Here is a 144,179-nt window from a genome sequence, read left to right as displayed (position 1 = left end):
GGAATCCCCAGAGCACGTGCAAACACATGGAGATTGAACAACATGCTCCTGAATGAACAATGGGTCATAGAAGAAATTAAAAGAGAAATCAAAAATTTTCTGGAAGTAAATGAGGATAACAGCACAACATACCAAAACCTGTGGGATACAACAAAAGCAGTGTTAAGAGGAAAATTTATATCAATAGGTGCCTACATCAAGAAATTGGAGAGGCACCAAATAGATGAGCTTTCAAGTCATCTCAAGGATCTAGAAAATCTGCAGCAAACCAAACCCAAACCCAGTAGAAGAAGGGAAATAATTAAAATCAAAGAAGAAATCAACAGGATTGAATCCAAAAAAACATTACAAAAAATCAGCCAAACGAGGAGCTGGTTTTTTGAAAAAATAAACAAAATTGACACCCCATTGGCCCAACTAACTAAAAAAAGAAGAGAAAAGACCCAAATCAATAGGATCAGAGATGAAAAAGGAAACATAACAACAGACACCACAGAAATAAACAGAATCATCAGAAATTACTACAAGGACTTGTATGCCAGCAAACAGGAAAATCTATCAGAAATGGACAGATTCTTGGACACATACAACCTACCTAAATTGAGCCAGGAAGACATAGGAAACCTAAACAGACCCATAACTGAGACAGAAATTGAAACAGTAATAAAGGCCCTCCCAACAAAGAAAAGCCCAGGACCAGATGGACTCACTGCTGAGTTCTACCAGACATTTAGAGAAGAACTAACTCCAATTCATCTCAAACTATTCAGAGCAATTGAAAAAGAGGGAATCCTCCCCAATTCTTTCTATGAAGCCAGCATCACCTTAATTCCTAAGCCGGGAAAAGATGCAGCATTGAAAGAGAATTACAGACCAATATCCCTGATGAACATAGATGCAAAAATACTCAATAAAATTCTGGCCAGTAGAATGCAACAACACATCAGAAAGATCATCCACCCAGACCAAGTGGGATTTATCCCTGGTATGCAAGGATGGTTCAACGTCCGCAAAACAATCAACGTAATACACTACATTAACAGGCTGCAGAAGAAAAACCATATGATTCTCTCAATAGATGCAGAGAAAGCATTTGATAAAATACAACACCCTTTCATGATGAAAACTCTAAGCAAACTGGGTATGGAAGGAACATTCCTCAATACAATCAAAGCAATATATGAAAAACCCACGGCCAACATCCTATTGAATGGGGAAAAGTTGGAAGCATTTCCGCTGAGATCTGGTACCAGACAGGGATGCCCACTCTCACCACTGCTATTCAATCTAGTTCTGGAAGTTTAGCCAGAACTATTAGGCAAGAAAAAGAAATTAAAGGGATACAAATCGGGAAGGAAGAACTCAAACTATCCCTCTTTGCAGATGATATGATTCTTTGTTTAGGGGACCCAAAGAACTCTACTAAGAGACTACTGGAACTCATCGAAGAGTTTGGCAAAGTAGCAGGATATAAAATCAATCCACAAAAATCAACAGCCTTTGTATACACAGGCAATGCCACGGCTGAGGAAGAACTTCTAAGATCAATCCCATTCACAATAGCTACAAAAACAATCAAATGCCTTGGAATAAACTTAACCAAGGACGTTAAAGATCTCTACGATGAAAACTACAAAACCTTACAGAAAGAAATAGAAGAGGATACCAAAAAATGGAGAAATCTTCCATGCTCATGGATTGGAAGAATCAATATCATCAAAATGTCTATTCTCCCAAAAGCAATTTATACATTCAATGCAATACCAATCAAGATACCGAAGACATTCTTCTCAGATCTGGAAAAAATGATGCTGAAATTCATATGGAGACACAGAAGACCTCGAATAGCCAAAGCAATCTTGTACAACAAAAACAAAGCGGGAGGCATCACAATACCAGATTTCAGGGCATACTACAGGGCAGTTGTTATCAAAACAGCATGGTACTGGTACAGAAACAGATGGATAGACCAATGGAACAGAATAGAAACACCAGAAATCAATCCAAACATCTACAGCCAACTTATATTTGATCAAAGATCCAAAATTAATCCCTGGAATAAGGACAGTCTATTCAATAAATGGTGAAGGAAAATTGGATTTCCATGTGCAGAAGCTTGAAGCTAGACCCATACCTTTCACCTTACACAAAAATTCACTCAACGTGGATTAAAGACTTAAATCTACGACCCGAAACCATCAAATTATTAGAGAGCATTGGAGAAACCCTGCAAGATATAGGTACAGGCAAAGACTTCTTGGAAAAGACCCCAGGAGCACAGGCAGTCAAAACCAACATTAACATTTGGGATTGCATCAAATTGAGAAGTTTCTGTACTTCAAAAGAAACAGTCAGGAAAGTGAAGAGGCAACCGACAGAATGGGAAAAAATATTTGCAAACTATGCAACAGATAAAGGGTTGATAACCAGAATCTACAAAGAAATCAAGAAAATCCACAACAACAGAACAAACAACCCACTGAAGAGATGGGCCAAGGACCTCAATAGACATTTTTCCCAAGAGGAAATCCAAATGGCCAACAGACACATGAAAAAATGTTCAAGATCACTAGCAATCAGAGAAATGCAAATCAAAACCACAATGAGGTTTCACCTCACCCTGGTGAGAATGGCTCACATCCAGAAATCTACCAACAATAGATGCTGGAGAGGATGTGGGGAAAAAGGGACACTAACCCACTGTTGGTGGGAATGCAAACTGGTTAAGCCACTATGGAAGTCAGTCTGGAGATTCCTCAGAAACCTGAACATAACCCTACCATACAACCCAGCCATCCCACTCCTTGGAATTTACCCAAAGGAAATTAATTTGGCTAATAAAAAAGCCATCTGCACATTAATGTTTATTGCAGCTCAATTCACAATAGCTAAAACCTGGAACCAACCCAAATGCCCATCAACAGTAGACTGGATAAAGAAATTATGGGACATGTACTCCATAGAATACTATACAGCAGTCAAAAACAATGAAACCCAGTCATTTGCAACAAGCTGGAGGGATCTGGAAAGCATCATGCTGAGTGAATTAAGCCAGTCCCAAAGAGACAAATATCATTTGTTTTCCCTGATCGGCGACAACTGAGCACCAAAGGGGAAACCTGTTGAAGTGAAATGGACACTATAAGAAACAATGACCTGATCAGCTTTTGTCCTGACTCTAGATGTACAATGTAATACTTTATCCTTTTTAGTATTTGTTGTTGTTGTTGTTGTTCTAGTAGTAGTGGTTGAACTCTGTAAATAACACACAATTATTCTTAGGTGTTTAAATTTTAACTGAAAAGTGATCCCTGTTAAATTTCAGAGTGGAAAAAGAGAGGGAGGAGATGCACAATTTGGGACATGCACAATCAATCTTGCCCCAAAAGATGGAGTTAGAAATGTGCCAGGGGATTCCAATACAATCCCATCAAGGTGGCATATACCAATGCCATCTCACTAGTCTAAGTGATCAATTTCAGTTCACATTTGATGGCTTAGATAGGTCTAAGAAACAAAGGGATCACACAAACAAGACAAGTGTCTGCTAACACTAACTGATAGAATCAAAAAGGGAGAGAAAGATCCAACATGGGAAGTGGGATACACAGCAGACTCATAGAATGGCAGATGTCCTAAACAACACTTTGGCCTCAGAATCAGCCCTTAAGGCATTCGGATCCAGATGAAGAGCCCATGAGAGTATTGTAGGCATGGAAAGCCAAGATACCATGGAAAAGAAAAAAAGAAGACGACCTAAGTGAAAGATCTGTTAGTGAGATCCCAATGGAAAGAACGGGGCCATCAAAGAAGGAGGTACCTTTCTCTGAAGGGAGGAGAGAACTTCCACTTTGACTGTGACCCTACCGGAACAAGATCAAAGTCAGCGAACCCTAAAGGCTTCCATAGCCCTGGCAACTCATGACTAGAGCCTAGGGAGATTACTGACACCATGAACAGGAGTGTCAAATTGTTAAGTCAGCAACAGGAGTCACTGTGTACTTACATCCCATGTGGGATCTGTCCTTAATGTGTTGTCTAATGTGCAGTGATGCTATAACTAGTACTGAAACAGTATTTTTACACTTTGTGTTTCTGCGTGGGTACAAACTGATGAGATCTTTACTAATTACATACTGAATCGATCTTCTGTATATAAAGATAATTGGAAATGAAAAAAAAAAACCTGGTGTTAAATTGGAAATGGCATAGAAAATTAATTAATTTAAATAAAATATTATGTAGGATCTCTGTCTTTAATGTGCTGTACACTTTTATTTAAAGCTATAACTAGTACTCCAACAGTATTTTTTTTTTTCACTTTGTGTTGCTATATGGGGGAAAACTGTTGAAATCGTTACCTAATATATACAAAACTGATCTTTTGTATATAAAGAGAATTGAAAATGAATCATGATGTGATAGGAAGGGGAGAGGGAGCGGGAGGGGGGAGGGTTGTGGGTGGGAGGAAAGTTTTGGGAGGGGGAAGCCATTGTAACCCATAAGCTGTACTTTGGAAATTTATATTCATTAAATAAAAGTTTAATTAAAAAAATATCTTACCAGGGAATAGTAACCTGATACATTAGCTGGCTGAGATGCAAAAAAAAAATCCATAAAAAACAAAGAAACAGGGCCTGCAATGTGGCACAGTGGGTTAAGCTGCCATGTGCACTGCTGGTATCCACATGGAAGGACTCTGATTTGAGCTCCAGCTGCTCTACTTCTGATCCAGCCCCCTGCTTATGTACCTGGGAAAGTAGCAGAGGTTGGCCCAATTGCTTGGGACCCTGTACCCACATAGGAGACCCAGAAGAAGCTCCTGGCTTCAGCCTAGCCCAGCCCTGGCCATTGTGGTTATTTGGGGAGTGTATCAGGAGATAGAAGACCTGTCTGTCTCTGTAAGTCTTTTAAATAAGTCTTTTAAAGTCTGTAAGTCTTTTAAATAAAAAAAATGTTAAAAATTTTGTATCCTAGGTTTCACCGGATGATGTAAGAAGTTGTTGTATGAACTCAAAAACTGAAATCCAGAAATTGAAGAAGGAATTAAGGGTCCTCAGGAAACAAGTATGTTGAAATTTGTTGTGTCAATAGCCCTTCTTAGGCTTTATCCAAGATGGTGGAATAGGGAGGGAGCACACTGGTAGTCTGGGAAAAGATAGTTTAATAAAAGTGGAGATACTGTAGTTTCAGGGAAGAGTTAGGGAAAAAACTGCAGAGGAAACTCTTCCGGAACTAGTGGGACACGGTGGACCTATGTGGAGGGCACAGGCACCCACGGATCGGGACTCCTGCCACTGAGTCTAGGCAACAGTGCTGGAAAGGGAGGTGAGGCAAAACCTCAGTAGCCAGAGACACTGGCGGGAAAGCAGCAGGAAGAGCCTAGAGGGAAGGTGGCTTGAAGCCCCATGGGGGAAAGTTCACCAGGCTAACTAGAGGAGAGAAAAAAAAATAAAAGGGACTGGTATGGACACAGTTCTTTCTCTCCACTCACCTTACAAAGGTGAGCAAGTCAAAGAGCAGGCGCCATTTTGGATATACATAAAAGCTGCACCACCTCAGGGCTGCACCCGCCCTCAGCCAAGCAAAAAAACTGACACTGGTGGGCAGAAATAACAGGAAGTTAAGACCTAGTGAATATGTAGAGCTTATGAACTGGCACTGTGAAAAAAGAAAAAAAACTGAGGGTGTGCGAGCAATCAGAGTGCCTGAGACATGAGTACTCAGTGGGAGACGCCACGAACTCGGTAACCTTGGCAACCTGGTGGGAGATTGCAGGGGAATCTGAGCTTGCACTGAGGACTGCACAGATCCTTTGTGTGGTCCTTGGGACAGAGCAGATGAATATTATACCCACAGGGGCTAGTGCTCACTGATTGCCTTCAAGAATAGCTCAGCTGTGCGTAATTACTTACCTTCTGAGTAAAAGAGAGAGAGAAAGAGAGAGAGAGAGAAGATTTACCATGCCAAACCTGGGTGTGTGACCTTTGGCAAACCCTTAACACTTAAGAACTGAACAGAGCTCTCTGGCCACACCCATCACAAGCCTCTAAAGATCCACCAAAAGCAGACAGTCCACTTAATCTAGATTCAAAGTATAATGAGAAAAGCCACCAAGGGATGGGAGAGGGAGCGGGAGATGGGATGGTTGCAGGTGGAAGGGTGATTATGGGGGAAAAAGCCGCTATAATCCACAATGTCTTTTACACTGCCATAAATGTTGAATAGTTGTACATGTATGATTCTGAAATTTCAACTATAATCCTAACTCTTCAGTGAGTACTTGAGGATGATTTATTTTGATACTATAAATTTTATTCCTAATCAAGAATGGATACAAAATTATTGTGGGAGCTTTATGTTCACCATGGAATATATTTCCTCTGGATATTTAAAAGGAAATAGTTGTAAGAGAAAAGATAAAAATGACTACTATGCGCTGGCGTAGTGGCTCAATAGGCTAATCCTCCACCTGCGGCGCCAACACACCAGATTCTAGTCCCAGTTGGGGCGCCGGAATCTGTCCCGGTTGTCCCAATTCTAGGCCAGCTCTCTGCTGTGGCCTGGGAGTGCAGTGGAGGATGGCCCAAGTGCTTGGGCCCTGCACCCGCATGGGAGACCAGGAGAAGCACCTGGCTCCTGCCTTCGGATCAGCGTAGTGGACCGGCCGCAGCGACCGTTTGCGATGGTCATTGGAGGGTGAACCAACGGCAAAAGGAAGACCTTTCTCTCTGTCTCTCTCTCTCACTGCCCACTCTGCCTATCAAAAAAAAATTAAAAATTTTAAAAATTAAAAAAATGACTACTATGACATGGCTTTGCAGAGTGACATAGTGCTACTATGACTGCATGTTTAAAAACAAGCTTTTCCCCTACTGTGATCATCAACCTTTGCACAGGCTTCCTCTATTCTATTCATATCAGTGTGCAATGGCTATTAAGCTTGTTCATAATTCTTGAGGTATTTTCTGTAAATTCCTGTAGAAATGACTTAGGAATATGGCATAGAATTATTAGTCACTTTCAAGGGTACCCTGTCAAAAGTATAATAATCAATGGCATTTGACCAACTCAATAGCAACTAATTTTCCAGAAGGTTCTCATCTCACAAATGGAGGTTCTCATCTACCAGAGAGTACTTGGGTTGATATATTTTATGGACACAATTTGCAAGTGAAGAATTTGGGTTGGGAAATAGAGATATCTGACTCAGGCCTCCAAATAATACAGTTAGGTTTATGTCTGAAAAGAACCTCAACAGACTGCTAAAGTTGTATCTATGGCAGAGGGGATTCCAACGAAAATGGAAGTGACCCAGAATTTGATGCCTTAGAAAAGTCTTGCATTAGAAAAGAATTTCAACGTGAAGTATGCTGGTCAACATCCTAACATATCTAGTATCAATATTAGAAAACAACACTAGGATCAAAGACACACCCTTTAGAATCATTAGCAAATGTACTAGACTAGTTGTCTGCAAAGGGAATCCCCATCAGGTAATGGTTTATGTGGGTATAGTTGAAGATTTAACCTATGAGGAATGAAAGAGTAGTAAGAAATGACCTGAGCGATGAAGTGAGGGCTAGGAGTATAGATGAAGCAACCTCAGGTGAAGCATTGAGACTTAAGGAACTTTTGAGACAGACTTAGAAATGGAATACAAAGAGTGGTTGAGTAGAATCCAGCAGTCACAGCATTTAGAAGTGAAGTGGGCTTATAGGAGCCAAGAGAAAGGTCTAATCACTAATTGCTATTGCTGCTGTGGATGAAAGCAGTGGAAGAACTAAACAAAGCATCCTGGATATGTCTCAAAAATATTACATTGAATTGTACCTTTGGAAAACATATTTAGGGCCAGGGAGTTGCACAGTCATCTATGTGACCCCACAATTATCTGTGTATTAGGCCATGCATTCATATAGGTCAGTACAGAAAAAACACACAAGAATCAAACATGGTAAATGTTTGTATTTTATAGAAAAGGTAAACTTCGTTTAAAGTTAAGTCATTAATGTCAAAGGAAAAAATGAAACTTCTAAACATGGTTAAGAAATGATATTGTTTATCTCATCCTGAAATCAGGTGCAGACGAAATATGTAATAAGAATCAAATATGAATTTTTCCAAAAATCCTATTAATAGCATATGATTTAATTAAACCTGGAATACCTTGAATATTCAAGTTTTTGGACAAAAGTTTGTAGGGAATCTAGAAGCTAAAATATAACCAGTCTTCCAAAAATAGCTGTTTATGGGCCCGCTACATGGCGTAGTAATTAATCCTCTGCCTGTGGCACTTGCATCCCATATGGGTGCCGGTTTTAGTCCTGGCTGCCCCTTTTTCATCTAGCTTTTTTTTTTTTTACAGACTCATGCTTTTAACCCACTCTATTTCCACACACTTAATTCTCCACTAACCACAATATTCAACAAGTAAAAAAAAAATGTATACGCTGAAAAAAATGTCGGGCCAGCATTATGATGCAACAGGTTACGCCATGGCTAGTCACTCCAGCATCCCATGTTGGAGTGCCCATTTGCTCGGCTTCCTTCTAATCTACCTAGGAAGGCAGCACATGATGGCCCCAGTGCTACCCATTTTGGAGACCTGGATGGAGTTTGTGACTCCTGGGTTCAATCTGGTCCAGCCCTGCCCGTCACAACCACACTGGGAGTGAACGAGCAGGTGGAAGATCTGTTTTCCCTTTTGCTTTTTTGCTCTGCATTTTGGGTGTATTTATTTATTTATTTATTTATTTATTTTGGACAGGCAGAGTGGACAGTGAGAGAGAGAGAGAGACTCTATTGCATACACTTAATTCTCCAGTAACCACAATATTCAACAAGTAAAAAAAAATGGCTTATTTCATCTAGAATAATTGTTTCTAGTTGCATCCATTTTGTGGCAAAATGCAGAATTTCATTCTGTTTATGGCTGAGTGGTATTCCATAGTGTGTGATGCCACATGTTTTTTTTTTTTTGTTTTTTTGTTTTTTTTTTTTTTGCTTTTAAAGCATGGTATAAATTATTTCTTCTGTGAGAGTTCTTAAAAGCTTTTGAGTATCCTACGATGTTCATTGGGGTTCCTGACATTACCCTAGCTATGTTCACAAATATTATGTTGTTCAATATTTATGTGAATGCTCTAGAGAAGGGGGAGAGAGAAGGAGACAGAGAAAGAAAGAAAGAGAAACAAGCTCCCATTCACCGATTCAGTTCCCAAATACCACAGCCACCAGATCTGACCAGGTCCGGGTTGAAGTCAAAGCTTGAGGGCCAGGAACCCCAGCCAGATGTCTTTTGTGACTGTCAGGAACCCAATTATTTGAGCCAGCACCACTGTGTTCCAGGAATGAACATCCCTTGCACATTCTGTAACTTTTAAGGTCCTTAAGGTGATGTTGAGGCACCGCCTTAAGATTTTATGAGGCCTTGACAATATGTGATGGTCTCAGTCTTTGTGTCATCTTTATACCACATTTGCCTGGTAGCACTCTGCATTTTATTTTTTCCCAGAAACCACTCATGTAGAATTACACAGAGATTTGATATGTGGGGATGTCGTAATTCAGATAGATACTTGAGCCCTGTAAGTTGTAGTTCCTTTATATTTGTTAGTCGTCTTTTAGCTTTGCCTCTCAAATCAATTTTACTGTCAGCTGTTGTGTAAAAGAGGCCCCTTCCTTCTAGGCTTTGGAATCATTTTCTCTTTGAAGTCTTCCCTGTAAATGTCTTCAAGGGCCCTCAGGCTTCCACTCACAGTCTCTTCAGAGTCCTTTTGGTTTCCATCCTTACTCCTCCCTAGGTCCTTTAGGCTGCAACCACCCTCTAGCCTGAAGGCATCTGACATGTTTAAGTCTCTGTTTCATTTTTTATTTTCAAAATAGCAACCCCTGCCTTTAGCATTGGTGTTTGTGCCAGTTTTCTAGAAGTGTCTAGCAACCTACCTGAGAATCTCTTTGGGAAAGCTGTTTGACCTAGAGGTTGAGATGCTCACATCTCATATAGCAGAATCTTAGTTTGATTTCTGGCTTTGGCCTCGGAGGCCAACATTCTGCCACTACAGGCCCTGGGAGGCACAGAAGATGGTTTCAAGGTACAGCTCCATGCCACCTACGTGAGACAACTGTAATGAGTTCTGAGTTCCACTCTCCAGGCCTGGCATTGGGAGATTTGGCTAGTGGATATAGAAGCTACCTTCTACCACATACTTTCTGTCCCTCTGCCATGAAAAGATCACTTATGGGGCTGGTACTGTGGCGCAGTGGTTTAAAGCCCAAAACTGCAGCACCAGCATTCTATATGGGTGCTGGTTTGAGTCCCAGCTACTCTGCTTCCAACCCAGCTCTCTGTTAATGCTCCTTGGGAAACAGCAGAGGACAGTCCAAGTCCGTGGGTCCTGCATCCATGTGGGAAACCTAGAGGAAGCTCTGGCTCCTGGCTTCAGATTGACTCAGCTCCAGCTGTTGCAGCCATCTGGGGAGTGAACTAGTGGATGGAAGACCTCTCTCTCTATGTCTCTATCTCTCTGTGTAACTCTGTCTTCCAAATAGATAAAATAAATTAAAACAAAATGATCTACTCTCTCAATATATTCTTTTTTCAGAATCCACAATTTAAGCAAGGCATAGGCGTCACTCAGCTGGGGATGATTTGAAGCTGGGCTACAATCATCCAAAACTTGTTTGTCCACCTAATTGCATTGAACCGGACTTTGTGCTGCGCATTTAACTGCGTTTAACTTTGGAAGTCTATGTGATGATTTGCCTTGTTGCTTGGGGTCCTTTATAAATTTTACCAGAAAAATAAAAATGGAAGCTGAATCACATTTTCTGACCTAGCAAAACTCACTCAGCATCAGTGCTGTAGTCTAAGTACTAGCAACCGATTCTTATGGTCTGCTCATATTCAGGAGAGGGAACTTCATGGAAGAAATGCCAAAGTATTACAGACATGCTACTATAAATCTGAAACATTACTCACTTAGTAAAAGTAATTTGATAATGGCTTTATCTAAAAGAAATTCATTATTCCCAACTCAGTAGCATTGAAGTCCTATCGAGTTTTTGTTGTTGCTGCTCTGTATGTTCTATTTTGTAAAAAGCCTCTAAAGATGATAAAACAGTGTTAGTAAGTCATTTTCATTCCCAAAAGTATACACATCATGCTACCAGTGTTTTATGCTATGAGGTGTAATTGTCTCAATCTCAAGGAAAAAGTGCAATTTAGAAGATGTACAGTGTTCAATTTTAAGTTGTTAATTTGATTCTAATTGTCTTGTATAATGATATTACATTAGTAGCAACACACAACTGATTCAGTTTTAGTTATAATTGTTTACTTCAGGAGATATGGAAGTTAAATATCTTAATCTTCTTTTTCATATCTTTAAAATATTCCCTGTGTCACTTGGTCAAAATTGGAGGAAATAAATATACAGATAGAAATGATTTGAAAAATGTACATTTTAAATTTCCTTTAGTTGCAGACATTGGAACACACCAGAAAGAAAGCTGCTCAGGAAGAAAGGGATAGAGAACTGGAGGAACCCAGGCAACTCCACGTGCAAGTGGGAGAAACCTTAACTTGCAACCTGAATACGTAAGTCAAGTCCCAGAATCACAGAAAATAACTGATGTTCACTAACTTGACTCCTAGGCGTACTTTTTAGTGAGACAGTTTCCTGAAATTAGTATGAAGTGAAACCTAACTAGACAAAATAATTCTACAAATTAAGGAATAATTTTGAAAAATAAATGCTCTTATTTTTTAGCACAGAAAAATGTATGTAAAAGTTAGGTGCATGTGTTTCGGGGAACAGGGCTGCCTACTGCTACTACTCCCACTACCGCTACTGCTGCTGCTAGTGGTGCTTCTGTAAGTCTTGACACAACCTGGCACTTGTGCAGTTATCTTCCCTTGACTGTGATCATTGGTAATACCTCAGGAGGGTGTCTTGAAACCAACTCTTCTTTGAAGTTTTCCTCCTCTACTTGAGAAAGAAAGATGAACGTGGAAAAGAGGGGAAGTATAACTCACAGGCTGGTTAGCATTCTCCCTCGGGCATTCTGGGGGACTATGTCTGTAGAAGACAGGAAGGGCAAGGCCCACCCCCTCTGATGCCTTCCAAACAGTGTTAGGAACGGATTGCCTCTGGAGTGGCTTTAGTTCCTTTGGTAACCAACAACTCTGTCATTCTTTCTTAGAATTTGGTGCTCTGAAATGTCTCAACGTGGGAAAAGCTTATTTTCCCTTCTAGGAAGTTGGTTAAATGTGTGAAAGGCACAGGGTTATTGATAGCAAGTGCTTGAAAATGCCTTTGGGAGATGGTGTTTTAAATCTAAACTGGTTTACTAACAGAAATATGTCCCTTCTTTTGCAATGAAAATGGATGCAACTGGAAAACATTAAGCTTAGTGAAATAAGCCAGTCCCCAAAAGACAAATAGCCTGCTTATCTCACATGTGGTAATTTATATAGAATTCCAAAAAAAAAAAAAAAAGCATAGGGAAGAAGTGAACATCTTGTCATTCAGTTGTTTTTAATTCTTTCTTTATCTTCCTGCGGAACTGTGGTGTCTCTACTTTTTACTTGTTAAATATTATGGTTGCTGGTGAATTAAGCCTGTTATTCTAGAGTGGGTTAAATTATGTTTTTGTGGGGGACAGCACTGTGGTGCAGCGGCTTAAACCCAGGCCTGCAGGACTGGTGTCCTGTATGGGTGCCGATTCGAGTCCCAGCTGCTCCACTTCCAATTCAGCTCCATGCTATTGCTCCTGGGAAAGCAGCGGAGGAAGGCCCAAGTCCTTGAGCCCCTACACCCACGGGGGAGACATGGAGGAAGCTTCTGGCTCCTGGCTTTGGATCGGTCCAGCTCTCTGCATTGGGGTTATTTGGGTAATGAACCAGCAGATGGAAGACCTCCCTCTCTCTGTGTCTCTACCACTCTCTCTAACTCTTTGAAATCAATAAAATGAATCTTTTGAAAAAAAAGTGTAAAAAAGTAATGAAGAGAGGAGATGGTTTGTGGGAGAGCAGGAAAGAGTGAAATACATTTATCTCCTTAGAATTTTACTTATGAAATACATGGCATCTGTTCTCTTTACATTAATAAAAAAGTGTAAAATATTGTTATAAAAATTCTAAAATGTTTATATAATTATAAAATTATAAAATATTCAGCATGCACAATATGATGCTTTCACATATTTGTATGTAGTTAAATGGTCATTATAATCAAGAAAATCATCCTGTATCTTAGCTAACACAGCTACCATTTAAATATGAGTATACCAAGTGGCAACAAGAAACTTTAAGTAGAACCTCCCAGAAAGGAGCATTACCTGATTAGCTCTGTATCATTAATAACCATTTCTCTCCCTCTGCCTTTGTATCATCCAGTTGTTTACAACCCACTAGAAATATGTTTTGTTAATTTTGAGCAATTTGAAAACATCGGTTGCATACAGTAGGTATGCCCTGACACGTTTTTAGTGTTAAAATACTTTTATTTAATGGGACAGTCCATTTATGCTTACAGCCTTTTTAAAGATAAACCATAAGTGCACAAAATGACATACTAAGCATTTGTCTTGCAATTTTCACAGGGCGCATGAGAAATCAACGGTGGTCAGAACTGAATTTCTTGAGGAGACACAGAGGAATGAATCTTTACCCAGCACTAGTACTATGAGGCCTGCTGTACCGTCATCCAGTGTTGCGAATGTTCATGGTGGTTTAATGTGCAAAGGACACCATGACCCACAAAGAAACTTGAGAATACCTACCTCACAGCTACAGCTTTCACGTAATCGCACACTGGACTCCTCATACATGGTTAGATATGTTGTCTTTTTTCCTTTGGGTTTCAGATTGATGATATAATCATTTTTGATTTGGTGAAATACTGATTATGACTGAGTGATAAATGCTAATTTTCACAATTGTCTTCATCAGATAGAAAGGAAATAAGTGACTTTTTTACTTCATAGAATAAATGGAACCAAATGAGCACATTTTAAATTTCTTAAAAGCTGCATTTATGTTAGCTTTTAGAAATTGAATATCTTTCCCTATAACTAAAGGTATAGTTTGGAATACGTTGGCTTATTTTCCAACTGAATTTGCACTGACTGTGGTTCAAGGCATTTGTTAATGTTTTGTTGCATCATCGAATTTTTCTACCTCTTTAAATTAGTCAATGTCATCCAAACATTTCACACAAATGAATGCTTTTTGAAGATATCCAGTATAAGTGTGTTTTTTTTGTGAAGTATGTAAATCTGTAATAATAAAAAAGATTAACTTTTAAGTTTTTTGCATTTTTTCCATAAAAAAGAAAATCCCCATTTACTAATAATGCATTGCCATGCTATTGCTTGTAAAGTATCTCTATAGCTGGAAAATGTCTCATCCGTTTTTATTACTTAAGTGAAGGTTTTATTTCTGTTTTTGAAATGAAATTCTAGGATTTCTATCTTGCCATTGCTTGAATGGTTGATAATGTATATGGCAATGACTCATGTCTTGAAATAACAATTACCACCAAACTGAACTATTTTCTTCCCAACAAGAATCTTGTACAAAGCTTCACAGTCCCATCTCCAATAAAATTAATTATTTTTATGTTGTTAGGCTTGATTCCAATGAAAAAGATGGCTTTAAATTATACCATTTTCCTACTAAAGGGGCATGGTCTTGATCTTTCTTTTCTTACACCCTTGCCAATGAATTAAAGGCAAGCAGCACATCATTTTTTTAGAAAACTTTTATTTAACAAATGTAAATTTTGGAACTACAACTTTTGGATTATAGCAGTTTTCCCCCCATAACCACCCTCCCACCCGCAAACCATCCCATCTCCTATTCCACTCCCTCTCCCATCCCATTCTTCACTAAGATTCATTTTTATTTATCTTTATATGCAGAAGATCAACTTACTATATACTAAGTAAAGATTTCAACAGATTCACCCACACAGATGCACAAAGTATAAAGAACTGTTTGAAGAATATTTTTACCATTAATTCTCATAGTACAACACATTAAAGACAGATCCTACAAGGGGAATAAGTATACAGTGACTCTTGTTTTTGATTTAACAATTGACACTCTTATTTATGACATCAGTAATCACCTGAGGCTCTCATCATGAGCTGCCAAGGCTTTGGAAGTCTCTTGAGTCCACAAACTCTGACATTATTTAGACAAGGCCATAATCAAAGTGGAAGTTCTCCCCTCCCATCAGAGAATGGTACCTCCTTTAATGATCCCTTCTTTCCACCGAGATCTCACTCACAGAGATCTTTCATTTAGGTCACTTTTTGCCACAATGTCTTGCATTTCCATGCCTGAGAAACTGTCATGGGTTTTTAAGCCAGATCCAAATACCTTAAGGGCTGATTCTGAGGCCAGAGTGCCAGCAGCACATCATTGCATGATTCAAAATCACTAGTAGTAGTTCAATTGCTGGAAGACTGGAAACTAGAATAATTTGAAGATTTGTTGATAATAGTGTATTTGTTGATAATGGTTCTTGGCTGCATCTTTCATATGGTAGGGACTGAATAGCCTCTCTGAAAAACCCAGGTTGTCATGGTGACTTGAGCCTCCTGAAAACATAGGGCCTGGCTTTCAAGAACAATTGAGATAGAGAGCCTTTTATCCTCATGTTGAAGTCACGTAACATCACCTTTACCATATTCCATTCATTTTCACTTAGTTACTACTATTGGCCTATATTCTACCTTGTTTAAGGGATAAATATTAAAGAACTATTGAGCATGTTTTAAAACCAGCAGAAATTGCCCTCAGACCTATTTTTTTTAACTGCTCCTCCCACTTAAAAAGAAAACCATGGTTTGCAACTGGCAAGTTGCTCAGCCTGCTTCTTCCCTTTAAAACTTCCAGGGGGTTGGCACTGAGGTTCAGTAGGCTAATCCTCCACCTTGCGGTGTCAGCACACTGGGTTCTAGTCCCAGTCGGGGCACCGATCCTGTCCCGGTTGCCCCTCTTCCAGGCCAGCTCTCTGTTGTGGCCAGGGAGTGCAGTGGAGGATGGCCCAAGTGCTTGTGCCCTGCACCCCATGGGAGACCAGGAGAAGCACCTGGCTCCTGCCTTCGGATCAGCGCAGTGTGCCAGCCATGGTGGCCATTGGAGGGTGAACCAATGGTAAAGGAAGACCTTTCTCTCTGTCTCTCTCTCTCACTGTCCACTCTGCCTGTCAAAAAAAAAAAAAAAAAGAGAAAACAAACTTCCAAGGTTAGAGGAGTCCTTTAATTCTTATCTCTCTCTATTTTATTGCAAACTAGTAACTACTGAATTTTCTAATACAACCCTCTGGAAAAATGGAGCCTCCTGTGATTTTATTGAAGTTCATCTTATTAGACAATAAATATTCAGAAATACTGCCTTTTGAAAATTTGATTTTAACTGAGAGAAAGAAGAAGTTAGGGGAGAGATAGTGTGTGAGTGAGAGCAAGATAAAGAGCACACACAACCTTCCCATTCACTGGTTTACTCCTAAAATAACCAGATCTCATGTGAGACCAAAGCTGAGAGCTGGGAACTCAAGCTAGGGGTCCCACATGATTTATAGGAACTCAATTACTTGAGCCATCCTGCTTCCTTCCGGTGCCTACATTGGCAGAATGGTAGACTCAGGAGCAATAGGCAAGTAAAAAACAAAAGCACTCTGATGCCCACTTCCACAAATCTTTTTGCCATAAAGTCTTCACCTTGGGCTTCCAGAGGAGCCAGAATAGGACAGTATCGTGAATGTTCTTTAATTCCTAAGACCCATACGGTGATTTGAGGCAGCACCTAAAGTTGTTCTGAAGTTTTATTGTCCATTGTACAGTCATCATCTTTGCTTTATCTCTGGATCCTGTTTGCCTAGCAGCACTCTGGATTTGATTTTATTCCAGAAACCACCTTTTATTTTACTTTTTTTTTTTTTACAATTGCATGGTGATTTGTTATGTGGAAATGCTGTAATTCACATATATGGATTTAGATACTTGAACCCAATGTCACAGCTCCTTTAAATTTGGTAGTCTTCCTTTAGTTTCTCTCTCACATCAGTTTTACTTTCAGCTTTCTGAAGAATGGGGCCCTTGTCTTCCAAGCCTTGGTATCCTTTTTTGACAGTTCCTTCAAAACCTCAAGTTTCCACATAGTCTCTTTGATGTCCTTTTGGTTTTCATTCTTCCTCTTTTGTAGGCCCTTTGAGCTTCCACCTCCCTCTGGTCTGAAGACATTTAACCTACTTTAGTCTTTGTTTCAATTTCCTAAAGTTACAACTCCCTGTATCTAATGTCACCATCTAGTGTATCTGGGGCACCACCTTCTGTTGCCCTCTCAGGCACATTTGTAGGGAGCTGAACCAGAAGCAGAACACCAAGGAGTTGAACCAGTGCTCCAGTATGGAATTCCAGCATCACAGCCAGCAGCTCAATATACTGTACACAATGCCAGCTTTGTTTGGTGTTGATAGTTACTTTTTTTGGACCTTACCTGGGATGTCAGTTGGAATATCAATATGTTGTTTCACTTTCTCGTCTTTGGGTTGCTAATTTCTTTCTTTCTTTTTATTTTTTTTTAACTTTTATTTAATGAATATAAATTTCCAGTATACAGCTTATGGATTACAATGGCTTCCCCTTCCCATAATTTCCCTCCCACCCGCAACCCTCCCCTCTCCCGCTCCCTCTCCCTTTCCATTCACATCAAGATTCATTTTCAATTCTATTTATATACAGAAGATCAATTTAGTATAAATACTTCAACAGTTTGCACCCACATAGAAACACAAAGTGAAACATACTGTTTGAGTACTAGTTATAGCATTAAATCAAAATGTACAGTACATTAAGGACAGAGATCCCACATCAGGAGCAAGCGCACAGTGGCTCCTGTTGTTGACCCAACAAATTGACACTCTAGTTTATGGCGCCAGTAACCACCCTAGGCTGTCGTCATGAGTTGCCAAGGCTATGGAAGCCTTCCAAGTTCCCCGACTCTGATCATATTTAGACAAGGTCATAAAAGACAGGTTGAGGATAGTAACCAATGATCCTAAGAGTGGCCTTAACCAGGTTTGAACAATTATACAGCATTAAGTGGGGAAGAGGACCATCAGTACACACAGGTTGGGAGTAGAGCCATTGGTGGTAGAGTAGAGGTTATGATTACAAAGGAATGAGGCCCCAGTGCACTAGACAGGGTCTAGAACAAAGGACAGAGTCATTATTAGAGGAGCTAAGAAAGGTGCTGTCTAAGCTACAAGTAATTTTTCTGATTGAGAGGCAAATAGAACCTGATAGAAGGGGCTTGATAATAATCTGGTGGGCTTTAGGCCTTGTAAGTTAAGAGGCCCAGACCTATCTATCTCTTCACATGGGGTATTGCAGGCAGAACTGTAAATTTCTTGTTAGAGATGCCCCCTGCCTTTACCTGGCCAGCTCTCCTCCCAGGACAGCCAAGTAATGAAAGTCAACAGAGTGCCTTCCCCTAGGAGGTTCACACCTCCCTTGGGTTGCTAATTTCTAAGTCGGAGTTTTCTTGGGAAATTCAGGTGGAAGCAGCATCACATTTTACAGCCTAGCAAAAGTCATTCAGCATGTGTGCCCTATTCTGTTCACTAGATGCACATTGCTTTGTCCAGCTCACATTCAGGAGAGAAAATTTCATGGAAAAATTGTCAAAGGGTTTGTAGACATGCTCTAAATGTACGACTTTTAAGTATCAGTTAATGGTTTTATTTGAGGGAAATGACTCCTTCTTCATTCAGCACCAGGGAAACTCCGTCAAGATTTTCTCTTGCTGTTGTTTAATATGTGCCTTATTTTGTGGAAAACATAAAATAATGACAAGTCAGTTTCATTGACTGAAACATTTCCATTCACAAAAGTACGCAGATCACATCATACACTTTTATCCTCTGAATTGTGATTTCTCATTAACCTCAAGGGGAAAATTGTAATTTAGGAATTATAGTATAGTTTGAGTTGTTTTAATTGCTATTCACTTTTAATCAATGCTTATATTCTTTGATAACTAATTTACATGAGTAGTAATGTAATAATGGTACTATTTTCATTATAATTCAAATTTCAGTCAATGTGTATTAGATAAATATTTAAACTTTGCCTTGTTTCTTTAAAATTTCTCTCAGAATCACTGATTCAAAACTAAAAGAAATAAAAACATTAATATATATTTTAGTGATTTTTTAAATTACCTTTTTATTTTGATTTAGAAAAAAGCATCATGTCAAAAAAGTTCAGAGTATCTAATGGAGAGCGATGACATTTCAAAAAGTATACCAAAAGAACACAGAATCCATGTTGGGATATCTAAACTCTCCAAAACGAAAGCTCCTCAGGAAGCCATTTCTAAAGAATTGGAGGAATATAAGCAACTCCTTCTAGAGGGATTTGAAGCTTTGATAAGCAAACAAGATGAGGTCATTCAGGTTGCAGAAGCTTTTTCAAAGCAAGTGAATGAGTAAGTCAAAACATAGAATTGCAGACAATAGCTTACATTTGCTAATTTGCCACTAAAGCATAATTCTTAGTGAAACAGATTCCTGAGATTAGTAAGGATATAATCTACCTAGACAAAGTGATTTTGGAAAATAATGTTAGTAAATGAAATTACCAGTAAATTTTTAGTTAGAACAATTTATGTAAATGTTAACAACTCTGTTAATTTAAGTTCAAGATTACAACTTAAGCATCTAGCATCTCTTCCTCCCCCTCCTCCACCTGTTGGTACAATATGGCACTTGTCTAGTTACCTTTCCTTGATTGTGATCATTGGTATTACCACTAAAGGACGCCTTGAGAAAGATTAAGAAAGAGAGGAAGGAAAGTATAGTGTCTGGAAGAAAGAAAGAGCAAGTCCCACCTTTGACGTCTTCCTAGCTGCTTTAGTTGTTGCCGAATACTTACTTGGCTATCTCATTCCCCACAGTCATTGTTGTTCTGAATTATCTCTCAATGCCAAAAATCAAGCATTTGCTTAATTTCTCCCAAAAAATGGGTGAAAGAAGCAGGGCTGTTGAAAGTAAGCACCTGAAAATGTCTTTGCTGGTATTCTAAATCTCTTAGTTTTCAATACAATGATTTCTATCCTTTTTAAAAAGTTACTGTTTTATATATTTAAGTGGCAAAACATGACGTTTTGAAATATTTATATATTAGAAAATGTTTACTAGCATCGAAGAAATCAACATCCATTATATCAAAATTGTTATTTAAATAAAATATTTCTAATGGCATGTGCAAGGATTTTGAGAATAGAGCCTTTTGCGAGGAAGCAGATGTCACCAGATCAGTGATACAGCATTGACAGGCATCCTTCTCCCTTGTACTGGGTTTGAGTCATGTTGTGAAATTTTTAACTTTAAAAATTAAAAGAACTTAATTATACAAAAACTTTGTTCTGACACATTTTCAGTATTAAAACACTGTTTATTTGGCATGCCCATTGACTCTTGCTTTTAAAAAATGAAATTCATGTAAGAATTATTAAGGGGAAAATGAAATACTAAACATTGGTCCTTTCAATCTTCACAGAGCTAAGGAAGTGTTAGCAGAGGTCAGAACTAAAAATTTTCTCCTGGAGAAACAACCGACTGGAACATTAACCAAGTCTGTTACTAAGCAAACTTCGGTAGCATCACATAGCGTTGGAAGTTGTGCTACTAGTTTCTGGCTCAGCAGAGATCTTACTCCACAACAAAACTTGGAGACTCCTACTTCAGCAACTCAGGCTTCACATCATAACACGGCAGAGTCTTTGGACACGGTTAGATATATTGCCTCTTTCCCCTTGGGTTTCAGGTTGTTCATATAATTCTTATTTTAATTTGTTGAAGTACTTAGTTTGATTGACATATGTATGCTAGTAATGGTTGTAATTATCATCATTAATGTAGACATGAAACGCATATTGCAGCTATTTTTAAATATATATTTATTTATTTGAGAAGCAGAGTTACAGACAGAGGGAGAGACAGAGAGATCTTCCATTTGTGATTCACTCCCCAAATGGGTGCAAAAGCTGGAGCCTAGCCAATCTGAAGTCAGAAACCAGTGGCTTTCTCCAGGTCTCTCATGTAGGTGCAGGGGTCCAAGCACCTTGACCATCTTCCACTGCTTTCCCAGGCAATAGCAGCGAGCTGGCTCAGAAGAGGGGCAATGGGGACAAGAACCAGCACCTGCATGGGATTCCAACACTGCAGGCAGAGGCTTAGTCCACTATGCCACAGTGCCATCCTCAATATTTTGCAACTATTTGATAAACTTAACAAATACAACCAAACTGACATATTTACAAATATTTCAAAACTGCTTTAAGTTAGGTTTTGATAATTGAATATTTTTACCTAGTAACTAACGATATACTTTGAGATCTGCTAACATATTTTTAACTTGATTTTCATTGGTGGTCCAAGACACTTTTAAGTTTTGTGCACCATCACATTTTACACTTCTAATCATAGTGAATGATTAGCAAACATTTCATCACAGATGGGTGTTCATTATTTAAAGAGTCCAGGGGTGAGTGTTGCGGTGCAGTGACTTGGGTCATCCTGGAGATGTCCTTGGCCCATATCTGAGTACTACTTTGTGTCTGGATCCTCCACTTCCAATCTAGCTTCCTGCCAGTGCATCCTGGGAAGTAGCAGATGATGGTTCAAGTGCTTGGGCCCCTGTCACCCATGAAAGAGGTTCAAATGAGTTTTCAGCTTCCTGGATTCAGCCTAATCCAGCCTTAGCTATTTTGGGCATATGGAGAGTTAGCTGTCAGATGAAGCATCTCTCTTTGTCTCACTGTCCTCTGCCTTTCAAGTAGCTGAAAAGAAATGAACATTAAAAAAGTAATCCAAGGCAAATGCTTTTGATCATTTTCTTCCATAAGAACACATCCTGAATTACTGCCTTACTTATAGCAAGTTTAGGTCAACTTTTATAAAATGAATCTGTTGCCTGGTAAATGTACAATAGATTTTAAGTAGTTAAATCAAATATATAATTGCATTATTTAAAAGGAAGTTCACTTATGCCTATCTTATCCATCACTTGAATTGTTGATCATTATGATGGCAATGATATCAGATCTTTAAATTGCAACTACATCAACAGAATCCATTATATTTTTCTATCCAGGATCCTATATAAAGCCACATATTGTCATTCTCCATTGGAGATGTAACACAGACCTTCCAATCCAACCATGTGGTAACAATGATTACAGTCCATTTCTGGCAACTTAAATTGGATCTGATTGTGGAACATTGTACCAATTTTAAAGTTGTTAAAACCCTGTTGACCCCATTTAACACATTTACCAAATTTTGACATTTTTATGATGGGGGGGCATTACAAATAATAAAACGATTGTATTGAAAGAAAATAAATAACTATAAATAGCAGCTAGACTTTATTTGTGTCTTCTTAAAATATTTCCACATGATTTATACTTGGAATCCTATTTAAGATATTTTTATTTCAGAGAAAAATTGCAAAAGCCCATTTCGAATGATGGCTCAGCCTGGTTTACTTTTAATGTTTATTTATTTGAAAGCCAATTAGAAGGAGATAGACAGTAAGAATGGGGAGGGAGAGAGAAAGAGAAAGCGAGATCTTGCCACCATTGGTTTACTCCCCAAGTGGCTGTAATAGGCAGGTCTGGGCCAATTTGAAGCCAGAAGCCATCCTTATCTCCCATATAGGAGGTAGTTGTCTGGACCAACTTCATTGTCTTTACCAGATATTAGTGGGACATTGGGTCAGAATCAGAGCAGCCAAGACTCAAACTGGGTCTAATACTGGATGCCAGCATTGCCAACTGCACCTTAATACATTGTACCATTACTCTGGCCCCTCAACTTTGTTTTCTAAGTTGACTTGATGATAAATCATAATCTAGCATATTCAAATTTTCTTAGCATTGCAGCAAAAATCTTAAATGGAGACACATATAATGGCTTTTTTGTTCATAAATTATAAGATCACAGCTGTTTTTTTCACCATTTTGTGAGCTCGGTTTCATTCTATTCTGAAAAACAAAAGGAAAGAATCTGGGTGCAAGTGCTTCAGAGTCATAGAAATGGACTACAGAATATGAAATAAAAATGAATGCTAAATACTTCTGTACAGTGTTAATCATGATGCAAATATGAAACATTGTCAGTAATTACGACCAGAAAATTAAGGTGATATAGGATTTTACAATAGATGATGAAAGAATACATATATATGTGAGAATAATGGAAGATTTTTTTCAGGAAATATATCCCCCCCCTTTTTAAAATAAAACCAGTGCTTATTTTTTAATATTTCTAGAAAAGTTTAAGTAGTTTATTTTAAGCTTATCATAGTAGGTCCACAATATACTTGGTTTCTTAATGAGGCAATAATTTGCAAAATCTACTAGACTTAGGTAAAAATCACTATTCTATCACAATACACCACTGCAAAATGCCTTGGAAGAGTTTCTATGCATTTTTCCATTGTTCACAAAATCCTTATTTGCAAAAACACGTTTTCTACCGTTGTGGCAGACTGAGTTATTTCTACTTGGAAAAATCTAATAATATTATGAGAGGTGATAACATACTATCTAAATGATAGAAAAGAATAGGGTTATGAATGGGACATCCATACAACCAAATTAACAGATTTTAGCTTTTATTCCAGAAAGCAACACATTAAGAAAATAACTGAATTATTTTACCCATCTCCTTTATTTTTAAGAGTTGAGTATTTTGTATTATTCATAGGATCTATCAGCATATTCTAATTTTAAGAAAAATGAAAAGTTAATGCTTTCGCCTATGATTTCACTATGACTGTTGTTAAAGCAAGGTTTCTCCATGTTCCTAACATTGAGCATTTTTTGAATCTCTCACCATTATATGAAGTTTAACCTTGCCACTTAACACAATTATAGTGATAATAAATTGCTACATGTATGTTTTTTGCTAAATTTTCTTTCCAAACTGGAATTCTAATTTAATCCTAGCATGTTTTGGCCTGTGTATGAGTGATTCTATAATTTTATTTTTTGTTATACAAATACATTATTATAAAATAACAAGAATGAAAATTAGTCTGAAAATTATCCACTGATTGGATATTTTGCATATAGAAATCTTTGTTGACCATTGAAATATAAAATATTGAGACCAGTTTTTATAGGGTAAAACTTATCTGCTTGTCAAGAAACTGCTTCCAAATTCTTTTCTCTGCAACAAAATACATGTATTTAATACTTGTAAAACTGTAAAAATATTTGAAAAATTATAAAAATAATGTAACATATAAACTGGCAAGTATACTTTCATCTGTATGTTAAAATATTTATAATTCCTTCTTGAACTACAACAGTTTAAATAGGCAAACTTACTTGATTTTGTTTAAACTCAGTGCATATTTCCTACTTCTTAAAATATTTATTTATGTGATGGACAGAATTACAAAGAGAGAAGAGAAGTAGAGAGAGAAATTGATCTTCCATCCACTGGTTCACTTTTTGAATAACCACAATGGATGGGGTTGACCAAGCTGAGGCCAGGAGCCAGGAGCTTCTTCCATGTTCCCGACATGGGTGACAGCTTACAAACACTTGGACCATCTTCCACTGCTTTCCCAAGCACATTAGCAGGGAGATAGACTGCATGGAAGCAGAGTAGACAGGATTTGAACTCACACCCATATGGGCTGCCAGAGCTGCAGGCATCAGCTTAACTTGCTATGCCACAGTGCCAGTCCCACATACTGATTTATAAAAGATTTGAGTTCTCCCTCAAATACAGCAGGATGTCAAAACTATAATTTAAATATACCAATAATCACTGAAAAAGTATAGAGGTGTGCATATGTGCAGTGTTCATAGCTATGAAATTAATCTCTAAAAGACAATGCTGCATTATTTTCTGAGCAGCAATCTCAAGTATAATGTAGCCATAGCCTGTCAGTACATCATTACTGAGTGAGTACATTTGTTTCTGTATTTGATGTGCTTTGTTACTGCTATGAGTTCACTTTCTGAAATATCCCTCCAACTCTTCTCCATCTTTAAACTGTTATTTAAAAAGAATTTTCAGAAAGACTGCAAACTCAAGGGAGAAAAACACATTGCCATTTTGGTTTCATATTGATCTTTTCAGTAATTTTTCTTGTTGGAATTGTTGACTTTTAGGTAGCAAGTGGCACTCCCTTTCCCTTTCTGAGTTCATTGGAATTGCAGAGCCTGCACATAAATTGGTCATCTGACACTGGACTCAAGTGACCCAAGCAGCATTTTAAGCTCTGCACCAAATACCTGCCATGAAAGTGTCTTTTAAAAGGCCATCTAATATTTGAAAGTTTTCACTTGTGGGTATGAGCTAAACCACAGCAACCTCCTACCAGTAAGGATGAAAACAGTATTCAACACTCAAGACCCTTTGACTAATTGCTCTTTAGAGGGAAGATCCCTCCCTACACTCTGGATATTTGGTTTTACACTATGAGATTGTATATCTTACCTGGTTCTCAAAGGCAGTTAGCCTCAGCTGTCATATCTGGTGTAAAGCAGTAAAGAATGAAAGAAAGCCTGGAGGAGAATTCTTGTAAAGAGAGGCCACTTCTACAAGTACCCATTACTTTAACATTCAGCTAGCCATCCATCCATCTATCCATCCATCTATCCATCCATCCATCCATCCATCCATCCATCCATCCATCTATATATGTGAATGATAGAGCAACAGGGAGAGCAAGAAATCTTCCATCCAGTGGTTCACTCCCTGAATGTTGGCAACTACCAGGACTGGACCAGGCTGAATCAGGAGCCTGGAACTCCATCTGGGTCCCTAACAGTAGCATAAACCCAGGCATCATTGCCATAATCTGCTGCCATGCAGGCACACCAGTAAGAAGCTGGATTTGAATAATGGATGAAATCTGATCCCTAGATACTCTGATGTCATCCTGTCACACCACAATGCCCACCCTCCATGTATTCATTTTTCCCCCAATCCTGGGGTTTATTGATTGCATTAAAATTTCTAAAAATTTTAAGTATTTTTTTTATTTTAACTTTTAATTAGTTTTTAACAGACTCATTTTACTTTGTACATGTAATCCTAAGGACCTAATAACTTTCCCCTCCACCTTTACACTCTCCCCATCTCTCCCTCCCAAACTTTTTCCTCCCCCCTTTTTTTTAAGTTTTTGAGATAATGTTTCAAATTTACATTACAGTATGAAGGCTTAACACTTCACAGAACAAGAAGTTTAAAAAGTAAAAGACTGGCTGCCGTGGCTTAACAGGCTAATCCTCTGCCTTGCGGCACCAGCACACTGGGTTCTAGTCCCAATTGGGGCACCGGATTCTATCCCGGTTGCCCCTCTTCCAGGCCAGCTCTCTGCTATGGCCCGGGGAGGCAGTGGAGGATGGCCCAAGGACCTTGCACCCACATGGGAGACCAGGAGAAGCGCCTGGCTCCTGGCTTCGGATCAGCATGATGCGCTGGCCGCGGTGGCCATTGGAGGGTGAGCCAATGGAAAAAAGGAAGACCTTTCTCTCTGTCTCTCTCTCACTATCCACTCTGCCTGTCAAAACAAAACAATTTTTTTTAAAAGTAAAAGACCCTAGTTTAGAGAGAAAAATAGACAATGGGTATAAAAATAATATACAATAAATTTTGAAGTAGTCACAGATCATTAAAACTAGAGTAATATAACACATTTAACCGTTAGTTTCACAAAGATATATAACAAAAGTTTACAAAACAGTATTTTCAATAATGCTAATACACAGACATTTCTTTTTTCTTCTAGTTTATTTTTAATTTCATCCCCTACAAATAAAGGAGAGCATGCAGTATTTGTTTTTCTAGGTCTGGTTTATTTCAGTCATCATGATGTCCTCCTTTGGCATCCATTTTGCTTCAGATGGTAGAATTTCCTTCTCTTCTTTATACCTGAATAATATTCCATTGTGTATATCTACCACATTTCCTTTATCCATTTTTCTGATGGTGGACACCTTCATTGATTCCCAATGTTGGCTCTTGTGAAGAGCTTCTATGAACATAATTATGAAGGTATCTCTTAATAGTATTCAGGTCTTTGAGATATACCCAATGTGGGATTGTTGGATCATATGGCAAATCTGGTTCTAGTTTGTTTTTTGTTTTCAGATATCTCCACACTATTTTCCACAGTGGCTTCAGTAATTTATATTTCCACCAACAGTGTTTAAGTGTTCCCCTTTCTCAACATCCTCACCAGCACTTGTTGCTCTCTGTTTTGGATTTTAGCCATTCTGACAGGGGTGAGGTGATATCTCATTGTGGTTTTGATTTGCATTTCCCTGATGGCTTGGGATGCTGAGCCTGTTTTCATATATTTGTTGGCCATTTGTATTTCTTCTTTTGAGAACTATTAAAGACCTTTGCCCATTTCTCAACTGGATTATTTAATATTGTTGAGTTTTTAAAGTTACTGATATATCTGGAATATTAATCCTTTGTCAGATAAGTGGTTTGCAAATACTTTCCCCATTCTTTTGGATGTCTCTTTACTCTCTTGAGAATTTTCTTTTTTTTTTATTAAACTTTTATTTAATGAATATAAATTTCCAAAGTACAGCTTATGGGTTACAATGGCTTCCCCCTCCCAAAATTTCCCTCCCACCCACAACCCTCCCCTTTCCCGCTCCATCTCCCCTTCCAATCACATGATGATTCATTTTCAATTCTCTTTATATACAGAAGATCAGTTTAGTATATATTAGGTAACAATTTCAACAGTTTGCCCCCATATAGCAACACAAATTGAAAAAAAAAACTGTTGGAATACTAGTTATATTGCTGTGCAAAAGCTGCTGAGTCTGACATAGTCCCATTTATTTAGTTCTGCTTTTGTTGGCTGTGCTTGGGGATCTTATCCAATAAGCCATCCCCTACAGCAATGTCTTGGAGTGATTTTGCTATGTGTTCTTCCAGTAACTTCATAGTCTCAGGTCTAAAATTTAAGTCTTTTCTCCATCTTGAGTTTATTTTTGAATATGGTGATAGGTATGGGTCTAATTTCATTCTTCTACACATATCAATCCAGTTTTGCCTGCACCATTTGTTCAAGAGACTATCCTTACTTCCACTGTTTGGTCTGAGCACTTTAGTCAAAAATCAGTTGGCTTGTATGTATGCGGATTAATTTCTGGGCTCTCTGTTCAGTTCCATCATTCTATGTATTGGGTTTTTTTTAACTTTTATTTAATGAATATAAATTTCCAAAGTACAGCTTATGGATTACAATGGCTTTCCCCCCCATAATTTCCCTCCCACCTGCAACCCTCCCCTTCCCCAGTCCCTCTCCCCTTCAATTCACATCAAGATTCATTTTCAATTCTCTTTACATACAGAAGATCAATTTAGTATGTATTAAGTAAGGATTTCATCAGTCTGTACCCACACAGAAACACAAAGTATAAAGTACTGTTTGAGTACTAGTTATAGCATTAAATCACAATGTACAGCACATTAAGGACAGAGATCCTACATGAGGAGTAAGTGCACAGTGACTCCTGTTGTTGACTTAACAAATTGACACTCTTGTTTATGGCATCGGTAACCATCCTAGGCTCTTGTCATGAGTTGCCAAGGCTATGGAAGCCTTTTGAGTTCACTGACTCTGATCATATTTCGACAAGGTCATAGTCAAAGTGGAAGTTCTCTCCTCCCTTCAGAGAAAGGTACCTCCATCTTTGATGATCTGTTCTTTCCACTGGGATCTCACTCGCAGAGATGTATTGGTTTTTATGCCAGTACTATGCTGCTTTGATCACTATAGCTTTGTAGTATGCTTTGAAGTCAGGTAGATGCCTCCAGCTTGACTTTTCTCATTCAGGATTGCTTTGGCTATTCTGGGTCTTTTGTGATTCCATACAAATTTTAGGATTGCTTTTACTAGTTTTGTAAAGAATGTCATTGGTAGTTTGATAGGGATTGCATTGAATCTGTAGATTGCTTATATAGAATAGACATTTTAATGATTTTGAATCTTTCAATCCATGAGCAAGTGGTATCTTTCCATTTTTTTGGAGTCCTTAATGACCTCTTCTTCAATGTTTGATACTTTTCATTGTATATACCTTTCACTTCTTTGTTTCAATTTATTCCTAAACAGTTGATTTTTTGGTGCCTATTGTGAATGAAATTTCTTTTTTCTTTTTTGACAGTGAATGAAATTCCCTTCTTGATTTCTTTTTCTATGAGTTCATCATTAACCTAGAAAAAGCACTTGACTTTGTATATTTATTTTGTAACTTGCTACTTTACTGAATTTGTTTATCAATTCTAACAGCTTTTTGGTGGAGTGTTTAGGTTTGTCCACATAAATCATGTCATCTAAAAACACATATGATCTTGCTGAAATTGGTTTACAAAAATGTTCTCTATAAAGTTACAGTTTCTTTAACATGAAACTAAAGAACTTTTCAAGAAGGACATCTCATTTTATCTATGTAAAACGTATACTATTAAATATTTTTGAGTGTAATATAAGATAATATCATCTATTATACATAGGAAATATATATATATATGAGAACTATTGAGGAAAATAATATTACATTGGTAGTTCCTTCATTCAAATTATGTAAGAATGTGACTTATACTTTATGTAATTTTTATTTATGATAACATAAGATTCTACCAGTAACTGTTCTTTCCAACATATTGTAGTGAGTTATTTTCCCCCCATATTCTACTTGGTGATGCTGTTGACTCATTGTTCAATTTCTAAAGCTTGCCCTTCAGGATCTTGACACCTCAACTTTATGGGAAAGATGTTTTCAGATCATTGAAAAATATAGGAGTCAACAAAATTTGCCTTCATGCCAGAATGAAGGTATTTATATTACTTTATCATGATCTCCATGAACTATTTATTATGTCATGTGTAGGAGTATTTAAAGCCTGTTGGGATATTTTATTAGATAATAACTTTTATATAAAATATTTAAGTAAGAATATTCTAGAGACAGTTGCAATATATTTTGAAATATTTCTTCACATTTCATAATTAAGTGGATAATTAAAATTAATAACTTCTTAGAACTGTATTTGTGAACTGTATGAAGTGTTTATATTAAATAATTTTTTAAAAATATGATCAAACTTAAAAAACACGTTTCAAAATTTGACTACATTTTTACAACATTTACTTTAAAGGCAGAGATAGAGAGAGGGAGGGAGAGACAGAGAGGTCCGTTTGCTTCTTCACTCCCCAAATGGACACAATCGACAGGGCTGGGCCTGGCCAAAGCCAGAGCCTGGAACTCCACCCAGGTCTCCTACATGGGTGTCAGGGGCCCAAACACTTAGGCTGTCTTTCGCTGCTTTCCCAGGTGCATTATCAGAGAGCTGCAATGAAAGTGGAGCAGTCGATACCTTAATACAGGATGCTAGCATCAGAGAAGCTGCTTGCCTTGCTGGTCTACAATGCATGCCCCATTGCTAACTTCCTAAAAGAAATGAAAATTAAAGAGTTATACATTGGTTTCCTTATTTCTCATTCTAGAAAGTCATGCATCTAACAATTGAATTTGAAAAGTAGAATTTTCTGAATACTCATGTCCATATAAATACAGTACTGTTGTGTTATAATATACACAGGATAGTTTTTTTATCTAATATTTTCCCAGTAGAATTTTTACATGACATTATGACAATACCACTTTCTTTACTTATTTGCTTAATATTCCATGATGAAAATACCATGGAATACTTTAAAATTAGTTTTTCTAGAAGTGGGTAATGGAAAATTCAGTTTATGGAAACACATGAAAGTGAAAAAAATCATCTTTTATAAAGTACAGAGTTGTTCTAGTAAGTACAAATTCATTCACTTATTGTAAAATCTGACTTGACTTGTTTTAACCTTTGTACTAATTAAATGCCACCTTTCTAAAATAATATGTATGAACAGATTAATGCTAAATGTACTTTTTAATCATATTTTCCTATTGGGTTAACATAAAATCACTAGGAATTTTGTTTAATATATGTGACTGTTTTTCTATTTAAGCCATCTTCAAGTTTGGTCTAGTCTTTAAAAGAATTAAGGACCATATTTTTAACTGATACTTTATTCCCATGATAATGTAACTAGTTTAACTTAAATATTATATATAAAATTTGCCTTGTTTCAGATGTGGAAAGCACAACACAATTTAATTAGCAAGCGAGATGGAGGTATGTTGTCAAATTTTGTGAATGCGTTGATTTATGACATAAACTGTAAGTAGCAAGTGGCATCCCTTTTTATTTTTGGTTCACTACTTTACATAAAGCTAATGAACTATGTGAATATATCAACATTATAATGAGGAATATATTTATCATATAGTCTTCATATCCCATAGCTTAAAAAATATCTCAAAAAGGTTTATGGGCCTCTCTTTTTCTGACTCTACACTTCGTACGCTTCTGCTGTCTCTGTGATACTGTCAGCCTACATACGAAAGCTGTTTTCAGAAGACAGTGGCATCATCAGCTTCTTAAGTGCTTCGTAGTGACATAAGGGCCATCTCAAGTCCTTGTCATAGCCACTGAAGCAATGACAATTCATAAGCAGCTGCTTGACAGTAGACTTAACATCTGGGCTCATTTACTTTTACCCTCAAGTAAGTTTCCAAAATCCTTAGCAAGGAACAAAAGCACAAATCCATTTGTCAAGACTAACCAGCCTACTTATAATACCACAAGTTCTCTTCCTGAGCTCTGTCTCTTTGCATTCAGTCTGCTTTCCATGTATCAGGTATACTTTTTCCTTGTACTGTCAACTTCCATGCCACTGCCACTAAAAAAACCTACAGTAATGACATAAAATTAGAAACAATTTCTCTTCTGTGTGTGATAGTGCCCTACTTTATTCCTATCCCCATAGGGAAGTTGCCTCCTCATCTATATTTTTTAAATATATATTTATTTATTTAAAAGTTACAGTTCCACACAGAGATAAAGAGAGGTAGAGAGAGAGAGAGAGAGTCTTCCATCCACTGGTTCCCTCCCCAATTTGCCATAATGGCTGGAGCCAGGAGCTTCCTCTGGGTCTTCCCATGCAGGTGCGGGGCCCCGAGGGTCATCTTCTACTGCTTTCCCAGCCATAGTAGAGAGCTGGATTAGAAGTGGAGCAGCTGGGACTTGAACTGGTGCCCATATGGGATGTGGTGGCTTTACCCTCTCTGCTGTAGCACTGGCTCCTTCATCTATATTTTTAGACATAGCATATGGTTATTTAGAGATGGACAGTATTATCTTCATCTTTAATCACATTGTTAAGCTGAGGAAAGAATGAAAAAGAAGAAAAATACAGGATCACTGGTATTTAACTCACAGTAATAATTCCATTGCGTAAATATAGACAAATTATATCTAATAGTAATTTTGTACTTTAGTAATATATACAAATTTTTCTTGAAATTATCAACTTGTACTGATTTAAGCAGTTAATTATGACATCTTTGATATTAAAAAAATGGAATTCTTTCTTTTTTTTCCAGCTACTGAGGAACTTAAAAAGTGACCTAGGAACCAACAAGTCCAGTTTAAGTCAACGTGTATTTTTGAAAGTGTCAAAAGAATATGTATACATTTTAAAGAAAAAATATGCTCTGTATTACAAACAATTACTGACCACTGCTTATGTAACACAGTTACCATTTACTTATGCTCTATATTATAAAATTTTACTGACCACTGCTTATGTAACACACCTGTTATTTCTTTTTAAATATATTATGTGGGAAAATCTTCATTTATTGAAAACATTTAGTGTTATGTATCTACAATTGAAATTTTGTATTTCCAATTTATATTTTTTGAAAGACAGAGATAGTGGTAAGAGTGGGAGCAAGAAAAAGGGGAAGGGGAAAACAGAGAGATCCCCCTTCCAATAGTACAGTACCCATATATCTACAGTGAAATATAGGTGGGCTGTGCTGAAGCCAGGATCCAGGAATTCAATTCAGGTATCCTACTTATGTGGCAAGGATCCAATTACTTGTTCTGTCACTCGCCACTTCCCAGAGTACACATTACTGGAAGCTGGAATCAGGATGGGAGCCTGGTCTTGCTAGGGATTCCACCAGGGATTCAGGATATTTCAAACGGCGTCTTAACTTCTGTTCCCAATGGCAGGCCAGTTGCAGCACATGAAACTGTTTGTTGGGATGTATAACTAACTTAGCACAGATTTTGCAAATGAAAACCAGTATGATTAACTTTTACAAACTGAATTGTCCAAATGGTGGCCATTATACAGCACCCAGAAAACCAAGTTGAATTGAATACTTTAGTGGGATTAATTAAGGGCTTCTTTGTATTTGCCAATTTTTGCTACTACATACAAACCTAATGATTTGGATGAACATCATTTTGGTATACTGATACTCTGGCCAGTGTCAATACCATTGCTTGGATGCAATATACTTTTATAGTGCTACCAAAATTATGTAATTTTAACTTTAGGCATTGATTCATACACCTTCTTCATAGAGAAATTATGTTTACCTATGGCTTTCCATGTTTCCTTTTTAATTTTTATTACCTTTTAGGAAACAATCTTAAAATTTAAAAAAAAATTAAGTTTTAGTACAAATAATTTGCCCTCTTAAAGAAAGTGAGAGTCATCTGCTGACATTATGCCATCACCTCTGATTACTTTGGAATATATTTCCTATAAGTAAGGACATACTAAATACAATAAAACACTCAGAATCACAAAGTTAACACTATTCTGTGTATCTGCAGATTCTTTTCAAGTTTTGTTACATGTCTTGTGATGTCCTTGATAATAAGAGAGTCCCATTCAGATCCATGAATTTTTTTTAGTTGTTGCCTTTCTTAGATTTCTTCAATTTGGAGGAGTTCCTTCCTTTTCTTTGACATTAATGACTATGGATCTTTTGAAGACTAAATTCCAATCATGCAGAATGTCCCTGATTGGGTATTTTCTGATATTTCAATATAATTAGGTTAGGATTATACAGTTTTTGTTAAGGGCATAACAGAATGGATTCTGTGATCATTGCATACCGTCATGAAACCTACACTTTTGATTTCTCCCATTACTAGTGATGTTGCTGATGCTGTCTGTTGCATTTCTCCTCTGTAGTGTTCCTTTTTTACATTTCACTTAGTTTTAATCAGGTTTCGTCATTTGAGACTAAATATCTGTTCTTTCTCAATTTTTTTATGATTCAATTTTTATGTTTTTTATTTTTTTAGAAAACATATTTAATAAATATAAATTTTGAAAGTACAACTTTTGGATTATAGCTGTTTTCCCCCCATAACCACCCTTCTGTCCAAAAATCATCCACCTCCTATTCCCTCTCCCATCTCATTCTTCATTAAGATTATTTTTAATTATCTTTATATACAGAAGATCAACTTAGTATATACTAAGTAAAGATTTCAACAATTTGTACCCACACAGACACACAAAGTATAAAGTACTGTTTGAAGAATATTTTTACCATTAATTCTCATCTTACAACACATTAAGGACAGAGATCCTACATGGGGAGTAAGTGCACAGTGACTCTTGTTTTTGATTTAACAATTGATACTCTTATATTTATGACGTCAGTGATCACCTGCGGCTCTCGTCATGAGCTTCCAAGGCTATGGAAGCCTCTTGAGTTCACAAACTCTGACCTTATACAAACTCCGACCTTATTTAGACAAGACCATAATCAAAGTGGAAGTTCTCCCCTCCCTTCAGAGAAAGGTACCTCCTCCCTTGATGGCCCATTTTTTCTGCTGGGATCTCACTCACAGGGATCTTTCATTTAGGTCATGTTTTGCCACAGTGTCTTGGCTTTCCGTGCCTGAGAAACTGTCATGAGCCTTTTAGCCAGATCTGAATGCCTTAAGGGCTGATTCTGAGGCCAGAGTGCTCATTTATCATTCTATGAGTCCGTTGTGTATACTGCTTCCCATGTTGGGTCGTTCTCTCCTTTTTAATTCTTTCAAGCATTATTAGCAGACACTGGTCTTATTTATGTGATCCCTTTAACACTTAATACTATCTTTATGATCAACTATGAACTTAAACTGATCACTTCAACTAGTAAGATGGCATTGGTTCCTGCCAACTTAATGGTATTTGGAGTCCATAGCATGTTTTTAACTTTACCTTTAAGGGAAGTCCAAGTGAGCCTCTGCCGAACTGTACATCTCTTCCCTCTCTTATTCCCACTCTTATTTTTAACAGGGATAAATTTTCAGTTGGATTCAAACTGCTAAGAATAATTGTGTGTTAAATAAAGAGATCAACCAATGGTATTAAGTAGAAAAAGAAAATACTAAAAAGAATAAAATATTAAGTTTTTTCTCGACAGTAAGGACAGGGGCTGATCAAGTCACTGTTTCTCATAGTGTGAGTTTCACTTCCACCATTTTCCATTTAGGTGCTTGGTTAATTGTCACAGATCAGGGAGAACATATTATATTTGTCCCTTTGGGACTGGATTAATTCACTCAGCATGATGTTTCCAGATTCCTCCATTTTGTTGCAGATGACTGGATTTCATTTCTTTTATCAATGTGTGGTATTCTACAGAGTACATATCAAATAATTTCTTTATCCAGTCTTCTGTTGATGGGCATTTAGGTTGATTCCATGTCTTAGCTATTGTGAATTGAGCTGCAATAAACATTGAGGTGCAGACAGCTCTTTTATTATCCAATTTAATTTCCTTTGGGTAAATTCTAAGGACTGGGATGGCTGGGTTGTATGGTAGGGTTATATTCAGGTTTCTGAGTTCTCTCCAGACTGACTTCCGTAGTGGCTTAACCAGTTTGCATTCCCACCAACAGTGGGTTAGTGTCCCTTTTCCCCCAAATCTTCACCAGCATCTGTTGTTAGATTTCTGTACATAAGCCATTCTCACCGGGGTGAGGTGAAACCTCATTGTGGTTTTGATTTGCATTTCCCTGATGGCTAGTGATCCTTATCATTTTTTCATGTGTCTGTTGGCTGTTTGGATTTCCTCTTTTGAAAAATGTCTATTCAGGTCTTTGGCCCATCTCTTATGTGGATTGATTGTTTTGTTGTAGTGGTGTTTCTTGATCTCTTTGTAGATTCTTGTTATTAATCCTTTATCAGTTGCATAATTTGCAATTATTTTCTCCCAATCTGTTGGTTGCCTGTCCACTTTAATGACCTTTTTTCTTTTGGAGTACAGAAACTTCTCAATTTGATGTAATCCCATTTGTTAATTTTGGCTTTCTCTACCCATGCCCCTGGGGTCTTTTCCAAGAAGTTTTTGCCTGTGCCTTTATCTTGCAAAGTTTCTCCAATGTTCTCTAATAATTTGATGGTTTCAGGTTGTGGTTTTAATCTTCAATCCATGTTGAGTGGATTTTTGTGTAAGGTGTAAGGTAGGGGTTTTGCTTCATGCTTCTGCATGTGGAAATCCAGTTTTCCCAGTACCATTTGTTGAAGAGACTGTCCTTGCTCCAGGAATTGGTTTTAGCTGCTTGATCAAATATAAGTTGGTTGTAGATGTTTGGATTGATGTCTGGTATTTGTACTCTGTTCCATTGGCCTTGCCATCTGTTTCTGTATCAATACCATGGTGTTTTGATTATGACTGCCCTGTAGTCTGTAGTATGTCTCGAAATCTGGTATTGTGATGCCTCTGGCTCTGTTTTTGTTATACAAGATTGCTCTGGCTATTCAAGGTCTCCTGTGCCTCTATGTGAATTTCAGCATCATTTTATCCGGACCTGAGAAGAATGTCTTTGGTATTTTGATTGGTATTGCATTGAATCTATAAATTGCCTTTGGAAGAATGGACATTTTGATGATATTGATTCTTCCAATCCATGAGCATAGAAGATTTTTCCACTTTTTGGTATCCTCTTCTCTTTCTTTAAAGTTTTGTAATCCTCATCATAGACATCTTTGATATCCTTATAAGTTTATTCCAAGGTATTTGCTTTTTTATTGTTGCTATTGTGAATGGGATGGATAGAAGTTCTTTCTCAGCAGTGACATTATCTGTATATATAAAGGATGTTGATTTTTTTGCATTGATTTTATATCCTGCTACTTTGCCAAACTCTTCTATGAGTTTCAATAGTCTCTTAGAGGAATTCTTTGGATCCCCTAAATAAAGAATCATATTGTCTGCAAAGAGGGATAATTTTAAATCTTCCTTCCCAGTTTGTATCCCTTTAATTTCTTTTTCTTGCCTAATGGCTCTGGCTAAAACTTCCAGAACTATATTGAATAGCAGTGGTGAGAGTGGCCATCCCTGTCTGGTAACAGATCTCAGTGGAAATGCTTCAAACTTTTCCCCATATGATATCAGCCTTGGATTTTTCATAAATTACCTTGATTGTGTTGCCAAATGTTCCTTTTATACCCAATTTACTTAGAGTTTTCATCATGAAAGGGTGTTGTATTTTATTGAATGCTTTCTCTGCATCTATTGAGATAATCATATGGTTTTTCTTCTGTGGTTTGTTAATGTAATGTATCACCTTGATTGATTTGTGAACATTAACCATCCCTGCATGCCAGGGATAAATCCCACTTGGTCTGGGTGGATGATCTTTTTGATGTGTTGTTGCATTCTATTAGCCAGAAATTTATTGAGGATTTTTGCCTCTATCCATCAGGGAAATTGGTCTGTAATTCTCTTAGCTCCATATTTTTCAGCTTCAGGAATTAAGGTGTTCCTGCTGTCATAGAAAGAATTTTGGAGGATTCCCTCTCTTTCAATTGTTTTAAATAGTTTGAGGAGAATTGTAGTTAGTTCTTTAAATGTCTGGTAGAATTCAGCAGTGAATTCGTCTGGTCCTTGGTGTTTCTTTGTAGGGAGGGCCTTTATTAATGATTCAATTTCTGACTTCGTTATGGGTCTATTTAGGTTTTCTATGTCTTCATAGTTCAATTTAGGTAGGTTGTATGTGTCCAGCCACAGCCATCTATCCATTTCTGCTAGATTTCCCTGCTTGTTGGCATACAACTCTTTGTAGTAATTTCTGATGACTCTTTATTTCTGTGGCATCTGTTATTATATTCCCTTTTTCATCTCTGATTTTATTGATTTGGGTCTTTTTTTTAGCTAGTTGGGCCAATGGGGTGTCAATTTTGTTTAGTTTTTCAAAAAAACAGCTCTTCATTTTGCTGATATTTTGTAATTTTTTTTTAGATTCAATTCTCTTGATATCCTCTCTAATTTTAATTTATTTCTCTTTTCCTACTAGACTTGGGTCTTGTTTGCTGCAGTTTTTCTAGATCCTTGAGATGCATGGATAGCTCATTTATTTGGTGCCTTTCCAATTTCTTGATGTAGGCACCTATTGATATAAACTTTCCTCTTAATACTGCTTTTGCTGTATCCCATAAATTTTGATATGTTGTGTTGTTATCCTCATTTACTTCCAGAAAGTTTTTGATTTCTCTTTTGATTTCTTGTATGACCCACTGTTCATTCAGGAGCATGTTGTTCAGTCTCCATGTGTTTGCATGTGCTCTGGGGATTCCTGAGTTGCTAGCTTTATTCCATTGTGGTCTGAGAGACGCATGGTATGATTTTGATTCTTTTGAATTTGCTGAGACTTGCTTTATGGCCTAGTATGTGGTCAGTCCTTTAGTAGGTTCCATGTACTGCTGAGAAAAATGTGTATTCTTTAAGTGCAGGATGAAAAATTCTGTAGATATCTGTTAGATCCATTTGATCTATATGTCAATTAAATCTACTGTTTCATTGTTGATTTTCTGTCTGGTTGATCTGTCCTTTGCTGAAAGTGGAGTATTGAAGTCCCCCAGTACTATTGTATTGGATTCTAAGTCTCCTTTAAGTCCCTTAACATATTTTTTAAATAAACCGATGCCCTGTAATTAGGTGCATATACGTTTATAATAGTTACATCTTCATGTTGAATTGATCCCTTAATCATTTCATTTTGATTTCTCTTCAATATCTCAATTCCATGTTCTATTGGGTTCTTCATTTCATTTTGATTCGTCCAAAGATTTCATTTTCTTGAGAGAGATTTTCTTTCATGTCCTGCATGGATTTCAGTAGTTCATGCATTTTTGATTACTTATAAGTATTCTTATCCTCAAGTTTTTGAGTTCCATTTCTTGCATTTCTTCTTTCCCATCGACTTCATAATCTTGTTTTGAAGTGTCATGTTCTTTTTTTTTTTTTTTTTGACAGGCAAAGTTAGACAGTGAGAGAGAGAGACAGAGAGAATGATCTTCCTTCCATTGGCTCACTCCCCAGTTGGCCACTACGGCCAGCGTGCTGAGCTGATTCGAAGTCAGGAGCCAGGTGCTTCCTCCTGGTCTCCTATGTGGGTGCAGGGCCCAAGCACTTGGACCATCCTCCACTGCCTTCCCGGGCCACAGCAGAGAGCTGGACTGGAATAGGAGCAACCAGGACAGAACTGGCGCCCCAACCGGGACTAGAACCCGGAGTGCTGGTGCCGCAGGCAGAGGATTACCCTATTGAGCCGCGGTGCTGGCCAAGTGTCATGTTCTTTTGGGAGTATCATATTGTCTTCCTTATTCTTGTTTCTTGGATTGTTCCAATTGTGGTTTGGCATTTGTGGAGATAATCAGTGATTTCTTCTTCTTCTTTTTTTCCCCACTTCAGTGGCTTTTATTGTTTTACAATGATTTTGTAGATAATTGGACTGTCTGAATCTCTAGAGGCTTGTAGTGGGTGTGGCCAGAGATCTCTGTTCAGTTTTTTCAAGATTAAGGGCATGCTTAAGGTGACACCCCCAGGTTTGGCATGGTAAATCTTCCCTCTTTTTTAATCAAATGTGAAGCAGTTCTGCTCAGCTGACCTCTTCTCCTTGATGGCAATCAGTGCCTGAGTGTTAGCACCATTGGGAATAACATTCGTCTGCTCTGTTCCAAGGAGCACACAAAGGATCTGTGCAGTCCTCAGTTTAAGTTCAGATTCCCCTGCAATGTCTCTCTGTGGGTAACCAGGGCCACCTGAGCTTGTGGCATCTCCCAATGAGACTCAAAGTCTCAGCCACACCTTGAGTTCTCCCACACACCCTCAGGTTTTTTCCATAGTCCCAGTTCAGAAGCATTTATTTATTATTATCAATTTAGAAGAGCCATAGCTCCTTGAAGTTCTTTCCCAACAAAGCTTAAATCTGGCAAGTCTGATTTGTAATCAATTATTTATAGAAAGAGACATGGACAGAAAGATACATAAGGAATTTAAAAATCAATATTTGTATATCCTTAGTGTTTCAGCACATCTTTTCATAGCTTAATTCTTTTATTATCACTGAAACTGAGACCCTAAATAATGCATTGAATTCTATATACAATCAGACCCCTGTCTGTAGCCTTCCTTCCTTACATTGACTCACTGAATTGAGGGACTTTTATAGGCCAGCCCTGGAAGGTTATAATCAGATAGCACCTTAGTGACTGGAATAGACTCAAGGAGTTTCATTTAGGGGAATTTTAGGCCAAGAGCAAAAAGCACTGAAGCCCACTGGCCATCCAAACCATGCTCTGAAGAGTTTGGCATTACTGACTACTGGGGAACTTCATGATCTGAGCCTGTAACTAGATGAGATAACCACTGTGACTCCAACCAGCCCCTTATTGCCCGGCTGAAGAACAACATACAGCTGTCCCTATCCTGCTCTCCTAATTTTCTGGCTCCCACCTTCTTACAGCTTCCTTTTAAAAATTCCTAAACACCCTTATTCAGCACATTGGTAGTCCTGGAGTTAGAAGTCTTCTACCCCCTCATCTGTTGATAGACTGAACGGTATCTTTTCTTACCCTCACATCTTATCAGTATTTTGACTGAGCACTGGGGACAGGAACGAAGAACTTTCAGAAATGGAAAATTTTGGCAAATGTGGCAGATATGCTCACACCCTTGTTGCTGCCAGGTGCCAATGGATAGATGGATAGAACAATTGCCTGTGGCAATGCACCAAGCTCTACCCAGTCAAGCTGTTGAAGGAGGGAGAGGCCACTTCAGTTGGTGTTAACAGTCCCTGCTTTTGAGGTTTTGCCTTCTGGGAGAAACAGGGACAAACCCAGTGGCTGCCAGAGCCACTTGTTGCCCTGGGGAAATTCATACATTATGTTCCATCTTTGTTTTTGTGGTTCTAAAAATATGTATGTTATAGACAGAGTAAAAGAGAAAGAGAGAACTGTTGATTCACTCTCCCAAATGGCTGAAAAGGCCAGGGCTGGGCCAGGCCAAAGCTAAGACCCTAGAACTCCACTGGCTCTCCCTTATGGGTACAGAGGCCATCTTCTGCTTTCTCAGGACCATTGGCAGGGAGCTGAATCAGAAGTGTAACAGACAGAACATGAACTGCTGCTCATATGAGGTGCCAGCATTGCAGGTGGCTGCTTCAGCCACTGAGCATCAATGCCAGCTGTACCACGGTTCTTTTAATCTGTTTTCCTTTCATCCTTTGGACCATCTTTTAGAATGTAGTTAAATTGCGGACTCTATTCCTTGGCTTTCAGGTCAGTTTCTGCATGCTCTTTTCCTCTCCAGTTCTGACTCTAGTATGACTGGACAGCAAATTTTTATCTTAAAATCCTAGATGACAGGATAACTTGATTCTATACTAGTAGCTTTACCCCTTGGTACCTGGCCAAGAAAACCAATTTGTGTTTCACTAAGGTAATTTCTTGTGTTCTTTGCTTTCTTTGTTTGAATTCTCATTGTTTCCAAAGAGCTGAGTGTTAATAAGGAAGATTGCTTTGGGTGTTTACTCATTTTCCAATATTTGGGTCACTATAAGTATGACTACATCAGGTCTGTAACTAATTAAATCACTCTAAGTGGATGGATATTATTTCACAGTGAAAAGTGTCCTTATTTTGAACAGTTACTTTGAGGGACTCCTTCCCATCACTGGCCCAGAGATTGAATAGGGACAGTTTTATAAACCTGTCAGATATTTTCTGAGACATTGTATCAACAATTCTGATTCTTCTCTAAAACCCTAAGCAATGTTCTTAAATACAGGTTTCTGACTGCTTTAAGATCAACAGACTAGGTAAGAATGTCCAAAACTTGGGGGAAAAATCCTGGAAAACCTAGAAAGTGTCTAATGAAAAACAGGACAAAAATTAATCAACTAAATGAATTAATGACATCTGGGGATTTCCATCTTTCATTTAAAGTGTTGTTGGTTCTAATATTTCAATGTTTCACCTTCTAGGTTCAGGAAAACTGTTCCTGTGATTTCAGTGGTTTACTGTATTTTGGTAAAGTGTTGTTCTGTAGCCAGAGAAGAAGTGTTTACTTTCCACTCCCTCCACTTAATTGCTCTAACATTCAAAAATTTTTATAAATATTGTATATGTGTGTGGAGGGGCAATGTGATTGTCTTCGTGAATTCATCAGAATCTGTTCCATAACAGAATATATTCGGAAACATTGGCATATCTAAATCTCACAATAAAATGCCTGGCTTTTAGGGTATTCAGTCTTGCAGTGAGTAAATGGACTACTCATATTTTAGCAGATCCAAAAACTTCAAAATATTAGACACTATAGCTTTAAAAAAATCTAGGTTTGTCATAGATTTGCCTTTTATATTGGAGAATTTTCCAAGTGTGAGATTATATGGCAAAGGAAATTTAGTTACTATATTTAAGGCAAATAGCCAATCAATAAACTACAACCTACCTGCTTTAAAACTGTAACTCTTTTCATTGTTTTTAGACTGCTAACTTTGAGAGTTTTCTGGGTCTGAGACTAACATGGATAGTCAACCTTTCATGCTGTACTTACATGAATTGTCAGTTATCATGTCTATTATTTGATTGTATCCCTGTTCATTATTTTTAAGATGTCAACCTGATTTATCTTTTTTTTTTATTTTTTATTTTTGACAGGCAGAGTGGACAGTGAGAGAGAGAGACAGAGAGAAAGGTCTTCCTTTTTGCCGTTGGTTCACCCTCCAATGGCCGCCGCGGTAGCGCGCTGCGGCCGGCGCACCGCGCTGTTCCGATGGCAGGAGCCAGGTGCTTATCCTGGTCTCCCATGGGGTGCAGAGCCCAAACACTTGGGCTATCCTCCACTGCACTCCCTGGCCACAGCAGAGAGCTGGCCTGGAAGAGGGGCAACCGGGACAGGATCGGTGCCCCGACCGGGACTAGAACCCGGTGTGCCGGCGCCGCAAGGCGGAGGATTAGCCTGTTGAGCCACGGCGCCGGCCCTGATTTATCTTGTGCTTGGTATTTTCCTGTTTGAGTTGTGTACCTACTGCCTGTAAGAAGTCTACAGAAGTACAATTCTCAGCAAGATAATGCCTGGCACTTTGAGATGATGACTTGCACCTACAGAATTAACAAAACTAAGTTTAACAATGGACTCCAGGTAAATTCAGTTTGAGAGTCACTTGTTTAACCTCTCTGTTGCTCAAATTAGGACAAAACTGTTCTTTGAAAATGCCTCCTGGTCATGACTTCCCTTCCAAAATGGCACCAGATCAATAGCTGGGTCAAATCTAACTGGGCAATGAGGGAAAAGTAAAATGTAGCTGCAGGATGGCTGATCAGCATTGTGCCCCGCAAAAGATTATGATCACAAAGAGGAAATAAATATCAAGATGGGATCACAGATTTTAATCCTAAACAAAATTAGGTTAAAGCCAAGAGGTTTTAAAGGGAGGGTCATTATGTGTGGTTGCCTGGTAGTAACTGTCACAAAAGGCTCTGATAGAAATATACTCATTAAAGAGTATCCCAATTCCAAAAAGAGAGATGCTAACTAGAAGTGATACCTGCCATCCTCACATGTAGTGCTAGATTCTATAGACAGCACCTACAGCACACAGTGAGGTGTTGAGAAAGGGCTTTGACCTCTTTGTACATGAGAAGCAAGGATTAGGACTGGAAGGAATGACTCAAAATTTGGGGAAAATAAAATGACCAATGGTATACATTTCAAAGATCTGGACATTCCACCAAAGACTGGCTGCGGTGTCTGAGAATAACAGCCACTTGTGAAGTACTGCAGGAGACAGAGAGCTCACTTTTGGTCATCTCACCACAGTGCATACAGCTTACTATGTGCTGCCGCTTCTGTAACAACAAGGATCTTACTGGCTTACTTCAGGCCCTGTGGTGAAAACTAACCTGTACTATTTGATAACTGAAATGTTCCTGTAAAACTGAATCATATTTTAATCCATCCACCTTGCCCTCAGACTCCCCTGAGGAAACTATGTGACTGATTATAGGTCATGTAACAGCTACATCTTATTAGGCTGGATCTGACCCATATCCCTTTACAGTTTACAGATCGGGAACTCTTCGTGTAACAAGACAGCTTCACAGGACAGGACAATCAAGGGTTGGATATGAAGTAGTAACTCTCCCAGAAACTTGAGACTCAATAGCACTGCCACAAGGTATCTTAGCCCAGAAAGCTGAGCTCAAAGCACTCAGCAATCCCTCGCACCTTGAGGAAGCACAAGAATAAATATCCACAGTCACGAAAGGGGAATATTGATGGCCTTGGCTGCTCCTGGGTTAGCAATGATGTACTTGGGCCTCCTTTTTATTCAAAGAAAATAGAAAAACATACAGAAGTCTACCAGTTTCCCAAACTTGCCTCACAGTTATGTCTTCTACTGGTAGGATCTTATTATCACTGTCCCACAGTTAGGAATGGGGATGGTAATTTGGCACATTGAAGCCTTGGCCAATTATATTCAAAGTGTCATAAATGAGAGAGCCAGAGGTCTGTGCTTATTAAATAACAGAGGTTTCCTATTGAGGCAAGTAGTTCTCTAAAGCTGCAGCTGCCTAGGGGGAAAACATGCCTCTCCTGAAACAGAATACTGTGTAGATATCTTTGATAATTCCCCAACTATCTCCTTAGCTCACCAAGATAAACATACTCAGGTTGGTTATATGTTTTAATCTATGGCTCTCCTCCTGCAATGGGACTGGACAATTCTGGTGGAAAAATAATAATCTTTCTGGTTTTCATTACAGAGAGAGGCATGCTAGTGTGTCATTGTGGAATGAGGAAGCACCTGCAAGATAAAGCTGTGCAAAGATAAACTGGGCCAGAATCCATCATGGTTCACTTCACATGCAGCTGTCCATATTCTTTGATCCCCTATTCCTGATTCCTCCTTCCTTGTAGCCTCCTTTAAAATCCCCAAATCATCCTCTTTCAGCAGGGTGGCAAATCCTGGGACAGAAGTATGCTACCCTCTCATCTTCAATAGATTAAACTGTCTATTTCTTTTATGCTTAAACTTGTGATTTTTATTTTCAATCAGCACTGGGAACAAGGAATGAGAGTTCAGTAACAATCACTTTGAGAATGTGGAGAGTACTTGAATTTTATAAGAAATAACCTGAGCTGGGATTTGGAGTTGTCCACAATTATGGTTGTAAAGGCAGTGGTCCTAACAGTGCTATGCTTCCCAGTACAGTGCCTGCACCCAGATAACATACAGGCAATGCCTTCATGGACTTGGCTCTTTAGGAAACATAGAAACATAATGAGATTCATGGGTGATAAAAAACCACTACAGACTCGGTTGGCTGGGGAAGTGATGGCAGAACAGAACAAACATGGGTGTTTTTATTTTTAAATTTTTTTTGACAGGCAGAGTGGACAGTGAGAGACAGAGAAAGGTCTTCCTTTTTGCCGTTGGTTCAACCTCCAATGGCCACCGTGACCGGCGCACTGTGACCGGCGCACTGCGCTGATCTGATGGCAGGAGTCAGGTGCTTATCCTGCTATTTTTTAAAGATTTATTTTATTTGAAAGGCTGAGTTACAGAGGGAGAGGGATAGATGAAGATAGAGAGGCCTTCCAACCACTGGTTCAATCTCCAAATGACTCCAATGTCTAGAGCTGGACAAGGACAAACCAAGGATCCGGGAACTTCTTCTGCATCTCCCCCAAGGGCACAAGTACCCAATAACTTGGGCCATCTTTTGAGCTTTTCCCAGGCATGTTAGCAGGGAGCAGGATTGACAGTGGTACAGCTGCTACTTGAACTGGTGCCCATATGGGATTCTGGTCTTGCAGGCAGCGGCCTAACCCATTATGCCAAATTGTCGGCCCTCAAACTTGGGGTAAAAATACCCAGGATCACCTAGCCATCAGGGAAATGGAAATAAAAGCCACAATGAGGTTTTACCTCAAGCTAGAGTGGCTATAACTCAAAAATTTTTAAAAATGCAGTGAGGATGGGAGAAAAAAAACATACATTAATAAACTTGTTGGCAATGTAAATAAGCATAACTATTATCAAAGAGTGTACAGACAATCTTAAGAAATCTGGAAATAGATATACCAATGAACAAGCCACCCTACTCCTGGGAATTTACTCAAAGGGAATGAAATCAGCCAATGAAAGGGGTTTGATGCCCCCAGGTTTATGAAAGCTAAATTAGCAATAGCTAAGATATGGAATCAATGTAGATGTCCATCAACCAATAACTGGATAAATAAAATGTGGTATTTATACATTACAGAATAATACTCAGCCATAAAAAAGACTGAAATCCTATCTTTTGCAACAGAATGAAAATTTGGGAAGTAATCAATGGTGAGAGCATAAAGAAAAAGATCTTTTAGAATTTGGTAACATGTTTGTAGCTAGACTGAGGGGAAAGAGGTATTGAAGAAAGGTATGAAAAAGATAGTCATATGAGATGTAACACACATGGAAAATTATACAGAATAGGAGAGAATAGTCCAAGACTTAAGAGAAAAAAAAAGCTCTCAGCTCAGAATACTGTACCCTGCAAAGCTCTCATTTTGAATGAAGGTGAAATAAATACCTTCCATAACAAACAGATTGAAAGAATTTGTCACCACTCATCTTACAAAAGATACCTACAAAAGCTACAAGATGCTTAAGGACGTGTTACACATAAGAACAAAGAAAGGTAGTCATCATTATGCAAGAATGTGAAGGCAGAAAATCTGCCAATAAAAACAAAGGAAATGCAATGTAAACTATAGGAATATTTATGGAAAAATGGTAGGGGCAAGTCATCATTTATCAATAGTAACCATGAATTTAAATGGTGCTAACTCTCCAGTTAAGATACACATTGGCTGAATGGATTAAAAAATAATATCTATCTATTTGCTGCCTACAGGAAACATATCTCACCAACAAAGATACACACAGACAAAAAGTAAAAGGAAAAAAAGTATATCCCATGCTAACAAGGCAAAAAAGCACAGGTGTAGCCATCCTAATACTGGAAAAAAAGACTTAACACAAAAACTATTAAAAGTGAGAAAGAAAGGCACTATATAATGATTAAAGGATCAATTCAACATGAAGATATGACTATAATAAATATATGTATCCAAGTACAGGGTGTATCAGCTATTTAAAATAAATATGAGTGAATATTAATAAACAGAGACATAGACTTGAATACAGTACTAATGTATGATTTCACTACCTGTCTATAATCAATGACAGATCAACTAGACAAGATCAACAAAACCAACAGTGCTAATTGACACTATGTTCCATATGGACCTAATTGATATCTACAGAACTGTTCAATCCACAGTTGCACAATACACATTCTTCCCATCAGTGTGTGGAACTTCCTCTAAAATATATTTGTATGTTTGGTTATAAAGCAAGGCTCAGCAAATTAAAAAAAAATTAAAATCATACCATGCATCTTTTCTGACCACAATGGACTGTAGTTGGTTGTAGCAGGGGGCAATCTTTCCTGCTGAGCACCCTGCAGAGATGGAGAAGCCATCTGTGTCTGTGTGTGCAGCACCTCAGGAAGCTTTGTGCAGATTTCAGAGAGAAGCAGTAGTTACCATTGCTGAGGGACTTCGAGGTGGTGGGACTCATTGCTCCCTGTCACTCACTGTAGTCCCATGAGGAGTCTTTTGCGAAGCGACTAAAAATACACAGAACATTCAAGAGTGCTTCAAGGAGGCAGTGGGCACAGGAAGAAGGAGCACTATGGACCCTGAGCCCAGATAGGGGTGCATTGACAACAGGACCCCAACTGACCTATATATTCATGCATTGATGTCCCAGTTTTCCAACTCTCACAAACACTGTGCAGAGGAATTACGTCTCTCCCTCCTTTCCTTTCGGTGCATCACACAGCATTTGCACTGAAAACTTTATGTATGTATGTATGTTTATTTATTTGAAGAGCAGAGTTACAGGGAGAGTGAGAGAGAGAGACCGAGAGAAAGAGAGAGGGGGACTTAGAGGGAGAAGAGAGAGAGAGATCTTCCATTTACTGGTTCACTCCTTAAATGGCCTCAATGGCCCAAAATGAACTGATCTGAAGCCAGGAGCCAGGAGTTTCTTCCTGGTCTCCCACATGGATGCAGGGGCCCAAGAATTTGGGCCATCTTTGGCTGCTTTCCCAGGTGCAATAGCAGAGAGCTGGATCAGAAATGGGGCAGCTGGAACTCAAATTGGCATCCATATGGGATGCTGGCACTGCAGGCAGTGGTTTTACCTGCTAAGCCACAGTACCACCCCCCTAGTATTTGCCTTCCTAATAAAAAGCAACAAATGGGTTGGGGTGGTTCCATGATGGTGGAGTATGGAGGGAGCTAACTGCTCTAGCCTAAGGAGAAGATAGTTTGAAAAATGTGGAGATAGTGTAGTCTCAGGGAAGAGTTAGGGGGGAAAATGGCAGAGGAAACTCTACCACAATTAGAGAGACATGGTAGACATATCTGGAGGGTGTGGTCACTCATGATTCAGGGCTCCAACAGCTGAGCCTACACACCAGGGCTGGAAAGTGAGGTGAGACAGGACAACAGTAGCCTTGGCCACTGTTGAAAAGCAGCAAGGAGAGCTTAAAGGGGATGAGGCTTGAAGCCCCATGGGGGAAAGTGTACCAGCCAAACTAGATGAGAGAAAAAACAATAAAAAATAATGGTATGGACACGGTTCTCTCTCTCCAATTGCCTTAAAAAGGCATACAAACCAATAGAGTGGTTGCCATTTTGGAAATACATACCAGCTGCACCAGCTAGTGTCTGCACCCAGCAATCAGCCAAGTGGAGACTCCTGACTCTGGTGGGGAGAAATAACAGGCAACCAAGAGCCTGTGGCTGTGTGAAGCTTCTGAACTGGGACTGTGAAAAAAACAGGGTGTGTGGCAGGAATCACAGTGTGGGTGGTACTTTGAGCAGTCTCAGTGGGAGATGCCACAAGCTTGGGTGGTCCTGGCTACCCAGTGAGAGACAGTGCTGAGGAATCGGAACTTACACTGAGAACTGCACAGATGCTTTGTGTGGTCCTTGGGACAGAGCAAATATTATACCAACTAGGGCTAGTGCTCAGGCACTGGTCTCCATCGAGAAGAGCTCAGCTGAGCAGAATATCCATCCCTTCTGATTCAAAAGAGAGAGAAAAAGATTTACAACAACAAACTTGGGTGTGTCACCTTAGGCATGCCCTTAAACCTGGAGAACTGAACAGAGCTCTCTGGCCACACCCTCTACAAGCCTCTAGAGATTCACTGAAAGCAGACAGTCCACTTATCTCCAGAGTCGTAGTATAACAATAAAAGCAGCCACAGTGGATAAAACAAAAGAAGAAACCAACGAATATCTCCACCAATTCCGAACAACAAATGCAACAATCTAAGAAACAAGAATAAGAAAGACAGCAATACATTCCCAAAAGAACACAACACTTCAATCCTAGATTATGAAGACAATGAGATAGAAGAAATGCAAGAAATGGAACTCAAAAATTGATCATAAGATTACATAGAAGTAATCAAAATCAGGTCGGCGCCGTGGCTCAATAGGCTAATCCTCTGCCTGTGGCACCTACACACTGGGTTCTAGTCCTGGTCAGGGTGCCGGATTCTGTCCCAGTTGCCCCTCTTCCAGGCCAGCTCTCTGCTGTGGCCCCGGAGTGCAGTGGAGGATGGCCCAAGTGCTTGGGCCCTGCACCCCATGGGAGACCAGGAGAAGCAGGAGACCAGGCTCCTGGCTTTGGATCAGCGCAATGCGCTGGCTGCAGTGCACCAGCCGCAGCAGCCATTGGAGGGTGAACCAATGGTAAAGGAAGACCTTTCTCTCTGTCTCTCTCTCTCACTGTCCACTCTGCCTGTCAAAAAAATAAAAAATAAATAAATAATTTTAAAAATTTAAAAAAAGAAGTAATCAAAACCAAACAAACTACTGAAATCCATACAGGGCATGGAAGAAAATCTCTTGCATGAAATTGAAATCTTCAGGCAGAAAAAAATAAAATGAAAAATTCAATAGAATACCAAATTGAGATATTGAAGAGAAATCAAAATGAAATGAAAAATTCAATAGAACAAATACAAATGCACTTGAGAGCCTTAAAAACAGAATCAGTGAGGCAGAAGAGAGAATATCAGACTTAGAAGACAGAGCACAGCAAACTATATACTCAAACCAAAGTCAAGAAGAGAAAATTAGAAATCTAAAACATATTCTTGGGAATCCACAGGATATTGTTAAAAAACTCAACATTCATGTCCTAGGAGATCCTGAAGGCATGGTGAGAGAAAAGTATTAGAAGATATTTTTAGTGAGATACTCCCCTGGTTTGAAGAAAGAAAGAGACCTCTGGACAGGAAGCACACAGAACTCCCAATAGACTTGACCAGAGAAGATCCTCACCATGACACATTGTAATCAAACTCACCACAGTAAAACATAAAGAGAATATCCTTAAATGTGCAAGAAAGAAACACCAGATTACTTTCAGAGGATCTCCAATTAGATTCACAGCAGCCTTCTCATCAGAAGCCCTGCAGGCTAAGAGAGAATTTTGTGATATAGCCCAAGTACTAAGAGAAAAAAACTGCCATCCTAAAATATTATATCCTGCAAAGCTCTCATTTGTGTAGTTTTAGCTTTTACATTTTGGTCTGTAATCTACTTCAGATAAGTTATAACAAATAAATTATTAAATTATAATGTGCAGTTTAGAATCTTATTTCTTTCAAATTTTATTTTTATTTATTTTTAAAACAGGATAGAAGCAAGTGAGGTAGAGAAATGTTCCACCAGGTACCTACAACATGTTTGATTTGGGCCAGGTTGAAACCAAGGGCCTAGAACTCCATCCAGGTATCCCAAAAGAGTGGCAGAGACTCAAGTACTTGAGCAGGGAAACAAAATTGGGTAAAAACCAAGGAAATACACAGTGTTGGTTTTGGTTGATAATATACGAATTTGCTTCATTAAGTATGGCAAACATGCTGCACTAAGTTCAGATGTTAAGATTAGAGAAAACTGTAGGAGGATATGAGAACTTTGTACCATATTTGTGATCTTTATATGAACCTAGTCTAAAATGAAAACTTTATTTAAAGGAAGAAATCTAATGGCTATAATTTTCTTAAACATGTAAAAATTTCTTCTATTATGTGTAAGTCATTAGACACATAATATATGAAAGTATTTTTCTTAAAACACTTATAATTCCTTAAATAGATTGATTAGTAGTTTTTAAATGATAGAATAACATTTTAATGTTAAAATATTTTGTTCATTTTCTCTCTCTTTGTGTTTCTGCTCTTTGTAGATTAGGGATAACCTCATATACCAAGCACACATTTCTAAAATTAAAATCCAATAGCTCAGATAAATTTAAATTCATAATCAATACACATTACTCTATCTTTCCCATATGATTTTATATGACCTATCTGTAAAGTAAGCAATTAAAGAGATTCTAGTTCTTTGTGTTTAGTCTTCTGTTAATTTGGAGCATGGTCTTGGTGGTCTCAGGTTTTTGTCACTATTCCCAATTATCTAAACAAAATAATGGAATTGAAAATTAAATATGATTATCATTGTAATAAATTTAAGAAGAAGATATTTGGTGAGGAACATTCAAGTAATAAACACACAGGCAGTATCAATGTTAAGAATACTTCTTTTTAAACAATTAGTTGAGTGCAGGAGCTAGGAAAATGGATAATGCACCAATAACAATGATAATAATGTTTTCTCTTTGGAAAATAAAAGTCATGCAGTAACATCAAAAATTTAGTTTTCTGAGTATCTCGACATCTGGATTTGAATTTTAATTATGAATAAATGCAAGACTACAAATGAATACAGACATATCACATGAATCACATATCAAATGAATACCACATATCCGATTTGCTGCTAAAAATAAAAATAAATGATTTGTAATAACTGCTCAGAATAAATTATAATGCTCCAAATCTTTATTTTAAATCCTCCTTGAAACTATAAAATGAGATATCCTCTTCTATGCAACAAAAAAGAAATACCATCAATACCTTTAGGAGTATGCATATTTTTCTTGTTATATTTAGTCATTGTTTTTATCTCCTTAACTTTATAAGACTAATAGGTTTCATTTAGGGATTCTTTCTGAGGCAAATCTCATATGAGATTAAGCCAATGTTGCAAATTTAAAACTAGAATTGAACAGTAGACAGACAAAAGTATTTGAATTTATATGGCTAATTCCTTATATTTTTAAAAATATTTTATTTATTTGAGAGGTAGGGTTAAAGAAAGTGAAAAGTAGAATCATAAAGGTCTTCCATCCACTGGTTCACTCTCCAATTAGCAGCAATGGCCGGAGCTGTGCTGATTCAAAGTCAGGAGCCAGGAGCTTCTTCCAGGTCTCCCACTCAGGTGCAGGGGCCCAAGGACTTGGGCCATCTTCTGCTGCTTTCCCAGGCCATAGCAGAGAGCTGGATCAGAAAAAGAGCAACCAGGACTAGAACCAGTGCCCATATGGGATGCCAGTGCTACAGGTGGAGGATTAACCCACTGTGTCACTGTGCCAGCTCCTAATTCATTATATTTTAAAAAGTTTTAATTATTTGACAGGCAGAGTGACAAAGTGAAAATAAGAAAGAGATCTTCCCACTGTTGGTTCATTCTCCATATTGCCGCAACCATTGGGACTGGGTTAGGCTGAAGCCAGGAGTCAGGAACTCTACTCAGGTTTCCCACATGGGTGACAAGAACTTAAGCACTTGATCCAACAATCCTTGCTTCTCAGCTGAATTAGCAGGGAGTTAGACAGGAAGTAGAGTAGCCAGATCGATCTGTCCATTCCATATGGGACATGGGAATACCATACAGCAGCTTAATCCACTATGACACATCACCTGCCCCTAATTCATGATATTTTGACAAACTATATCTGCCTGCATGAATACAGCTCTGTTTCCTAAAATAGTATTATATCATCTTCAAGTGAAATTAAAATATCCTATGAATATATGTGTATGCTATGCTATGGTTATCCAAATGTGGACCACAGATCAGCATACCAATATCACAGTGATGTTAGTATAAATCCAAACTTTTTATCTCTACCTGGAGTGAAGGTCCAGGCACATTAAAGTTGGAGAAGCACAGTCATGTATAGCTACTGTAATTTGGAATAATACTTTTACTTGGATGTGTGATATAAATTTCAAGCTTGAGCTTATTTTGGAATTGTTACTATTGCTATTATTCCTTTGTTTCATGGCTCTATGGTGCTTCAGGAATATTTCTCCACAATTGTTCTCTGATTTGCCCCTGTTATGTCATGGCCCCAAGAAGTCTGTTTCTGAGAAAAGCTAGAAGATAGAGAATTAAATGATTACTATCCATGTTATTTAAATAAACAGTAAATTATTTGATTTTATTTTGTTTTACAAAAATCCTTTATCCTACTCTTCCAGGAAAATTCCAAAACAATGATTTTGAAGGTAAGTAAATTTTATTCTACTGTATAGAGAATTTGAAACATGGAAAATGTTCTTCAAAGTTTACAAAATCTGAAATATAAAGCAAAACAATTTGTGAATTAATATTGAGCTCCAATACAAAGAGGCTGCACATGTAGTTAGTTGTGTTCTTTAAAAACCCTTATTAAGATTTTAAATTGCTGTCACTGGCACCGCAGCTCAATAGGCTAATTCTCCACCTGCGGTGCTGGCACACCGGGTTCTAGTCCTGGTCGGGGCACCGGATTCTGTCCCGGTTGCCCTTCTTCCAGACCAGCTCTCTGCTATGACTGTGTGAGTGCAGTGGAAGATGGCCCAAGTCCTTGGGCCCTGCACCCGCATGGGAGACCAGGAGAAGCACCTGGCTCCTACCTTTGGATCAGTGCAGTGCGCCGGCCACAGCGCACCAGCCACAGTGGCCATTGGAAGGTGAACCAACAGTAAAGGAAGACCTTTCTCTCTGTCTCTCTCTCTCACTGTCCACTCTACCTGTCCAAAAAAAAAAAAAAAGATTTTAAATTCCTGTCAAGGGCAACTTATCATAGGAAGATGAAACTATGATCCATTTACCAAGTGTGACTGTGACAACAAAGATTAATTTAATCTGGGTTTTTACACATTAGTATTCAAATGGAATCTGAAGCAAGAGAGGTAGTTTATTTTGTCCATTTTTTTTTGAAGATACTTTTCACCTTCTTCATTTCAGTAGTCACAATGAGCTGGTGGAATAAACAGTTATATCAATAACTTCAAATATGGGTCATGATTGAAAGTTATTCTAAGATGTTTTAGGTTCTTTAGACATATGCTGGAATGACAATCATTGGAGCAGAGGATATGACATTTATCAGGGAAAATAAATGTTAGCTCATCAGAAATGGACATTTCTAGCTTCTTGTGTGAATGTCAAGCATAGTTTCAAATCACTTTCCCATGTGAGTCCTTGTATTTTGGTCTTGGGCCTCAGCCCAGTATCAAATTAGTGGCTCACCTTTTATTCCCAAAATTAATATTCATGTCAGTCAGTAGCATGGTGGTGAAATTCGTAGCAATCTAGATGTTTCCAGAGCTGCAATAAACTAGCAGGCATTCTGGAAATGAGGTTAGAGCTGGGAAGATGCACGGTGCTGTGCAAGTGTCAGCCCACCCTATTAACATCAGGATCCCTGAGTACCATGACAGGTGTGCTCTTGCATATCTCATCAGCAACACTAATCTCAGCTTTGAGCCTATTATCAAGATTATGCACCATGGTTGATGTTTATTGGTGACACATCCATAGATACTCTGGATAACAAAATGCCCTACCCTGTCCATCAGTGGTAGTTCTTTTATTTATTCTTTTTCATCACATTCTGATAATCTATCAGAATGGTAAGTAAAACCCTTAATCTTCGGTCTCTGTCCAATACAGAAATGAAAATTCCTCATGCTGTCTTATAGTCATTAGTTCGTCAGCAGAAATAAGTCTTCAGTTTGGTTGTTCTGCCCCTAATATTTCTGGAAACAAATTATACACACACTACGAATATTTTTATCACTATGATTATTATTATTGGGAATTTATCTTTGCCAAACACACAGTGAGCTCTAAGATCATTTTATCTTCGATAGTTCCAGCAACTGAAATGCCATAGCATTACTGGTCAGTGTCATGAATTAAGCAATTGTATCTTTTTTTTTTTTTTTTTACTTTTTTAGAGATTTATTTATATTTTTGAAAGGCAGAGTTACAGAGAGGCAGAGATGAGAGATGGGGGGGGAGAGAAAAAGGTCAGTCTTCCATCCACTGGTTCATTCCCCAAATGGCTGCAATGGCCAGAGCTGGGCCTATTTGAAGCCAGGACCCAGGAGCTTCTTCCAGGTCATATATGCCAGTGCGGGGACCCAAGAACTTGGACCATCTTCTTCTGCTTTCCCAGGCCATAGCAGAGAGCTGGACTGGAAGTGGAGCATCTGGGACTTGAATTGGTGCCCATATGGGATGCTGGCACTGTAGGCCGTTGCTTTACCTGCTAAGGCACAACACCTGCAGCAACTTTCCCTGCTATGCCACAGCACCGATCCCCAAGCAATTATGTCATATATTATTATTATATGTACATTAATAGTGACTCTTCAACTAAACTGTGAACTTAAAGTTAATGATTCTATCTAAGAAGCTCAGGATAAATATTGGGGGGGGTTTCTTTCAAAATTTATGGTAAAATGTATTTTATTCACAAAAGACAAAATAAATGCAAATAATTACCTATACAGGGACAAAAACCAGCCTAACAATATTTACTGCTGGATCAAAGTTAGAGCCCCAATTCATGTGCAAACATACAACTTTATTTCTCTTTAATCTCTTACAACACCTTCATCTGCCAATACCAACAAACAAATTAATTAAAGGCTAACAATAATTTTTCACTTAACTCTAAGCTAGCTTTAGATAATTGAGAAAGTCTGAATTTAATCTCAATAATTGAAAGTTCAGACTCCATGCCAGGTTATTCTCCCCCCCCTTTTTTTTTAATTTCTCTCCCTAGCCTCTGCCTATTCCAGGAAGAACTAATCCATGTAACAGTATGAGAGGATTTCTTTATCTAGATGTCCATAAAATATACGTTAATATACTTTGAAAGTAGGATTTGCTGAAAATCAGCTTTTAACCAACATATATGGGGTGCGCTGGAGAGGATAATACATTTCCCTAAATATATTATGTTTTCAAAAACACTATTTAGGTAATGCACGCTTATATCTATCAGGAAGATCATGCTGTTAACCAAAGGGCAGACTCCATAAGCAAAATGTTAAAGGGGTCTTAATTGAAATGAAAATTTAATTTTGTTTTAAACATATGGTTTATCAGGGCTGACACTGTGGTGCAGCAGGTTAACACCCTGGCCTGAAGCACCGGTATCCCATATGGGCACCAGTTTGAGGCCCAGCTGCTACTCTTCTGATCTAGCTCTCTGCTATGTGGCCTGGGAAAGCAGTAGATGATGGCCCAAGTCCTTGAGCCCCTACACACACGTGGGAGACCCGGAAGAAGCTCCTGGCTCCTGGCTTCAGATAGGCAGAGCTCTGACCATTGCAGCCAATTGAAGAGTGAACCAACGGATGGACGACCTCTCTCTCTCTCTCTGCCTCTTCTCTCTGTGTAACTCTGTAACATGTAACATATATATGTTAAACATACCTACATAAAAGCATAAATTGCTTGCTGTTTTGCTTTTTTTTTTCCTCCTATTTTTTTGGGTAATCCTTTCCTATGCAAATAATGGAAAAACAGCTGTATAATTGTAGAATTTTTTGAGAGAATGAGATGTCTATATATTAACGACAATTTTTTTAAAAAATAAAAGTTCCTAAAAGAGAAAAAAAAGGAATTATAAAGTAGTGTTTTGTTCTTTCTTTCTTATTTATTTAAGGGGAACAAGTTTCATGTTAACCATGATCTGCATGTTTGGTTAACAGCAGTTTACGGTGCACAGAGGGCACTGAAGGTCAGCATCCACATCGTCATGAGCTTCCCATGTTGCCCATGAGCTGGGCCCTGAGCCTCAAGCACAGGAGGGGAAGGCTTAGAGGGGACTCAGTAGTCAAGAGCAGACAGTTTTCAAAGGCATGCAAGAAAAGCCAAATTCTTCAGCTCCCCCACACCTAAGCACCAAAGTCCTCCAGGGCCACTCTCTCCTGTCCCACCCCACTGTGTGCTCTCACTCCCTGGAATGCTCTCCTGTCACAGTTGATCTCTGGGAAGGAGCTATGAGCACACATACCTGCCCGGGACTACTGACTGTGATTCCTAAATGGGTGAATTATATGGTGTAGGAATTATATCTCAACATCAAGAAGAAAATAATTTAGGGAGGAAATTGATGAGCCTTGATTATTGTTTAGGTGTGAAATAACACTGGAAGGGAAAAACAAGTTTTATTGTGTTGTGTTTTGTTTTGTAATGATAACTCAGTGGGGCAGATGGGAGTGACATGAAACAGAAAATATACAAACCTTATATAAGGAGATGACATATAAGGAGATGACAAGCTTAGAACAAATTTGATCAGCTGGAGATGAATCCATATCACTGAAGCTCAAGAGCAATCCCTAGGCTGGAGAAAATACGCTTGCAGCCAAAACCATTACAATGGGTCATTGAAATCATTGATGTGGGCAAGAAAGGACCAGGCAGGAGTCTGAGGGCTTCTGGTGTGTAGAGTATTGCATGAGGAGTGGAATCATCTAAAGGGAGACAATTTCTTGAGACAGCACATATAAAAAAGCAAAGTCATGTGTAACATGTGTCAACTAAAGCAAGACTTCCAGGAGGTGGTGTTTCATTAATGTGTTTAGAAAACCCAAGAACCGGGAGGGAAATGGAGGCCTTATGGAGAAAGCAATACATTTTCTTTATTCAAGTGATGTCCATTTTTCCCAATTGTGTTATTTTAGAATAGTAAGTTTCAGCAAGTAAAACCAAAATAATTCCAAAATATCATATATAAAAGAGATCCTTGGTCAAAATTGTCACTAAGTGCTAGCAAATTTCATTTGTTACACTACTGCCATAAGCTTTTCAAATGAAAGATGGTATCTTTCTAAGGAGAGTGTACAGTTAATATTATTTTAAATCAGTGATTTCTTATCAAGTGAATTTTCAAAAGGAGGTCAATTTTTGTAAAATATTCTATTACTGGTTATTCGAAAAAGTTTATATTCCCTACTTAGTGTTCAGAGTAATTTCATTAATATTTATAACTTGCTGCTTAGAATGTGCTTTTTCGCTGGTGCTGTGGCTCCCTTGGCTAAGCCTCCACCTGTGGTGCCATCACCCCAGGATTCTAGTCCCAGTTGGGGCGCCGGATTCTGTCCCGGTTGCTCTTCTTCCAGTCCAGCTCTCTGCTGTGGCCTGGGAAGGCAGTGGAGGATGGTCCAAGTGCTTGAGCCCTACACCCTCATGGGAGACCAGGAGGAAGCACCTGGCTCCAGACCGGCACAGTGCACCAGCCATAGCAGCCATTGAGGGGTGAACCAACGGAAAGGAAGACCTTTCTGTCTCTCTCTTTCACTGTCTAAATCTGCCTGTCAAAATAATAATAATAATAATAATAATAATAATAATAATAAAGAATGTGCTTTTTCAAGAAAACTCACTGGGACTACTTGCCTTGGAAGTTACCTGCTTTTCAAAAGTAGTATACCAAGAGAAAAAGGTACCCTAATACATTGTTTGTAGAATGTAAACTAGTACAATCACTATTGAAGACAGTATAGTGATTCCTCAGAATCTAACAATTGGTTTACCATATAAGCTAGCCATCCCATTCCTGGGAATTTACCCAAAGGAAATGAAATCAGCTTATGAAAAAGATATCTGAATTATCTGTACCCCCATATGCATAGCAGCTCAATTCACAATAGCTAAGATATGGAATCAGCCCAGTTGTCCATCAACTGAAGATTAGATTAAAAAAGTGTGTGTGTGTGTGTGTATTTGTATACATATAAATGTGGCATATGTATAAATGTGGCATATAAATAAATGCGGTATTATATATATTATATATATGGTATATAAATAAATGTGGCATTATATATATATATATATATATATATATATATAGCTACTATTCAGGCATAAAAATGAATGAAATCCTGACTATTGCAACAAAAAGACACAATTATACACAATTATGCTTAGTGAAATAATGCAATCCAAAAATGACAAATATATGTATTTTCTCTGATTTGTGTTCACTAATATATACAAGAATGTAATATATGTGATTGAAATTGACATCCTGAGATTCAATTATTGTTTATAGCCTTTTTCTATACTCTTAGGAATGGTGGTCTTTAATTCTTTAATGGAGGATTAGCTTGTGGCTATAAAGTAAATTGAAAGTATGTCATTGCAAAAATCAAAAGAAAAACAGGAAAGGAAGGAGAAGGGATGGGAAGGGAGGAATGACCAGTGGAAGTATCATTATGTACTTAAAACTGTATGAATGAAGTACAAGAAATGTCCTCTTTATATAAATAAATGAATTTATTTTAAAAGTAATCAAATTAAACATTTACTAAAACTTTTCCAAAGTATTTACTTGTCTTTGCTTCTTTTTTTTCAGTGATAAATGTGTTTTTATTCTCCTAAATTCCTAATGTAAATGAAACAATCTATTTAAAGACTTTTAGAATGGTGTCTTAATAATTTCTATATATCTTAAAAATTATTTCGTTAATATTAATGCTGCTACTTTCATTTTTACTAAATACTATCCTTCATGGATCATCTAAAGAAAGATTTCTCCAAATATAGAGGGCAGATGAAGCTCTCCTGCTGTGTTATCCTATTAAATGCTTCTATTCTGTTAGAAATGGTCTGCTTAACTGTTTATTTTTATTAAAATGACCTATTGGGTTGCAGGGTCTAATATCATTCCTTTCTTGAGTCTTTAGCACAAGCAAATTTCTGGTTCACATGTTTGTGTATTTCTTTTTTTATTATTTTTTATTTTATTATATTTTTATTTAGTAAATATAAATTTCCAAAGTACAGTTTATGGATTACAATGGCTTTCCCCACCCCCATAATTTCCCTCCCACTCACACCCCTCCCATCTCCTGTTCCCTCTCCCATTCCATTCACATCAAGATTCATTTTCAATTATCTTTATATACAGAGATCGATTCAGTATATACTAAGTAAAAATTTCATAAGTTTGCACCCACACAGCAAAACAAAGTGTAAATACTGTTTTGGTACTAGTTATAGCATTAATTCACATTGGACAACACATTAAGGACAGATCCCATATAAGAAGTAAGTACACAGTGACTCCTGTTGTTGACTTAACAATTTGACACTCTTGTTTATGGTGTTGGTAATCTCCCTAGGATCTAGTCATGAGTTGCCAAGGCTATGGAAGCCTTTTGAGTTCGCCGACTTCGATCTTATTCCCACAGGGTCATAGCCAAAGTGGAAGTTCTCTCCTCCCTTCAGAGAAAGGTACCTCCTTCTTTTATGGCCCTGTTCTTTCCACTGGATCTCACTCGCAGAGATCTTTCATTTAGGTTTTTTTTTTTTTTTTTTTTCCCAGAGTGTCTTGGCTTTCCATGCCTAAAATACTGTCATGGGCTCTTCAACCAGATCCGAATGCCTTAAGGGCTGATTCTGAGGCCAGAGTGTTATTTAGAACATCTACCATTCTATGAGTCTGCGGTGTATCCCACTTCCCATGATGGATCGTTCTCTCCCTTTTTGATTCTATCAGTTAGTATTAGCAGACACTAGTCTTGTTTGTGTGATCCCTTTGACTCTTAGACCTATCAGCATGATCAATTGTGAACTGAAGATAATCACTTGGACTAGTGAGATGTCATTGGTACATGCACCTTGATGGGATTGTATTAGAATCCCCTGGCACGATTCTAACGCCACCATTTGGGGCAAGTCCGATTGAGCATGTCCCAAATTGTACATTTCCTCCCTCTCTTATCCCCACTCATATTTAAGAGGGATCACTTTTCGGTTAAAATTTAAACACCTAAGAATAATTGTGTGTTATTTACAGAGTTCAACCAATAATACTAGAACAAAAAAAAATACTAAAAGGGATAAAGTATTACATTGTACATCAACAGTCAGGACAAGAGCTGATCAAGTCACTTTCTCATAGTGTCCATTTCACTTCAACAGGTTTCCCCTTTGGTGCTCAGTTACTTGTCGAAGATCAGGGAGAACATATGATATTTGTCCCTTTGAGACTGGCTTAATTCACTCAGCATAATGTTTTCCAGATTCCTCCATCTTGTTGCAAATGACCAGGTTTCATTGTTTTTGACTGCTGTATAGTATTCTATAGAGTACATGTCCCATAATTTCTTTATCCAGTCTACTGTTGATGGGCATTTGGGTTGATTCCAGGTCTTAGCTATTGTGAATTGAGCTGCAATAAACATTAATGTGCAGACAGCTTTTTTTGTTTGCCAATTTAATTTCCTTTGGGTAAATTCTAAGGACTGGGATGGCTGGGTTGTATGGTAGGGTTATATTCAGGTTTCTGAGGAATCTCCAGACTGACTTCCATAGTGGCTTAACCAGTTTGCATTCCCACCAACAGTGGGTTAGTGTCCCTTTTCCCCCACATCCTCTCCAGCATCTGTTGTTGGTAGATTTCTGAATGTGAGCCATTCTAACCAGGGTGAGGTGAAACCTCATTGTGGTTTTGATTTGCATTTCCCTGATGGCTAGTGATCCTGAACATTTTTTCATGTGTCTGTTGGTCATTTGGATTTCCTCTTTTGAAAAATGTCTATTGAGGTCCTTGGCCCATCTCTTAAGTGGGTTGTTTGTTTTGTTGTTGTGGAGTTTCTTGATTTCTTTGTAGATTCTGGTTATTAACCCTTTATCTGTTGTGTAGTTTGCAAATATTTTTTCCCATTCTGTTGGTTGCCTGTTCACTTTCCTGACTGTTTCTTTTGAAATACAGAAACTTCTCAATTTGATGCAATTCCAATAGTTAATATTGGCTTTGACTGCCTGCACCTCCAGGAATCAATCCAAACATCTATAACCAACTTATATTTGATCAAGGATCTAAAACCAATCCCTGGAGTAAGGACTGTCTTTGCTTCTAATCTCAGCCAATATTTAATTGTTCAAGAGATGGGTATTTGTATAAACTTGAGTTCTGTACTGCTTTCTTCATGTCCACTTGATGATTTTACTGTGTATGGGTCCTTCTTCCATTAGAAAGGTCATGAAAGCAAAATTGAGGTAAGCTGTAACAATTGGTTAAAAGCTGGTTTTACATTCAGTGTGCAGTTCCTTGCCCATGGATATGTGCTAGTGCTTGCAAGGCAAGTTCTATCATTAATCTATGGAGAGCCTTTCTTCTGCAGGTGAAACCTGAAAATTCTTGTGCAAAGACCATGCCTCTCTGACTCTGCTCTCAGTTTTACTCCTCAGTATATAATTCAGGAGACTTAAATAGATTCACACTGTGTAAAACCAGTGACCAGAACTTTGCACACCCCTTCACTAAGTCCCTATTTCTCCCTCCCTCTATCCTCTGGTTACCACTATTTTACTTTATGAATGTAACTTCCCCAACTACATTTACTTTAGAAGACACTAAAGTGTGTTTTGCACAAATAAAGGAGCCAGCCATAATCCCTGACTTTTCTATTACTGCTTTCTTCATTCCTTCATTCACTTAGTCCTTCAGGACGAACGAATTTAGGGTGTGGTTTCCCCGGGGGAGAAGCTGTGTGGAATATGTTAGTTGTATGGACATTTCCGCACTTTCCTATTTCATACTTCCTTGTTTTAACTCCTGCTCCATGCTTTTTCCCCTGGTCTGAGAATGACCATCCGATGGTTACATGAACTCATGTGTAGTTTTTAAAAAAATTTTTCTCTACTCTATAGCTTCAAGCCCTATTTTATATTATACCATAATCCAACATTTGGGATCCTATTTTTGGCCACACTTCATTCCAGTAAGGGACTGCCCTGCCCCAGATTCTCTGGATATAACATGGGTAGTAGATCCCTCCAGCTAGGGCCAGGAAAGTGCCTCATGCATGTGGCAAACCCAAGAGGTGACTTCCTGATGAATTGAAGTCTCATGGGCCAATCATTTCTTTGAAAAGACCTTGGAAGGAGTCAAAAATTGCTTTCAGTATAAAGCAGATGCTCATGATCATAACTCTCATTGGCTATGCACAACACACACACACACATATGCACAAACACACAAATAGGGTAGTTTCATATCAGATAAAACATGTAGACCCATGTTACCAATATCATGCAGCAATATACGGAGAATAATCTTTTTCTCATTTAAGTAACTTAGTTATTTTCTAGCTTATTATTTATATTACATTTTGGTATTTTTATTTTCAATTACTATAAACTACACAATATATAAAATTTTCCATTTTATCATTTTGAAAGAATATATGTCAAGAGGGTCAAGTTTATTGACACTGTGTGAAACCATTCTCCACATTATTATTATTATTATTATTATTGCTTATTTTTAACTTTTATTTAATGAATATAAATTTCCAAAGTACAGCTTATGGATTACAATGGCTTCCCCCCATAACTTCCCTCCCACCCGCAACCCTCCCCTTTCCTGCTGGCTCTCCCCTTCCATTCACATCAAGATTCATTTTCAATTCTCTTTATATACAGAAGATCAGTTTAGTATCTATTAAGTAAAGATTTCAACAGTTTGCCCCCACATAGCAACATAAAGTGAAAAAATACTGTTAGAGTACTAGTTATAGCATTAAATAACAGTGTACAGCACATTAAAGACAGAGATCCTACATGATATTTTTAAAAAATTGATTAATTTTCTATGCAATTTCCAATTTAACACCAGGGTTTTTTTTTTCATTTCCAATTATCTTTATATACAGAAGATCGATTCAGTATATACTAAGTAAAGATTTCATCAGTTTGCACCCACACAGAAACACAAAGTGTAAAAATACTGTTTCAGTACTAGTTATAGCATCACTTCACATTGGACAACACATTAAGGACAGATCCCACATGAGACATAAGTACACAGTGACACCTGTTGTTGATTTAACAATTTGACACTCTTGTTTATGGCATCAGTAATCTCCTTAGGCTCTAGTCATGAGTTGCCAGGGCTATGGGAGCCTTTAGGGTTCGCCTGCTTTGATCTTATTCCAATATTTTTTAAAGATCTATCCATTTATCTGAGTCAGCATTCAGGAGAGGAAGAGAGAGAGAGAGAGAGAGAGAGAGAGAGAGAGAGAGAGAGAGAGAGAGAGAGAGATCCTCCATCTGCTCATTCATTCTCCAGATGGCCATGATAACCAGGGCTGAGTCTGTCTGAAGCCAGGAGCTATGAGCTTCTTCTAGGTCTCCCACATGGGTGCAAGGGCCCAAAGCACTTGGACCATCCTCTGCTGCTTTTCCAGGCCATTAGCAGGGAGCTGGACTGGAAGTGGATCAGCCAAGAGTCCAGTAAGCACCTTTATGGAATGTTGGTGTTGCAGGTGGTGGCTTTGTGCTCTACACCACAATACCTGCCCCTCTACATTTTTTTTAGATCTGAGTAGTCAGCTCTCCATTTCTACCTTTACTTTAGTCCCTGGAAACCATTTTACTTTCAGATTCTGAGAATTTGACTCCTCTACATGCCCTGTACTATGTAGTTTAATAGAAACAAAAACAGGCATAGATCAGAGAGCATACAGCCCTGATTTTACTAAGCACTTAAAATGTTGACCGTAAACCAAATATCCTGCCCATTCTGTATGTATTTCATACAATCTATCATTCACTCTTTCTTTCACAAGCATATTTCAGAAGGTGATGTAAGTCAAAGACAAAAAAGTGTGTGAGAAGTTAGTTGATTGTAAATCTCTGTTGTTTCACATTTCATTCCTTCCTTTAGTTCCTGCTTATGGTTTGCAAGGCTCTGTCCACTTTTTCTGAGAACACTGAGCCAAAGATGTTATGACCTCAGCGTAATCTTTCAGAGGACATTCAAGGACTTTATATTCTCTAGTCCAATCTTATTTGAATGGAAGTAACAAGAGGACTGCTATACAGAAAGGAGCATCTCTGGCTTCAGTAAGCTTAAAACACCGACTTCAGGTCTCCATTCTTGCTCATTATGCACTTTATTCATTCTCCCACACACTAACTTATGCACAACAAATTTGTTTCAGTAAGTATGTACTTAGATCAGAGAGAAACACAGTTCAACACATTTTTGACTATTTGTTTCAAAGAACTACTTTGTAATTCCTTACAAAGGTCCTACTCTGTGGATTGAAGTACATTTCCTTTTTCCTTTCTGAGAACACCTACCCACTGTTACTAGGAGCTTATATGTGGGATTTCAAAAATACTCAATTCAGGAGCTCCTGTGCAATTTTTTCATTATGCCATTTTCTACCGCGAACTATTGCCTCTCACAATCCACTTTTGGCTCCCGATATATTCCAATGTTAAGAAACTGCCCCTGCTTCTCTGGAATGTGCTAATTAGCAGATATCCTGGATCTGACCAGAAAGTGGTTTACAGAGACTTTACACACAGGACCTAGGTGCTTTTTCATTGACACCTACTGGCACCAGCAATCTAGCAAACATTCTAGATGGGTTCAGAAACTTCTGCCACTTCAGATTGGATGCCAGAACTCAAAGCCACAGACACACACCTGCATGTGTTTCATCTGTGAAAACACTGAGACAGATGTTACCAATATTATGAAGGAATCATATATGGAGTACAGACTTCCTAGCATACCCACTGCACATGGTTGAACTCTTGTTGCAGACCCAGGAGGATACAGTCTGATGATTGGACCTCGCATTGGCAATCATTTCCTTAAAATATTTTAAAAGAATGCAACAAACTCTCCTACTTTAAGAAGCCCTGTATTGAAGTCTTGTGTGTGTGTGTGTGTGTTTCTCTTTTGCTCTAGCACAAATACCAAAATTTGAGGTTCCTACAGGAAAAATCATCTAGACCAATGTGGCTACTATTATGAATAAACTAACAGACAGAATAACCATTTCAAAGTCTAAGCAACATTGTTATCTAACAGATTATTTTTAGTTAAGATATTGATTTGGTGTAAATATAATTTATGTTGTTACAGCATGCTTAATTTTAAGCACAGACTAAAAAAATATCAAATCTATTCACACAGAATGCCATAAATCTTTACAACTGTTCCCTACCGGCTACCTAGTTCTTCATTTCCTCCAAATAGTCCCTGGCAATAACAATTAGATCAGCCAATACTGTGATATTGACCCCTTTATGGCTATTATATGATAGAGTTTGATTGAATGGAAACAAAAGGTGGACTGCTATACAGAAAAGTAACAGGTCTAGCTTTTAAACACTGACTTTAGGTCTGTGTTCTTACTCTTTCTGTACTTTATTAATTCTTCCACTCACTAATTTGCCCACAAGAAGTTTGTTTTTTTAGGATGTGCTTAAATTACAGGGTAACGGAGTTGAACACATTGGTGTTTGGAATAACTACTTTATAACTCCTTACTGAATGTCCTGCTCTATGGCCTGGAATCTTCTTTCTTTCTCCTTTCTGAAAACACAAGCCCAGTGTTAATTTGAGCTCATATGTAATATTTGAAAACACATCAGACACATTCTAAACTATACTCCTGTCCAATTCTTCTTTATGCTAGCTTCTACCATGAAATCTCACCTCTCATAATCCCATTTTGGCCTCCAATGTAACCCAGTGCTAGAACATCTTACAGCTTCTCTGGATTGAGCTTGAATAGTAGACCATCATGGATCCCAGACAGAAACTGTTTGTAGAGACTTCACACACAGGAGGTACATGCTTCTGCATGTCAATGCAGAAGGTTTTAAAATAATTGGAGATGTTATATTAGATGCCCACTTGCAAAGTCATAAATGCATGCAGTCACAAATATGCATGTATTTTACGTGTGAAAACATTCAGACCAATCTTGCCCATATATTATAGTGGAAAGAAATAAAGAGAAAAAAATATTTTTTTCTAATCTAAATTACTTGAAGATTTTAGGTTCTTTCTAGCTTTATAGTTTAAAATGTAGTTAAATACATGTATAACAAAATTTCTGCTCTTATCCATATTTTCATTACAGGAGTTTTAAGTGTTATTCACATTGTACGAAACCCATCTCCAGTGATTTTTTTTACATGCATTCATCAACTCTCAGTTTTCCAACCTCTTAAGCCCCTGGGAAATTCCATTCTCCTTACTGTGTCTGTGAGTTTGTTTCACTTTATTTATTCTTTCATTCACTCATGCTGGACATGTGTGATTCTGGATATATTTTCAACAGGTAGAAGTGCATTAAGCAGTAAACTGCAAGAAACAGTTGCTTCTTAGCTCATTGTTTTTCATCCTGATCCACTGCCTGAAAGCTATTCCCCATTTTCTGAAAATCTCAACCAATGTTTGTATGTGCTAACGTGGCATCTTTCTGGGGCCTTTCAAGTTTGGCTTCTCTGATTCTGATCCAGCTACCTTCTCATGTATGTGGATGGCAGTAAATGACAGCCCAAGTACTTTATTCCCCACTGCCCATGTGAAAGGCCTTGATGGAGCTCCTTGCTAGCGGTTTCAGCCTGGCCCAGCCCAAGTGTTTTGTAGCTCACACACTCTCACTCTGACTTTCAGATAAATAAAAAAACCTTTACAAAAGTTGGCCTAGAAATTTTAGCCACTGCTTGTGATGACAATACTTGATGTCATAGCACTGGTTTGAGTCCTGGCTGCTCCACTTCCAATGCAGCTCCCTGATAATGTGCTTGATAAAGCAGCAGAAGAATGGCCCAAGTGTTTATGTCCATGCCATTCATGCTGGATACTGAATGAAGCTCCTAGTCCCTGGCTTCAGCCTGGCCCAGCCCAGGCCATTGCAGCCATTTGAGAAGTGAACAAGCAGATGAATGATCTCTCTCATCTTCTCTACCTATCAAATATTTTGACAGTTTTTAAAATAAAAAAAATCAAATTCCTGTTTCCTAATTCCTTGAACATACCACAAGGCATACCTTGTAAAGTTTTGTTTCATTTTGTGCCCAAATGGTTCCTGGTCTCATCCACAGAGTTTTCCATATATCACCAATGGGTTAATTTTAATTTTAAGCTTTCTAGACCAATCAGATAAATTTAGCACATTTTTACATTATTTAATTTTGACTTTCATGACTCAGCTCATACAATTTTAACTTTTTCTGATATCCTTTGAGTATTTTGTACCTTCTCATTAGCAATTAGTGAGAACTAACACTTAGAGCAGATATCAAATCTCCAAAAGGTGTTTTATGAAAATTTGCTATTTTTTGGTGTTTTGGAGTTACTGTTCCTCTTTCCTTTGCCATGATGTCAATGTATGCCTCATGGCAATGCTGTATAAATTGAAGGTTTCATGACAAGCAGGGGCCAGTATTATGACACAATGGATTAAGCCACAACCTGCAATGCTGTCATCCCCTAAGAATGCTGATTTCAGTTCCAGCTGCTCTACTCTCAATTTGGCTCCCTGCAAATGCACCTGGGAATGCATCAGATGGCTAAAGGCTCCTGATTTTGTCCTGGCCCAGTCCTAGCAGTTATGACAACTTGAGGAGTTAATCAACAGATGCAGAATATCTCCCCTTCCATCTGCCTTCCAAATAAATAAATAATCAGGCTAGCATGTAGTCTGAGGTACACAAGTGACATGTGGCTTACTTTACAGGGTGCTAGGTAAACAACCAGGAATAATACTTTAGAGTATCATCAAGTTCCATGCTTGCAGCTTGGTTAAAATGATAAAACAGAATGCTGACAATTGTTACTACATTGTGGTCATGGAACCAGTTACAGGCCTACATTACCACCTGCTGATATTAACACATCAATGTGAGGCCATTAGCATTTACTTGATGTCTCTGATCCCAGCCAACGTGTCCCCAGCTCTTGGAGATAAACCCCAGCCACCAAAGTCGGCTGCTGACCTCTCTCTCTCTCTCTCTCTCTCTCTTAACAGTTTTGATCTTAAAATCTATTTTGTCTCATATAACTACTCCTGCTTGCTTTTGATTTCACTTGCATGAAATATTTTCCATTCTTTCACTTTCAGTCTCTGTGTGCCTTTACTTGTAGGCATAATACATTTGAGTATATTTTTTAAAGATTTATCCAGTCTGCATGTTTTAATTGGGGAATCTAGTCCATTTACATTCACTACATACACTATTATTTCCTTGGCCTTGCCATTTTTCCACACAAATTCCTATTGTTTATTTTGACTCTCCTTTGGTCTTTTAAGTAGTAGGTTTTCTATCCTTTTATGATGCTGATTGCCTTTCTCTGTTTCTGTATGTAGTACATTCTAAAGTATCATTTGTAAGACTGGCCAGGTGAGAATACATTCTTTAAATTTTTACTTGTCTTGGAATGTTTTTATTTCACCTTCATTTATGAATGAGAATTTTGCTAGATAAAGTATTCTGGATTGGCAGTTTTATCCTCCCAAAACTTTGAACTATTTCTTCATTCTCTCTTGGTCAGTAGGGTTTCTGTAGCAAAATCTGTCATCACCCTAATGGGGGTATGAACTACATGAAATATGTTCTATGTTAATAAAAATGAATATGATAGGCCCTCAGCTTCCCTTTTGAAATTTTATGATGCCCTCTGTATGTTTTGCATTTGAAATTTGACTACAATGTATCATGTTGAGGATCTTTTCTGATCAGGCTCACTTGGTCTATGTACTCCCTTTATTGGTTGTCTATATCTTCCTCCAAGTTGGGGATATTTTCTGCTATTATTTCATTAAAAAGTTTTTTAAAACATTTTTTCCATCCCTTCAGGAATTCCAAAGCCTTATTTATTGGACTGCTTGTGTCCCATATATCCTGAACACTATTTCATTCTTTCTAAAACTCTTTTTATTGTCTGACAGAGACATTTCAAAGACCTAACTTCTAGATCAAATATTTTTCTCTATTATCTATTGTTAAGGATTTACATTTCACTGTATTTTTGTTTGATTTATTTATTTGTTTTTAAGATTTACCTTTTTTTTTTTTAATACAGACTTACAGAGAGAGAGAGAGGAAGAGACAGGGAGGGATCTTCCACCACTGACTCACTCCTCAAATGGTCACAGTGCTAGCACTGTGTCAGGCCAAAGCCAGGAGCCATGAGTTTCATCTGGTCCTCCTATATGGATGCAGTTGCTTTCCCAGATGCATTGGCAGGGAGCTTGATTCTAAGTTGTGCAGCCAGGACATGAACCAGTGTCCTTATGGTATGCCAATATTGAAGGGAGTACATTAACACATTATGTCATAATGCCAACCCCTATTTATTTCTTCATTTCTAATATTCATTGGATTCTTTTTAGTACTTTTCTTTGTTGAATTTCTCATTCATGTCATGTACCAACATGGCAAATAATATCTTTTAACCACTTATCTGTATTCTCTTGTAGCTCTTTGAGTAATCTTACAATCATTCTTTAGAATTTTTTTCTCAGGCAGCTTGGCAAATCTCCCTTTCTTCATATTCTGATATTAATGAATTACTGAGTTCCTTTTGGAGGAATCCTATTGCCATGTTTATCCACATTTCCTGTTTCTATATTGACTTTTGCATATATTGGTGAGGGGTCATTGTTTCTATCCTTTCTAGATGACTTTTTATTGAAGTCCTTTTTCTGGAGATGTGCCTCTTCATATTGGTTTGGTAGACTTCTTTAGCTTTAGTTCCAGTTACATTTTTGTAGTATAGTTACCCTATGTCTTTATTTGCTAGTTGGTGGCAGCCACAGTAGAGATCTGGGCTGTTCCTATGGCTCAGTGTGGTCAACAAGATCCCTGTTACATGGATCTCAAGCTGTCTCCTGAGGGAAGGACTGGTGTGAAGAAATTCTCAGATATTGCTGGTGCTATGCTAGCCAGTATCCAAGTTAGGGGCTGGCATTGCATGATCAGCATTGGATCTAGGAGATGAGTGGTCTAAGAAGCCCCTAGCTATTGCCTGGATCCAAAGTTCCTGGAGTTGTACTATTGTTGAGTGAAAGAGGTAGGTCCTATAGATGCTGTCAGATAGGGTAACTGTATCTGGGAGAATGAACTTGGCTCTGTGACAGTAGGACAAGTTATCATAGGCCACTCTCCATGGGATGTGTTTTAGGCTGTGTTAGATGCAGAAAGCAACAAGTGAGCAGCAACACCCAAAGTCTGTCAGCTTCTTTGAGGAGTGGCTGGGGCCATGACCTCCACATTGTACCTGGGTAGATCACAGAAGTTCCTGGACTAGAGATCCCAGCAAGACTATCAATATGTTGTATTAAGCATAGCATGGAAACTCAGTTCCGAGTCTCAGTGATCTGAATATTGCTATAAAGCCCTGTCCACTATCCACGGGAGGAGCAGTAGTCATTGGGACAGCCTAGATGGGTATGGTACAGCACACCTGGCTAATGTTGGAGGGTGAAGGCTGGAGGCAACTAGATTTTAGTCTCCAGCCCTTCACTGTGCCAAAAAAAAAAAAAAAAGATTCACTAGAGTGGACCATTCTAGATAACCTCTATGGTGAAGACATGAAGACATGTACACCTTTCAGAGCAATCACATTGTTTGTATTTCTTACCCTTTCCCCACCATGAGATCATTCAGTGTGTGGCGTGTCCTGAGCTGCCACAGGCAGACTGTGTGAATGCACAGAAACTCTGATTGAGTCTCTGTGCGCACAGTCTCCAACCACATCTTGCAATGGTTTCAGTGGTCAAGGGGGGGGATTTGAAAGAAGTTGACCCCTAAATCTGATGTGGCAGGCACCCACTTCCAGAGACCTAGAGCTGGCTCTCCTAACTACCCTTGCTGCCACTGTTATCAAGGTACACAGAGCTGGGTGACCTAATGCACTGGGGTTGCTGTTGCCTTGTTGGGACTTGTTGGGCCTGTGAGACTCAGTCTGCCCTGGTAAAATGCAGGATTGTCCTTGTGGCCCCTGGAAAAAGACACATAAGGGCCCTGTCCCCCAGCACACAGTATGGACTCTGTGTCCATCATATCTGGCAGCTCTCTCATGATCTTAAACACAACTTTGGATTTTTGTAAGAATCATATTCTAGGATTGAACTGAAATGAAATGTGTGATCTAACCTAATATCATATACTTCATGAATGGCCGGGGAAAGATAATAGTTTGATGAGGTCAATTGTAATTCAGCATGTTTGACCATTCTCAAAATCTGTAAGACAGCCACAATACCAAAGATTCTGTTTGGCTATGTTCCCTTAGCTACTCAGACTTGTGAAAATTCATATTCTCATTTGAAATTCAAAATGTACAGCAATCATTTCTACTGGTTGTTTCTCCTATTTTCCAGGGAAACATATTCATTTTGAGTCTCTAAGCCTGACGTGGGTACTGTAGCAATATAATCTAACTCATGTGGTACTCCTATTAACTGCACACTATAGAGGTTAAGATCACAGACTGTGGGATCAGAGTTTTCTTTCTAATGCTTCCCAGTAGAGTGACAACAGGTAATTTAGTATTTTTAAGCCTGAATCTATCTACCTGTAAAATGGTATTAATATTATTTGCCTCATAAATTGGTTGTGAAGTCAAGAAAGACTAAATTATTGTGAGTGCTTTTTAGGTATTAAGCACTCACTAAATATAGCTATCCTTGTTATTATTATTTTAATATACAAACAAATCAACATCACTGAAGGCCCCATTGGAAGATGGATGCCTTTCAAATATTCCTGATATATTTCTGAGTTATTGACCTCTTTCTGTATAAAAAACAGATACCTCAGATTTTAACAAATGGGAACTGTTTTCAGAAATAATAATTTTAATGCATTATCTGTCGTTTGACTAAATTTTGTTTACAAAATTTCTATTGAGGGGTGAGCATTTGGTCTGGTATATAGGATGCCAGTCGGACTGCCTGCATCCCAATATTAGAGTGGCTGTGCTTGAGTCGTGGCTCTGGCTCCCAATCTCAACTTCTTACAGACACTGAAGTAGCAGGTTATGTCTCAATAACTTAGGTCTGTGCCACCACTGTGGAGGACATGAATTGAGGGCCCCTCTTGTGGATTCAACCTAGATCAGCCCAGGCTATTGGGAACATTTGGAGGGTTTCCAGCAGGTGGAAATCAATCTCATTTTCTCTATCTTTGTATGTCCTCTACTTCACACATTTCTGAAACACCAGGAACTTAAACTAGTAAGGAATATTTGGCTGAAAATAAATAAGATGAGAAAGAAAAACTGCATACATAATCCAGATCATGTTTTGGTAAAAATACAGGGACGCGTATTATATATCATGTATATTATTTATAGTATATAACATCAAAATTATTATATCAGATTAATATAAACATTAGCATACTACCAAGGAGGAGAGCTACTTATGATGAGATCAAGACAAACTATCCCTAGAAAGTTCATTCTACTCAAAGTGGCATATCTGGGGAGGAGTGTTTACGAATATGTCAGAGTTATTATTTCTCGTCAAGTAGAAGTAATAAAGACAATGAGATACTGGAAATTTAATTCATTTTTTTAACTTTTATTTAATGAATATAAATTTCCAAAGTACAGCTTATGGATTACAATGGCTCCCCCCCCCCCCCAACTTCCCTCCCACCGGCAACCCTCCCCTTTCCTGCTGGCTCTCCCCTTCCATTCACATCAAGATTCATTTTCAATTCTCTTTATATACAGAAGATCAGTTTAGTATATATTAAGTAAAGATTTCAACAGTTTGCCCCCACATATCAACACAAAGTGAAAAAATACTGTTGGAGTACTAGTTATAGCATTAAATAACAGTGTACAGCACATTAAAAACAGAGATCCTACATGACCCTGTTGGAATAAGATCAAAATCAGCGAACCCTAAAGGCTTCCATAGCCTTGGCAACTCATGACTAGAGCCTAGGGAGATTACTGACGCCATAAACAAGAGTGTCAAATTGTTAAATCAACAACAGGAGTCACTGTGTACTTATGTCGCATGTGGGATCTGTCCTTAATGTATTGTCCAATGTGAAGTGATGCTATAAGTAGTACTGAAACAGTATTTTTACACTTTGTGTCTCTGTGTGGGTGCAAACTGATGAAATCTTTACTTAGCATATACTGAATCGATCTTCTGTATATAAAGATAATTGAAAATAAAAAAAAAAAAACCTGGTGTTATATTGGAAATTTAATTCTAACAAGAATACTTCGGTAAACAAAATGAGTATAAGGAAAACCATCACACACAATACCACAGGCACGGGGACGACGCGAAGCGCGGGTAATGGCGCGAATTCACCCGCGAAATGCAGCGGAGACCGGGGGAAGGGTCGGGCCCGCGGGCGTCCGGACACCCCGCGCGCCCACCGCCCCGCGCGCCCACCGCCCCGACCCCGCGGCGGACGGCCGACCCACCCGCAAGGGTCTGTGAAGCTCCGCTCCGGGACGCGCGGGGTACCTGGAACAACGCGGCAGGTGCGGGCTGCTGGCGAGGATGGCGGGGAGCCGGGAGATACGGGGCGAGGCCGCCAGACCCCCGACTCGGCGCCGCCCCAGCCTGGGGCCGGGCCTCGGACGGACGCGGAGACGGAGAGAAAGAGCGGCGCCCACCGCACACGCCCCTCGCCGGCCGCCACCGCCGCGGGCCACCACGCACACCCTCTCCGCCGAACAGACCGCACTCGGGTGGCCTGACGCGCGGAGGAGAGGCACGGGCGAGGAAGCCGGCGGCGGCCCGGGGAGGCCCCTCCTCACGGCGGGGCGGCGGGCGGCGGGGCGGACCCCTGAGCAAGGTCCCCTTTGTGCCTCATGGCCAGCAGAACACTCCAGCCCGGCCATCGGCCCTGCGTTTGGGTGTGAACAGTTTGCTTTCACCAGGCAGTATCCAGTGGGGGCCACAATTTACAGTTTGTGGATACCAGTGGTGTCACCATCCCTGCACCCCCTGTTGTGTGGAGGGCAGGGAGGCTTTTCTGGAGGTCCCCTGAGGAGAGGAAGCCCAATTTGAAATCTGTGGACACCCCACTGAAGCTGAGCGCCCACAGCGAGGCAGGACTGGCATGCACGCTTCTGGAGCGCGGGAGACGCCCTGTTAACCTTGAAGTCAAATGGCTCTGATGTTTGAAGTGAAGAATCGCAGAAGAAATCAGAACCTATCTGGGGCTGAATGAAATTGGAAGTAGAACACAGTAGTGTTTGTGGGATATACCTAAAATATCTCTTACTCTGAAGTGGATGATTTTAAATGACGATGCTAGAAAAAAAGTTTTTCTAAAAAAGTTTAATACAGAATAAACACCAATAAAAATATATACTGAAATAGTTGTTTTCTTCTGATTAGTAAAATCGGCAGAACATCGACAAGATATTTTAGAGAAGGGAAAGAGAAAACAGCTGTACAGATCTATATAAGAAATGAAATTGAGAATTAGAAACCTTTGATAAAGGACATATTAGACTTATATAGGGCTACTATTAAATAGTTCCAAATGTATAATGAAGAAATAGTAGCAGAAACTCGTTCAAAAATTGAGGACAAAATGCTTACTAACTCATTTCTTGAGGAAATAACATTGATGCTAAAACATGACACAAGACACAGAACAAATATACTGGAATGTTTAAATAGTATGAAATCATCAACTTTTTTTAAATTAGAGAGTGCTTAACATGAAAGTACAACATAAACATGTAGGTTTTACCTGGGAGTGCAAGGTTGGTTCAACAATCAAGAATCTACCCAAGTGATTCATTATATTAACAGAATTAAAAGAATATTATATATATACACACACATATATATATAAAACATATGTAATTTAACACACATGCAGAAATTACATTTGACTAAATGCATCCATTCATGGAAAACCTTGAAAAAATAGTGAAACTTTTTAAATCTGTTTAAGACCTTTGGAAAACAACAAAACTAAAGCTGACATAATACTTACTATGAAAGACTGAAAGTACTGTGATGGCTGAGTGGTTAAGGCATTGGATTTGAAAGACTGAGTGATTTTCTTCTAAAGTCATAAAAAAAGAAAAATATATATACTTCCCCTGCTTGTAGGCAATGATTCACTTGAGATCTTTGCCAGTAGTATAAGGCAGGAAGATGAAAAAGAAATAGTTGACATTAGGCACTAAAATAATGCCCTTTTCACAGACAATATAATTTTTTGTGTATAAAAATCCCAAGTTCTCAACAAATTTCTTTTTCTCAGGTTATTTTTTAAACTTGGTGAAAAATTATATATCCCAAACAGAAAATATAACTGAAAAATCATTTAAAATGCCGTCAAAACCATGAAATGTTTAGAAATATATTTAAGAAAACTATGGATGATATATATCTATGCTGAAATAAACAATGTTGAAAGACATGAAAGATAATCCAAATCTATAGAAGGATGTTCCATGATACAGATATCAATAAGATGTCAATTCAGGCAAGATGGCGGAATAGGAAGGAAGCACACTATTAGTCTGGGGGAGAGACAGGTTAATAAAAGTGGAGATTCTGCAGGGTCAAGGAAGAGTAGGGGAAGAAACAGCAGAGGAAACTCTTCTGGAACTAGTGATTCACAGTGGACCTGCGTGGAGAGCGTGGGAGCCCAAGTTCGGGACACCAGCGGCAGACTCAACACACCAGCGCTGGAACGCGAGGTGAGCCGAACCTCAATAGCCCAAGACACCAGCGGGCAAGCGGAAACAGGAGACTAGAGGGAACGAGGCTTGAAACTCCGTGGGGAAAATTTCACCAGGCTAACTAGAAGAGAGAGAGAAAAAAAAAAGTGACCGATATGGACACGAGTTTCTCTCTCTCCGCTCACCCCTCAAAGGCGAGCAAGACAAAGAGCAGGCGCCATTTTGGACATACGTCATAAGCAGGGCGACCTCAGGTCTGCACTGGCCCTGAGCCTAGCAGAAAAACCTGACTCTGGGGGGAGGGGTGAAATAACAGGAGATTAGGATCTAACTTGGCAACCCAGTGGGAGACTGCAGGAGAATTGGAGCCCACACTGAGGGCAGCACAGATTCCCCGTGTGGTCCATGGGAAAGAGCTTCCAATCTCTGGCTCCTGTGGGTATATCATTTGCCTGCTAACTACCTCCAATTACGTTCAGCTGTGCGGAATTACTTCCCTTTTGAATCAAAAAAAGAAAGACAGAAAGAGAGATTTACCACACCTAACCTGGGAGTGTCATCTTTGACACACCCTCAACCCTGAGGAACCAAACACAGCTCTCAGTCCACACTCATCTCAAGCCTCTAAGGCTCCACTGAAAGCAGACAGTCCACTTAATATAGAGCCATAATGTAACAAGAAAAAACACCACAGTGAAGAAACCAAATATCTCCAACATGCCAAACAACAAATGCAAAAACCGAGGTAACAAGAACAAGGAAGACACTATGATGCCTCCAAATGAAAAAGACACCCCAACTCAAGATTATGAAGATAATGAGATAGAAGAAATGCAAGAAGCGGATCTCAAAAAATTGATAAGAACATTAACAAGTTCTCAAAAACAAATTCTTGAACTACAGAAATCCTTAATGGACAAGATAGAAAATCTCTCTCGTGAAAATGAAATATTAAGCAGGAATCAAAATGAAATGAAACAACTAGTGGAACATGAAACTTTGATAGTGACAAAAAACACAATGAAATGAATAACTCAATAGATCAAATGACAAACACATTAGAGAGCCTTAAAAACAGAATGGGCGAAGCAGAAGAGAGAATATCAGACTTAGAAGACAGAGAACAGGAAAGGAAACAGGCAAACCAAAGAAAAGAAGAAGAAATTAGAAATCTAAAAAATATTGTCGGGAATCTACAGGATACTATTAAAAAACCCAACATTCGGGTTCTAGGAGTTCCTGAAGGCATGGAAAGGGAGAAAGGATTAGAAGGCATTTTCAGTGACATACTAGCAGAAAATTTCCCAGGTTTGGAGAAGGACAGAGACATCTTAGTACAGGAACCCCTGTATAGAACCCCTAATAAACATGACCAAAAGAGATCCTCACCATGACATGTTGTAATCAAACTCACCACAGTAAAACATAAAGAAAAGATCCTAAAATGTGCAAGAGAGAAACGCCAGATTACTCTTAGAGGATCTCCAATTAGACTCACAGCAGACTTCTCATCAGAAACCCTGCAAGCTAGAAGGGAATGGTGAGACATAGCCCAGGTACTAAGAGAGAAAAACTGCCAGCCGAGGATATTCTATCCTGCAAAACTCTCATTTGTGAATGAAGGTGAAAGAAAGACTTTTCATAGCAAACAGAAATTGAAAGAATTTGTTGCCACTCATCCTGCCCTGCAAAAGATGCTTAAAGATGTGTTACACACAGAAACACAGAAACATGGTCACCAATATGAAAGAAGGCAAAGGAAGGAAACCTCACAGCAAAAGATTACAGGAAGCTCAATTTCTCTTTGACATAGAATTAAACTCTGATGCTCTGTTAAAGCAATGTGTTCAAGTAATCTATTATGTTCTCCTGATGTCTGTTAAATTCTAATTGTTCAAAAACAGCTGAATTTTTATTAAGAGCTATGGGTTATTTAAAGATGTGCTTATTTTCCAAGATTCGAATAATCACCTTGTAACAATGATCAAATTTGGTCTATGTTATGTCATGATTTTAAGGAATCTTACTTCAACCAGATATTTTGGATTTTGAGCCTTCTTGGCATTCTTGACAGGCATTCAAAAAATCAAAGTTTCAAACAATCTGGACTCTAAAATTTCCAGTAAATCTTGGACTTTGGTTTTTCCAGTTTGGGCCCAACTGAAAAAAATCGAAGGACCTATGTCTCTCATCTTATAGAGACACCAACCAATCAGGCTATTTGGATTATATTAGAAGTACTGTCAAGATGTGATGTGGTACCAAACTTTAAGTTTCTATAATGGAAAATGCTATTAATACAAATGTTTGAGGATTAAAAAGTCTAATGATCTTGTGTTACTAGACATGATAGTTATCTTAATGAGAAAGCCCCAGAGGCCTAAAGGGTTAAATACTTGTAAAATCCAACAGGTGCTTTCAAAAATACTGTGAAGTAAGCAAGTGCCTCTTGTTGGTTGATGAGTTTATAATTTTAAACATGGCGACTTAAAGCCTTTTGTCATACACAGTTATATATGATTTGCTGCTCATAAAACTAAAGCATTGTTGGTTCTGTGTGTAGCTGTCCTCCTATAGGTTCCTATGGACTTTTTCCAGCCACTTTTATTGCATTCAGTAATTTGGGATGGCTCTGTAAACAGATGAAGCCAATAATGTATTAACAGTACCAACTGAGAGAAAGTATGGTTAACTGAGGTTACTAAAAACAAAAAGCAATTCAAATCAATTGGCAATCTACAAAAAGAGTTAAAGATTTTAAAAGCTATTATTAAAATTGCTATATTGGTCTACTATGCTATGTTATATGTGTGTACATATTGTATGTCCACATGGGGAAATTTTATTAAGAGTTTTATTTTAAATGGCTTATAGATAAGATTGTCCATAAATTTAAGCTGCTAAAATCAATCAAAGATACATTTTAATTTGTGTGACCTGAATCTGTGTATCATATGTTTTAAGCTTGTTGGTAGAAAGAAACTAAAAACATTTTATATGGTTGTGCTTAAGTTTACTGGTTAAACAAACTACACCATGTTAGATATTTAAGAGGTGTTTTCAAATACATGATTCTTAAAATTTATAGAAGGCATTGGACCTTCTAAATGTTTTCTTAAGTTGTTATCTAATGGTTGAAACTGTTTGCTAAGTATTCATGTGATATTGCTATTGTCAGCAAGTGATCTAGGACTTGCTCCCTCATTTCTCTATTCTAAGCCCAACTTGTTCTTTTATTTCTCTATTCTCTTCAAGGTAGGAAACTAATTCTATTATGAAGGAATCTGTAGGACGCACAATTTAATCTTTAGACCTTATAAAAGAGATGGCTAACATTTTTCTGTAATAGCATAGCCAAAATAAGAACTTAAATAATAATCTCATAGCTAGATTCACTTCGCCATCAGCGAAGTATACAGTAAGTAGAAAAAACCTCCCTTTCAGACCAAAGGGAAAGAAAGTTTTAAAGTGAGAATATAATTTTCCTCATGGGCATTGTCTACCTTAGAAAAACTACTACAGAACATGCCTGTGACTATAGACTTGTAGTTCAGGCCACCGAAGATTAGAGATGGGACATGGGCACTCCCTTGACTTGCATCCTCTGGTCTGCTTTAACACAAACCAGGAGGAAAACAAAGCTCGGCATCAGAAGCAATGGGTGGCAGGCCTATTAATGGCTGATCTGTACAGTGATCTGCCCTCAAGGAGACCCAACAGGCCAGTCCACTGCAGTGGCTTTCAATGTGGTAAGCCTGGGCTTCAGCAGAAGTCAGCTTGTGAAGAGCCCTGGCAGCTCTGCCAAGAGTTGGATCACTGGAAATGGACCTGCCTTGGAGTTGAAGGATGCCCAGGTCAGAGCCACAGATCTTATTGGCTCTAAGCTGAAAAGTCCTTCACTCAGCCCAACTTCCAAAGTGACCACTGCAGCTGAGGGGACAGCCAAGTAGGGTCAGCAACATTGCAGGCAGAACTGTAAATTTCTTGTTAGTGATGCCACCTGCCTTTACCTGGCCAGCTCTCCTCCCAGGCCAGCCAAGTAATGAAAGTCAACAGAGTGCCTTCCCCTAGGATATACCCCATGTGAAGAGATAGATAGGTCTGGGCCTCTTAACTTACAAGGCCTAAAGCCCAACAGATTATTATCAAGCCCCTTCTATCAGGTTCTATTTGCCTCTAAATCAGAAAACTTAATTGTAGCTTAGACAGCACCTTTCTTAGCTCCTCTAATAATGACTCTGTCCTTTGTTCTAGACCCTGTCTAGCGCACTTGGGCCCCATTCCTTTGTAATCATAACCTCTACCACCAATGGCTCTATTCCCAACCTGTGTGTACTGATGATCCTCTTCCCCACTTAATGCTGTATAATTGTTCAAACCTGGTAAATGCCACTCTTAGGATCATTGGTTACTATCCTCACTCTGTCTTTTATGACCTTGTCTAAATATGATCAGAGTCGGCAAACTTGGAAGGCTTCCATAGCCTTGGCAACTCATGACGACAGCCTAGGGTGGTTACTGGCGCCATAAACTAGAGTGTCAATTTGTTGGGTCAACAACAGGAGCCACTGTGCACTTGCTCCTCATGTGGGATCTCTGTCCTTAATGTGCTGTACATTTTTATTTAATGCTATAACTAGTACTCAAACAGTATGTTTCACTTTGTGTTTCTATGTGGGTGCAAACTGTTGAAATCTTTATACTAAATTGATCTTCTGTATATAAAGAGAATTGGAAATGAATCTAGATGCAAATGGAAAGGGAGAGGGAGCGGGAGAGGGGAGGGTTGCGGGTGGGAGTGAAGTTATGGGAGGGGGAAGCCATTGTAATCCATAAGCTGTACACTGGAAATTTATATTCATTAAATAAAAGTTAAAAAAAATGGTAAAAAAAATATGTCAATTCCACCCAAATTCATCTGTGGATTAAATGCATCTCACATCTCAGTATCTGGATTTGAGACCCAGCTTCACTGCAGATTACAGCTGGATGCTAAGGAGCTCCCTGGAGGCAGCAGATGCTGGCTTTAGTAGTTGGGAGCTGGATTCATGTGGGAGAAGAGGACTGAGTTTCCAGCTTCTGGTTTAGGCCAGGGCCAGCCCTCACTGTCGCAGGCATTTAGGGTGTTACTCAGTGAATTGGAGTACTCTTTCTCTCTCTTTTTCTCTCCCTCTCCCTCTCAAATAAGGTAGTACATATTTTAATTAAAAAAGAAATAGGCAAAGGACTTGAACAATCAAATGTATGAAACAATTCTCAATATCCATTGTAACCAGAAAATGGCAGATTAAGACCATAATAAAATTCCACTTTAAAATAAATATAATATGTAAAATTAAACCATGGACAACATCAAGCGTTGGCATGATGTGTAGTTATCAACATCTCATAATGCTCATAAAAAACTACTGTCAAGCAATTTTACTCATAAATATTTACCCCAAGGAAAGAAAACATTACTAAAAATAGACTTACAGGTAACTCCAAATCAACAAGAACCTAGTGATCCTTCTGGAAGGGAATGTATAAACAAATTGACATCAGTTTTATACAAAGATACACACAATATGGATGAATCTCAAAAACACACTAAGAAAAGTATGCCAGAAATGAAGTAATACATACAGGGTGAGTCCATTTATTTGATGTTGGTGTCTATTGGCTGTACTGAGCTAAGATGACAGAAATAAGACAAATGGCTAAGGATTGGTAGAGCTCTTAGACAACCATTTTGAATGATGAAAAGGCTCATAATGCTATACATTATAATGTGTCCAGGCAATTGTATATAAGTTACACTTCAATAAAGTTGACACAAATCTATAAAATGGAACATTCTGTTTTAGAGTATCAGTCTTTGATTTTTGAGATAATTCATGAGCATTGAGCTCATCCTATTCTACAATGAGCTTCAGTTATGCTACTATAAGTTATTAAAAGCATTCATAGGGGTGGGCGCCGTGGCTCACTTGGTTAATCCTCCACCTGCAGTGCCAGTGTCCCATATGGGCACTGGTTTCTAGTCCCAGTTGCTCCTCTTCCAGTCCAGCTCTCTGCTTTGGCCCAGGAAGGCAGTGGAGGATGGCCCAGGTGCTTGGGCCCCTGTACCCACATGGGAGACCCAGAAGAATCTTCTGGCTCATGGCTTTGGATCGGTGTAGCTCCATCCATGGTGGCCATTTGGGCAGTGAACAAACAAAAGAAAGACCTTTTTCTCTGTCTCTCTCTCACTAACTCTGTCAAGTAAATAAATTTTAAAAAAAATTTAAAAAGCATTCATAATATTTGGGTAATACTGTGTTTTTCAAAACTGCTAGAATTAATAGATGTGGTTAAACTCAAGTTTCTTGACATGTAACTGACATTTGAGAAACAAGAAATTCTTGTAACTGGCTAAAGGGGACACAAACAAAAGGTCACAGGAAATGAAATATTCTGCCAAATAGCATTAAGAAATTTGGGAAAGTATGGCAGGTTTTGGAATATATCACTCATTTATCAGCAAGTGGTTATTTAGCACAAATAATATAGACATTTTAGCTTAAAAAGGCCAAAGCCTATACTTGAGAAACACATAGTTTAATATAGAAAAGATGTATTCAATAAAGATTTTTAAATTAGAAATAAAATTACACATGAGTGAATATTGCATCAGTTAAAAGGACATACATAACACTGGAAATCATAGTCTTTTGCTATTTCTGCCAAAGTATCACAAGAATAACTATGACAGAGCCTGGCAGACACATGGATGCAGTAAAAAAGTAATAGGTGATGTTACTGAAACAAACAAGACTTGTCTATATCAGGAAAGGAATATCTACATACTCAAGTTATCTATCTGTGTCTTTCCAGAAAAGACAAATTATTTTATATTACATATTATAATATGTATGATTTATTCCAGAAAAGACAGATTTCAAAGAGAGCAATCTTTTATTTCTGCAACACTACACAATACTATATCTACCAATTTTTGAGTCCATAAATTTTGACATTGCTGATGTGTTTCACTTGTTGTCACATTAATTTATGTTATAAATTAATATTTCCACAAGCAAAAGGAAGATACATTCCTCTCTTAACCTCATTTATACTGTATTAAATTTTTCATATTTAGCCTTAGAGCACACAAAAATGGGTGAAGATCTTGTGTTAACTGTAAATTGATTCCAATAATGGAATTCTCTTTCTGCATTCCTTCTTTGGGTTTAGAATTTACACCTTCTTCCATTTAGGGATTATTATCCTACCACTTTATTATGGCCGCATATACACAGTGAACTTATTTAAATGCACAGAAATTAGATAGGTGCTTCATAACATGGGAAACCCAAAATCAATAAGCATATGGATCTTAAGCAATACAAATATTAAAGGAAATGCCAAACAAAACCATAATCACTTGTAAACCCCAAATCACCTAATTCCCTCATTTCACAAAATGAAGAAAAAATATCATGTGCACAGAGCTACAGACTAAATTACCAATTGAAGCCTGAAACACTAATCTGGTTTCTGTCCAATCATGATTCTCTCTAGCCATGTTGACTTTCTTGTTGTCTTAATAGAAGAAGAATATATGTAAGTCATCAATGCATGCACCAAAAGAAAGCAATAGACTTGGCCCAAATATGTGCTGACATATTACAAATAAATAAACTTGTGAGAGATACTATATAGGATCCTTCATGCCTACAGCTCCATGCCCTCATCACTCGAATGTTCTCTTTGATTTACTTCTCACTGAAACCCTTGGCCAGCAACTAGAACAGTGTCTTTTGACTTGCAAAAGTCTAACAATTTGCTCTGGTTGATACATATAGAGTTGGACAGTGAGAGAGAGACAAACAGAAAGGTCTTCCTTCCATTGGTTCACTCCCCAAATGGCCGCTATGGCTGACGCTGCACCAAACCGAAGCCAGGAGCCAGGTGCTTCCTCCTGGTCTCCCATGCAGGTGCAGGGGCCCAAACACTTGGGCCATCCTCCACTGCCTTCCCAGGCCACAGCAGAGAGCTGGACTGGAAGAGGAGCAACCGAGACTAGAACCTGGCACCCATATGGGATGCATTTTGACAAAACCTAGCATTTCCAAATATTCCCGTTTGCAGACACCAGCATTAGTTCAAGGCATACATCAAAGACTTGGGAAAACATTCAGAATTCAGGAGAGAAAAATAATGTTGGTATACCAGAGAAACTAGCTAAGTTATAATTGAAAGACATAATCGATAAAGGTAATAAGGAAGAGTTCAATTAGGATAAAATAAGCAAAAACCTTAAAGAAAACAAGTAATGCCCTATAAGGTTGAGCAAAGGCTTCATTGAGTATGTTGGACATCAACAAGAATTTCATCGTATTCAACTTTCTCAGAAGTGTTTTTACCTATTCTGTGGTTTGCTTTCTCTCTTCTTGTAAATTTATTTTTCTTTTTTAACGAATACATTTCATGTCCTCTTCCTTTGATAAATTCTGTTAGATCAAAAAGTATGGCGAACAATGTCATCAAACTTTTCCCTTGTGTTTTTTAAGTGAGAATTTTATGCTTGTAGCTCTATATTGTAGTAGTATATTTTGAGTTAACTTTGTGCATAGTATGAGATAAAGTTACAACTTCTCATTTTCATCTTTTATTTTGATATATTCAAAAAATACAGAAAAACATTTTAAAGAGTTTAATGAATTTACATATATTTTATTTTTAAGCATTTTATCACATGAGCTTCATATGTAAACATTACACAAGCACACACATATGTTTTTGAAAGCAGGATAGGTTGCATTAATATCACATAATATGAATTTATGACAGAGAGATTAAAAATCAGGAAGAAAAGGGTATATTTGTTGGTAAATGGGATAATTTATTGGCAACAACGTTTACAAATATCTATACACCAAATAATAAAGTACAGCCCAGCATATTTGTGCAAACTTATGCAAATGAAAGAAAATATGTGGTATGTATCTTTTTGTGTCTGGCTCACTTCATTTAGTATAAAATCTTCAATTCCACTCATTTTATTGTAAATGTCAGTATTTCATTCCTTTTATAGCTGAGTAGTATTCCATTGTGTATACATATCACATTTTCTTATTCATTTATCCATTGATGAATATATAATTTTATTATATATCTTTAATATCACGAAAAGTGCAGCAATGAATATGGGAATGCAGGTATCCTTTGCAACAGTTGGCTTCATTTCTTTTGAATATATTCCCAGAAGTGGGATAGCTGGATCATATGGTAGATATATTTTTAGTTTCTTGGGTAACCTCCCTACTGTTTTCCATAAAGGCTGTACTTTTTTGCATTCTTATCAGTTGTGTATTGTGGTACCATCTTCTTCATATTTCCAGCAGCAATCGCTATTTTTGACTTTTTAACAATAGCCATTCAATATATAATTGTGGCTTTTATTGTCATTTCTCTGATGGTTAATGATACTAAACATTTCTTCAAGTGTTTTTGGGTATTGGTATTTCTTCTTTGGAAAAAATGTCTGTCCATAGCATTTGACCATAACTTAATTAATTATTTTGCTTGGTTGCTGTACTTCTTGATCTTCTATATATTCTGCATTTTTTTTTACCTAGAAGCCTTTTATGTAAGGTATACACATTTCATGCATTTCTTATATACAAATTCAGGAACATTGTGATTCTTTTTCACCTTACCTTCCCACTCACCTGTACTCCCACACTTCTTTGTCCACCCTCTCCTATTCACATTCTTATTTTTAACTAAGATCTATTTTAAATTAACTTTATACACTTAAGATTAACCCTACACTAAGTAGAAAGCTCAACAAATAGTTTGAAAGTTCCTCAACAGTCAAGACAAAGGCTGTTCAAAGTCATTAAATCTCAAAGTATCAATTTCATGTCTATAGATTACATTTTAGGTACTATATTAGTTAACGCAGATCAGGGAGAACATATGGTATTTTTCTTTTGGGGACTGGCTTATTTCACTAAGTATAGATAGTATTTTCCAGTTGTATCCATTTTGTTGCAAACAACAGGGTTTTATTTTTTACCACTGTGTACTATTCCATGGTGTACATATACCATAATTTCATTATCCAGTCTCCAATTGAAGGACATCTGGGTTGATTTCACAATTTAGCTATTATGAATTGAGCTGCAGTAAACATGGGGGTACAGATAGCTCTTTTATATGTTGATTTCATTTCCTTTGAGTAAATTCCTAGGAGTGGGAAGACTGGGTCATGTGGTAAACCTATATCCAGATTTCTCTATATTGTCTTCCACAAAGGCAGAACCAGTTTATAGTCCCACCAACAGTGGATTAGGGTACTTTTCCCTACATCCTTGCCACCATTTGTGGATTGCTAATTTCTGTATGAAAGCCATTTTAATGGTAGTGAGGTGAAACCTCATTGGAGCTTTGATTCATGTTTCCCTGATGGCTAGTGATCCTGAGCATCTTTTCAAGTGTCTGTTGCCCATTTGGATTTCCTCTTTTGAAAAATTCCTGTTCAAGTCCTTTGCCCATTTCTTGACTGGATTGTTCATTTTGATGTTGCTGAGTTTCTTGAGCTCTCTATAAATTTTGGTTATTAATGCTTTATCAGTTGCATAGTTTGCAAATATTTTCTCCCATTCTGTTGGTTGCCTCTTCACTGTGCTCAGTGTTTTTTTGCAGTGCAGAAGAAAAAAACAACTGTGTTTTTGTCAGTACCAGGCTGCTTTGATGATAACTGACCTGTAGTATATCTTGAAATCTGGTATTTTCATGCCTCTGACTTTGTATTTGTTGTATAAGATTGCTTTAGCTATTTGGAATCTTCTGTGCTTCAATATTAGTTTCAGCATTGTTTTTTTTTTCCAGATCTGAGAAGAATGTCATGGGTATTTTGATTGGCATTGCATTGAATCTGTAAATTGCTTTCAGTAGTATGGACATTTGGATATTGATTATTCCAATTCATGAACATGGAAGACTTTTCCATTTTTGTTTATTCTATTTCTTTCTTTAATGTTTTTTAATTTTCATCATGGAGATATCTGATATTCTTGGTTGAATTTATTCCAAGGTATTTAACATTTTTGTAGCTATTGTGAATGGGATTGATCTTAGAAATTCTTTCTCAGCCATGGCATTGGCTGTGTATACAAATACTATTAATTTCTATGTGTTAATTTTATATGCTGAAACTTTACCAAACTCTTTTATGAGTTCCAGTTGTCTCTTGATGGAGTCCTTTGCACCCCCTATATATAGAATCATGTCACCTGCAAACAGGAATGCTTTGAATTCCTCCTTCCCAATTTGTAGCCCTTTGATTTCTTTTTCTTGTCTAATGCCTCTGGCTAAAACTTCCAGAACTATATTGAATAGCAAAGGTGAGAGTGGGCATCCATATCAGTTCCAGATTTTAGTGGGAATTCTTCAATATTCTCCCTATTCAATAAGATACTGGCCATGGGTTTGTCATAAATTGCCATATTATATTGAGGAATGTCCATTCTATACCCAATTTGCTTAAGGTTTTCATCATGAAAGGATGTTGAATTTTATCAAATGTGTCTCTGAATCTATTGAGAGAATCATGTTTCTTTTTCCCTTCAGTCTGTTAATGTGATGTATCATATTGATTAATTTGTGAATGTTGGATCACCCCTGCATCCCAGGGATAAATCCCACTTGGTCTGGGTGAATAATCTTTCTGATGTGTTGTAGGATTTGATTGACTAGTATTTTGTTGAGCATTTTTGCATCTATGTTTATCAGGGAAACTGGTTTACAGTTCTTTTTCTCTGTTTTACCTTTTTCTGGTTTAGGAATTAAAGTGATGCTGGCTCCGTAGAAGGAGTTTTTCAGGATTCCTTCCCTTTCAAATGTTTTGAGTAGCTTGAGAAGAATTAGAGTTAATTCTTTTTTAAATGTCTAGTAGAAATCTGCAGTGAAGCCATCCAGTCCTTTGCTTTCTTTATGTTGGGATGGTCTTTGTAACTGACTCAATGATTATTGGTTTGTTTAGTTCTTCTATGTCTTCATGGCTCAATTTTGGTAGCCTGTATGTGTCCAGAAATCTATCCATTTCTGCTAGGTTTCTCTAATGTCTGATGATTATTTTTAATCCCGTGGTATCACGATGTATGAGTCTAAGAATTTGATTTGGGTTATTACATATTTGGCATTTAGTTTATTAGAATATTTTTTGCCAATTTCCTCCTATTATTAAACGATGGGTATTGAAGTTTCCTACAAATATTGTTGTGGTCAGTTTCTTCCTTCAATTATATCATTGTGTTTTGTATATTGTGTGTATTTTGCATATTTTGTAATACTGATGTTTATTGTACAAATGTTTTTATTAGTTATATTATTAACTAGTTGGCCCATTTAAAACAATGTCCCTTTTGTCTATTATCAAGTTTAAAAATTTTGGTTTATTCATTTGAGAGAAAAAGTGTTTCCATCACCTGGTTTACTCACCAAATTTCTGGAATTGCTGGGGGGCTGATGCCAGGAGCAAATATCTCAATCCAGAGTTTCTACAAGGGTGGGAGGAACTCCATGACCTGAGCTGTCAACATTGCCTCACAATGTCTGCATTAGCAGAAAACCAATATCAGAAACTGGGACCTGGGGTAAAACTCAGGTGTGCAGTCACAGGACATGGACATCCTAACATCTTAACCACTAGGTCAAACAGCCACTCCTCATGTCACTGTTTTTTTTTTTTTAAAAATTATTTATTTATTTATTTTATTTGAAAGTCAGAGTTACAGAGAGAGAGGAGAGGCAGAGAGAGAGAGATAGGTCTTCCATCTGATGGTTCACTCCCCAATTGGCTGCAATGGCCAGACCTGTGTTGATCTGAAGCCAGGAGCCAGGAGCTTCATCTGGGTCTCCCATGTGGGTGCAGGGGCCCAAGCACTAGGGCCATCTTCTATTGCTTTCCCAGGCCATAGCAGAGAGCTGGATCAGAAGGGGAGTAGCAGGGACTAGAATCGGCACCCATATGGGATGCCAGCACTTCAAGCCTGGGCGTTAACACACTGTGCCACAGCACCGGCCCTATGTCACTGTTTTTGACATAAAAGTTATACCAATGTACATTAAATTTATCAGTTTCACTTGAATAACAAATTAAAAGATCTGTGCTTCTTTATGACTCTTCCTTCCATCACTTTATGTTACTGATTAGAGCTTTATCCATTATAAACATATTAAAATAGGTTTCTGCTTATTTGTATGAATTTATATTTCAATACTTGAAAGAAAAAAAGATAAAGTGATGCATTAAAGTTTCCAAAGTATATACTTTACCCATGGCTATATATTTGGCCTTTAGTGGATGCCTTTCTAACTTTATATTGTATTGAGTTACTGTCCGGCATCCTTTCATTCAACCTTTCTAACTCCCTTTGACATTTCTTGTATGGCAATTCCAGTGCTAATTAGTTGTTTTGACTTTGTTTATCTGAGATCATCTCAATAACTCCACCTTCATTTAAAAATATTATTTTATTTATATGAGAGGCAAGCAGGTGACTGAAACAGAGACAGAGATCTTCCATCCACTGGTTCACTCTACAAATGCCTGTAACAGCTGGTGTGGGGCCAAGCCAGTCAAGAGGAGGGATTCAATCCTGTTCTGCCACATGAATGCAGGGACTCAACTACCTGCACCATAAACTGCTGCCTGCTAGGGAGTGTATTCACAGGAAGCTGGAATTGAGAGCAGATTCAAGACTCAAAGCTAAACACTCTGACATAGTTGTCCCAAATGGAGTTTTAACTACTACTCCAAGTGCCTGCCCATTTCTTCATTATTGAAGGATATTTTTGTGTACTATTAAGCTCAAGAATTTATATTTGGTTTCTTAGTTTATAATTTGCATATCTTAGTTATTTCTTATTTTATTCATATATTACTTTCCTGATTTCTTGGTACTTTGCTCAGTTTTCACTTTTGCATTTGGCAAATTGTGTGTCATCAAGACAGTTGTTTTAAAGTCTTTGCTACAAAGCCATCAGCCTCTATTTCTTCAGAAATGGTTTCTCAAATCTGTTTTCATCCTTATACTGATGTATAAGTTAACATTTTTAATATTACTTAACACTGGTATGTAATAACTTTGGAATATTTTGTCTTTTATACTAGTTGGTCTGACAGGTTTTATGTTTACAACATTTAAAAGTATCAAACACTTGAGACAATCAAATTTACTTAAAATCCTGAAAAAATGAGAATATGGAGTTAATATTCAGAGAAGCATTTTTATAATCCAAATTACCAAATGTATGTTTTTGAGAGTTTTCTCCAAAATATACTCTGTTGTATTTTTAATATATATTTTTAGGAGATACCAATTTTAGCATTTCCCATATTTACTTGTTTTGTAGATGTTATATGCATACATGTACACACCCCTTGAAATATGAATTTAATATCACATAACCTGGAATTCTCTGTATCAGTCAACTAGTTGTTTCTCTGATTTCCTATGCAGGTACAGCCACAAGAAGCTCATTGCTTCTCATTTTAGAAACATGAACAGGGGCCAGCACTGTGGCTCACTTGGTTGATTTTCTGCATGCAGTGCTGGCATCCCATATGGACGCTGGGTTGTAGTCTCTGTTGCTCCTCTTCTCATCCAGCTCTCTGCTGTGGCCTGGGAGGGCAGTGGAGGATGGCTCAAGTGCTTGGGCCCCTGCACCTGCATGGGAGACCAGGAGGAGATGCCTGGCTCCTGGCTTTGGATGGGTGCAGCACCAGCCTTGGCAGCCATTTGGGGAGTGAACCAATGAAGGGAAGATCTTTCTCTCTGTCTCTCTCTCTCACTGTCTAACTCTACCAGTCAAAAAAAAAAAAAAAAAAAAAAGAAAGAAACATAAACAGACTAAGCCTGAGTTTCAGCCCTGATTCTTTAATAAAATATATAGAGAGTTTTTATCAGTAGATATCATTATGAAGAATATTTTTTTTTATTTTTTATTTTTTTTAACTTTTATTTAATGAATATAAATTTCCAGTGTACAGCTTATGGATTACAATGGCTTCCCCCTCCCATAACTTCACTCCCACCCGCAACACTCCCCTCTCCCGCTCCCTCTCCCCTTCCATTTGCATCAAGATTCATTTTCAATTCTCTTTATATACAGAAGATCAATTTAGTATAAAGATTTCAATAGTTTGCACCCACATAGAAACACAAAGTGAAACATACTGTTTGAGTACTAGTTATAGCATTAAATCACAATGTACAGCACATTAAGGACAGAGATCCCACATGAGGAGCAAGTGCACAGTGGCTCCTGTTGTTGACCCAACAAATTGACACTCTAGTTTATGGCGCCAGTAACCACCCTAGGCTGTCGTCATGAGTTGCCAAGGCTATGGAAGCCTTCCAAGTTTGCCAACTCTGCTCATATTTAGACAAGGTCATAAAAGACAGAGTGAGGATAGTAACCAATGATCCTAAGAGTGGCATTTACCAGGTTTGAACAATTATACAGCATTAAGTGGGGAAGAGGACCATCAGTACACACAGGTTGGGAGTAGAGCCATTGGTGTTAGAGTAGAGGTTATGATTACAAAGGAATGAGGCCCAAGTGCGCTAGACAGGGTCTAGAACAAAGGACAGAGTCATTATTAGAGGAGCTAAGAAAGGTGCTGTCTAAGCTACAATTAAGTTTTCTGATTGAGAGGCAAATAGAACCTGATAGAAGGGGCTTGATAATAATCTGGTGGGCTTTAGGCCTTGTAAATTCAGAGGCCCAGACCTATCTATCTCTTCACATGGGGTATATCCTAAGGGAGGTGTGAACCTCCTAGGGGAAGGCACTCTGTTGACTTTCATTACTTGGCTGGCCTGGGAGGAGAGCTGGCCAGGTAAAGGCAGGGGGCATCTCTAACAAGAAATTTACAGTTCTGCCTGCAATGTTGCTGACCCTACTTGGCTGTCCCCTCAGCTGCAGTGGTCACTTTGGAAGTTGGGCTGAGTGAAGGACTTTTCAGCTTAGAGCCAATAAGATCTGTGGCTCTGACCTGGGCATCCTTCGACTCCAGGGCAGGTCCATTTCCAGTGATCCAACTCTTGGCAGAGCTGCCAGGGCTCTTCACAAGCTGACTTCTGCTGAAGCCCAGGCTTACCACATTGAAAGCCACTGCAGTGGACTGGCCTGTTGGGTCTCCTTGAGGGCAGATCACTGTACAGATCAGCCATTAAGAGGCCATTATGAAGAATATTTGTCAATATCCCCAAGCAGAGATGTGCTCAACTTCCTCCTCCTCAATGTGCCCCATACCTGACCCCTAATCATCCTTCCAGGCTGGTTCCTTCTCTTACATCACTGACCACCCTCGCCCCAGGGATCCCTGATACCTGAGTTCAGGAACTGAACTTGAGCTGCTGTAAGGGAGCGCCTGCACTGTTGGTCATCCTTGCAGTATTGCCTCACCCTCATAGGCTCTGTGAAGTTAGAGTTCATTTTTTTGCAAGCACTGCAGAAAAACTTAAAAAATCCTTTCTAACTGTCATGCAGTCTGACAATTCTTCCTACTCCATATTCCAGTCACATCTAAGGAATAGCTATAACCATGTCACACTACAGGACTCCAATCTGTTAAGCAAATCAATGAGCAGGGGGAAGACTTAGGAGACAGAATGAAACAAATAAGTAACAGCATCTACGGTAGGTAAGCATCTTTAATAAAAAAACATTATTTTATTTTTCAGAAAGTGACAGAAATGTAGTGCCACAGCTTCTCTCCCTATGGATTTAGCTCTAGCTGAGTGTGAGTTGCTAATCAGCATGGATTAATCAGAAGAGAGGTGCCCATTCACCAGCATCTGAGATGGCTCCTGAATCATGGTTCACAAGAAAGGGTCTTCTGGTAGAAGTCTGACAAAGGCTTCCATGTTAATATTCATCAGAAAATGGGTAATTTGGATGTCCAGTAGCACTAAAATTAGAATAATATATACTATAAACTCAATAAATACATTTCTAGTATAATAATGAAGTGATTTCTGTGAGATTATTATTAAAGTTAATAGTTTCATTTTTGTAAAATCATAAAATCTGTCATATTCATGTGCATACCTTTATAGTACATATCTTTAATCACATAACTTTTTAAATCATAATCCTTCACCTGGAATTAACATATAGAACACACAGAATAAAAAATTTAATCACATTTCTCTCCTTTAGCTGCATCTTTCAACAATGCAAAGTGATACTCATTGCTTTCTTACATCAAATACTCAAGAAGGAAAGCAAAAATAATAGGGAGAGAGAAGGAGAGGGAAATTGGGAGGGAAGAAGGGAACATTGTTATATACTTAGAAATGTATATATGAGCATATTGAATCTCTTTGTATTAATATTACATTAAAATAAAAACCTAAAGTGTCTAAAAAAAGCACATTTTCAAGCAAAATCTAATTTACTTTGTTTTGAAAATAGACACATTCAGATGCTATTCAATACAAAAAAAATATCAGGGATATAGATTACTGTTAGCAATTTAACATCCCTTTTAGTAATTCTTTCATTGTTTGCTCACTGCCCATCAGATATGACATAGTGTATTAGATTAGGAACTGGAAAGAATGCTGTTGATAAGACAGAGTTCCATGTCCAGAGTTTCCTGCATAATTTACATATATCTATATTTTAGTGACTACAGAAAACACAATGTGTTAAAAATGAATACTTATTAGAGTATTTAATAGAGAATAGGAATTTTTCAGCTTGCCACTCCCTTTGTCTCTGCATTTTGTTCCTACTTCATTCTTCATTTTCCCTAATACTAATAAAAACCATAAAAATCATAACATATGTGCCATTTTGAGTACATTCAATTTTGCATTATATTAATTTCTTCCTTTATCTTAATTATTACATTTATTAATATTACAAATTAAAAGTCTCACAGGTGTATATTCTTTGCTACCCTCAAATATAATATTTTTGTCAGATTCTAAAATCTTGCAGCAAGAAGAAGAATAAAGATCTCTTCTTTAGTGCAAATTCCCTCCTGTTATTGTTTTTCAGCATACATCCCCAGTCCTTGATTTTAAATGTGCCTTTAAGACTTCATTATCTGGGTTGAGAGGACCATATTTTAGAAAATCACAATGAAATATTTCTAAATGTTTCATTTAAACATTTAAAATATTTGGCCAGCTTTTTTCAGTACAGACGCCATGATTGGTTCTTTAAGAAAAATGCAGTAAAAAGAAAGGGAGGAATTCCAAACTCTTAAAGAAATTAAGTTGAAAGGATTTACTGAAGAATTCCATATGGAGGTGATAATAATTTCTATTTAGAACCAGAGATTATCCACATTGGTGATCAGCACAGTGCATGGTGAATAGTGACTAATATGCTTTTATATATTCATCCTCAGAATATAAATTGAGGCAACATTTTTACCAAGGTTATCAATACTTACAAATCAGCAGTAATATATCGAACATTTCTGTTCAGGCCATCTAGGACCTTCATGTCATCTGGAGGCAATGTGAATTCAAATATCTATTAGAGAAATAGGAAAAGTTTATTATTTTCATTTGTCAATCTGGAAAATCACAGTAAGTTATATCAAATAGTACAAAGAGAATACTTAAAATATCTGAGAAGTTTCCAAACATTTTGAGATATCATATCAAACAAAAGATTTAAATCATCTGTAAATACTGAATGAAAAATAAATACACATATACAGCCAACTCTTTTGACTAGGTGACAAAAAAATACATTGGAAAAAGATAGCCTTTTCAATAATGATACCAGAAAAACTGGATATATACATGTGGAGAAATGGAATTAGATACCTACCTCTCATTGTATCCCAAAAACCAACTCAAGATGGATCAAATACTTAAATGTAAGACCTAAAGCTATGAAGTTGCTAGAAGAAAACCCTGGACAAACATTTCAAGACACCGGTGTAAGTGATAACTTTTTGGATAAGACTCCAGAAGTGCAGGCAACACAAACAAAACCAAATAAGGGGATTATATCAAACTCAGAAACTTCTGCACAGCAAAGGACAAAATCAATAGATTAAAGAGACAACTGACAGGATGAGAGAAAATTCACAGTAACTTATCTGACAAAGGATTAATATCAAGAATATCAGTACTGTAAAACTCAACAACAAGAAGGCCAATCCAGTTAAGAAATGGGCAAAGTATCTGACCAGACGTTTCTCAAAAGAAGAAATAAAAAATAACTAACAAATATGCGGAAAGTGCCCAGCATCAGTAGCCATCAGGGAAATGAAAATTGAAACCACAATGAAAAATCACCTCATCCTTTCAGAATGGTTATTATCAAAAAGAGAATAACAAGCCGGCGCCGCGGCTCAATAGGCTAATCCTCCGCCTTGCGGCGCCGGCACACCGGCTTCTAGTCCCGGTCGGGGCACCGATCATGTCCCGGTTGCCCCTCTTCCAGGCCAGCTCTCTGCTGTAGCCAGGGAGTGCAGTGGAGGATGGCCCAAGTCCTTGGGCCCTGCACCCCATGGGAGACCAGGAGAAGCACCTGGCTCCTGCCATCGGATCAGCGTGGTGTGCCGGCTGCAGCACGCCTACCGTGGCGGCCATTGGAGGGTGAACCAATGGCAAAAAGGAAGACCTTTCTCTCTGTCTCTCTCTCTCTCTCACTGTCCACTCTGCCTGCCCAAAAAAAAAAAAAAAGAGAGAGAGAGAGAGAATAACAAGTGCTGATAAGTACAGAAAGAGGAACTTTTATACACTTTGACAGAATGTAAATGTGTGCAGTCACTGTGGAAAAGAGTATGGAGATTTCTTTAAAAATTAAAAATTTAATTGCCATGTGATCCAGCAATCCCACTACAGGGTATATATCCAAAATACATATACTGATTACCTCAAAGAGATACCTGATCCATCGTATTTATAGCAACACTATTCACAATAGCCAGTAGCCAAGACATGGAATTAACCAAGGTGCTCATCATCAGATAAACGGATAAACAAAATGTGGTAAATATATTCAATGGAATACTACTCAGCATTAAAAAAGGGTGAAATTTTGTCATTTGCAGAAAAATGGATAGAACTCAAGGACATCATGTTGAATGAAATATGTCAGACACAGAACAATGAACACCACATGTTCTCCTATATGTGTGGGAGCTAAATTTTCTTTAAAAATTCTGAACACAGAGTGTTAATTGTTAGAAACCAGAAGAAGTAGGAGGGATAAAAGGAGCTTGGATTAAAGAATAGGGAAAGCTGGATGTGATTCAGTAATTGTGACAAATGTACCAGAATGAGATGTAAATAGAGAAAATGGGTGAGAGGCTATGAGAACTCATTGTATTACTACCTAATGATTTTTACTTGGAAGATATTTTAAAAATGCATTACTAGATATAATTTATTCAAATTATGCAACACTGCTGATAAAAGGAAGTCTCAAAACCATTTGGAGAACAAAAAAGGCTAACATTATTTAAAAATGATAGGGCCATGTACTTACAAGACTTAGAAGAATCTAAAGGTAAACTTTGGGCCAGCGCCATGGTTCAACAGGCTAATCCTCCACTTAGGGGCGCCAGCACACCAGGTTCTAGTCCCAGTCGGGGCACCGGATTCTGTTCCGGTTGCCCCTCTTACAGGCCAGCTCTCTGCTGTGGCCTGGGAGTGCAGTGGAGGATGGCCCAAGTGCTTGGGCCCTGCACCCCATGGGAGACCAGGAGAAGCACCTGGCTCCTGCCTTCGGATCAGTGCAGTGTGCCGGCCATTGGAGGGTGAACCAATGGCAAAGGAAGACCTTTCTCTCTGTCTCTCTCTCTCACTGTCCACTCTGCCTGTCAAAAATAAAATAAAAACATAAAAACATAAAAAAGGTAAACTTTGAAATATATTAAATAATTCAGTAAAGTTAGTTGATACAGTTGAATTTTGTTATCCCATCAATGAAGAATTAGAATAAGAAAAAGTCCTTTCAACTGAACTTAAGACAAGAGTTTCCCATATATAATGTTACTGTATTAAAAGGGCACAGGAACTTGCTTAAAGTGGATCTCACTGTCTGTATTAGAGGTACCCTAAACATCAAAGTGATGAATAAAATTCGCTAATGTATGGACTACTTATATGAATAAATAGTAATACCCCAAAATAATGATAGGGAAAGAATTTAGAAGTTTCCAATGCAATAATTGATGAACTCAGATGATAAGTTTTCATTGTATAATTCTTTGAACTTTCCAGTACATTTGAAAATTCTCAAAACAGAAGGGAAACTATCAAAGGACTATCAAAATTTTATTCTCTCTGGTTAAACCTGACAAAATACAGGCAAATGCCTTAATGGAGAAAATTATCAAATTTATTGAAATATACTAAAAGACCACCTAAATTACTGGAACTTTGCATACAGTAAACCTCAGCATTGTGAAGAAGTCAGTCCTCAGGATACGCATTGTGCACAGCAGTGAGAAGGCCCTTGGGACACCCCCACCTCCTATCAGAAAGATGCAGTTCTTGTTCCAGTGCTAATTCAAATGCCAACTTCCTGCTAATTCACAACCTGGAAAGCAATAAGTGATAGCCCAATTATTTGTGTCTCAGTCAGTCACATGGGAGATCAGGACTGAGTTCTAGGCTGCTGGCTTGGGCTGTCCCAGCTCAGGCCATCATGGGCATTTGTGAAGGTAATCAGTGGTTAGAAGATATTCTCTCTCTCTCTCTCTCTCTCTCTCTCTCTCATTCTCTCCCTCCCTCCCTCCCTCCCTTCCTCCTTCCCTCCCTCCCCTCTCCCATCTTCCCTCTCTGCTTTTCAAGTATAAAATAAAGTTGACAATTCAAAAAAAGAAAAATATTTTAAAAACCACTTCTCTCAAAACTAATAGTTCAATGCAATATCAAGCAATGTGGTAAAGACTTACTCTATGAGGATGTTGAAAACTGATTAAAATTGTATATAATTGACAAATCAGTAAAAAATAGCCAGGACAATTTTTGTAAATATAAGAAGTTTGCAAATGTTTTACCATTCTGGAAAGCAATATTGTACTTTCCAACATAATGAAGGCACTTGAAATAAGTAAATAAATCTGTTGAAAAGAAAAGTGAAGGGGTTGACTTGTGGTACAGTGGCTTAAGCTGCCCCCTGGAGTTCTGACATCCCATATCACATATCACAGTCCTCTCTGTTCTTTTGCAATCCAGCTCCCTGCTAATGAGCCTAAGAAAGCAGCAGAAGATGGCTCAAGTACTTGGGGCCCTACCACCCATGCAGGAGACCCTGTCAGATTTTCTGACTTCTGCCCTTCAGTCTGGCCCAGGCTGGCCATTGCAGGCATCAGGGTATGAACCAGGGGATGGAAGATCTGTCTTTCCCTCTCCTCTGTCACATATTTTTAAAGAGGTGTTAAATCAGAAGTGTACTCATTCTTTTGGAAAACTATGATACTCATTTAATGTATTTATTTATAAGAGAGAGAGAGAGAGAGAGAGAGAGAGAAATCTCCTATCTGGTAGTTCAATAGCCAAGGCTCGACTAGGCAGAAGCCAGGAGCCTAGAACTCAATCTTGACTTCTTACATAGGTGGCAGGGATGCAAGTACTTGGCTCATCACTTGGAGTCTTCCAGGGTGCGCACTGATGTTAAGCTGGATCAGAAACAGAAAAAGGCATTCCTATATGGTCTGGTTGAATCCAAGCAGTGTCACAACAGTTAGACTAAATATTTCCCCTGATATTCTTTGTAAATATATATGTGCATATGTGTATGTAGAAGGAAATATAATATCACTTTCATAAGATAATGTAACAGGATATTGTCAGGTTCTCAATAGTGAAGAAGATATGACACACATCAGCCACAAACAAAGGATGGGCATTTAACTATATGAAGTGTAAAAACTTTTGATCATGGAAACATGCTATGGAGAGAATGACATCTTACAAAGAAGCACATGTGTGAAGGATACTATGTAGGATCCTTGATGCCTCCAGACCCATGATGTCATCACCTGAATGTTCTCTTTGATCCGCTTCTCAGTGAAACTCTTGGCCAGGACCACAACCCCACGTTGCAGCTGGTAGCGAAGGGCAATCAGGGCTGGACTACGCTTATGTTTTTTTGCCAAGGCACCAATGACTGGATCTTCCAGGAGAACTGGGGAGCTCTGGTCCACCCTGGGAGAAGAGGCAGAAAATCAAATTCCAAATGCTCAGCATTCAGTTTGTTAGGAGGCTTCCAAAAGAGAATAAAGGACGTACTATAGGCCAGTGCTTCTTGAAATCAACAAAATCAGTATCATCAGATCTTGCTAGAAATGCAAATACTCCACTCTTTCTGAGCCAGTGGAGTTTCTACCATAAAACTGAGTATTGTATGACCAAAAATATTTCATCAACAGCGTATTTTAGGTCTGTTTTTGTTGTTACTTTACCACTTTGGTTCTCGGTGTGATCCCAGAGCACTGTAAGCAACCAGAACAATGCCTTTGGACTTGCAGAATTCCAGCAGTTTGCTCTGGTTGAGATAGGGGTGACATTCCACCTGTACATAGCCAAAATAGAAAATGGGAAAAAAAGATAAATGAAATGCTAATTTAATATGAATGGAAATGTTGCAAGTAAAAGTAGTTGAATTGACAAAAATTTAATTTAAACTGAAAGTATAAACATCAAGTAAAAATATTTTGAAAACAATGACTAAAATATTTTGTCTCCTGGGAAGGTATAAATATGACATTCCTGAGACAAAACAACTCTGTGGATCAGATCTTGGCTGTTAAATCCCATTTTCCTTGAGGAGAGACATGATAAACACCAGATATTGGGGAAAAATGCAGAAACCACTCATTTGAGACATAGACATTCAACTGTACCTGAGAGCAAAAGTTTTACAAAAACTCATTAAAGCATCTCTGAAAGATGAAAAGATCAACTTGATATGAATCTCACTGGTAACTTTTGGATAGATATCAGCATCAAAACACATAATGAGTAAAAGCAATTATAACATTTAGAGTATATAAAAATCCATAGAAATGCTATACAGAACAGGAGATTGAGAAATAGGGAGAGAAGGAGGCAGAGAGAGATGGAAACAATTAACTCCTGCTGATGGTACTTATTATGGTAACTTCTTTATAATAAAAGGAAGTTATTAAAGTTTACCCTGTCTCATAGACATAATTATACTTGACATGACTTAAAGTGCAGAAATCTTTACAGTACAATACAAAGTAAGAAAAGTAGAAAGTGTAATTAAAATGTAAATAACTATTTACAAATCCCAATGAAATAACTAACATGAAAATCACATGAAAACTCACTTGGTATATATAAAAATTTGTTATAGAATATCACTTCCTCTGTTGAATATTATTGTCTAACAGATTACAAAAATTACAGTGAGTGAAGCAATTATTCACAGAAAAAAGACCTGGCTCTTACTAGCTTAACCAAATGAATAGAAGTAACATCACTGGTTTTGGAAAAACTTGCAGATCTGTACCATGTACTACAGTACAATTTTAGGAACACAGCATTCTAAGAACATTGTCCTCACAAAAAAGGATGTTTAAACTTAATGTAATAACACATTCAGGGGCTGGCACTATGACGTAGCAAATAAAGCCACTGCCTACCATGCCAGCATCCCATATGGGTGCTGGTTCGAGTCCTGGCTGCTCCACTTCTGATCCAGCTCCCTGTTTATGGCTTGGGAAATCAGCGAAAGATGGCCCAAATGCTTAGGCCCTGTACCCACGTGTGAGATGTGGAAGAAGGTCCTGACTCCTGGCATCGGATCACCCCAGCTCCAGTTATTGTGGCTATTTGGGGAGTGAGTCAGTGGATGGAAGACCTTTCTTTCTCTGCCTCTCCCTCTTTTTATCTGTAAATCTGCCTGTCAAATAAATAATTAAAAAAAGACAAGTATTCAAGTCTAACCTCTGATTTACAGAAAACCAGTTAATCTACTATTACAAGACAGCAATCTTTAGGAATTTTAGCAATTTTAAGAAAAAAATTTTGCTGATTCTTCCAAGTGAAAAGAGCATGAGAAAAATGCCAGAAGTCCCTGTTTGAATTACTGCTTTGTGACACTGTGAATGGAATACAATCTAGGCAACAATGCAAATTTCTAATATGGACCGGATGTTAAATGATTGGAGAGTGTAATCATTAACTTCTTTACACCCAATAATAAAACTATAACTATGTGGGACAGTATCTTCATACGCAGGAGATGCTTTCTGATGTCTGCAGGAATAAATAGAATGCTTACCTACCACATACTAACAAGAGGTTGAACAAAATATTGCTTATATGTATATAAACATACTTATATATGCCCACTTACATTGGACAAATGAAAATGTGTCAACAAGTTTGACTATAGGTGGAAAAAAGGAAAGAACTGCATTATTACATTAACTTTTCCCAATGTTTGAAAGTTGTTACAATAAAAATTGGAATAAAGATAATATTGAAAGCCATATTGATTTTGTGATATTTATATTTGAAACTCAGGATGCTGCATCATTATATACCAAATTCATGGTCTTTACTTGGTGACTCCAAGTTGCTGGAAGCTATGTTAGAACAGAAAACCAGGTATAGGATAGTTGTCCTTACACAATAGATTTAATGGCAGAATGCAGAGAGGAGGTGCAGACTGAAATGGGCTTTAGAACAAGGTGGGCTCCAGTTTTGCCAAAAAAATCTCTGGTTATTGTTTCTGCCAGTTACTAGTATCATTATGAATAGGTAATTTCTTTTCTTTTTTTTTAAATTTTTATTTCTGACAGGCAGAGTGGACAGTGTGAGAGAGAGAGAGACAGAGAGAAAGGTCTTCCTTTTCCGTTGGTTCACCCTCTGATGGCCGCTGCGGCCAGCGCACTGCTGCCGGCGCACCGCACTGATCCAAAGGCAGGAGCCAGGTGCTTCTCCTGGTCTCCCATGGGGTGCAGGGCCCAAGCACTTGGGCCATCCTCCACTGCACTCCTGGGCCATAGCAGAGAGCTGGCCTGGAAGAGGGGCAACCGGGACAGAATCCGGTGCCCCGACCGGGACTAGAACCTGGTGTGCCGGCGCCGCTAGGCGGAGGATTAGCCTATTGAGCCATGGCGCCAGCCTGAATAGGTAATTTCTTTTCTCTTCTACATATTATCATAGCCTCCAGTTAATATTTTCTGGATTCATGGTTCTGTTCAAGACACCTGAAAGCAGATACCAAAAGGAAAGATTCAGGTATCTGAACACCACACAAACCCAAGCCACACAGCCTGGCTTATTTCACTTTGTCTTTATTCATCACTCCATGTTTTCATGGCTTTTCGTGTTCACAGTTCCTTCCACATCACCTTTACCAATTCCTTTATCAGGTGATCATCCATTGGACAATTCATTGACCTGGGAACATTTCTCTTCCACCTGCGATTTCATTAATAATCGATGCTTTTCTTGATCAGATAATTACATATATTTCAGCACTAAGGTCTCCTCAATTTTTCTGCTTTTTGTGCAGATATGAACTTAGTTTATTTGAAAAGTAAACTAGGTTATGCTCAACACATTGAAAATCATCTGTTCAGCTTTCTGGAGTAAATTTTTTTTTTGACAGGCAGAGTTAGTGAGAGAGAAAGAGAGAAAGGTCTTTCTTTACCATTGGTTCACCCCTCAAATGGCCGCTACAGCCAACACACTGCACCGATCCGAAGCCAGGAGCCAGGTGCTTCCTCCTGGTATCCTATGAGGGTGCAGGGCACAAGCACTTGGGCCATCCTCCACTGCCTTCCCGGGCCACAGCAGAGAGCTGGACTGGAAGAGGGGCAACTGGGACAGAATCCATTGCCCTGACTGGGACTAGAACCTGGGCTGCCGGCGCTGTAGGTGGAGGATTAGCCAAGTGAGCCATGGCACTGGCTGGAGTAAATTTTTTCTAATATGTTTTGTTACATAAACAATTTTACACATAAAAATACAACATAAATTATGGTGCAATTCAAAATTCCTATGGCTTGAAAAAGTAATCTTTCAACAACTTCAAAAATATGTTAGTATAAATTTACATTTCAATAGTGTTGTGCACATTTCAATAAAAATGTCTTTTTTGTCATGTGATATAACTGCTTATTTAAATATTGTGGATGACTTCAAGTTTAATTCTTATGTACACATCCATTATTACCTGATTAATTTTTTTCTGCATTACTTGCTTATTTTTAAAACTCCATAGCAATAACTTATCTGAAAAAAAACACACTTTATTTCTAAGTTGTTAAATGAAGTAAGTTTTCTAGTCTATGGTATTATATGAAATAATATTTACAATTAAGCTAATCCCACAGTTCTCACTGAGAAATGATTATTTAACATTTTAATTAATATAAACAATAATACAATATTACATATTTATGGTCTGTGTGTGTTGATTATAGAGTCTTCATATCTTCTTTTTAATTTTAATGAATAAAAAGACAACAGATTTCATGTATTTCATAGATACAATTCTAAGAAGATAACCACACTAACATCCTTCCTACCTTCCTCCCTCAGTTCCCCTCTCCTTTTCTTTTTTATTTCTCTGTAATTTTCACAATAACATACTTTTGCTTTATAATTGTAAGCTTAATGTAATATTAACCATAATGTGAACATTGTTGAAACAGGTAGAAAGTATCTCTGTTCCAAAGGGATATAGATAACGGCTACAAACAACAATCAAAACATATCAATTTCAATTTCATTTTTACTTTTTTTGTATTCTTGATTAAATGACACAGATCAGAGAACACATATGATATTTGTCTTTTTTTAAAAAAGATTTATTTTACTTATTTGAAAGTCAGAGTTACACAGAGGAGAGGCAGAGAGAGAGAGGGTCTTCCATCCGATGGTTCACTCCCCAGATGGCCACAATGGCCGGAGCTGCAGTGATCCAAAGCCAGGAGCCAGGAGCCTCCTCGAGGTCTCCCATGTGGGTGCAGGGACCCAAGGACTTGGGCCATCTTCCACTGCTATTCCAGGTCACAGCAGAGAGTTGGACCAGAAGAAGAGCAGCCAGGGCTAGAATTGGCGCCCATATGGGATGCCGGCAATTCAGGCCAGGGCGTTAATCCACTGCACCACATATTTGTCTTTTAAGGACTGACTTCACTAAGCATAATGCTCTCCAGTTGCATTCATTTTATGAGAAAAGACAGGACTTTATTCTTTTGATGACTAAGTAGTATTCTGTTATATATATATATATATGTATATATATATACACATGTATATATATGTGTATATATATATATATAACATTTTCTTTTTCTAGTCAGCCTTTAAAAATGTAGAGACAGTGGAGACCCATCCATACACTTCCATACAGAGGTTTAGCTAATAGAATCTTCGGTTACACAAAGTAAGTTTAACAGGAGTGGAGGACAACTAGACATGTGGCAGTAGTATGAGAAGAGGATAATAACAAAAGGAGAAGAGGCTGAAGTCCTCACCTGGTTGCAGACAGGCTTGTACTTGAGCCCTGGCTTGTTCAGAATCATCTCTAGCTGCCTGCGGTTGAAGTTGGACACCCCAATGGACTTGGCCAATCCTGCATCTTTGCATTTCTCCATGGCCTGACAGGAAAGATTGTGATGAAATATTTCCACAATTGGCTAAGTCAGTATAAATGCATAACACAGTTAAAAGGACATTGTCAATAATTTCAGTGAGGCTAATGTGCACTGACAGACCAAAAGAGAAAAGCTACTTAAGAAAATCAGCAACAACAAGAAAAACAATTCCTGTGTCCTCCTTAGAAAACAAGAGACATTATTGTACATGGGAGGCAAAATATGCCTGACATCATTGCCCCCAGTTCTTGTCTCTGTTACGTCCCAGTATTACCTTCCTCTCCCTCCATACAGTGCATCAACACTTGTTGGTGACATAAATCTCAAGACCCAAAGTTGCCTAACTCATTCTCACAAATTGAAATGTGATCTGATGCTTCCACTTCTGACTTCCTGTTTACTCTCTCCTGGGAATACTCACCTCCCAAGTGGCACAGATATCCACTGTGTCAAATATTGTCTTTCCATGTTCATCTTTTGGAATAATCTCCTCCCCAGGCTGGAATAGAAGCAGTTATTTTTCTTGGTTTTATCAAATTCAGATATTTACCCATAGCAAAACATTGAAGTATATTCATGGAGATAGCAATAAACTTTCAAGAAATAATGGAACAACTTCCCATATACTTATGTTTGCAAAATATGCTGCATATGAATCTGCAAGGAATGTCATTAGACTACAAACTTCCTCTTCTCTTTTATATTCACTGCACATGTTAATAAATACTATTTTCCAGATCATAATAGGGTCCCCTAGATTTATGTTACTTTGTGTTACTCTGTCCTTTCCTATTCAAAGATGTCTGTCATTCACTGGGCAAGTCAACAGTTACCTGTCTTGACCTCCACAAATAGTGGATGTTCCTCATCTTCCCCCAAAACCTTTTGTTCCATGGGCCGGCACTTGAATCAGAGGTAGTAAATCAATTTTTAATAATATTTTTAATTCTAAAAGATGCAGAGAAACTATCAGATATTAATGGACATGAGAAAATAATTACCCCATGGCCATATAAGCTACCATGAAAAGGCTCAGACAAAACCAACAAAAATTAGGCTAATATAGAGGAAAATGAATGTTCTAAATACAGGCAGTTTCTAAGGTTACTTCAAATGTGTATATCACTCATGGTCTGGCTTCCCCTTTTATATAATCCAATAAACTATATTGCTTTACTTGCTTTAGGCAGTTTCTATAACTTAGAAACTGTTTCTAAAATTTCCATCAGAAGCCTGCTTTGTGCCACAGAAGATTAAAATGCTGCAGTGATGTCAGGATCCCATATTGCAGCACCAAAGTCCTGAGTCCTAGGCTCCCTGCTAATATGCCCAGGAAGGCAGCAGAAAATGGTCCAAATACTTAGACCTCTGCCACTCAATGAGAGTCTCTGATGGAATTCTTGGCTTCAGCCCATCCCTGTCCTGGCCTTCATGACCATTTGATGAGTGAACCAGAAGGATGATCTGTCTTTATATTTCTGTCTCTCCCTCTGCCCTTCAAATAAATAAAATAAATCTTTAAAAATAAATAAGTAAATTTATATCAGTGACATTTAATCATTCATGAAAATGATGGTCATGCTAACAGCTATAGTAAAATGCATTTGATGATGTTAGTTGCCTACCTTCAGAGCTGTTGGGAAATGAATAATGTAGAGATCAACATAGTCCAACTGAAGTTTTTTCAGTGACTCTTCCAAGCCTGGTCGGACCAGCTCTGGTCGATGAAAAGTGCACCAAAGCTGCAATGTTAAGCATTTAATTTGTCGTAAATTAATATGTTAGCCGAAAGTCTTGGTTTTCTTCACCTAATATTGAGATATTTTCCCTTGGTTAGAAGCTGATGAACACTGAAGGAAAATTCTCCCTTCCAGTTTGGATTTCCTGTGACTTGACCCAACCACATGACCTCTCTCACTTGTTTAGCTATTACTCATTAATCTGTCAGTGCATGGAAGGTAATTACACCAGAGACACAAATTTTATCAAGTAATAATAATGATCAACATTTGTGTTATGTTTGACAGAGTTTACAAAGTAATTTAATGGTCTGATCCTTCTAACCATTAAATGAAGTGTTAAAGAATAAGTATCTATTTTATTTGCATAATTATCAGAAAAATATTTTGAACATTGGAATATTGCTGTGGTGTAATGGATTAAGCCACCACTTGCAATGCCAGCATCCCATATTGAAGTGCTATTTTGAGGCCTGGCTGCTCCACTTAGACTCTTCCTTCTTGCTAATGTACCTCGGAAGGCCACAGAAATGGCCCAGATAATTGGCCCCTGCCACCCACATAGGAGATTAGATTGTAGTTCCTAACTCCTGACTTCATCTTGGCCCAGACCTAGCAGGTACAGCCATGAGAGCATGAAGCAGCAGATGGATGAGTTTCTTTATCTTTCCCTCTGTCTTTCAAATAAATAAATAACTCTTTTTAAAAAGTGTCAACTCATATTTACAATAATAAGAAATTTTAAAATGTCAGGAATATTATTTTTAGCTCATAGATCTCTGATTACACAATCCATGTTGAATCACATTGCTTGGAGTTGGCATTCAATAAATCAAAGGAACTTTATTTAAAAAAATATGTAAATTTGAACATAGCAATAATTAGAAAGCCAGCATCTTTGTCTCTTTGTGATACAGGAAAATGCATGTTTATGGTTTTACTAATAGGAGCAATTACTCAACATCTATGAAGAATATCAAGTAATTATCATGCCTACACAACATTTAGTTAACCAGCTCCCCTGCACATCTTCTACACCCTACCTTTGAAGTGTAGAATATGTCTTCTCTCTTCACAGTGCCTTCTGCAATCTTGCTTCGGATGGCCAGACCTACTTCCTCTTCATTGTTGTACAAATAAGCAGAATCAATATGGCGGAACCCAGCATCAATAGCTATTTTAGTGGATTCCAAAGCTTTACTCTTAGGGACCTGAAGAAGGAGTTGAAATTATTATTTGTAGATGCATGTGATTGAAAGTAACTAAGATATAATTAGTGACCTTTTAAGAATCCATTTTTCCTCATCTCTTGGGATAATTCTGCATTTGCACTCTAAGTGGATGAGTCCTTCCCAGTTTGCCTGATTTCCCTGAATTAACAGCAAGAGTTAGGCATCTCAGGCACCTCTTCACATCAGGTCACCCCATTGATTAATGGCATCAAAGTCCTCAGGAAAAAAGCCAGGTTTATTGCTTTGCTAGAAAGATAATGCAAAAGATAATCATGGTTGTTAATTAATCAGTGAACTTGCAAAGGAAAGTTGCACAGGGTAAAAGTGAATGGGATGAAATATGGAAGAAAAACACTACAAGCTTTTATGAATCCTCTCCCAGTGAGATAAACAAAACATTTTTAAATTGTCTGAGCTGAATTTAAGAACATAATGGGAAACTTATCAGCAAGGAATGCTGAATTTGTATCGTCTCCACTCCTAAGACTTTTTAATTACATAGACCCCCTCTGCCGGCCCACACCATATTTCAGATTCTCAAATAAAAGCAGGGATACACATTCCACTTGTCAGCACAAGAAATTTAGCTACAGACACCATCCTCATATGATAGGAAATGGAGAATAAAGAATAGGAGTTTCCTGAAGTTAACCAGGAATATGTTTGAAAATACACAGCTCAATGGAGAGTAGGGCACTATGTTCATAGTTTTCTACAGGACCATTGTGTCCACAAACAAAAATTTAAAAAATAAAGAAAAGAAGAGTAAGTGCTGGCACTAAAGGTTTATACTGTATTATAGAAATTTTACATGAAAAATTAATTGTGTCATGTAAGGGCTTATCATAGAGTTGTCATTTCTAAAACAAAGGCATTTCTTCTATGCAAGATATACTTAGAATTCCATTTAAAATTACTGGTTTTCTCAAATTGGATAACGATTTGAAAGTGCATTTGTGAAAGATCAAAGATGTAAATCTAAGAAAATTTTTTCCACTTATTTTTAAAAAACTGAGAAGCTGAACTTTTCGATGAAATTACATGTAGGTAGTGATTCCATTTGCCCTTTCTTAATACCAATCCTCTGTATTCTTAGATGTGAGAGCACTCAGAGATTCACCAAGGCTGAAATATCACTAGTGTCCCTGATTCTTCCCCCACCTTCATGCCACTTTGCTCTGCAAGCAAAATGAAATCGTTAACATGTCATCAAAATGCTCATCAGTGATTTCCTTAAGTCTAACACAAGAATCAGGTGGAGCATCAAATTTGAAGTAAATAGTCTCATATAATCAAGTAGAGGATAATATCAGTGTGCAAAATTTCCTCTACTATGCTCACTTTCATTCTGTGCAACTTCCTTTAACTTTAACACTTACTGTCAATGATCAATAATATAGCCCTGTTCCTATTATTTTCCAGGTTTCCTCTAACATGATGTTGTATTTGCCTTCAGGCAAGCTTCCTAGAGGTTAGAGTAGTATATGGAAAAACTTACTGAGCCCATGTCCAGTAATTGCTGTGTGGGTCTCAACGTTACCCCCATCCCATAATAGCTTATTCCCTCCTCAAATGCTCTGCATTTCCTCTCTACTAACTTTTGAAACAAAAACAACAAAAAATTCTCTGGATTAGCCCTTATTGGAAGGAGGAAATATTTCTTGGATTATAATGTAAAGTGGAGAAACCAGTTCAACTGCAAGCAAGCTGATAGGCAGTCTTCTTGAGTGCTGACACTGATCTCTTAAACTCAAGTGAGAAACAACAGAAACAGGAAGCAAATCAGTGTTCCAAATCACCAGCAGAGGATCACAGGATCTGATTGTCAAGAAGAACAAAATGAGACTAAATTCAGTCTTCTCTGAGGAACAGCTCCAGCCCAGTGAATTGGGAAAAAAAAAAATGAAACCTTGAGAATCACAGCCTGGGTCTCCTTTCACCCTTCCTAAGTCTATTTTCTTTTGCCCCCTCAATGACAAAGCAACACAAGTTACCTCTTCAGGTGCATAGGTGCCAAATCCCAGTACAGGGATGAAGTGACCATCACTTAACGCCACACGCTGATATTTGGGATCCATTGCCTTTCACTCCTCTGGCCAAGCACACTCTGTTTCTTCTGGCTTCACAGGGTACACAAATAACAGGAAGTCTACACTCAAATTCCTGTCTAATTTTAGCAATGTAGGGGAGGAGTGAATTTAAAGCAGTATTCCACATTTAAGAAGGGATCAGAATCCTGTTCATTTACTTTATATGAAACAGAATTTTTAGGTTAATCACTTACAAAATCAGATTTATTTAATTTTCTCTTTATAACCCCCCACCTGCTATTTTTTAAGTATTAGAAGATATTGGTTGAATAGTTATTGATGATGTATTAAGTTACAACCCTTTAAATATCTAGTATCTGTTTTTCTTATTTTTTATGTTTTCAAGTTGAAGTCTGTCCTTGATCACACCTTGCTTGAGACAACTAATTATCTTACACTACATACACAAACACACACACAGAATCAAAGCAGCAAGTATGGAGCATTTTCTCAAATATTGACCCTCAATAAAACTTCAGGAGTTTAACTGAGGGAAAATTAGCATTTCAACTTCCCCTTTGACAAAATATTTCCTGTAACTTCATTCTTTAGTGTTGCAATAGGAATGTGCAATCCTGATGAGATAAAATCCTGGGAACACTCCTGAAACACATTCCTTAAAAACTGCAGAGTGGCTGCTGCTGAGTGGAGGGCGAAAGGTTAATGATGTCTAACGGCATTGTGTAAAAGGAAACCAGAGGCCTAGATCCACAGTATCTTTTCACATGTTATGTAACTTTTAGAAAAATATCATTAAGCCCAAAATGAAAGTGTATATTTTATGTTTTATGGCCTTGTTCAATAATAATGATTTAAAAAAGAATATGTCAAAGTATGTGATTTGTAATAATTGTCTAAACTGAAATTTGTCGATAAAATGGGCCTTATGAAGTAATTTAAAAGGGAATCTACACATTTTGTATAAATTCATAATTTTTGATTTGTATGTAAGAGGATTTGTGTCTTAAGTGAAGAGTAGAGCATATGTTATAATCAGTAATAGTATGTTGTCAAACAGCATGCCCTATAAAGAAGGTGATATGTCACATTGTAAGGGCATTATTTCTGGAAACTAGGTCTAGGCATAGTTATTAAGTGCTTTACCTATGCCTTTCAAATCTCCAATGTTTGTCACTTTTCTTATCTGAAGAAGAATATTTCTGATTTAAAGCTAGAGCTCTGCCACTGGCAATTTGAATAGGACTGAATATCCTGACAGGTCCTCAAGACTCCAACTGTGCCAGAAACTGCCCATGCCCTATGCCACAGGGTCACTTGGCATCCCTCAGTACTCTTTGCTGCTTTCCAATCATAACTAAACTATTAATCCTAACCAGTGAAATACAGCTTTGAATTCTGATACATCCTGAATTAGCATTGACTTTCACTATCTTGCTCATCTTCCTTAAACTCAAAATACTTTGTTATTCTTTGGATTTAAACCTTGTATTAATCCTGGTCTCCAAGCCCATCTACTTGTACATGATACAGTATGGCTATGTCTCTGCTTGAATGGCATTTACATAGATGAGAATACTTTTGCTGCACTCCCACTATGTTGCAAAATTCGGTATATTATTTCTGCAACCTTCAAAATTGAATTCTGCTTGTCTTCCATTATTCATTTGACTCAAATTTTCTACAGGCACAATAAAAGAAATATACAAAAAAAGACAATTTGAAGTGATTGTCTAAAAAACAATATGATTCTTGACTCTGTGAAATCAGTCAAGGTGTTTGGGTCACTTTCTTCATTTTCAACTTCTGGTATCTCCTCCCTCCTCCCTGTGCTACATGTTTACAAAGAAATAAAGACTTGCAGCTGGATGAGTCTTCCATTTTCACAGCTGTAATGTTATTTGAAGGTCAATTAAAACCACAGAGTAGCTAAGCATCAGATTACAACAGGAAATAAATGTCACTTCAATAAGTAAAGATATTTATTACATAAAGAGTTTTATAATAAAAATTCTCAGATTCTCAAAAGATGAAGTATAAGAGTTTTCTGCATAGAAAACACTGGTATTAATCAAGTATTTATTTACTAGGACAATTTTACAGTATCATCTCTATATTGTGTTTCTGAATTCCTTTCTACAAATTCAGGTCAGAAGGATGTCAGCATGGCTTTTGATTTTCCTGAAATCAATTGCACTGGGTTTAATTCAACTTTTATCATTCTTTGAAAACATAAGTAGAAGAACCTATGATCCCAAAGATTAGAATCAAGCCCTTCAGTGTTTCATCTGGTCACCAGTTTTGGATTCCATTGAAACATCCATTGTTAGCACAGCTTGGTCTATTCAGGTCCACCTGATATTCATGCCCATGATTGCCTACACAGCTCTGGGAATTCAGAACAAGCTAGAAGACAGGGGTCACCAGATTTGAGATATCATCTTCTAAATTGGACTACGGAAGAGCATAATAATGAAAAAGACTTATCACAGTCACCTGAAACTATGATATTGGTAATTTACATATTGTGAGAATAGTTTCTACCACCAGGAGATTTCTCATTTTCCTAACTAGGCAGACTTTCTCTAAGATAGTGGCTGGATGTCAGAACACAAACAAATTTATTTTATTTTTATTTTTTTTTACTTAAGAATCTTTTATGTAAGGTATACACACTCATGCATTTCATATATACAAATTTAGGAACGTAGTGATTCTTCCCACCTTGACTCACTCCTGCCCACACTCTTATGCTTCTTCCTCCTATCTCCCCTATTTCCATTCTTATTTTTATAAAGATGTATTTTCAATTAACTGTATACTCACAAATTTAACTCTACACTAAGTAAAGTGCTCAAAAAGAGTATGGAAAAAAAACTATTTCTCAACAGTTGAAACAGTGCTGTTCAAAATCATCAAATTGTCAATTTCACTTCTATATATTACCTTTTAGGTATTCTATTAGTTACCACAGATCAGGGAGAATATATGGTATTTTTGTTTTTGGTACTGGCTTATTTCACTAAGTATAATGTTTCCCAGTTGAATCCATTTTGATATGAATGACAGGATTTCTTTCTTTCTTTCTTTTTTTTTTTACTGCTAGGTAGTATTCCAAGGTTTATACACATTCCATAACTGCTTTATACAGTCTTCAGTTGGCAGACATCTGGGTTGATTCCATATTTTAGCTATTGTAAATTAAGCTGCAATAAATATAGGGGTATGGATAACTCTTTCATATGCTGATTTCACTTCCTTTGGTAGATTCATAAATATATTTTAAAGATTATTTATTTGAAAGGGAGAAAGAACAAGAAGGGATCTTCCCTCCTCTGGTTCACTGCTAAAATGATCATAACAGCTAGGTTTGAGCAAAGCTGAAGCCAAGACGCAGGAACTCCATCAATGTCTCCCATGTGAGCAGCAGAAACTAATACTTGGGCCATCATTTATTGCTGCCTAGATACATTATTGGGAATTTGGAGTGGAAGCAGGTAGTCTGGACTTGAACTGACACTCCAAAATATGATCCTGGCTTCCAAATTGGCAGCTTAACCCGCATGCCATAATACCCAACCCTGAATAAAATAAGAATTGGCTATCATAACTTAAACTGATCAAGGAAAGTTGATAATGTGCCAAGTTAATGTTAAGAGTTAGTATAGCCCATCTAATATGACCATCAGCTCTTATTTATTTATTTATTCAAAAGGCAGGAAGAGAAGAACAGAAAGAAAGGCTGAGTTGCCATCTACTAGTTCATTCTCCGAATGTCCCCAGTAGCTGCAGATAGAATTCAGCTGGAGCGAATGGGCAGGAACTCAATGAAGATCACTCACATGAGAGGGACCCAAGTATTTGATCCATAAGTAGTTGCCTTCCAGGATCTGCATCTGCAACAACTTGGAATCAGAAGCAGAGCCAGAATTTGAATACAGGCACTGCTTTTGGGATGTGAGTGTACCGAGCAGAGACTTAAGTGAGGCACCATGCTTTTTAGAGAGCACACTGAATCAATAGCACAAGCCAGTAACTTGTTTTCTGACTTACATGATATATTTAATATTTTTTTAAAAAAGAAACTTCTCAATTTGATGCGATCCCAATTGCTAATTTTGGCTTTGATTGCCTGTGCTTCCAGGGTCCTTTCCAAGAAATCTTTGATGGTACCTGTATCTTGTAGGGTTTCACCAATGTTCTCTAATAATTTGATGGTTTTGGGTCATAGATTTAGGTCTTTAATCCATGTTGAGTGGATTTTTGTGTAAGGTGAAAAGCAGGGGTCTTCCTTCATGCTTCTGCATGTGGAAATCCAGTTTTCCCAGCACCATTTGTTGAATAGCCTGTCCTTGCTCCAGGAATTGGTTTTAGATCCTTGATCAAATATAAGTTGGTTGTAGATGTTTGGATTGATTTCTGGTGTTTCTATTCTGTTCCATTGGTCTATCCATCTGTTTCTGTACCAGTACCATGCTGTTTTGATTATAACTGCCCTGTAGTATGTCCTGAAATCTGGTATTGTGATGCCTCCAGCTTTGTGTTGTAGAAGATTGCTTGAGCTATTCCAAGGTTTCCTGTTCTCCATATGAATTTCAGCATCATATTTTCCAGATCTGAGAAGAATGACTTTGGTATTTTGATTGATATCGTATTGAATCTATAAATTGCTTTTGGGAGAATGAGCATTTTGATGATATTGATTCCTCCAATCCATGAACATGGAAGATTTTCCATTCTTTGGTATTCTCTTCTATTTCTTTCTTTAAGATTTTGCAATTTTCATCATGTGGTTGATCACATGTTTTCTATTGTAAACAGTGCTGCAATAAACATGGTGAAGCAAGTATCTCTTTGATAAAATAATCTTGTGTTTTTTGAATATAGTCATAGTAGTGGGATTGCTGGATTATAAGGAAGTTCTATTTCTCATGTTTAAAGAAATCTTCATGCTGTTTTTCACTAAATTATGAACTGAACTATATCATGAATGTATCTACATATATATGTATATTATATATATATATATATATATATATATATATATATATATATATATGTCATGGTTTTGGATCCCCAGAACCACTCCAAATTTAAAACCCTGAAATCTTATCTTAATGACTGCTAAATTAATGCTAATCTAATGTCAGTTAAATTAAAGTGGAGGCTTAATTCAATCATGGGATCTCCAGGTGGATTCTTTGGGAAGAGATTGAATTGGATTAGATTGCTAGAATGTGGCTCCATAATTGAATAATGATTTATAGATAGAGACACGTGCAGATGGGGAAGACCATAGTTCTTGTCACTCTGCTTCCTGGCGTGCCATGTGATCCTCTCTCCACATGCGTTCTACCATCAGATGCTGACAAATAGGCCCACTTACTCAATATGAACCTGAAACTCTATGACAAAATAAACCTTTTCCCTTCAAAGTAACTTCTCTCAGGTATTTTACTTAAAGTAATGAAGATCTAACTAATACAGTATGTATAAGAAAGAAAAAAGTATACACAGGACTTAATAATATCCATGGAATCAGTCATCCACTTGAAGTCTGGGATAATGTATGCACCATAGATACGAGGAGACTATACTTTATGGATAGCTCAAGTCCAAAGAAACTCAGAAGAAGAGTGGTATTTTTCACCTGGGGCCACAAGTTTCCAAATTTTAGAAAAAAAGTATCTGTCTATTAGGTGAGAAAAAACAACAAAATTGGCTCAGATGTCAGTCTTCAGTTAAATTCTCTGAAGTCTACAGCTCTGTTCCACTTTCCATCAACTACAGTTCAGACAATTCTTGGATATGTCCTTCAAAAGACTTCAATTGGTGTTGCCAGTAAATTTACTCATTTGTCAATGCCTCTAAAGTTCAAAAATGTGTGATCAAAACTATTACACTACTGAGGTCAGCATGACACTCCTTTTCACAGGCCATTCAATTAAGATTTTTCTTAGGAGGATGGAGGAATTATACATTGGAAAATATTTAATAATAATTTCTTCAGGAATACTGTATATGAGGCTGATGCTGTGGCACAGCAGGCTGAGCCACCAGCTGTTAACAAACCTTGGAAAGCAGCAAAAGATGGCCTGAATGCTTGGACACTCACTATCTGCAACAGAATCAAGATGGTATTCCAGGTTCTTGGCTTTGACCTGGCCCAGCCCTGGCCACTGAAGCCATTTGGGGAGTGAGTCAGCGGATGGATGATCTGTCAGCGGATGGATGATCTCTCTCTCTCTCTCTCTCTCTGTCTCCTCCATCTCTCTCTGCAATACTGCCTTTAAAATAAATAAATAAGAAGCAGGGGTTGTAGTGCAGATGATTAAGCTGCCATCTGAGATGCCAGAATCCCATATGACCACCAATTTGAATCCTGACTGCTCTGTTTCCAATCCAGATTCCTACTAATGTAATGCACCTGCAAAAGCACTAGAATATGGTGCAAATACTTGGATCCCTGCCACCCCAGTGGGAGACTTGGATGGACTTCTTGGCTCCTGGTTTTAGCATGGCCCAGGCCCTATTGCTGTGGTCATCTAGGGAGAGACCCAGTGAATGAATGATCTCTCTCACATTGTCTCTCCCTCTCTCTAACTCTGCCTTTCAAATAAATAAACATTAAAAAATGAAATAAAGCAAAAAACAAGTCTCTTAAAAATAATAAATCATACTTTTGTTTCTCATTTCAATGGGTTTGCTTGATTTCTGTTTCATCCTTTCTCATGGGAAAAAGTATGGCCTTTATGAAATTCAAGAATCTTGGTCAAGAATACTTGAAAATTTCTCTGCCTTTTATTAATAAAATATTGAAATCTCAATTCAGAGGGTGAAAATGTCTTTAAAAACAAAGGAGAGTATAGATACCAAATCCCTTTGTTGGAGAGACCTTACAACAAGTTAAAGCTTTATTCTTCTTTAACGCTTTCAGGTTACAGAATCCAAGAAAGGACATGTGTTATAAATGAGAGTAACCATATGTGTGTGTGTGTGTGTGTATATATATATATATATATATGTTATTTTTTTGTGCATCTTAAAGCCAGTTGGGATTTTAACCGATAAGAAATTAATATGGTAATGTATAACAGATTAGTATAGTGTGAAATTGTAAGTACTCAAAAATGTAGATATATTGTTGTCATTGCTAATATTTTAATAGTGTAGAGTAAAATAAAGATCAAAGTATAAACAAGTGAAAAGGGACAGAAGGAGTGATAATTAATAATTCTTATCTGTTAAGTATTGTAATAAATTATCATTTTTATCAGTCTATTTCTTATGCTTTTATGAAAGTATAAAGATCTCTCAATGGGATGCTGTCTTGCAAATGTCATTCCTTCTATTTGTGAAATCTAGTACAGTGTTGTATATGCTGCACAGTGAACACAGAATTAATGAATTTGTGAAAGTGATGTGAACTTGCTACCAAAAATTTTTACACCTTTAAGCTTTTATTGTTGACAAAAAGCTACATGGATTTATGTTCTAAACTTGGAAGGATCAGTTTCCATTTTCTTAGAGAATTTGAACTAAAAGAGGATGGAATATTTCTTACCTAAGTTGATAGATTTAACTAAGGGAGAGGGAGATGTTTCAGTTGTTGACATTTTGTGTTTTGTGTAAGTTCTAGGCAAGTGAGCACCATTTGCATAATTTAGCAATTATAATTAATAAAAATTTATTATAAAAGTGTATTCATGAAAAAAGGCAGATTCTTTTTTTTTGGACAGGGAAAAAATATTTTTAATTATGAACTCAATCCATTTGGTGTATTTTTCATTTATCTGTGAAAGAAGTTAGAAATTAACTTCCCCAAAATCAGCAAATGGCAAACAAATTTCCTTGAAAGTCACAGTCACATATATAGTGCAGCCTATAAAAGAGGAGGGGCAATACAGGCTCCACCCACTTCCACAAGTTTCCTCAAAGACTGGATCTACTCACGGGTGGAGAGAAAAGGCAACTTTCAAAAAGGAGTATGTTATTAAATGAGGCATTTACTGTACTCTTTCCTAAGAGCACCAGGTGGGGAACATGTCTTCTAACACTAGGTCCAGGAAGTAGAATGTGGAATCAATCCATCCTCCTCCCCTGAAGGGCTGTCCACTGGTTAATGAATTAAAAAAAACAATGCTAAAAAACCCCACACATATTCCGCCCCCCCCCAAAAAAGAAGAAAAAAACCTAAACAAACAAAAATACTAAGATGTCCCAGATTACTCTCCAGAGTGGAACCAGGGAGCAGCTCCAACAATTCAAATTAGTCTGTTACAGAGTCATCACAAAGCATGCCTTGCTTTAAAACAATGACAACAAAAATTTTGGGGGGAACAATAAAACATAAACTAGTACTAATCACTTTTCTGACTATACACAATTACTCAAAATTAACTAGTATTGGAGGGGTGTCGGAGGCCACCCGACAAACCACATGGAGACACGCAGCACTCAGTCAATTCATCACCACGTTTATTGCCTCATCGCGTTCCAAGCCAAAGTAGGGGGCCCGGCGATGAGGGACTGGAGGCAGTCTCCCTAAGGAAACCCTTCAGTCTCCAGCCCTGAGCACACAGAAAGACAAGGATATATACCCCAGACCCCATACAGATAACATTCATTGTGTGTAATCATGCATAGCACAGGAACAGAGCAAGTTTACAAAGTAGCAATGATCAGGGTACAAGCTCTGCAGATAGCGCAAAGAACATCATAAACCTTCATCAGCAGTCACATCCTGCCTGCAGGAATATGGGACGAAAAGTCTTGGAAACAGGATTAGATAAGGGACAGCCTCAGCCTGCTGCATCTCATGTCGAGCCAGGGCCACTGGCCCCGACAGAGGGGGAAGGGGGGCCATACCTATGGGCCTTGTCTCACATGAGAGCATGTGGGTAGGTGCAGGGCATTTGTCATTATTGCAAAACCGAATTTTAATTTTTAATCTTTAGTTTGATTTAAACATTGCTTTTAGTATGATGCCGACACCAGCTGTGCAAAAAGGGCTCTGGAGAGTGTTCATAGCAGCACACACCTGCGGCTCTTCTTCGGTTCTGGAGGCTCCAGGGCAGCCAAAATTGCTTCATTAAATACATTCTTTAGGCCTTTCTGTGTGAGTGCAGAACACTCCACATACTTGACAGCCTTCAGATCACGGGCCAGCTTTCCAACCGTCTCTGGAGTGATAGGCTTCTGTTTGTTCTTGGCAAGTTTCTCAATAGCAGAGGGGTCATCTCTGAGATCAATTTGGGTCCCAGCAAGCAAGAAAGGAGTCTTTGGACAATGGTGAGTTATCTCAGGCACTCACTTTTCTTTCACATTTTCAAATGCGGATGGAGAAACCACTGAAAAACACACTAAAAATACATCTGTTTGTGGATAACTCAGCAGCCGTAATCTATCATAATCCTCTTGCCCTGCAGTATCAAAAAGTCCAAGAGTATATGGCTCCCCACCAATCATAACTGTGACTGCATAGTTGTCAAAAACAGTGGGCACATACTCAGATGGAAATTTGTTTGTTGTGTAGGAAATCAGAAGACATGTTTTATCAACAGCACCATCGCCCACAACAACGCACTTAATTGTCTGCATTGCTGAAATAGTTTTGTATCCACTTTAAGTATTCAAACTTGATGATGACCTCAGCTTCTCCACCGGGGTGTAAAAAAAAGGCAGATTCTATAACCAGTAAGTAAATTAACTTTCACCTAATTGCAGCTTCATAGAAATCACCTGTTTAGCACCCTAGACATGAAGTCATTGAGCCCAGATGGTGCACCTTTTGAATTTTAGTGTTCCTAGGGAAACAATGCATCCATTTTCTGATGAATTTTAACATGGAGGCCTTTGTCATCTACTGAAAGTCCCTATGTGAGGTTCATGATGCAGGAGGTATCCCAGATGCCAGTGATTGGACATCTCTCTTGTAATCCATGCTATTTAGCAATTCACACTCAGTTACAACCGTGTCCACAGGGCAGGAAACAAAGACACAAAGTTTCTGTCACTTTCTGCAAAACAAGAGATTGTTTTGTTTTCTAAAGATCCCTACCTACCACTGACTGTATTTCGTGTATGGGTTGTTTCCTTCTGACTCTTTAGGACAAAAACTGATTTGCCTATACATTTAGAGCCATTTTGTTGACATTTCAGGGTTGTCAGCCTTTAGGGAAGTAGCAGTTAGCACATATTTACTAAGCATTGTTTCTCTTCACATATTGGAGAACAAAAAAATTCACAGCATATATTCTGGAATATGAGGAATATTTGTAAAATGACTAGGAGTCCAGGTGTTCCCTACCAGCAGCTCAAAGATGAGGCAGGCAGAAAAATTAGGGACTGAAGTAATCTCTTTGAAAATCAACTCCTTAGACTGACAAGCAAAATTTACCAGTAATTAAATAGAATCTTTATTGTGATAAAGTAGGATATTTCCCTGGAATAAAAGCATAGTTCAACATAAAGCACAGCAGACAGTGTGATATGCCACATTAACAGGAAGAAGACAAAAGTGACATGATCATCTCAACAGATGTGGAAAACATATTTAACCAAACTCAACGTATTTTTCCATAAAAACTCAACAAATTATAGAAAGTAGTAACCTCAAAATCTTAGTGGATCTGCTGAGCTTGATGTAATATCTCATTGTTTGGATTAGTATTTCTCAAATGATTAGTGATATTGAGTGTTTCTTCATATGCTATTAATTAGTATTTCTCAAATGATTAGTGATTTGAGTGTTTCTTCATATGCTATTAATTAGTATTTCTCAAATGATTAGTGATTTGAGTGTTTCTTCAATGCTAGTGATCATTTGTATGTCATCTTCAGCAAATGAGTATTTAGCTCTTTGTCTCCATTTCATTTGATCATTTGTGGGCTTTTGGTATTTTCTTGAGTTATAAAAATATTTTTATATTCTTGAAATTGACCTCTTTTCCTGTGATGTGCAAATATTTTCTACCATTATATTGGTTGTCTTTTCATTTTATTGATTCCATATTGAATGTATAGAAGATTTTAAGTTTGATATTCTCCACTTGAGCAGTTTTGCTTTACTTCACTTTGCTGTAGGTATTAGCCTTTAGTGTTAGTAACAGGTTTATGAAGTATTTATACTATTAAGACTTCATCTTAATGAAGAAATCAATTTAATTTGTTCTATTTTAAAATACACATTTTCAATAGTTTTTAATTTATAAAATGCAAATTATGAAGTACAACAAAGATCTTCCATATACTCCACTTTATGTTCCCTTATAATTAGCATCTCATATTAAGCCTTATATATTTATTTAAATTACTGAACCACACCCAGCTTCCCCTATTTTTCATCCAAATTCGATCCTCTCAAACCCTACAAGACCCTACTAGTCAGCATTCCATGTTCAGAAAAGGATACTTTTATAAATCTCACACATGAAGAAGAACAAATGCTATTTGTCTTTCTGAATCTGCCTGATTTCACTTAAGGGTATGTCCTCCAGTTCCATCCATTTTGCTACAAATGGCAGGATTTTATTCTTGGTTATGGCTGACTAGCATTTCCTTGGTTGTATGGGTGTGTGTGTGTGTGTGCATATCTCACATTTTCTTTATCTGTTCATGAGGAACATATTTGTTAATTCTATATATTGGCTATTTAGAACAGTGCTGCAATTAATATGATGAAGTATATATCTCTGACAATGAAATTGAATATTATCTAGTACTTGCTACTTATAATGCATTAACTACTTGTCTTTTTGCAAGGAATTTACCATCTCTCAGTGCAAACTTGCCACTTTTTTGTTCCAACATTTGCCCTGGTCATGCTATATTTTGAGTTCTGGGTACTGCACTCTGAATGAAATGTGGAAAAAAATGCTATTTTGGATAAGACCCAAGTCATACCAATTAGGAAAACTGTACAATAGTATTAAGTGTAGGAGACTATTGTTGCTTTTATTAGTTACTGAAGATTTTGAGTATTTAAATTGACTGAGAGTCCTAATTAGTGAACAGTAATTAATCAAACTGTTGGCTAATATCATTGATGCCATTTTCTGAGAGAGACAAATATTAAATGTATTTCCATTTTTTATTTACTCTTTCACAGACCCAAGTCATGGTTAAATTTCCATGATTTAGAAGGAATGGTGGTTGCTACTTTAGTTATTTGTGAAAAGGAAAATCAAAGTTTCCATTGCCCTAGTTTTTAGTGGTATTCAAGGTTTCTATGGAAAAGAAATTCTAAGTTACTTGAAATGGCATTGCATCTTTTGTTGTTGTGCCAGAGATGTGATATGAAACCTAATGTTTGCTGTGTTGTCAGCTTCAAGCTGCCACTTTCAGATAGACTGAGGCTTATGAAATACTTAGACAGATCTGAGAGAATAGGGTTCATCACTGGAAGAGAAAACAAAGCCAATTTCTTTTAGATAGAAAACACATGGCCTGTCCTGAAGCATTACCCAGGATTTGTGACCAAATAAATTGCACTAACTTTCAGTACCCGTGAGCAATAATCTTTGGTCTGTTTTTGTTGTAAAGAGCAGGATTTTTTGTCTAGTTGTGAGCATCCTCATAGAGCAGGAAATGCAAAAATTATTTTTTAGATTGCAGAGTCATTTCTTCCAGTAGAATTACATTGCCAAATATGTGGGAATAGTGAATATCTCGGTGAAAACAGCCAATAATAACTAATGGGACCGATAAAAGGTGTTACATCAATATCTGTGAGAGTAGACTCCTCTGTAAATGCTCACAAAAGATTGAGGTTTATAGTGAACAAATAGATCAGTTACAGGAGATACCATTTCTTCCTTCTCCTTCACATTTCTGAATGGAAATTGTGTGCACTGTATAGGATATATTTTTTCAGCTATCAGATCAAGAAACAATAGTTATCTTCCCCATGGAATGGAGAAATTACTCTCATTAAATACAGTCTGACTGAATTTCAAGCAGATAAATGCAATTCATGTTTGTCAATGAGGAGCTCTTTTGAAATTTTTAATTTGTCTTCTTAAGAGAATCAGTAAAATTTCTTATATATTGTAAATACTCTCTTCATGATTAATATGTTTATATCTTGACTTAACATTTTATTCCTCTTTCCAACTGATACTTTTATTCATTCTCTAATGTAACTTAACTGTCAAGTTTTATACCCAACTCTCAAATGAGGTATAAACTAAAAAGCTTGTTCTGTTCCAAATCTTCATTTCTCCAGAGCATAATGGCATGGAGGTCTAGAGTGTAGTGTCTGGGTGGCAGGGTGATGACAAGGTCACTCCGGTACCTTCACATGGCACTGGAGCTGACCCTGCCCACACAGTTACTGCAGGATCTCAGAAAACATAAGTAAATTAAGGCAGATAGATTTCTCAGATTGGCCCCAGTAGAAATTTTTACCTGTTACCTATGCTTTTTGTAGAAACAGGGTAAATACTAGGACTAAATAAGATTGCTGGACCTTCAGTTTTCTACCTTTATCTAAAGGCATCTCATGGGTCAAATTTCAATTCCAGGAGCAAATATTGACTTTTAGTCATGTGATAGGAGATCTAAAATATCTTTGATGTTCAGAATTCATGATAAAAGAAGACTGGCTGATCTAGCTAAGGTAGAATCCAAAAATGTTATCCAAATTTTGAATCAATAGATCTACTAAGACAGGTTTAATTTGGATGAAATAAGCAGACAAGCAAACAACCAAAAAAAAAAAAAATAAAATGAAAAAAGCAAGTAATTCCCTGCAGTTGACCAAAGGTCATTTGCTATTTCATCAGCCAGAATGTCATTGCATTCCGCTTTCTCAGGAATGTGACTTGCAAACTTTTTTTTGCCTATTGCATGGTTTGCTTTCTTTCTCTTTGTAGTTTCTCTTGACACAAAGAGTTTTTCATTTGGAACAAGTCCAGTGTATACATTTTAAAGTTAAATTGATTTATTTATGAATAATTTTAATTTTATTTATTATCATTTAAAATTTTTTATTTAAATTATACAAGTTTCATGTATTTCATATACACAGATTTAGGAATATAGTGATACCTCCTATCCTACCCTCCCTCCTGCCCATCCTCTAGGCCTTTCTCCTCTCTCTCACATTCCCACTCTTAATTTTTACAAAGTATTTGGTTCACTGTGCTGTTGGTGTTACATCCACAAAATCATAGCTAAATACAATGTCAAGGGATGTTTTTCCTGTGATTTTTATATAAGAGTTTTTTGCTCATAGGTGCCAAAATGCTGAGGGCTTTGATGCATTTTTAAAAAAGATTTATTTATTTATCTGACAGGCATTGTGACAGAGAGAAGCAGAGAAAGAGAGATTTTTCTTTGGCTGTTCACCCTCCAAATGGCTGCAAAGGCTACAGTTAGTCCAGGCTGATGCCAGAAAGCATAGAACTCCATCCAGGCCTCTCATGTGGATGGCAGAGGCCCAAGAAGTTGCACAATACTCTTCTGCCTTTCCAAGCACATTAGCAGAAAACTGAATCAAAAACAGATCATGTGGGGCTCTATTCCAATGTTACAATATAGAATGCCAGGGTCCCAGGCAGTGACTTAACCAACTCTACCATGCTAGCCCCATTTGATACATTTTGAGTTAACTTGAAATATAGTGTAAGGTTAATTTCCAACTACATTTTGTCTTTTAACATATTTCAAATAATACAGAAAATTACAGAGTTCAATAAGCTATGTAGATTTAACAATTTTAGCATTTTACTATAATTATTGCATATGTAAATGTTATATTTGTAATGTTTGATATAATCTTAGTTTAATATAATACTAAAGTAAATATTTTTAGTTCAATATAATTTCATTTATTTTTGCTTTTGTTGTCTGTGCTTTTGAAGTCTTATCCAAATAATCCTTGCCTGTCCCTGTCTTGTAATGTTTTTGTATGTTTTCCTCTAGTTAGAATATCTATGACCATCAAGTGAATGAGTGAAGGTTAAAAAAAAATGTAGCCGAAAATGTGCCAGGGCTCTCCAAGTTCACAGTTTATTTTAATTCTAGAAATTATTATTCAGAGAAGGATTGTGGGCTACACATTTTGGTGGGATATGTTTCAGCTAATGGACATGGATTGGAAAACCCTATTTGACAGGAAAAAGGTCATCATGAGGATAAAAACAGCTGAAGGATTAAATGTTTCCAGGCACACCCAGGTATTGAACAATTTTCATTCTCTCTGAGTTTCTTGTCCAGCAGCCATGACATTGACCCAGCTTTCAGAGATACTACTTGAAATTCATGTTTCCTCCACAGATAGTTGATTATTTTTGTCCCACTAAAAATTACTCAAAACTGTTTTGCATCTTTTTAAAAGATGTTCCCCAAACTTAACAAATTATGAAACATTGTGTGGTACTACACATACTCTTTTAAAATCATTTGATAATTTGGATAAGTTGGATGATTCTATATATAATTTAGCTTCTTAAATATTTACATGACTTAATGGCTTTGGGAGATTTTTTGTTTCATATTTTTTGGTCTGACTATTTTATATTTAGGTATTTAAAGGCATAATATAAAAAATCCAAATTTATTTTAAATTATAAAAGTATTTGATAAATATGGAACTAATATTCAGGGGTATCTTATCAATTGTTTCTTTGATTTTTCTATCCCACTGCAGTACCAGAAAGTTCAATGCTTCTTTTTGGGAACACATAAACAGACCAGACCTGAGCCTCAGCTCTGTGTCTTTGATAAAATATATGAAAATCACCTTTTATCTGCAGCTATAATTATCAAAAGAGTTATCTGCCAATATTCTCAAGCAGAGTTGTGTTCAACTCCCTCTTCCTCAGTTTCCCTTATATCTGACTCCTGATCATCCTTCCAGACTGGTTCCTTTCTCCCCTACCTGACTAACCCTCCCACAAGTATACCTAATACCAAGCATATGAAGCTCTGATCCATAAGCTAACAGAAGGAAGCCACGAGACTACTGGTAATCCTTGCACTACTGCCTCACCTTCTAGGTTTTATGCTGTGAGTTCTACTGTTCCTCAAAGCATTGGAGAAACAATGACTAAGAAAAGTCTTTGCTAACTTGCTTACAGATTGACAACACTTCCCACCCATATCCAAACATCACGTGTGGACTAGTTGTTATCATCTCCCTCCACAGGTCTCCAAACGTCTAAGCAAACCAGTTTGAGGGACTAAGGAGTCAAATATGAAACAAATCATATAAGTAATGGTCAGTGAAAAGTAAGAATCTTTAAGGAAAACAGTATTATTTTATTTTTCAGGAAGTGACAAAAATTCACTGCCATAAATTTGTGCCCCAAGATACAGCTCCAAAAGTGTGAGTTGCTAAGCAGCACAGATTAACCAGTAAAGAGGTGCCCAGTCACCAGCATCTGAGACATCTCCTGCATCATGATTCATAAGCAGGGGCTCTTGGTAGAACTCTTGGTAAAGGCCTCCATGTTAATACTCATCAGAAAATGGGTAATTTCAATATCCAACAATACTAAACTAGAAAAACAAAGAATCTAAACTCAATGAATACATTTCTAGAAAAGTAAAAAGTGATTTATCTGAACCATCATTAGTGTAAAAGCATTTTTTTTCTAGTTTTAAAATCTGACTTACATTCATGCACATGACTTTATGGTAAATATATTTTAATTATATGCAAATTTTCCAAATCATGACCATTATGCACTTAACATATAGAACACTTAGAATAAGAAAATTCAAACATATTGTTCTCCCTTAGCTTCATCTTTAAATAACGCAAAATAATACCCAGTGCTATATTGTACAAAATTCTCAAGGAAAAATGAAAATTGGTTTTGTTTGCTTTTGAACAAAGACACACCATTGGCCCAAATAACTAAAAAAAAGGAGAGAGAAGACCCAAATCAATAAAATCAGAGATGAAAAAGGAAACATAACAACAGACACCACAGAAATAAAAAGAATAATCAGAATAATAACTCTACAAATCTACAAAGAGTTGCATGCCAGCAAACTGGGAAGTCTATCAGAAATGGATAGATTCCTGAACACACACAATCTATCTAAATTGAAACATGAAGACATAGGCAATCTAAACAGACCCATAAATGAGTCAGAAATCAAATCAGTAATAAAGGCCCTCCCAAGATGGATTCACTGCTGAATTCTACCAGACATTGAAAGAAGAACTAACTCCGACCTTTCTCAAACTATGCAAAACAATTGAAAGATAGCGAATCCTCCCAAATTCTTTCTTTGAAGCTAGCATCACCTAATCCCTAAGCCTGAAAATGATGCAGCATTGAAAGAAAATTACAGACCAATTTCCCTGATGAACATAGACACAAAAATCCTCAATAAAATTCTGGCCAATAGGATTCAACAACACATCAGGGCCGGCGCCGCGGCTCACTAGACTAATCCTCTGCCTTGCAGCACTGGCACACCGGGTTCTACTCCCGGTTGGGGCACCGGATTCTGTCCTGGTTGCCCCTCTTCCAGGCCACCTCCCTGCTGTGGCCTGGGAGTGCAGTGGAAGATGGCCCAAGTGCTTGGGCCCTGCACCCCATGGGAGACCAGGAGAAGCACCTGGCTCCTGCCTTCGGATCAGTGCAGTGCGCCGGCCACAGCACTCCAGCCACGGCGGCCGTTGGAGGGTGAACCAACGGCAAAAGGAAGACCTTTCTCTCTGTCTCTCTCTCTCACTGTCCACTCTGCCTGTAAAAAAAAAAAATCAGAAAGATCATCCACCCAGACCCAGTGGGATTTATCTATGCAGGGATGGTTCAGTGTGCACAAATCAATCAATGTGATACACCACGTTAACAAACTCCAGAAGAAAAACCATATGATTATCTCAATAAATACAGAGAAGGCATTTGATAAAGTACAACACCCTTTCATGATGAAAACTCTAAGCAAATTGGGTATAAATGGCACAATAATCAACACAATCAAGGTAAATTATGAAAAACTCATGGCCAACATCATATGGAATGGAGAAAAGTTAGAAGCATTTCCACTGAGAACCAGTACCAGATAGGGATGCCCACTTTCAACATTGCAATCCAATATAGTAGAAGTTTTAGCCAGAGCCATTTGGCAAGAAAAAGAAATTAAAGGGATACAAATTGGGAAGGAAGAAGTTAAACTATCCCTCTTTACAGTTGATATGATTCTTTATTTAGGAGATCCAAAGAATTCTCCTAAGAGACTGTTGGAACTCATAGAAGAGTTTGGAAAAGTAGCAGGATATAAAATCAGTGCACAAAAATCAATAACCTTTCTATATACAGACAATGCCATGGCTGAGAAAGAACTGCTAAGATCAATCCCATTCACAATAGCTACAAAAAAATCAAATATCTTGGAATAACTTAACCAAAGATGTCAAAGGTCTCTATGATGAGAATTACAAAATCTTAAAGAAAGAAATAAAGGAGAATAGCAAAAAAAAGGAAAATATCTTCTATGTTCATGGACACATCAGTATCATCAATATCATCAAAATGCCCATTCTTCCAAAAGCACTTTATAGATTCAATGCAATACCAGTCAAAACACAACCGACATTCTTCTCAGATTTGGAAAAAATGATGGATCTGAATGGTAGTCTCTTGTTATCAGGGACACTACAGGATATGTAACAAAATTTGAAAAGAATCTGCAGATTCACAAAATAGTGTTAATGTTTTTTTTTTAATTTTTTTTTTGACAGGCAGAGTGGACAGTGAGAGAGAGAGACAGAGAGAAAGGTCTTCCTTTTGCCATTGGTTCACCCTCCAATGGCCACCACGGCTGGCGCACTGCGGCCAGCGCACCGCACTGATCCAATCGCAGGAGCCAGGGGCTTATCCTGGCCTCCCATGGGGTGCAGGGCCCAAGGACTTGGGCCATCCTCCACTGCACTCCCTGGCCACAGCAGAGAGCTGGCCTGGAAGAGGGGCAACCGGGACAGAACCCGGTGTGCTGGCGCCGCAAGGTGGAGGATTAGCCTAGTGAGCCGTGGCGCCTGCAGTGTTAATGTTTTGATTGAGTGTTTTGTTCCAGTTAGTATTACCTTACTTATATAGGAACTATATTCCAAAGTAATCAGAGCTGATGGCATAATGTCAGCAGTTTATTGACATAGTTCATTAGCTTTATGTAAAGTAGTGAACCTAAATAAAAAGGGATGCCACTTGCTACTTACAGTTTACGTCATAAATCAATGCATTCACAAAATTTGACAACATATCTCCATCTCATTTACTACTTAAATTGTGTTGTGCTTTGCACATCTGAAACAAGACAAATTTTATGTATACTATTTGATTTAAACTAGTTACATTATAATGGGAATGAAGTATCAGTTAAAATGTGGTCATTAATTCTTTTAGAGATTAGACCAAACTTGAAGATGGCTTAAATAGAAGAAGTCACATATATTAAACAAAATTACTAGTGATTTTGTGTTAACCTAATAGGAAAATATGATATGATTAAAAAGTACATTTAGCATTAATCTGTCTCATACGCATTATTTTAGAAGGGTGACATTTAATAGTACAAAGGTTAAAACAAGTCAAGTCAGATTTTAAAATAAATGAATGGTTTTGTACTTACTAGAACAACTCTGTACTTTATAAAAGACAATATTTTTCACTTTTATGTATCCCATAAACTGAATTTTCCATTGCCCACTTCTAGGAAAACTAATTTTAAAGTATTCCATGGTATTTTCATCATGGAATATTAAGCAAATAAGTAAAGAAAGTGGTATTGTCATAATATCATATAAAAATTCTACAGGCAAAAGATTAGATAAAAAAGCCATCCTGTGTATATTATAACAGTTCTGTATTCATATGCACATGAGTATTCATAAAATTTGAGAAGTACTTTCTTTTTTTTTAACTTTTATTTAGTAAATATAACTTTCCAAAGTACAGTTTATGGATTACAATGGCTTTTACTGCCCATAACTTCCCTCCCACCCATAACCCTCCCATCTCCCACTCCCCCTCCCATTCTATTCACATCAAGATTCATTTTCAATTTTCTTTAGATACAGAAGATCAATTTAGTATATATTAAGTAAAGACTTGCACCCACACAGAACAGAAAGTGTAAAATACTGTTTCAGTACTAGTTATAGCATTAATTCACCTTGGACAACACATTAAGGACAGATCCCACATGGGATGTAAGTACACAGTGACTCCTGTTGTTGACTTAACAATTTGACACTCCTGTTCATGGCGTCAGTAATCTCCCTAGGCTCTAGTCATGAGTTTCCAAGGCTATGGAAGCCTTTTGAGTTCACCAAATCCGATCTTATTCAGACAAGGTCATAGTCAAAGTGTAAGACTACGACTGTAATCAGGTTAAACTGCTGCCTGCAATGCCAGCATCCCATATGGGTATAGATTGGAATCTTGGCTGCTCCACTTCTAATCAAGCTCCCTAGTGATGTGCCTGAGAATGCAGTGGAATGGCCATGTACATGGGCCCCTGCACTCATGTAACAGACCCAGATGAGGCTCCTGGCTTCTGTTTATGGCCTCACTCAGCCCTGGCTTTTGTGGCCATTTGAAGAGTGAACCAGCAGTTGGAAAACTCCTCTTACTCTCCCCCTCTCTCTGTGTAACTGTAACTTTTGAATAAAGTAAATCAATCTTTTAAAAAATAAAATTAAAATAACAACTAATTAATGCAAAAAATTAATGGCAATTGTAAAAACAGCCATTTAGAAAACATCCTAGTAATAACAGAGCCAGACAATAATTATCAATAAAATTAAAATGGGTGGATGAAATTTTCCAATAATTTAATTACAGTTTCAAAGCATCTCACCACAATTTATTATAAATAGGCAACAACCAACTTTACAGTAGAGAAATATGGTAGATATCAGCTTAAGAAATTATGAAATTAACATCTCCAAAGATAGAGCAAGTCAACATCATGTATCTCCTGATCCAATGTGCTGAGAAGGACATAATATCACTTATGGGGAGGTTTGCCACAGATCAATTTAGTATATATTAAGTAAAGATATCATCAGTTTGCACCCACATAGAAAATAAAGTGTAAAATACTATTTGAGTACTAGTTATAGCATTAATTCACATTGAACAACACATTAAGCACAGAGATCCTACATGAGGAGTAAGTGCATGGTGACTCCTGTCGTTGACTTAACAAATTGACACTCTTGTTTATGGCATCAATAATCACCCAAGGCTCTTGTCATGAGTTACCAAGGCTATGGAAGCCTTTTGGGTTCGCTGACTCCGATCTTATTTCGACAAGGTCATAGTGAAAGTGGAAGTACTCTCCTCCCTTCAGAGAAAGGTGCCTCCTTCTTTGATGGCCTTTCTACTGGGATCTCACTTGCAGAGATCTTTCATTTTGTGTTTTTTGTTTTGTTTTGTTTTTGTTTTTGTTTTTTTGCCAGAGTGTCTTGGCTTTCCATGCTTAAAATATTCTCATGGGCTCTTCAGCCAGATCTGAATGCCTTAAGGGCTGATTCTGAGGCCAGAGTGCTGTTTAGGACATCTGCCATTCTATGAGTCTGCTGTGTATCCCACTTCCCATGTTGGATCTTTCTCTCCCTTCTTTATTCTATCAATTAATTATTCGCAGACACTAGTCTTGTTTATGTGATCCCTTTGACTCTTAGACCTATCAGCGTGATCAATTGTGAACTGAAATTGATCACTTGGACAAGTGAGATGATAATGCACCTTGATGGGATTGGATTGGAATCCCCTGGCACATTTCTAACTCTACCATTTGGGGCAAATCAGATTGAGCATGTCCCAAATTGTACATCTCCTCCCTCTCTTATTCCCACTCTTTTATTGAACAGAGCTCACATTTCAGTTAAATCTAAACACCTAAGAATAATTGTGTGTTAATTACAGAGTTCAACCAATAGTATTAACTAGAACAAAAAAATTACTAAAAAGGATAAAGTATTAAATTGTACATCAACTGTCAGGACAAGGGCTGATCAAGTCACTGTTTCTCATAGTGTCCATTTCACTTCAACAGGTTTCCCCTTTGGTGCTCAGTTAGTTGTCACCAATCAGGGAGAACATATGATATTTATCCCTTTGAAACTGGCTTATTTCATTCAGCATGATGTGTTCCAGATTCCTCCATTTTGTTGCAAATGACCGGATTTCATTGTTTTTGACTGCTGTATAGTATTCTATGGAGTACATGTCCCATAATTTCTTTATCCAGTCTTCTGTTGATGGGCATTTGGGTTGATTCCAGGTTTTAGCTATTGTGAATTGAGCTGCAATAAACATTAATGTGCAGACATCTTTTTTATTTGCCAATTTAATTTCCTTTGGGTAAATTCCAAGGAGTGGGATGGCTGGGTGGTATGGTACGGTTATATTCAGAATTCTGAGGAATCTCCAAACTGTCTTCCATAGTGGCTTAACCAGTTTGCATTCCCACCAACAGTGGGTTAGTGTCCCTTTTTCCCCACATCCTCTCCAGCATCTATTGTTGGTAGATTTCTGTATGTGAGCCATTCTAACCAGGGTGAGGTGAAACCTCATTGTGCTTTTGATTTGCATTTCCCTGATGGCTAGTGATCCTGAACATTTTTTCATGTGTCTGTTAGCCATTTGGATTTCCTCTTTTGAAAAATGTCTATATCCCTGATGAACATAGATGCAAAAATCCTCAATAAAATTCTGCCAGTAGGATTCAACAACACATCAGAAAGATCATCCACCCAGACCAAGTGATATTTATCCCTGGTATGCATGGATGATTCAATGTTCGCAAATTAATCAATGTGATACACCACATTAACAAACTACAGAAGAAAAACCATATGATTATCTCAATAGATGCAGAGAAGCATTTGACAAAATACAACAGCCTTTCATGATGAAAACTCTAAGCAAACTGGGTATAGAAGGAACATTCCTCAATACAATCAAAGCAATTTATGAAAAACTCACTGTCAGCATCGTATTGAATGGGGAAAAGTTGGAAGCATTTCCACTGAGATCTACTACCAGACAGGGATGCCCACTCTCACCACTGCTATTCAATATAGTTCTGGATGTTTTAGCCAGAGTAATTAGGCAAGAAAAAGAAATTAAAGGGATACAAATTGGGAAGGAAGAACTCAAACTATCCCTCTTTGCAGATGATATGATTCTCTATTTATGGGATCCAAAGAACTCTACTAAGAGACTATTGGAACTCATTGAAGAGTTTGGCAAAGTAGCAGGATAAAAAATCAATGCACAAAAATCAACAGCCTTTGTATACACTGGCAATGCCATGGCTGAGAAAGAACTTCTAAGATCAATCCCATTCACAATAGCTACAAAAGCAATCAAATACCTTTGAATAAACTTAAACAAGTACATTAAAGTTCTCTACAATGAGAATTACAAAATCTTAAAGAAATAGAATGGGATACCAAAAAAATGGAAAATCTTCCATGCTTATTGATTGGAAGAATCAATATAATCAAAATGTCCATTTTCCCAAAAGGAATTTATAGATTCAGTGCAATACCAATCAAAATACCAAAGACACTCTTCTCAGATCTGGAAAAAATGATACTGAAATTCATATGGAGACACAGGAAACGTTGAATAACTCAAGCAATCTTGTACAACACAAAGAAAGCTGGAGGCATCACAATACCAGATTTCAGGACATACTACAGGGCAGTTGTAATCAAAACAGCATGGTACTGGTACAGAAACAGATGGATAGACCAATGGAACAGAATAGAAACACCAGAAATCAATCCAAACATCTGCAGCCAACATATCTTTGATCAAGGATCCCTGGAATAAGGACAGCCTATTCAATAAATGGTGCTGGGAAAGCTGGATTTGCATGAGCAGAAGCATGAAGCAAGATCCCTACCTTTCACCTTACACAAAAATCCACTCAACATGGATTAAAGACCTAAATCTTTGACCTGACACCATCAAATTATTAGAGAACATTGGTGAAACCCTGCAAGATATAGGTACCAGCAAAGACTTCTTGGAAAGGACCCTGGAAGCACAGGCAATGAAAGCCAAAATTAACAATTGGGATTGCATCAAATTGAGAAGTTTCTGTTCTGCAAAAGAAACAGTAAGGAAAGTGAAGAAGCAACTGACAGAATGAGAAAAAATATTTGCAAACTATGCAACAGATAAAGGATTAATAACCAGAATCTACAAAGAGATCAAGAAACTCCATGACTCAAAACAAACAACCCACTTAAGAGATGGGCCAAGGACATCAATAGACATTTTTCAAAAGAGAATTACCTTTCAAATTCAATTGTTAGATGCATGACTTTCTAGAATGAGAAATAAGGAAATCAATGTATAACTCTTTAATTTAATTTTCATTTCTTTTAGAAAGTTAGCTCAGGGGCATGTATTGTAGACCAGCAAGGTAAGCAGCTTCTCTGATGCCAGCATCCTATATTAAGGTATCGATGCTCCACTTTCATTCCAGCTCTCTGATAATGCACTTGAGAAAGCAGCAAAAGATGGCCCGAGTGTTTGGGCTCCTGACACACATGTGAGAGACCTGGGTGAAGTTCCAGGCTCTGGCTTTGGTGAGGCCTAGCCCTGTCCATTGTGTCCATTTGGGGAGTGAAGAAGCAAATGAAGACCTCTCTCCCCCTTCCTCTCTCTATCTCTGCCTTTAAAATACATGTTGTAAAAATGTAGTCAAATTTGGAACCATTTGTTTTTTAAATTTGACCATAATTTTTAAAAAATTATTTAAAATAAACACATTTCATACAATTCACAAATACAGCTCTAAGTTATTAATTTTAATTATCCACTTATGAAATGTGAAGAAATATTTCAAAATATATTGCAGCTGTCTCTAGAATATTCTTTCTTAAATATTTTATATAAAAGTTATTCTCTAATAAAATATCCCAACAGGCTTTAAATACTCCTACACATGACATAATAAGTAGTTCATGGAGATCATGATAAAGTATATATATACTTTTATTCTGGCATGAAGGCAAATTTTGTTGACTCCTATATTCTTCAATAATCTGAAAATATTTTTTCCATAAAGTTGGGGTGTCAAGATACTGAACGGCAAACTGTAGAAATTGAAAAATGTGTCAATAGCATCACCAAGTAGAACATGGGGGAAAAAAAAAACTCATGACAATATGTAGGAAAGAACAGTTACTGCTAGAATCTTACATTATTATAAATAAAAATTACATAAAGTATAATTCACATTCTTACATAATTTGAATGAAGGAACTACCAATGTAATATTATTTTCCTCAATAGTTCTCCTTTGTATCTATTTCCTATGTATAACAGATATTGTTATCTTATATTATACTCAAAAATATTTGATAGTATATGTTTTACATAGAAAAAATGATATCCCTCTTGAAAAATTTCTTACCTTCATGTTGAAGAAATGGTAACATTATAGAGAACACTTTTGTAAACCAATTTCAGCGAGATCATATGTGATCTTGATTTTATATGATTTTATTTTGTATGATATGATTTTATATGACATGATTTATGTGGACAAACCTTAACACTCCACCAAAAAGCTGTTAGAATTGATAAACCAATTCAGTAAAGTTGCAAGCTACAAAGTAAATATACAAATCAAGTGCTTTTTTCTAGGTTAATGATGAACTCACGGAAAAAGAAATCAGGAAAGAAATTTCATTCACAATAGGTACCAAAAAATCAACTGTTTAGGAATAAATTGAACGAAAGAAGTGAAAGGTTTATACAATGAAAAGTATCAAACATTGAAGAAGAGGTCATTAAAGAGCACCCCTCCCCCCCCCAAAAAAAAATGGAAAGACACCACTTGCTCATGGATTGAAAGATTCAAAATCATTAAAATGTCTATTCTACGTGAACAATCTATAGATTCAATGCAATCCCTATCAAATTACCAATGACATTCTTTACAAAACTAGAAAAAGCAATCCTAAAATTTGTATGCAATCACAAAAGACCCAGAGTAGCCAAAGCAATCCTGAATTTGAAAAGTCAAGTTGGAGGCATCTACCTGACTTAAAAGCATACTACAAAGCTATAGTAATTAAAACAGCATAGTACTGGCATAAAAACCAATACATAGAATGATGGAACTGAACAGAGAGCCCAGAAATTAATCTTCATACATACAAGGTGATTGATTTTTGACAAAAGTGCACAGACCATACATTGGAAGTAAGGATAATCTCTTCAACAAATGGTGCAGGCAAAACTGGATTTATATGTGTAGAAGAATGAAATTAGATCCATACCTATCACCATATTCAAAAATAAACTCAAATGGATAAAAGACTTAAATTTTAGACCTGAGACTATGAAGTTGCTGGAAGAACACATAGCAAAATCACTCCAAGACATTTCTGTAGTGGATGGCTTATTGGATAAGATCCCCAAGCACAGCCAACGAAAGCAGAACTAAATAAATGGGACTATATCAGACTCAGCAGCTTTTGCACAGCAAAGAAAATTCTCAAGAGAGTGAAGAGACATCCAAAAGAATGGGGAAAGTATTTGCAAACCACTTATCTGACAAAGGATTAATATTCCAGATATATCAGTAACTTTAAAGACTCAACAGACGTTAAAGATCTCTACGATGAAAACTACAAAACCTTACAGAAAGAAATAGAAGAGGATACCAAAAAATGGAGAAATCTTCCATGCTCATGGATTGGAAGAATCAATATCATCAAAATGTCTATTCTCCCAAAAGCAATTTATACATTCAATGCAATACCCATCAAGATCCCGAAGACCTTCTTCTCAGATCTGGAAAAAATGATGCTGAAATTCATATGGAGACACAGAAGACCTCGAATAGCCAAAGCAATCCTGTACAACAAAAACAAAGCCGGAGGCATCACAATACCTGATTTTAGGACATACTACAGGGCAGTTGTTATCAAAACAGCATGGTACTGGTACAGAAACAGATGGATAGACCAATGGAACAGAATAGAAACACCAGAAATCAATCCAAACATCTACAGCCAACTTATATTTGACCAAAGATCCAAATCTAATCCCTGGAATAAGGACAGTCTATTCAATAAATGGTGCTGGGAAAATTGGATTTCCACATGCAGAAGCTTGAAGCAAGACCCATACCTATCACCTTACACAAAAATTCACTCAACATGGATTAAAGACTTAAATCTATGACCCGAAACCATCAAATTATTAGAGAGCATTGGAGAAACCCTGCAAGATATAGGCACAGGCAAAGACTTCCTGGAAAATACTCCAACAGCACAGGCAGTCAAAACCAAAATTAACATTTGGGATTGCATTAAATTGAGAAGTTTCTGTACTTCAAAAGAAACAGTCAGGAAAGTGAAGAGGCAACCAACAGAATGGGAAAAAATATTCGCAAACTATACTACAGATAAAGGATTGATAACCAGAATCTACAAAGAAATCAAGAAAATCCACAACAACAAAACAAACAACCCACTTAAGAGATGGGCCAAGGACCTCAATAGACATTTTTCCCAAGAGGAAATCCAAATGGCCAACAGACACATGAAAAAATGTTCAAAATCACTAGCAATCAGGGAAATGCAAATCAAAACCACAATGAGGTTCCATCTCACCCCGGTGAGAATGGCTCACATTCAGAAATCTACCAACAACAGATGCTGGAGAGGATGTGGGGAAAAAGGGACACTAACCCACTGTTGGTGGGAATGCAAACTGGTTAAGCCACTATGGAAGTCAGTCTGGAGATTCCTCAGAAACCTGAACATAACCCTACCATACAACCCAGCCATCCCACTCCTTGGAATTTACCCAAAGGAAATTAATTTGGCAAATAAAAAAGCCATCTGCACATTAATGTTTATTGCAGCTCAATTCACAATAGCTAAGACCTGGAACCAACCCAAATGCCCATCAACAGTAGACTGGATAAAGAAATTATGGGACATGTACTCCATAGAATACTATACAGCAGTAAGAAACAACGAAACCCAGTCATTTGCAACAAGATGGAGCAATCTGGAAAACATCATGCTGAGTGAATTCAGCCAGTCCCAAAGAGACAAATATCATTTGTTTTCCCTGATCAGTGACAACTGAGCACCAAAGGGGAAACCTGTTAAGTGAAATGGACACTATAAGCAACAATGAACTGATCAGCTCCTGTCCTGACTTTAGATGTACAATGTAATACTTTATCCTTTTTAGTATTTGTTGTTGTTGTTGTTGTTCTAGTACTATTGGTTGAACTCAGTAATTAACACACAATTATTCTTAGGTGTTTAAATTTTAACTGAAAAGTGATCCCTGTTAAATCTAAGAGTGGAAAAAGAGAGTGAGGAGATGAACAATTTGGAACATGTTCAATCGGACTGGCTGCAAATGGTGGAGTTAGAAATGTGCCAGGGGATTCCAACACAATCCCATCAAGGTGGCATGTACCAATGCCATCGCACTAGTCCAAGTGATCAATTTCAGCTCACAATTGATAGCTCTGATAGGTCTAAGAGTCAAAGAGATCACACAAACAAGTATCTGCTAATACTAACTGATAGAATCAAAAAGGGAGAGAAAGATCCAACATGGGATGTGGGATACACAGCAGACTCATAGGATGGCAGATGTCCTAAACAACACTCTGGCCTCAGAATCAGCCCTCAAGGCATTCAGATCTGGCTGAAGAGCCCATGAGAGTATAGCAGGCATGGAAAGCCAAGATATCATGGAAAAAAAAAAAGACCTAAATGAATGATCTCTGTGAGTGAGATCCCAGTGGAAAGAATGGGGCCATCAAAGAAGGAGGTTCCCTTCTCCGAAGGGAGGAGAGAACTTCCACTTTGACTGTGACCCTATCGGAATATGATCAAAGTCAGCGAACTCTAAAGGCTTCCATAGCCCTGGCAACTCATGACTAGAGCCTAGGGAGATTACTGACGCCATGAACAGGAGTGTCAAATTGTTAAATCAGCAACAGGAGTCACTGTGTACTTGTACCCCATGTGGGATCTGTCCCTAATGTGTCGTCTAAAGCCAAGTGATGCTATAACTAGTACTGAAACAGTATTTTTATACTTTGCATTTCTGTGTGGGCACAAACTGATGAGGTCTTTACTAATTATATACTGAAGTGATCTTCTGTATATAAAGAGAATTGGAAATGAAAAAAAAAACAACATGGTGTTAAAATGGAAATGGCATAGAAAATTAATTAATTTGAAAAAAAATTATGTAGGATCTCTGTCTTTAATGTGCTGTACATTGCTATTTAATGCTATAATTAGTAATCCAAAGGTAGTTTTTTCACTTTATGTTGCTATATGGGCAAAATGTTGAAATCTTTACCTAATATATACTAAACTGATCTTCTGTATACAAAGAGAATTGAAAATGAATCTTTACATGAATGGAAGGGGAAAGGGAGCGGGAAAGGGGAGGGTTGCGGGCGGGAGGGAAGTTATGGGAGGGGGGAAGCCATTGTAACCCATAAGCTGTACTTTGGAAATTTATATTCATTAAATAAATGTTTAATAAAAAAACTCAACAATAATAAATAATCCAGTTGAGAAATGGGCAAAGGTCTTTTATAGTTCTCAAAAGAAGAAATACAAATGGCCAACAAATATATGAAAACAGGCTCAGCATCCCAAGCCATCAGGGAAATGCAAATCAAAACCACAATGAGATATTACCTCACCCCTGTCAGAATGGCTAAAATCCAAAGCAGAGAGCAACAAGTGCTGGTGAGGATGTAGAGAAAGGGGAACACTCAAACACTGTTGGTGGGAATGTAAATTACTGAAGCCACTGTGGAAAATAGTGTGGAGATATCTAAAATAAACTAGAAATTAATTTGCTGTATGATCCAACAATCTCACCATTGGGTATATCTCAAAAGACTTGAATACTATTAAGAGATACCTGCATAATTATGTTCACAGAAGCTCTTCACAATAGCCAGCATTGGGAATCAATGAAGGTGTCCACCATCAGAAAAATGGATAAAGGAAATGTGGTAGATATACACAATGGAATATTATTCAGGTATAAAGAAGAGAAGGAAATTCTACCATTTGAAGTAAAATGGATGCCACTGGAGGACATCATGATGACTGAAATAAGCCAGACCTAGAAAGACAAATACTGCATGCTCTCCCTTCTTTGCAGGAGCTAAAATTAAAAATAAAAAAAGAGGAAGAAAGAAATGTCTGTGTGTATTAGCGTTACTGGAAATACAGTTTTGTAAACTTTTGTTTTACATCTTTGTGAAACTAGTGGTTAAATGTGTTATATTACTCTAGTTTCAATGATCAGTGATTACTTCAAAATTTATTGTACATTATTTTTATACCCATTGTCTATTTTCCCCACTAAACTGGGACCTTTTTGCTTTTTACTTGCTAAACTTCTTATTCTGGGAAGTGTTAAGCCTTTGTACTGTAATATAAATTTGAAATGTTATCTCAAAAACTAAAAAAACAGTGAAGGAAAAAGTTTGTGAGTGAGAGATGGGGAGAATGTAAAGGTGGAGGGAAAAGTCATTAGGTCCTTAGGATTACATGATTACATGTACAAAGTATAATGAATCTGCTAAAAACTCATTAAAATTTAAAATAAAAACCTTTAAAATTTTTAGAAATTTTAATGCAATCAATAAACCCCAGGACTGGGGGGGGGGGATGAATACATGGATGGTGGGCATTGTGGCGTGACAGGATGGCATCAGAATGTCTAGGATCAGATCTCATCCATTATTCAAATCCAGCTTCTTACTGGTGTGCGTGGATGGCAGCAGATTATGGCAGTGATACCTGGGTTTATGCTACACTTGATAGAGACCCAGATGGAGTTCCAGGCTCCTGATTCAGCCTGGTCCACTCATGCAGTTGCCAACATTCAGGGAGTGAACCACTGGATGGAAGATTTCTTGCTCTCCTTGTTGCTCTATCTTTCACATATATAGATGGATGGATGGATGGATGGATGGATGGATGGATAACTTAAGGTTAAAATAATAGGTATCTATAGAAGTGGCCTCTCTTTACAAGAATTCTCCTCCAGGCTTTCTTTCATTCTTTACTGCTTTACACCAGATATGACAGCTGAGGACAACTGTCTTTGAGAACCAGGTAAGATATACAATCTTATAGTGTAAAACCAAATATCCAGAGTATAGGGAGGGATCTTCCCTCTAAAGAGCAATTAGTCAAAGGGCCTTGAGTGTTGAATACTGTTTTTATCCTTACTGGTAGGAGGTTGCTGTGGTTTAGCTCATACCCACAAGTGAAAACTTTCAAATATTAAATGGCCTTTTAAAAGACACTTTCATGCCAGATATTAGGTGCAGAGCTTAAAATGCTGCTTGGGTCACCTGAGTCCAGTGTCAGATGACCAATTTATGTGCAGGCTCTGCAATTCCAATCCAGATTACTGCTATTGCATATCTCTGGGGCAGTAGATTATGGCTTAAGTCCCTGGAACCCTGTCAGCAACATGGCACACCCAGGCTGCATTCTGGGTTCTTGGCGTCAGCCTGGCACAGTCCTCAATTTTATGGATATTTGAGGAGTGAACCAGAAAATTGCATGCACTCTCTCTGCTTCATAAAATTAAAATAAACCAATAAAAGTGTCTTCATTTTATTCATACTTTTTTTTTTTTGACAGGCAGAGTGGACAGTGAGAGAGAGAGACAGAGAGAAAGGTCTTCCTTTTGCCGTTGGTTCACCCTCCAATGGCCGCCACAGTAGGCGCGCTGCGGCCGGTGCACCGTGCCGATCCGATGGCAGGAGCCAGGTGCTTTTCCTGGTCTCCCATGGGGTGCAGGGCCCAAGCACTTGGGCCATCCTCCACTGCACTCCCTGGCTACAGCAGAGAGCTGGCCTGGAATAGGGGCAACCGGGACAGGATCGGTGCCCCGACCGGGACTAGAACCCGGTGTGCTGGCGCCGCAAGGCGGAGGATTAGCCTAGTGAGCCGCGGCGCCGGCCACATACTTTCTTTTTCAATTACACATGTTGCTCCTTGTAACTTCTAAAGAAATTCAGAACTATTGTCAATGAGTGAGTGAATGCAATGCCTGCCACAAATGATGGGAATAAAATTGAGAGAAAAATGTCTTGGAAACATTCAATAGTGTCATGTTCTTTTTTTTTTTTTTTTTTTGACAGGCAGAGTGGACAGTGAGCGAGACAGAGAGAAAGGTCTTCCTTTCTTCCTTTTGCCTTTGGTTCACCCTCCAAAGGCTGCCACGGCCGGCACACCACGCCGATCCAAAGGCAGGAGCCAGGTGCTTCTCCTGGTCTCCCATGGGGTGCAGGGCGCAAGCACTTGGGCCATCCTCCACTGCATTCCTGGGCCACAGCAGAGAGCTGGCCTGGAAGAGGGGCAACTGGGACAGAATCCGGCACCCTGACCAGAACTAGAACCTGAGGTGCCGGGGCCACAGGCAGAGGATTAGCCTATTGAGCTGTGGTGCCAGCCTGTCGTGTTCTTTTGTTTAAGGTGGCATCAATGGCTCCTGAAGTATGTAAAGCAGTAACCAAGGGGAAAATGAATGTTGCCACAAGAAATCAAAAGTTTGTCAACTGTTGATATTTATTTTATGTGTTATACAAAATCAGAAATTATATTGGCTCCTTAGGGACAAAAATATTCAACTATTTTTAAAATAAAAACGCCCCTTCCCTCCAAGGCCTTTTTTTTTTCGTATCTGAGGCCAGTGGTTCAAATGGTTGAGTAGCTTCTAGTCCATCACCATCAGTATGGAAGATCACACCTGAACCTTCATTTATACTTTTGCATTTCACAAGGATATAAAGAAAGAAAACCATATGCAGAAGAACACTGTTCTTATGAAGTTTTTCAAATTAGATGCTTCTCTTGTGGCTCAGGTTCCAAATGATATCCCATAAGTCTAGTATTCCACAGAGGAACATGTAGAATGAAGGGATAAGGAAGCTCCAAGCCCCTCAGACACCCATCCCTGCTTTAGTCACACTCTACTTATGTTTTATGTAATATGCTTTCATGCAAAAATTCTTTTTGAAAAAATTTCTGTTCTTGAGGCTGGTGCTTGACATAATGGGTTAAGCCTCTTTCTGTGATGTATCCCTTGTGGGCCCCAGTTCCAGGCCAGGCTGCTCCACTTCTGATCCAGCTCCCTGCTGGTCAGCCTGAGAATGAAAAAGAAGATGGCCAAAGAACATGGGACCCTGCCCCCATGTTGTCGGACCCTCGCCAGCAAGGGTCCAACACAGTCACGACACACTGTTCATCGGTTCTCAAGGAACTTTATATTTGTGGGGAGAGAAGGAAAGTGGGGAGAGGATAAAAGAAGAGGGGCCGTGGCAGTGGCCGCCAGCAGCCGCGGCCGGGCCAGCCGGCCCAAATCCCAATGTCCCTTTATGCTGATATCGTCCAATCAGATGAAAGGGCGTGTATAGCCTCAGGTCAAAAGTTCATCTGTTTCACCTGGTTCTTCCTAGTTTATGCAGAGTCCATTCTGTTTCATCTGTTTCACCTGGTTGTTTTC

General features: G+C 37.8%; 1 protein-coding gene, 1 long non-coding RNA gene and 1 pseudogene across 2 annotated transcripts; 1 reads left to right on the top strand and 2 right to left on the bottom strand.

Moving 5' to 3' along the window:
- Window positions 1–43,298: 43,298 nt before the first annotated feature.
- LOC133773611 (uncharacterized) lies at window positions 43,299–45,176 on the top strand. The gene is made up of 3 exons (XR_009867944.1): window positions 43,299–43,423; window positions 44,343–44,459; window positions 45,049–45,176. It is a non-coding gene; the product is annotated as an uncharacterized LOC133773611 (long non-coding RNA).
- Window positions 45,177–93,691: 48,515 nt separating this feature from the next.
- LOC133773607 (prostaglandin-E(2) 9-reductase-like) lies at window positions 93,692–110,740 on the bottom strand. Its single transcript, XM_062211058.1, has 9 exons — window positions 110,593–110,740; window positions 108,410–108,577; window positions 107,253–107,369; window positions 106,049–106,126; window positions 105,508–105,630; window positions 100,447–100,556; window positions 100,024–100,189; window positions 95,464–95,546; window positions 93,692–93,966 (listed from the first exon to the last, which is right to left on the bottom strand). The coding sequence occupies exons 1-9, from the start codon at window positions 110,674–110,676 to the stop codon at window positions 93,924–93,926; spliced, it is 972 nt and encodes a 323-aa protein (XP_062067042.1). The 5' UTR covers window positions 110,677–110,740; the 3' UTR covers window positions 93,692–93,923.
- Window positions 110,741–119,499: 8,759 nt separating this feature from the next.
- Window positions 119,500–120,311, bottom strand: LOC133773609 (cell division control protein 42 homolog; annotated as a pseudogene).
- Between the last annotated feature and the right edge of the window lie 23,868 nt (window positions 120,312–144,179).

The sequence above is a fragment of the Lepus europaeus genome, chromosome 14, assembly GCF_033115175.1.
Source record: "Lepus europaeus isolate LE1 chromosome 14, mLepTim1.pri, whole genome shotgun sequence".
Taxonomy (NCBI): Eukaryota; Metazoa; Chordata; class Mammalia; order Lagomorpha; family Leporidae; genus Lepus; species Lepus europaeus.
Note: the sequence above shows the minus strand (reverse complement) of the source record. Positions and strands in the feature narration are given on the sequence as shown.

Coding starts and splice junctions, on each gene's coding strand:
- LOC133773607 (XM_062211058.1), bottom strand. CDS start 110,676: ATGGATCCCAAATATCAGCGTGTGGCGTTAAGTGATGGTCACTTCATC. Junction 100,557..105,507: donor ACAAGCCTGTCTGCAACCAG/GTGAGGACTTCA, acceptor GGCTATGTACAG/GTGGAATGTCACCCCTATCT. Junction 95,547..100,023: donor GGATCAAAGAGAACATTCAG/GTGATGACATCA, acceptor TTTCTCTAATAG/ATATTTGAATTCACATTGCC.